Here is a 144,179-nt window from a genome sequence, read left to right on the forward strand (position 1 = left end):
TCCACTAAAATGATACAAAAAGACTACCAACTTCTTAAAGGGAGAACAAGCTACAATTTTTCATCATATCTCTCTTGCTATTTTTAGAAATTAAGTTCTTACTTTGAAAATTTTCAATGAAAGTTTATTGTACTACCGTGAGAAATAGGAGATGATGACGATTGTCAGTTTAAATCGCAAAGAAACTGTAAATGGTAGCAAAAGTATCTTTCCTTCACACTCTGTACTAGCACTAGATAGATCCTCGAGGGCAGGGATCTGGCTCTCCGTGAGTAAATGGAGCAGTGTGTGATAGGATGGCGATGGCTTCTGTTCCCAGGTCACTTGGAAGAGCCCTTGCCACCCCTAGGGAATAATTTTGCGGAGTGGTACAGAAACAGAGCAACGAATGGCCGGAGATCCTCCTCACCAAGGTCGGGTAGAGTACGCAGCAGCTCCAGGCTGCACAACCCCGCGGGTCCTTCACGTCCGCTGCTTGCACGGGTGGAGACAGGGGCGGCAGGTCTTTTTCCCCTCCCCCCACAGAGACGTCAATGGAGCCTCTTCGGATCTTTCTGGGAATTTCGAGTGAGCAAAGTGTCCTGAGGTCCAGAGAGAGAGGAGAGAAGACTTCGGTGTGGGGAGGAGACTCCGTCTCGATCCTGGAGAGACGGGACTCCGGAGCAAGGAGTTTCTTAGCGGAGCATCCGCCGGGACAGTAGCAGGTGAGGAAGGGCGGCCCCCTCTCCCTTCCCTGGGGAGCGGTACCCGTTGGCAGCTCTGCAGCCCCGCGACGCCCCGGGAATCCACATTCGGGCGCCTCCGCCCCCGCCCCGCCGCCCCCGAGCCCCAGCCCCGCCCCCCCGTCGCCCCGCCCGGCCGCCGCGCGCTCCAGGTGCCCCGCGGAAAGACAAGCGCCGGGTGCCCAGGTCGCCGGCAGCCGGGAGGATGGCCAAGGTCCCCGAGCTGGAGGAAGCCTTCCTGCAGGCTCAGCCTTCGCCGCAAGTCCCCCCTCAGGTCCAGGAGGAGTGCTGTGTGCAGCTTCTGGACAAGGGCTTGCTGGTCTACCCCGAGGACCGGGTGTACCTCGAGGCCGAGGCTCAGCCCGGGGGCGCCCCGGGGAGTGGGGAGAGAGAAGACCCGGAGCTACCGGTGGGTGTTAAATCAGGTGAGTTGCTATCCCTTTCCCCACCCCCTCCCCTATAGATTTAGGACATGGATGTAGTCTAAGAAGGGAATCCAGTAATCAAAATAATAACCACGACAAGGCACGCGCCCATGCGTAAAGAAAGTTTCATCCAGATCTTTGCATTAGAAAACATACCTACCACAGATTGTAAACTCTCAGGGGGTTTTGTGTTGCTTCCCTTCCCATCTCCACCCCATCCCAAAGTGGCCAGGCCACGGTTTTGACTCAGAGATTATGTTTATATTGGAAGCTACTTAATTGATTTTATATTCTGATTTGTTAAAAAATCATCCTTTCAATTTACAACCAGAAATGCATTTAAGCAATGGCAGCTTTTCCTCGGAGGAAGAGGATGCTGATAGTCAAGACAGCAAAACCAAAGCAACTGATCCGCACCTCGCTCAGAAGAAAACCATCACACAGATTATGAAAGATAAAAAGAAGCAGACTCAACTCACTTTGCAGTGGTAAGATTTGTCCACAGGGACAGTTTAAGCACCTGTTGAGTTTTAAAAGTCATTGTCCTTAGAATCTGACTCCTCTCAAATTGCTACTCAGATGTTGGGGGAAGTTCAAAAGACCAGTTAGAAATTTATCCAAAAGATGTTTTATTTCCCCGAATAATTGATACAGATGCATTTTCGGTGCTAATGAAAGATGACCTGCAATTCAAACAAAAACGACATGACAGTTTATTATGGACTAGAACGATAAGTTCTTTTATGACGGTTTCACATGCAATTCGGTCGTTACATATTTGTTACTTGTGACTCATGTGTTTATAAAAAATGTTTCTTGAAAACAGGAGGGAGACTCAACTCTGCCTTTATTCATAGTAGAGCAAATAAAAATGCACTAGAAGTAAAAGACATGGAAAAATCAGTTAAACTGTTTTTATAGCATGAGTCATATGATATTTATTATAGTGAAATTGGACTTTGTGGATAATCTTTTTAAAATAAGAGTCTATCAATAGATTCTCTCTCTATAAAGGGAATTTTGTAATATTGTAGAAGAGGCATCTATTGAAAAAAAGAACCCATAGTGTTAAACTTTCCCACATAGTGTGAAAGATGAAGTATAAGTTTCCTCCAAATTTTGAAATAAGTGAAAATGTTTACTTATTTGCAAATTATTTACATAATATGTTTAAGTGTAAAGTATAATTTGGACCTTAGAAAACAGTTTCTAAGAGTAGTATATTTACAATTTATTCAAAATGGAATTATAAATACATATACAATTTTTTTTATTAAAAATCGAAAAGTAAACCAAATATTCTTCCAAAGTTGTGGCTTATTTATTGAAGTTTATGATGACATACTGTTAAAAATACACCCAAGCAATAAATATAGAAAAAAATTGCCTGGAATACTTAGACTACAACGGTTTTCATTTGATAATTGGGGAAAAAAGGTTTGCATTTTAGATATACTTATTATTGAGATATTTTAAATGATCACCATTCTTAAGTTCAAATTTCATGATTAAAAGAAACAAACATGTTTTTATGTTTTAAATTGTAATTTAAGAAAAATTGATCATACTCAAAATTAGCTTGTATATGTCTAGGATTATTCAGTTTGAAGACAAAGATAATCTGCAACAATGTGAATATCTTTGAAATAAAATTTTAAAATAATAGAGTGCTTTCTCATCTTGATTCTCCTATATTGAAACTATAGGAAATTATCATTTGTTGGAATTTTCCACTCTCTCTCCTGAAAAATAATTATCTATTTTTAGAAACCTATTCTTTTTGTTCTTCATGAATTGTCCCCCAAATATTGTAGAATATTTTGGGATGCTAAAAATTACAGCTGAAATTAGAGTAAAAAAATCTTTCTAAGAAAAATTTATTTTCTTGCCAATTAGGTGTTTGATTATATTTGTTTATGTTTTACTGGGTTTTGACCTTCTTTTAAACCTTTTTAATAGAAAAATGCATGTCTGATACTTAACCTGCATAAATAATACTTCCATTGGTTTTATCTCACATACCTTGAAAACATAATAGAAATACTAATGCGTTTCACCAAATATTTATCTTATTGCATAGTCCTTTTCTTCATCTACGTAAAATAATAATAACTGAAGTTTAATTTACATAAATGAATTATAAGTTTTTTTAGCCAAAATCACCTACTGAATTGTTAGAGAAACTGGAAATAGAGTTCTTAAATTTTAACATATATAGCCTGTTATTCAGATAGTTATAATCAGTACATATTTCTCATATGTAAAATTGATTTAACTGCTAGATATCCAAATTTAATAGGATCATACCTAAATTTTAAAATTATATATAATACTAATAGTGTGATTTGAAGGTATATACTGTTTAGAGTAAACTATATAAAATAAAATTGCGTTTCATGTGTATAGGATATTTTAGGTATAGTACTGATCACAGCAAAAATCTACAGAAATAGAAATACATAAGTATCATTTTGGACTTAAGTGAAATATATATCATCATGCTTCCCTAACTACTTTGAGAACTACTTTGAAAATGAAAAGATGTAAGCATTTATTTACTACCTTAAAACCTGTGCCTTTTAGAGTGGATAATATTCTTTTAAAGATACATCATTCTCAATTTTTATGTTAATATTTTATATCACAAAACAGGCTATTATGAATGGTGAGAATTTATTTAGAATTAAGTCCTATTGTGAATAAGGCATGAGTGATTTTATATTATCTACAATCTGTGCTAACAGATGTTTATTGGGTTCCATGCTCTTTTAATAATCCTCATGATTCAATTTTCAGTAAGATTCAGAAGAAAGGCTTTCTTTTCATGAAGCCACTTGCTTATAGTCTGTACTCATAATGCAAATTAATCGATGTGAAAGAGGCAAGGAAAGGTAAATAAAAGGTTTGACCTACAATTTTTGATTATTTTTCTTAGGCTTGAGGAGAATTACATTGTATGTGAAGGAGTTTGCTTACCAAGGTGCATCCTTTATGCACATTATTTAGATTTCTGTAGGAAAGAGAAATTGGAACCAGCTTGTGCAGCCACTTTTGGAAAGGTAAGTGACATTTATTTGCTGTGCTACCTTACAATTAAAAATATATTTACAGATAAAATAAATCATCTGAGCAAGATATCTTACAGAATATTTATAATTTGTTTCAAAAGGATAAATGATTTAAATGAAATTTTAAGGACTGTATTTGGAACTACTATATGTTTTACTTTGATTCTGAATATTAGAACTATGGTAAAGGTAAAAAGGCCCTCCCGTTGATCGTCGATTTGCTCGAGCGGGCCCAGTAACGTCTCCATTGGAGACTTTGTTGTTACTGTGTTTGGCATATCGAATACTCTCGGTAGCTTGCCGGGCTCTCCGAGAGGGGCGGAGGAATCGAACTCGGGTCGGCCATGTTGGCCGCTTGTAAGGCGAACGCCCGCTCCAGCTAGTCCGAAAGTAGTGAGTGGTCGCAAGGTCAACCTAAAGTCAACCTGCAGCAAACTATTAGAACTATGGATATTAGAAAATTTAATAATATCTAAAATTTTTAAGGAAGGTCCATTTGAACAAACCATTTGGGAAGTAATTTTTTTTTCCTTCAAGGATGTATGGAGTATGAGATAGTCTGTGTTGAGATTCGAAATTAAGTGAATGTGATTAGTATCCTATTAATGCAGTTGCTGGTTTTATTTATTATTTATCTAGTCCTTGAGAATAAAGATTTTATTCTATAATGGACTTAGTTCTTCTAATTCTCCATTGTACCGTGAGTATGTTTATGCTTTTAAAATACTTCCTAGTAGCATTGGTAAAATTTCTTTCATTTAAAAACATTCTTTTCTACTCAAACCTTATGATTTGTATGGGAATCTATACATATGATATTTCTATACTTACATGTGTTGATTTCACTTTGAAAACTAGGAAAACATTCTAGTGTTTTAGAAAAGACTTGATTCTTGAGATTCTTGTCATGTTAAGTTGTTTAACATGGATAATTTTCCTAGGTTATCCCAGGAAAATTGAAGAAATCTTTGGTCACAAATATTGCACAAATACCTCATAACAGATAAACTGAAATCCAAATTCTAACCTGTAGAGGGACTCATTGTCCAGAAAATAATGAGCAGTATGGTCAGATCTCATAGTCTTTTTTAAAATGAAAATAATTTGTTTTAAAAATCATCTGACTATAAGAGATAGTGATATGGTAAATGGTAATTAAATGATTTAGTTTCTAGTCTAGCCTATGACTTTTGTGTATGTGTGTGTGTGTGAAAACAGAAATGTACTTAACCCTTTTAATACTCAATTCATTGATTCTCTAAAATGAGGAGTTAGGAGAGAAGACTGCTAATATCCATTTTAGGATTACTGTGCTATGAGTTTTCTTTATGACAGTAATATTCAGTGGTTTAGTGAGTCATTAACTCTTTAGAGAGTCTGCAAGAGCTATAGAATCAGTCCCTGAGAAATTCACATAAATATAAGCATAAATTTTCTTTAGAGCTTTTAGATCATGTTTAGATCTCCTGCGATTCAAATTAAAACTCAATATTAAAAAAAAAATTAGGTGCTCATTTTAGCAAGTTAGAGAAAGCAGAGCAAAGAAAAGGTTTTTTTTTTTGCTCTTTGGGTCACACCTGGTGATGCACATGGGTTACTCCTGGATTTGGATTTGCACTCAGGAATTACTCCTGGCGGTGCTCAGGGGACCATATGGGATGCTGGGAATCGAACCTGGGTCAGCGCAAGCTAGGTGAACGCCCTACCTGCTGTGCTATTGCTTCAGCCCCGAAAAGAAAAGTTTTTAAGCACTGCTTTAGAGATCCAGAAGCAGAGAAATTTTATTGTGCTTTTTTAGAGTTGGAGATCAACAATAGTTGTGGGTAAATATTTGTTTTTTTTATATAAAGTAACCCAAATATGCAATATTAATTGCTTTGGAGGAGTATGAAGCAAAATAATATATTTATATAAATTTCTTTAAAAATTGAGATAAGGGAAGTCAAAAAATCAATTAAAAAAGACATCTTCCTGCCACTTTTGATATATTATTGTATAATAAGATGCATATAATATTGCCTTTTTTCATAGTAAATATTTGATAAAATTTCACATTTTCCATAACTAGAAGCTATATTCTATAAATCTAGAATTTATAATCTAATTATAAATGGCTTGCAAGAGAGACGCACAGTTTTTAAATTGACTTTCTTTTTAGACCATCCGCCAGAAATTTCCCCTCTTGACGACAAGGCGGCTTGGAACAAGAGGCCATTCAAAGTAAGACATCCTCGTGGAACATCTAGCAGACCTATACATGTGGTGCCTTATATAGATTTAACAATAACATAAAAGTATAATAATACTTATGATACTTTTGATCGATTATTTAAACTAATTAATTTAGAAAATATTAAAGCTGTTTCCACAGTCATGAAATAAAATAGCATAAGCTAAATAAGTGACCAAGAGAAATCCAGAATTGAGGTTTGAAGCTTGCTTCATGTTCTTCTTTTCTTATCATGAAGATACTTTCTTATGGTCACTTTCCTTTCACTGAAACACAAATAAAGCACACAATGGAGCTATTTTCTCATTTCTTAATGTAAATATATAACATAAAAACAAGTTATCACATATTCTTTCTCTTCATTACTTTTTCTTGTAGCATTGTCTGTGGAACCCCATTTACAGCCCCTTGTTCATCAAGTCTTTCCTCTGTTCATGGAGTTCTTTTCTTCTGAAAAGCAAAAGGAAGAAATTTTCAACTTTTCCTTTCCTTTTGCTGACAACACAGTCAGATCTTTTTAATGCTGAAGTTCTCTCACTTCTGTTATCATTTCCACGACTGCTCTGTGACGTTCCTTCTCATGGCTGTTTCTCCAAAGGTCAGCTATCTGGTTGCTCCTTTCACAGAATCATTACTTAGGTGTATTTCTTTATCTGGGCAAGACATTAGTAGTTCTTTTTCATTTTCCATGGCACCTGTCTAACATTTGAAACTGCAGACTGTGTCTTAAAATAAATGTATTATATAGAAACAAAACTTCCCCTAGCCTTTTTTGGTCACAATCCTGTCAGGTCCTCTTCTCTTTTCATTCTTTTTAAGCTTGTCCTGTGTCTTAATTCTGCCCTAGCATCTACTTCAGAACTGTTCAGTGAAATATAATGTAGCACATATGTATTTCACAAATTTTCACAAATTTTAAAAAGCACATAAAAATAATAAAAAAGGAACTGATGAGATTGATTTTGCATTTAATCATACAAAATTCACTTTACCATATAGGTAATAGAAAAGTTTTCAGGCATTTTGTATTCTTTTTCCTATAAAGGTTTTGAAGTTCAGTTTTCATTTTACATGTACATCCTAACTCAACTCAAGTTAGTTATCTGAAATGTGCTCCATGGTCACATATGACAAGTGATTATGTTTTTTGCTAGCTCAGTTTTAGACTCTTGCCAGAAAATAGGGTTTTTTTTTTTTAAATTATCTTGAATTTCTCTTCAATCTCATTCCCATAACCTGAGCTGAACTTTGTTTTTCCAAACTTATCTTTTAAAGTCAGTTTCTATAGTTATATATTAAACCTTCAGATTCAGTTATTTCTCTTCATCTTCACCAGTTTATAATTTCTGTTCTTTCTCATGGTGACATCCAGGACTCATTAACACTTAGTTCCAGCCCATTTTTTTTATCTTATCATCTACTTTTCACTTTTTAGTTTAGTCTATTCTTTTACCAAATTACTGTCAATTACTCTTTTCAGTCATCCTTTTGTTTATTCTTTCTTTTGTTGATTGTTGTTCTCTGTGGAGAGTTTCTTTTTCCTTATAGATATTGAATTTTTAACCATTTAAAAGAACAGCTGATGATATTTCTTGTCTCTTAAATCATTTCTTAGCTTCTTTATTTAATCTGGGATTTTTTTTAAACTCTCACAAAGTTTGTCGGTACCTATCCTATATTTTGATGGGGGCAGGGGAGGCATGGGGACACACAGTGGTGCTCAAAGCTTACTCCTGATTCTGCACTCAGGGATCACTTCTGGTGAGATTGGGGGAGCAGATTGGTTGTTGGGGATTGAACCTGGTTCAGTTGTGTGTGCAAGGCAAGTACCCTAATGCCATACTATCTTTCTAACTCCTTGTTGGTGCCTATCCTATATTCTCCTTTGTGATATTTGGGTCACGTCTATTAGAGCTTAGTGTTGAAGTTACTCAGAGTGATACTTAGAAGACCATGTGTTGCTGGAGATCAAACCCAAGCATCTTGCATCTTTTGACCCTGTGTTGGTACCTATGTTAATGTAAAATTAATTTTTATCTTTCTTCAATGATAGCATTTTGAGGATAGACACTCTAATTCATGTACATATCTTTCTGTTGCCTGCAATATATATAATCAGTTAATTAAAAATTATTTAATTGCTTCCATTAATGATATTATGGTCTGAAATGAATTAGAAATGTGAGATTGAAAAAAAGAGAAAATATTGGCCTTTTTCAAAATAGCTTTATTTCAAAGTTGACTCAATTTAGCTGACTGATTTTACTGAATTTGACTCCTAGTGATTTGTATAGGTGAAGGAAAGATTAGATAGTGTTTGAAGTAAATAAATAGCAGAAAAAGAGGCAATGCAAAGAGGAGAAATCCTCTTCACAAAATCACCAAGAGGGCAACAGGCTGGCTGCCGAGACAGTCAATTGATCCTAGAAGGAGCCTTTGGGATTAGGGATGAATCATTAACTCTGTCCATTGTCACACAGTAGTTAAGTTTATGTAACAATATATATTGCTGACTTCTGGCAGTTTGTTTGGTATCTAAAAGCAGATGTGCCTAAGAGAAAGGCATATAAAATTTGAATGTTTTCTACATTACTTAATATACAAGTTTGTACAATTTGCCTGTCACATTTTTAATATTTTACTGTCACAGAGGAAAGGAATCTTCCCATAAATAAATTAAGTATGTTAGGATATAGCAAGATACAGCATTTATGTAGCTTATCACTAGTAATGTTTTGATGTAATTATTCTTAGTCAGATAGTTTTCTTATTTTTATTTCTTTTCTTAAGGAATAACCTTATATTTTTATCTGGAGACTAGATAAAAAATTAGCATTCTCCATTGATTAGGAGCATGAGGGTTAAAGTTGGTTATTTTTCCATATATAGCTGTATGACACCAATAATTTCTCAGCTTTTCATCAGTAAAGTGGGCATATATGCTACAAGTTTGTAGTGAGAATTAAATAAGACAAAGTGTAAGGAATGAAAAAGAAGGCATATACTTTGAATGTCATCTTAGCAAAATGGAATATGAAATCACTAAGTCTAAAAAAATTAGCAATACAACTTAAAGTTATTTCTTGAGAACTTATACACACAATATACTACTCTCTTACGTTCAAAATGACGAGTCTATGTTGAATGTCAGAAGTGGTGCTGTGATAACACCAGCACCCCAACTTTAGCCCTCACGGTGCAGTTCCTCCAGCCAAAACAGCACCACATCCGCAGACTGAGTACCAAGTGGAACTCTCAGAATTGCAACAACTGGGCAGGTGTTTCCAGGAGTGGCCCTAGGGATCGAGAAATACTGGGTGGGGGGGGCTCCAGCAAAGCCAGAAAAGTTCTTTATTTGCCCACACAGATACTATTAAAAATATTACCATTTAAATGGGGCTGGAGTGATAGCACAGCAGTAGGATGTTTGCCTTACAAGTGGCCAACATGGCTGACCGAGTTTGATTTTTCCACCCCTCTCAGAGAGCGTGGCAAGCTACCGAGAGTATCTTGCCTACACAGGAAAGCCTGGCAAGCTATCCGTGATGTATTCGATAAGTCAAACACAGTAACAATTGTCACAGTGGAGAAGTTACGGGGCACCCTTGAGCAAATCGATGAACAACGGAAGGACAGTGACAGTGACCATTTAAATGGAGATTTATTAACTCTAAATAAACTAGTCAACTGAAAAACATATCTGTGTGTATATATATATAACATAATATACATATATGTATGCACATATATATTCATAAACAATTTGGGGTCATATCTGCTGCACAGGGGATATCCCTGACTCTGTTCAGGAGTCATCCCTGATGGTACTCAGGATGCAGTTCCAGAGATCAAACTGGATTCAGCTTTTTTATGCAAGGCAAGAACCTTACCACTATACCATACTATCTCTCTGGCCCAATAACATCAGTCATTTAATCAAATTTCTGAGTTCCTGTGTTATTTTTTTTCTAACATAACAGTTAAAAATATAATATGTTGAATTCTTCTAAGAGTTAACAATATTTTCTCAAGTCTCAACCATAAGCTATTTTAATTACTTTATACAGAGAGATATTTGTTTATCTAGATCATATAACATATATTATTGCATCTAAATTACATGAACATATTTTATATAAAAGCAAAGCTATAGTGCAAGTGCAATTTTCCTTTCTGCTTTTTATTTTTATTGTAAAATTTTCTCTAGATTGTAATAAGGCCCTCCCGTTGATCGTCGATTTGCTCGAGCGGGCCCAGTAACATCTCCATTGGAGACTTTGTTGTTACTGTGTCTGGCATATCGAATACTCTCGGTAGCTTGCCGGGCTCTCCGAGAGGGGCGGAGGAATCGAACTCGGGTCGGCCATGTTGGCCGCTTGTAAGGCGAACGCCCTACCCGCTGTGCTATCGCTCCAGCCCTGTAGATTGTAATAATATCTTTATAATCAACATTTATAATAGTCGTTCAATATTTTTAGAATTTTATGAAAAATACTTTTGTTTGCAGAAATCTGAGCAAGTGAAAACACAGTGTGGTGTGGTCCTGGTGGACCTGAACACAGGTCAGCCTTGGTGACCACCAGGACTGCTAGGGTTGCTCTCACATCTTCTCAAAGGAAATATGAGCAATTGTTGAAATATAAATTCAAAACAGAGAAGTATAAACATATTTTGGATTAATGGAATTTTACAATTCCTCCCAATTTTATTTATTTATTTATTTATTTTTAATAATTTATTTCTTTATTGAATCACTGTTGGAAAAGTTACAGAGCTTTCGGGTTTAGTCTCAGTCATGTAAATATCAAACACATTTCCCTTTACCAATACTTATTTTTAACCGCGAACCCCAATAGAACCCCACCTCCCACCCCTCCCAATTCCTGTAAGGCAGATGAGTTCTAGTTAATACTCTATCTACTTTGACTAGATACATTGTTTCGATAGAAGATGCACAATTATTGTTTAGAGTTTATGACCCCCACCCCTCCAATCAGACATGCTGAAACAGCGTTGTGAAATGATTTGCTTTCTACAACTTGGTTTAAGAATAAAATGATGTCGCGCGGCCACAACAGCGATTTTGGATTTCTGCTACTTTACTTATTAACCCTGGAAGAATTTCTATTAAAAGTTAGATAGTTAAGAGATTGGTTTCTGTGCTCTGGAGTCGTGGCCGTGCCGGAGAGCCGCTCATGGGGGGCAGCTGGCGACCTCGGTGGGGCGTGGGGGACGGCCCACAAAGCCCCCCTTCCCATGAGGTCCCTGCCGCCCCCAGCCGTGGCTCAAACCTGCTGTCCACAAGGCTCCCGTGCGGCCGCCATCTTTCTTTCCAGAGAGTCCTCCCAATTTTAGCAGAAAGTTTTCAAAGCCTATTGCTGTCATAGGCTTTGGTTTAGTGCTCTAAACATACTGTCACTAAATATTTATTAAATTATTTTAATGATATAGATTATGGGGTAGTAATTTATTTTCATATTTGTTGAATGTAGCTAAGTTAGTATAACTATCCTGATGATGGTAGTTTAAAAAAACAAGTTCTCAATATTTTCCAAATTCTCCCAGAATGACTTAAGTTTGCCCAATAAATTAGTGTGTATCTTGCATACAGAATCTGTTTATTTACTTATTATTGGGTCTTTTAGATAGGTCATGATTAACTTAAGTTTTTTTTTCTGCATTTTGGGTACAAGAGATCAACAAAACTGTTCTTTGGTAACTCCGAGACTCAGGGGACAATGACACTTCATAGATTTTTCTGTTCTATTCATATGTGAAATTTGAAAGAGTAGGAAACAGGGATCTATGTAACAAAGAGATACTTAGTAATTAAAAAATATGAGTGAAACTTAGTAAAAAAACATGAGTTTGTTTTTATGCTTCATTTATCTAAGATACAACTGGCCATTAAGATGTTCACTTCTTAAAACACCATTTGTGCATGCTACGTCTTGCATCTACTTCTTTTAGTATCAGGAGCTACACACAAAAAAGTAGAGAATGTTCACTTTAACTAAAATAAACCCCAAATTTATTCAACCTAAGAAAATTTTTTAAAAAACATTTTATTAATGAAACACGTAAAGTACAGTTGTAGACTTACAAATTTTTGTGCGTGGGTTTTTCAGTTATACAATGATCGAGTAACCATCCCTCCACCAGTGCCAATTCTCCATCACCAGTGATTCCAGAATCCATCCCATCCCGCCCCGCCTCTGTGGCAGGGCATTCCCTTTTGCTCTCTCTCCTTTCTTTTCAGTGTTGTGGTTTGCAAAAGAGGCATTGAGTGGCAATGATGTTTGGTCTATAGTCTACTTTCAGCATGCTTCTCCCATCCTGGGAGGATCCTCCCAACACCCTTTATTTGGTGCTCCCTTCTCTATCTGAGCTGCCTTTTCCCCTAGCATGTGTAGCTGGCCTCCAAGTCATGGAGTAAACCTCCTGCTACTAATTTAGGCTATTCTTAGGTGTTAGCCTCCTATTTTATTACTTTATGTTCCCAGATGAATGCAATCTTTCTATGTCTGTCCCTCTCTTTGTGACTCATTTTGTTTAGCATGATACTTTCCATGTAGTACCACTTGTATGTAAATTTCATGACTTCATCTTTTCTAACAGCTACATAGTACTCCATAGTGTAGATGTACCAAAGTTTCTTTAACCAATCATCTGTTCTCGGGCACTCAGGTGTTTTCCAGATTCTGGCTATTGTGAACAGTGCAGCAATGAACATAGAGGTGCAGATGTCATTTCGACTGTACTTTTTTGCCTCTCTAGGATATATTACCAGGAGTGGTATTGAGGGGCCAACTGGTAGTTCTATTTCTAATTTTTTAAGAATCATCCATACTGTTTTCCAAAAGGGCTGAACCAGCCAGCATTCCCACCATCAGTGAAGGTGAGTTCCTTTCTTACCACATCTGCGCCAACACTGGTTGCTTTTGTTCTTTTGGATGTGGGCCAGTCTCTGTGGTGTGAAATGATATCTCATTGTTGTTTTGATCTGCATCTCCCTGATGATTAACAATGTAGAGCATTTTCTCATGTGCCTTTTAGCCATTCGGATTTCTTCTTTGAGAAAGTTTTTGTTCATTTCGTCCCCCCATCGTTTTGGATGGGATTGGATGTTTTCTTCTTGTGGAGCTCAACCAGTACTTTGTATAATCCATTGTCAGATGGGTATTTGGCGAATATCCTTTCCCATTCTGTAGACTGTCTCTTTGTATTTTGGTCACTGTTTCTTTTGAGGTGGGAAAGCTGCTTAGTTTAAGATAGTCCCATTTGTCTATCTCTGTTTTCACGTGCTTGGCCAATGGCGTGTCATCTTTGAAGATACTGTTCGCGTCAATGTCGTGGAGAGTTTTGTCAAGTTTGTCTTCAATGCACCTTATTGATTTTGGTCTGATGTTGAGGTTTTTAATCCATTTTGATCTTACTTTTGTAATTGGTGTTAGGTAGAAATTTGAGCCCATTTTTTTGCATGTAGCTGTCCAGGTTTGCCAGCATAATTTGTTAAAGAAGTTTTCCTTGCTCCACTTTACATTTCTTGATCCCTTACAAAAATTAGATGAGCATATGCTTGGGGGGAGATGTCAGTATATTCAACTCTGTTCCATTGGTCTGCAGTTCTGCCTTTGTTCCAGTACCATGCTGTTTTAATTATTACTGCTTTGTAGTAGAGTTAGAAGTTAGGGAGGTTGATTCTTCCCATTTTCTTTTCCCCAAGAATTGCTTTAGCTTTTTGTGGGGGCTTATTGTTCCATATGAATTTTAGGAATGTTTGCTCAATTTCTTTGAAGAATGTCATGGATATCATTATAGGGATCACATTGAATTTGTACAATGCTTTGGGAAGTATTGCCATTTTGATATTGTTAATTCTCCCCATACATGAGCAGGGGATATCTTTCCATTTCCTTGTGTCCTCTTTTATTTCCTGAAGTAGCATTTTGTAGTTTTATTTGTACAGGTCTTTTACTTCCTTAGTTAAGCTAATTTCTAGGTAGTTGATTTTCTGGGGGCACAATTGTGGACAGGATTGTTTTTTTCAAGTCACTTTCTTCTCTCTCACTATTTGCATATGGGAAAGCCATGGACTTTGGGGTATTGATTTTATAGTCTGCAACTATACTATACAAGTCTATTGTTTCTAGGAGTTTCTTGGTAGAGGTTTTAGGGTTCTCTAAGTATAGTATCATATCATCTACGATTAGCGAGAGCTTGATTTCTTCCTTTCCTACCTGAATGCCCTTAATACCTTTTTCTTGCCTAACCACTATTGCAAGTACTTCCAGTAATTTATTGGACAGCAGTAGAGAGAGTGGGCATCCTTGTCTCATCCCTGATCTTAGAGGTAAGGTTCTCAGATTTTCCCCATTGAGGATGATGCTTGCCATAGGCTTGTGGTAGATGGCTTTAACTATATTGAGGAAAGTCCCCTTTATCGCCATTTTGGTGAGGATTTTCTTCATAAACGGGTGCTGGATCTTATCAAATGCTTTCTCTGCATCTGGTGATATGGTAAAGGTAAAGGTAAAGGCCCTCCCGTTGATCATCGATTTGCTCGAGCGGGCCCAGTAACATCTCCATTGGAGACTTTGTTGTTACTGTGTCTGGCATATCGAATACTCTCGGTAGCTTGCCGGGCTCTCCGAGAGGGGCGGAGGAATCGAACTCGGGTCGGCCATGTTGGCCGCGTGTAAGGCGAACGCCCTACCCGCTGTGCTATCGCTCTGATCATATGGTTTTTATCTTTTCTTTTGTTGATATGATGGATTATGTTGATTGATTTCCAAATGTTAAACCATCCTAGCATCGCCAGGATGAATCTTACTTGGTATAATATTTTTGATGAGTTGTTGAATTCTATTTGCTAGTATTTTGTTGAGAATCCTAATATCCGTGTTCATCAGGGATATTGGTCTTTAGTTTTCTTTTCTTGTGGTGTCTTGTTTCCTTTTGGTGATAGAGAGATATGGGCTTCATAGAAACTGGGAGAGTTTCTGTTTCTTCAATTTCCTGGAGAAACTTGAGAAGAACTGGCAATAGATCCTCTTTCAATGTTTCGAAAAATTCGCTAGTGAATCCATCTGGACCTGGGCTTTTGTTTTTGGGAAAACTTTTGATTACAGTTTCAATTTCCTTGATGTTAATAGGATTATTTAGGTACTCTAGATCTTCTTGACTCAGCCTTGGGAGATTATAAGGATCCGGGAATTTAATCTATTTCTTCTAGATTCTCTTATATCCTGGCATACCAACTTTCTATCTTTTTTAAATTTTTTATTAGTGAAACACCATGAAGTATAGTTGTAGACTTACAAATTTTTGTGCTTGGGTTTCAGTTATACAATAATCGAGTACACATCCCTCCACCAGTGCCCATTGTCCACCACCACTAATCCCAGGATCCCTTCCATACCCCATGCCTCCCATTCCACCCTGCCTCTGTGGCAGGGCATTCCCTTTTGTTCTCTCTCTCCTTTTCAGTGCTGTCATTTGCAAAGGAGAAATTGAGTGGGAATTATGTTCGGTCTACTTTCAGCATGCATTTCACATCCTGGGAGGATCCTACCAACACCCTTTATTTGGTGCTCCCTTCTCTATCTGAGCTGCCTTTTCCCCTAGCATGTGCGGCTGGCCTCCAAGCCATGGAGTGTACCTCCTGGTACTTATCTCCGTTATACTTGGGTTTAGTCTCCTATTTTGTTACTTTATGTTCCCCAGATAAATGCAATCTTTCTATGTCTGTCCCTCTTTCTAACTGCTTTCCCTTAGCATGATACATGGAGTTAGGTAGAGATCTGAGCCCACTTTTTTGCATGTAGCCGTCTAGTTTTGCCAGCACAATTTGTTAAAGAGGCTTTCCCTGCTCCACTTCTCTTTTCACTTTTCTTGCCCCCTTATCAAAGATTAGATACTCACATGCTTCAGGGAGAAGTCAGTATATTCGACCCATGGTTCCATTGTTCTGCAGCTTTGCCTTTGTTCCAGTACCATGCTGTTTTAATTATTATGCTTTATAGTAGAGTTTAAAGTTAGGGAGGTTGATTCCTCCCACTTTCATTATCCCAAGAATTGCTTTAGCTATTCCTGGGGGCTTATTGTTCCATATGAATTTCAGGAGTGTTCGCTCCATTTCGTTGAAGAATGTCATGGGTATCCTAATAGGGATCACTTGGATTTGTACAATGCTTTGGGATGTATTGCCATTTTGACAATGTTAATTCTCCTGATCCATGAGCAGGGGATATGTTTCCATTTCCTCTTGTCCTCTTTCATTTCCTGAAGTAGCGTTTTGTAGTTTTCTTTGTACAGGTCCTTTGCTTCCCAAGTTAAACTAATTCCTAGGTACTTGATTTTCTGGGACACAATTGTGAACAAGATTTTTTTTCAAGCCACTTCTCTCTCACTATTTGCGTATAGGAAAGCTTCTGGTACTTTTGGAATTTTACAGCCTGCAACTTTACTATACAAGTCTATTGCTTCTAGGAGTTTCTTGATAGAGGTCTTAGGGTCCTCTAAGTATAGTATCGTATCATCTGTGAATAGTGAGAGCTTGATTTCTTCCTTTCCTATCTGAATGCTCTTAATATCTTTTTCTTGCATAATTGCTATTGCAAGTACTTCTAGTAATATATTGGACAGCAGTAGAGAGAGTGGGCTTCCTTGTCTCATCCCTGATCTTATGGGGAAAGCTCTCAGTTTTTCCCCATTGAGTATAATGCTTGTCATAGTCTTGTGGTAGATGGCTTTAACTATTTAGGAAAGTCCCCTCTAGCCCCATTTTGCTGAGGGTTTCCATTATAAATGGGTTCTGGATCTTGTCAAATGTTTTCTCTGCATCTATTGATATGATCATATGGTTTTTATCTTTTCTTTTATTGATATGATAGATTATGTTGATTGATTTCTGAATGTTAAACAATCCTTGCCTTGCCGGGATGAATCTTACTTGGTCATAGTGTATGATTGTATGATCTTTTTGATGAGTTGTTGAATTCTATTTGCTAGTATTTTGTTGAGAATCTTCATATCCATGTTCATCAGGGATATCAGCTTTTGTTTTAGGGAAGACTTTTGATTACAGTTTCAATTTCTTTGATGTCAATAGGTCTATTCAGGTACTCTAAATCTTCTTGATTCAGCCTTGGGAGATTATAGGAATTGAGGAATTTATCTATTTCTTCTAGGTTCTCTTATTTCGTGGCATACAGACTTTCAAAGTAGTCTCTGATGATCTTTTAAATTTCTTTGATTTCTGTTGTGGTATCCCCCTTCTCATATCTGATTCAGTTTATTAGGGTTCTCTCTTTTTTTGAGTGTTTATAGTGGTTTATCTATATTATTTATTTTCTCAAAGAATCAGCTCTTGGTTTCATCGATATTTTGGATTTTTATTTTGTTTTTGGTTTCCATGTCATTGATTTCTGCTCTTAGCTTTATGGTCTCTTTCCTTTTGCTGGTTTGTGCTCATTTTGTTGATCATTTTCTAAGATCTTGTTCTGTGAAGTCAAGTTGTTTATGTGGATCCTTTCTTCCTTCCTGAGAAATGCTTGTAGAGCTATAAATTTTCCTTAATACAGCTTTAGCTGCATCCTGTAGGTTCTCATAGTTCATGTCTTCATTCTCATTTGTTTCCAGGTATCTTTTGATTTCGTCCTTGACTTCCTTCCTGACCCACTCATTGTTCAACATTGGTTGTTTAATTTCCAGGTTTTTGATTTGGTTCTACATGTCTGTGTGTGATTCACTTCTATTCTCAGTGCATCATGGTATGAGAAGTTTCTTGATACTATTTCTAACTTCCTGATTCTATTGAGGTATGTTTTGTGACCTAGGACATGGTCTATTTTGGAAAATGTTCCGTGTGCACTGGAGAAGAATGTGTATTCTTTCTTTTTGGTGTGTAAAGCCCTGTATAGGTATATAAGCACTTTCTATTCTATATCTTCTTTCAAAGCCAATGTTTCCTTGCTGAATTTTGTTCTTGTTGATCTAACCAGAGGTGATAAGGTGATGTTGAAGTCTCCACCTACTATTGTGTTGCTAGCAATGTCCTCCTTAAAATCTGTTAGCAGTTGTTTTAAATATTTAACTGTTCCCTCATTAGGTGCATATACATTTAAGAGTGTGATTTCTTCCTGTTGTATGTATCCCTTGATGAATAGAAAATAGCCTTTGCTGTCCTTCCTAATCTTTTACAACCTGAAATCTATGTTGTGGGATACTAGTATGGCCATCCCAGCTTTTTTGAGAGAGTTGTTTGCTTGCAGGATTGTTTTCCATCCTCTAACTTTGACTCTGTGTTTGTGCTGACTGTTCAGATGAGTTTCTTGTAGGTAGCAGAATGTTGGGTTCTGTCTCTGAATCCATTTTGCCACTCTGTGTCTCTTAATTGGTGAATGTAGACCTTGATGTTGAGACAGATTATTCTTATGGAGTTTGTGCCATCTTTCTGTAAGGGTCTGTTGTGCTTGTAGGGTTTGTTCTTATAGTAGCTCATTTAGTGTTTATTTTAGATTTGGTTTTGTGTCTATGAAGTTCCTGAGCTGCTCTTTATCCACAAAATAGAGTACTATTCCTTCGAGTTTGAGTGAGAATTTAGCCAGATAGAGTATTCTTGGTGAAGCGTTCAGTTTAGTGAGTTTTTTCAGTATGTCCCACCATTGCCTTCGGGCTTGGAGGGTTTCCTCTTGTAGGTCTGCTGTGAATCTAAGGGGTACTCCTTTGTATGTGATTTCCTTCTTTGACCTTGCTGCTTGCAGTATTGTGTCTCTATCTGTGGCATCCATCATTCTAACTATGATATGTCTTGGAGTGTTTTTGTTAGGGTCTCTTTTAGCTGGCATCCTTTGGGCTCCTTGAATCTGAATGGCTGCATTGTCCAGCTCTGGGAACTGTTCAGCAATGATTTGTTTAACCATGGCTTTTTCAGTGGGATTGTTTCCCTGAGCTTCTGGTACTTTCATTGATTCTAATGTTGTTCCTCTTGGAATCATCTCCTGGGATTTTGATTCACTCTAGAGCTATTTTGAGGTCTCCTGCCATTGTTTGTTGTTTCCTGGAGGCTTGGTGCAGCTGATCTTCCAGCTCACTGATTCTGTCTTCAGCTGTGAGCATTCTACTGTTGAAGGCACAGACTGAGTTTTTTTTTATGTAGGAGTACTGCAATTTATTCAGCCACTGGTTAGCTGATTGAATTGTGCATGAACTCCACCTTACTTTTTAAAATTTTTTTTATAATTTTATTTATTGAATCACTGTGAGAGCAGCTACAAAGCCCCCGGGTCCAAGTCTGGGTCATACAATGAAACACCCATACCTTCACCAGTGCCCATTCTCCATCCCCAACAACCCCAGTATATCCCCATCCCACACCCTCCCCCTACCCGTGGGGCAGATGATTTCCACATCACTCTCTCTCTACTCTGATCACATTCAATATTTTGACACCAAACCCACCATTATTACTTGAAATTTTACCACAACACTCAGATCTGCTGAAAAGGCAACCGTAGACAATTTGTTTTCTATGGCTGGTTATGAATAACATATGATGTTGTATGGCTGCAGTAGTGGCCATGCGATTTTGAAATTCCAAAATTTTAACACTTAAATCTGGAGGGATTTCTGCCAAAACCTGCTGGGTTCCAAGGTTTGCTCCTAAGTCTCTGGGATCATGGCCATCAAGCAGCCCGATTAAGAGCCAGAAAGGCCATTCGTGAGTGATGACCCGGGGTCTCGTTGGGGTGGGGAGGACAGGACCGGCTCCACCACTATCCTGTGAGGTTCAAAATGTCTTGTCACTGTGGGCAAAAACTTGACTCTCCAGTGGCCTCTGAACGATGACGGCCGCTGAGCCGCCACGGGGAAGCAGGCAGAGGAACAACACCTCTTCCTCCCTGGGGTGGCCCAGCAACAGTAACCTACTGTGGGGTTTGACACATTTCTGCCAAAAGCCGCTGGGTTTCGAGATTTGTTTCTGAGTCTCTGAGATCATAGCCGTTAAGCAGCTTGATCAGGAGCCAGAGAGGCCTTTCGTGGACGATGACTTGGGGTCTCGTTGAGACAGGGAGGACAGGACCGGCTCCACACCCATCCCATGAGGTCCAACAAGTTTCGTCACTGCGGGCCCAAGCCTGACTGTCCAATGACCTCTGGAGGATAGCACCCACCAAGCCACCAAGGGGAAGCAGGTGGAGGAACAGCACCCTTTCCCCCTGGGGTGGCCCAGCGACATTAACCTACTGTGGGGTCCAGACACATTTTTGCCAAAAGTCACTGGATTTTGAGATTTGTTTTTGAGTCTCTGGGATCATGGCCATTAAGCAGCTTGATCAGGAGCCGCCTGATCAAGAGAGAGGCCGTTCATGGGCAATGACTTGGCTTCTCGTTGGGGTGGGGAGGACAGGAACGGCTCCACCCCCATTCCATGAGGCCCTGCGTGTCTCATCACTGTGGGCCCAAATCTGACTATCCAATGGCCTCTGAAGGATGACGGCCACTGAGCTGCCAGGTGGCCAGCTGCCACCCTTTCTCCCCTAGGGTGGCCCGGCAACAGTAACCTACTGCGTGGTCTGGATGCAATTCTGCCAAAAGCCACTGGGTTTCAAGATTTTTTTCTGAGTCTCTGGGATCATGGCCATTGAGCAGCTTGATCAGGAGCCAGAGAGACTGTTCGTGGGCAATAACTTGGGGTCTCGTTGGGACGGGGAGGACAGGACCGGCTCTATCCCCATCCCATGAGGCCCAACAAGTTTCGTCACTGTGGGCCCAAGCCTGACTGTCCAATGGTCTCTGGAGGATGACGGCTACCGAGCCGCCAAGGGGGAGTGACAACACCCTTTCCCCCCTGGGGTGGTCTGGCAGCAGTAACCTACTGTGGGGTTTGACACATTTCTGCCAAAAGCCACTGGGTTTCGAGATTTGTTTCTGAGTCTCTGAGATCATGGCCGTTAAGCAGCTTGAACAGGAGCCAGAGAGGCCGTTCGTGAGCGATGACTTGGCGTCTCGTTGGGGTGGGGAGGACAGGATCGTCTCCACCTTCATCCCCTGAGGCCCTGCGTATCTCGTCACTGCGGGCCCAAACCTGACTGTCCAGTGTCCTCTGGAGGATGCCGGCCACAAGGCCGCCAGGGGGAACAGGCCAAGGCACAAAACCTATTCCCACCTGGGTTGGCCCAGCACCGGTAACCTACTGCAGGGACTGGACACATTTCTGCCAAGAGCTGCTGTGTTTCGAGATTTGTTTCTGAGTCTCTAGGATCATGGCCATTAAGCAGTTAAATCAGGAACCAGAGGGGCCATGCCTCCAATTATATAGCTGAGCCAGAGGTGGTTTGTGGGTGTGTTTCCCACATACCTAACTTTTGGCCGTTTACTTTCTTGGTGAACTTTGCCCCCAAGTTTTGGGGATCTGGCCAAAGGCACAGCAGCAGTTTTGGGGTATCTGGAAGTCTGAAGGTGCCATCAGGCTGCTGATGCACTCACCTCACAGGTACAGATTGACCTGCTAGCAGCACCATACCCCCACAGACTGAATTTTTAATTTCATCTATGGAATCTTTTGTTCGTGATTTCTGTGCATAGCTTTCTAATTCCTGTTCTCATTTCTTTCCGTATTTTCTCGATTGTTTCTCTCATGTTCTCCTTTAATTTACTGGATATCTGTCTCACTGTTTCATTGAGTTCATTGAACATCTTCAGTATTTTATATTTGAATTTTTTCTCAGAGAGGTCCCTTATGTGAGTAGCACCAACTGATGCTTCTGGACTCTTTTCATTGTCCTCCCCCCATGGTGGGGATTTGCATTGTTTCTTGATGTTGGTGTGGAGGTATGGAGACTGAGATGTTACATGAGATTGCTGGGTATGATTATACTACCTGCATGCTGCCAGCCCAAAATCAGGCCACGCCCACTTCCACACAGGCCACGCCTACTTCTGAAGAGGCCACGCCCCTACAGGTACCTGTTTGGGAGGGGGAGCACCTCTTTGGGTAAGAGCATGAAGAGTTTCAGGGATGGTGAGCGTCCCAGTGTCCTAAAGGATGCCTGGGGTGTGTACGCAGAGAAAGCCAAGTCCCGGGTTTGAGCACTGACTGACCTGGGGGAGGAAAAAAACCAGGCACCATGTTGGGAATGAGCAGGAAGAGAAAAGTAAAAAAAAAAAAAAATATATATATATATATCCATACATTTAAAAATTTATTGAATCACTGTGAGATCGTTATAAACTGTCATGTTTGGATTACAATTACATAATGACCAAACACCCATCTCTCCATCAGTGCACATTCCCCACCACCAATATCCCAGGTATACCCCCCCTTTTCCATCCTCCTCTGCCTCCATGGCAAACATGATTCCTCATAATACCTCTCTACTTTGGGGCATTATGGTTTGCAATACAGACCTTGAGAGATTATCATGTTTAGTCCTTTATCTACTTTCTGCACACATCTCCCATCTTGACCGATTTCTCCAGTCATCTTTTTTTTAGTGATCCCTTCTCTATTCCAACTGCCTTCTCCCCTTTGCTCATGAGGTAGGCCTCCAGCTATGGAGCAATCTATCTGTCCCGTGTGTCTACTGTCCTTAGGTGTCAGCCTCATGTTATGTTGTTTTATACTCCACAAATGAGTGCAGTCCTTCTATGTCTGTCCCTCTCTTTCTGACTCATTTCACTTAGCATGAAACTCTCCATGACTATCCATTTATAAGCAAAGTTCATGACTTCATCTGTCCTGACAGCTGCATAGTATACCATTGTGTAGATGTACCAAAGTTTCTTTAACCAGTCATCTGTTCTAGGGCACTTTGGTTGTTTCCAGATTTGGGCTATTGTGGACAGTGCTGCAATGAACATATAGGTACAGATGTTATTTCTACTGTGCTTTTTTTGAAATCTCAGGATATATTCTCAGAAGTGGTATTGCAGGGTCATATGGAAGCTCAATTTCTAGTTTTTGAAGGACTGTCCACATTGTTTTCCAGAAAGGCTGCACTAGAAGGCATTCCCGCCAACAGTGAAAGAGTGTCCCTTTTTCCCCAAATCCACGCCAGCACTGGTTGCTTTTGTTCTTTTGAATATGTGCCAGTCTCTGTGTTGTGAGATGATATCTCATTGTTGTTTTGATCTGCATCTCTCTAATGGCTAGCAATGTGGAGCATGTTTTCATATGCCTTTTGGCCATTTGTATTTCTTTTTTGAGGAAACATCTATTCATTTCATCTCCCCATTTTTTGATGGGGTTGGAGGTTTCTTTTTTTCTTGTACAATTCTACTAGTGTCTTTTATATCCTGGATATTAATCCCTTATCAGATGGGTGTTGGGTAAATATTCTTTCCCATTCTTATGCTCTTTCTATATTTTGGTGACTGTTTCTTTTGAAGTGCAGAAGCTTCTTAGTTTGATGTAGTCCCATTTGTTTATGTTTGCTTCCACTTGCATGGTCAATGCTGTTTCATCCTTAAAGATGTTTTTAGCTTCAGTGTCGTAGAGAGTTCTGCCTACATTTTCCTCTGTGTACCTTATGGATTCATGTCTGATATTGAGGTCTTTAATCTACTTTGATCTAACTTTTGTGCCTGGCATTAGACAGAGGTCAGAGTTCATTTTTTTTGCAGGTAGCTATCCAGTTTTCCCAGCACCACGTGTTGAAGAGGCTTTCCTTGTTACACTTCACATTTCTTGCTCCTTTGTCAAAGATTAAGTGGTCACATATTTGGGGGTCTGTGACTGAATATTCAACTCTGTTCCATTTGTCTGCAGGTCTGTTTCTAGTCCAGAACCATGCTGTCTTAATTACAATTGCTTTGTAGTACAGTTTGAAGTTGGGGAGGGTGATGCCACCCATCTTCTTTTCCCCAAGGATTGTTTTAGCTATTCCTGGGGGTTTATTGTTCTATATGAATTTCAGGAGTGTTTTGTCTATTTATATGAAAAATGTCATGGGTCTCCTCTAGGGACCACATTGAATTTGTATAGTGCTTTGGGCAGTACTGCCATTTTGATAATTTTAATCCTCCCTATCCGTGAGCAGGGGATGTGCCTCCATTTCCTATTGTCCTCTTTTATTTCTTGATATAGTGTTTTGTAGTTTTCCTTGTATAGATCCTTCACCTCTTTGGTTAAACTGATTCCGAGGTACTTGATTTTCTGAGGTACTATTGTGAAAGGGATTTTTTTAATGTCTCTTTCTTCTCTTTCATTATTTGTATGTAAGAAAGCCATGGACTTTTGGGTATTGATTTTGTAGCCTGCTACTTTACTAAACCGACCTATTGTTTCTAGGAACTTTTCTGTAGAATCTTTAGGGTTTTCTAAGTATAGTATCACATCATCTGCAAATAGTGATAGTTTGACCTCTTCCTTTCCTATATGTATTCCCTTGATACCTTTCTCTTGCCTAACTGCAATGTCCAGGACTTCCACTACTATATTGAATAAGAGTGGTGAGAGTGGGCAACCTTGTCTTGTGTCTGATCTTAAAGGGAAGGTAAATTATTTTTATCTGATAAGATAAAAAAATTTTATCTTGGAGACATAAAGTACTATTTGGAAGTTATAAAATATTTTATAGATACAGAAAACAAAACTAATTCAAATGGAAAGAATCACCATATAGTGACAGATATCATCAACTGTAAAAATTAGAAATAGTTAAACACTAAATAATTTATTTTCTGTGATGTGTCCCTTCTTCCTCATAGGAAGTATTGTGCTTCAATTATGGAAAAGAGACATAAAAATAAACACTTATGATCTGAAAGCCTATGTCTAGAACATCTAAATTGAGTATGTTTGTCACACAAAACCAAGCAATATGAATGCAGCAAATAGCTGCCCAACATTTAGTCCTTTCATTCACTGCTACCAATCTCACCCCACCAACAAGACCAACCACACCAGGGCATGCTACATATTCCTAATACAAAGATGAAAAGAAACTTCTACGCACTTTTCCCCTTTTCCTCATTTTATCACCAATGTCGAAAGTATTTAACAGAATGTTTCTCTTTGCAATATATTTAATCTTTTGAATAAATAAAAATTAAGCAAAATTCTATAAGTTCACTATATGATGAAAATAATTTTCATGATATTTTGTATGATATGAATATATCAGTTCATTCATATATACCACAAGGTACAAAGCATGGTGTGAAAACTTTTTAAGATAGGGATTGATACATTTGAGTACTGTCCCAAAACTCCACTATTATTTATTTAATTTTATTTTATTGAATATACTAGAAGTAACTTGAACTGAGGGAAAGTGATGAGCTAAAGGGGCCTTTTCCCCCACCCTTGCTCAGAATAGCTCTACAGAGTAAAGGTGAACACAGCTGAGGCCATTGAATTAGATTTCACGCATGGTAGACTGTTTTATTTGAAGTTACATTTTAATTTCTCATAGACTTTGATCAGTTGAATCTTGGTTTTCAGATGTGATGGACAAAAGCTATTATCTTATTTATTAGTAGTGATTTAGTGGGTTAATAAAATAGATATGGCAGCTGCTCTTATCATAGTAAGTTATTGCAAGTCCACGAACAGCTTAATCCCATCATTTCCTTATCAGTTATCATTTGTATAGAGTAAACTAACATAGAGGCTACTAGCTCAGTGGGAACATATGTTTCAGGAATCCTATAAATGACAGAAATAGATAAGATGAAATAAAGGTGTAAGTATAAATTGGTCAGCAAATGAAGAAAGTCGTTAGACACAATATAAACATTTTAATAGTACAAAAGAGATTTAAAAAGTCCATTTATCCTCTTAAATATCCCTTTATAGTTATAACATGCTTACATTAAAGTGTGAACGTAGAAAATTATGACTTTATTTCTAAGATATAAATAATGTTTCGTGGTATAAAACTAAATACTTGATTATAATGCCTTAAGTTGATACTAATGAATGAACACAATTTTGTTGGTCATTATAAGCAGTACTTGCATTATACCAAAGTTTCCTTTAAAAAGTTACTAACAATAGCCAGGATTTTATAAAAAACTTAAAATTTATATATATTTAAATAAAAATGGATAAAATAATATGGGGATGGGGCCAGGTGATACTTTAGTTGGTAGGGAATTTTCTTTGCATGTGGTCAATAGGATCCAATCTTCAGCATCCCTTATGGTCCCCCAAGACTGCCAGGAATGATCCCTGATTTCAGGGCCAGGAGTTTGAATTTTTTAATTCATAACCAACATGAAGCTTCATATTTCCAAGCACAACATACTTTAGGGAAAATATATTAGTAACAAAATAATTTGATAGGTTATTGCAAGTGAGATGAAAATTCCATGTATACTTTGTAACTGCTCTTCTTAATTTTAAGAAGGTTCTTTTCAGTCATTAGAGGACAGAAAGGTGCTCATTTATTATCTTTGTTCTTAAAGACACTAAATCATCACTTAGATAAAAGCATGTACCTTTGATTAGACTGAAAGAAAATTTAAAGACAAAAGAAAAATTAATGCTAAAAGATTACTTTATTGGTTCCAGAAGAAACTGGATATGACATGTGCTAAAGCATCACAATGATTATTACAAGATATTGAGATTTGTATTCCTAGAAGCCTTCTTTATACCTAAATACATTGATTTCATTCCCTATATGTACATTGTTCATGTGGGTTTTGAGCACTGTAGCACTGTCCTTCCATTGTTCATTGATTTGCTTGAGCAGGCTCAGTAATGTCTCCATTGTGAGACTTCTTGTTACTGTGTTTGGCATATAAAATACATCCCGGGTAGCATGCCAGGCTTTGCCATGTGAGCGAGATACTCTCAGTAGCTTGCTGAGCTCTCCAAGAGGGGTGGAGGAATTGAACTCAGGTGGGCAATTGAACTCAGCATGCAAGGCAAACACTTTACCCACCGTGCTATCGCTTCAGCCCGGGTTTTGAACATCCCCACTATCTTAATTTTTACCTAAAAATGCACAGACCCATGTGGTAGTTAATGAAAAAGATTGACTTAGGAGAATTTTGTGTTATATCAGTTTCTAAATTCCTAATAGTATGCATGGATTCTTCTAAAAACTGAAGGATTCGCTTAATTTTTTAGCAGTTATTTTAGTATGATGATAGGAAAGATGCAGTTCTCTTCCTTTAAGCCTTGCAATTTAGTCAAGAAGATAAACCATGTGTTTGTGGTACAAAGCTGTATGGGATAAATTACCATAAGAATAATTCAAAAGATTTGTCTTTCCTGAAATACCAGTCACAATTTCATACATTGAATCTTTACTTTGATGTGTGGTTAAGAAATGGAAACAAAAATAAAGGATATTTCCAAGAAAGAGCTCAACAGTATATAAAGGCACCAAGATGAGAAAGTATAAATTACCTATGGAGAACAAATAATCCGGATAGCAATAGATAGATTTACATAGTATTCATGAGAGTGTTAGTAGATTTCCTCATAGTAGACAAGATCACAATCTTTACCCAAGTTAAAATTGTTCTGTTACGTTTAAGTGTATACTGTACAAGTGCTCTTGGTTGAACAATTTCTGCTTACAAGTTTCTCTATGATACATTGTAATTTTTTAATTTTATTAATTTATTTTTCATCAAATTTTATTCACTTCCCATTGTAGGAAGTTTAAATTCTTAATTTTTCATTATATATGAAATGTCGAATATGAAACAAATCAGTGATTTAGATTTTAGTGATTCACGTTGCTTACGATTTATCTGGAACCAGTGGAGTGAATTTGCTGAACACAACATATTTGAAAAAAAAGTAGAATAAATGTATTTCATTTAATAATTTCAAATAAAAAGTAGAGACAAAACTACATCTTGGGACAGAAAGTACAAGTGTTAAGGCATCTACCTTGCTTGTGCCTTGCATGTGCCCACCTTATCTCTGGCACTGAATATGGTACCCTGGCCCGACCAAGAGTGATCCCTGAGCATAGAGCCAGGAATAGTTCTAGGGTTCCTGAACACTGTTTGGGAGCTTCTCCCCAATTTAATAAAATCAATAAAAATACATGAAATTTTAAAGCAATTCTTAAGAAAATTTTTATTGAAATTCTGTAGCTTATAGTACTGTTAATAATGATTCCATAGCATACTCATCACCAGTGTACCAATCTCCCTCTCCCAAGAACTCTACAATCCCTCACTCTCATCCCCCATGCACCCCAACTCAATTGTGTGGATTAGTTCTCCCGTTATGTTATTTTTGGATCTTTGTTTCTACCTTGCTGTGTATCTTTAAGTCTTACATAATGAAGAGATCATTCTATATCTCTCCCTTTTCTTCTGACTTCACTCAGCATGGTATCCTTTAGTTCTATCCATGTTGCAACAAATTGCATGATTTTGCTCTTAGAACTGCATAGTATTTCCACTATATACATATACATATATATATATACATATAAATATGCCACAACTTCTTGATCTAATTATCCATAGTTAGGTGTTTGGGTTTTTCCCATATCTTGGCTATTGTATAAATGCAGTGATTAACATAGATATGCATATATTCTTTTTTAATTAATGTTTTTGTGTTTGGAGGATAGATGTCAAGAAGTGGTATTGGTGGATCATATGGGAGCGTGCTCATCGTCACTCATAATTAGAGAAATACAAATCAAAACAATAATGAGATATCATTTCAAATCTGTGAGAATGACATATATCAAAAAGTCTGTAAATATCCAATGTTGGCAGGGTTTTGGTGAGAAAGAAACCCTCATTCACTATTGGTGGGAATGTCATCTGGTTCAGCCTCTAAGGAAAGCAATTATCCACATAAATTTCTTGATCTAGTGTCTAAAATGTTATTTAAATTATAATGTTTGTACAAAAATAATAAGCTTAGCAAAACATGCAATAATAATAAATTTCCATTGTAATAAATTCCTTAATAAACACTCAAATGTTCTTTTCTTTACTCCTTCAAATATAAAGCTATTTCCTAGGTGTCTTCATTCTGAAATGTGACAAGGAAAATAATAGTACTTATTTCAAACTCAGATTTATTGATTAATTCTTCTAATACTTTAGCTAGAATTTATACCTGCTAATTTCTTCATTTTTTTGGTATTTTCTTTGCTTACCAATATAGCTTTTCTCAATAAGTTCCCGATGACTAAGATATACTTACTTTAGCTGAATATCATTTATATCTGCTCATTTTTTCATGGTTTTTGGTATTTCCCTTATACATTTCTATTAAATATAGCTTCTTTCAGTAAGTTCCTGATGACTTACATATGCTTACTTCTTTTCCTTCTAATTAGAAATATAAATCAATTCAATGTTATTAGGTTTCACAAGTTCCATATTTCCATCATCTCTCCATAGTGCAATAGCTTTGAGGTTCCTTTTTTTATATACCATAGTATAACTCTTTGCTTAAAGAAATGGAGCAATGTACACTTCTGGTCAGATTAGCAAATTACTGTTGTCTGTCTACCAAAACTGGGGACTTAAAAACTTGTTTCCAGTCTGCCACAATTATAAAGTACCTTTATTAACCTCAATAATTTCCCCATAACTATGTAAGAGCGTTTGTATTATGTGTATTTTCTCAATATTTAAAACTTCTTCCTCCCCATTGCATATGACAAAGGGTCATTAGTGAGAACTTTTCTGCTACAGTACTGCCCTTGGACCCTCATGTCTGGAAACCTCTCTCTGACTCTCTCATATCAGAGGCCAGAGAGTCTTGTTCTGACATATTCCAGCTCTTATGGTTCTATTCCTTCTCTCCAGAGCCAAGGACTGTGTTGATCCAAAGTTCACATCTTCTTTCCAGAACCAATTCCAGGTCCCTGGAACTCTGATGTCCTTTGTACAAATACCCTATACCTTACTATTAGGCTTTTGAGGGTCTCCCATTTATACCTCAGGGGTTCTCTATTCCATCATTATACTTCGACCTCAGGCCTTGCCAGGAGGCAGCCATTTAGGAAAGCATGAATTTTGTTTTGGATGGATGTGGAAATGGGAAACTACATGTTTATAAGAGGTCCTTCATAGTGAACAATAGATAGATAAATAGATAAAATAGTCCAGGGTGGGGGGATGTTGGAGGAGGGGAATGGCTCTTTTAATGCATGTTCCCATAAGAAACTACAAAATCTGAGAACTGTAAATTGAAACCTACCTGCCAGATGATTATGGAGGTCAATTGTAAAAATGGGAGATCAAGGATTTTTTATTAGTTAGCTTGATTTACATTTCAAATATATGATGATAAGCATGTGTGTTTTGTCTTGGACTAGGAAACATGTATTGATAGCATTACTTGACCTTTATTGTTGAGGTCAGAAAAAAGCCTTGCCCAGTCCACCTTAAACTCAGATCTATCATTGCCCAGTCCACCTTAAACTCAGATGCTTATGCTAATATTGAAATACTAGATTCCTATGGAGATCTATGAAAATCTACTTTTTCCTCTATTATTTCATTCCTTCCATATCTTGGATGAATACAGATCGAAAAGGTATGTAACCACTATATGTAACATAGTGGTGCTGAGTTGAGGAGGGAGAGTAAAAGCAAAAGTTAGCAGACTTTGGCTACCTTTACTGCATGCTCATTATTTATCTAGCTTTTCTTTAACATTTGTAGCATTTGCATCTATGTACTATATAAAGGGTCTATATAGCTTGGAGAATTAGCTGAGGGTGAGGGTGTACTGTGTGTGTCCCTGGTTTTAGTTATGAGAAATGGAAAAAATGGATCTGACATTTTTGGGGTCAAGGAGATAGCTCCTAGAGCAGGAATATATGCTCGGAATGTACAGGCTTTCTTGTGTTTGATCCCTGATCCCTGGTATCACACAGCATCTGAAGCACTGTGTGATGAGTCTGGGTGGTTCTCATTACTACTAAGAAGCAATCTTTCTAAAAAAATAATAAAAAGAAGAAAGAATGAGCTACAATGTGAGAATCTATGCAATACCATAATTTCCTGTCACCCAGGGCTCATGCATACATTTATAAGAATTATTTGTAACACTTATTCCTTGCATCATAGTTTTATGATTTGTGACACCACACCCCTTTAATTGTTGCAAAAAAAATCTGAAGAGAAAAATAACAACAAATTGGGCTCATTTCTTATTAAGAAAATAACTTTTTTTTTCTTTTTGGGTAACACCCAGCAATGCATAGGGGTTACTGCTTGCTTTGCACTCAGGAATTAGTCCTGGCAGTGCTCAGGGGACCATATAGAATGCTGGGAATTGAACCTGGGTCGGCTGAGTGCAAGGCAAATGCCCTACCCGCTGTACTATTGCTCCAGCCCCAAGAAAATAACTTTTAAAAGGTTATGTTTCAAACATATTCCTATGTATGAAATCAGTGTCTTTCTCACATTTGTCATACTCTTTAACATCTAATAAGTATACTACAAAAAACCTATTTTTTCTTGTCCTGTTAAGTAAATTTCGATTAAAAAAATTGCTATTAGTTGCATAGACATTTTTAGTATACTTAGAACCAACATTTGAATATAAATATTTGCAAATTTGGGGTTCTCTGTTATCGTTTAGGAGATTGGCCGTAGTTATTTCATTCTCTTTTAAACCTAAAGGAGAAAAAAAAGACTCTAAGTAGGAATGCAGCCATAGTAGGATTAGTGACCATCCAAAGCTACTACTTGAAAAACACAGAAAAGGAAGATGATCAAGGGGCACATATCATAGTTTTAGATTATTTCGGTTATGCTTTGCCTCTTTTTTCCCTTAAAAAGCTCCTTCACTAATGCGGAGTTGGTTCCTGTCCTTGTTCTAGGTACCATTATTATGGAATTGGCATCAAAGAGAGCAGTGCATATTACCACTCCGTATATTCGGGAAAGGGCCTGACAAGGTAGAGTTACATTATCTTTAAGACAAGTTCTTTGTTTAAATAAATGAGTTGCTAATTTTTCCTACTCAAAAATGTTTTTTCTCTTTTAAGCATAAGACCTTAATTTAAGCTTTGTGTGAATATTTGAAGTGATGTATTCTTGATCCCTGTGCCATTTATGTACTTTGAAATCAGTTAGAAATTAATGTAAGTAGGTATCCCAGAGAGGTAAGAAATCTGTAAGACAGAATTCCTTTTAAGCAAAAATAATTTTTTTGCATTTAAAATTCATGCCTTATGACCATTACCTAACAAATATAAAAATCATTATAATCACTGCTAATAACTTGTATTTTGAATATAGATTTACCTTAGTAAGATAAAGCTACTGACCTGCTGGAGTTTCTCTTAAAGCCTACTCAAAAAGCTAGAGAACTATGAAAGGAAAAACATAGAAGACTATAATTAGCAAACTACTCTAAATTGCCTTTATTGAGAAGAGGTTATGGACAACTGAGGTTATGTCAAAAAAAAACAGTGATAATAAACAATTCTAATTTTTTAAAAGTACTGGGTCTCTGAATAATTAATGTACATTTGAGTTTGTCTTATAGTGAGGTTTACCGAGAACATCTCTTAGTTTTCAAAATAATGGATTGTTTTGATTAATTTTCAAAGTAATATTGAATCAACTTTTATCTCTTGGGAAAAAAAGTAATTTTGGTGATCTAAACTCATACCACGAAACAGAATTGTAGCTTACTAGCCTATTCTCACTCTAAAGTGAAAATACTGGTTGGAACACATATCACTATTTATTATCAAGTGCTGTTTGCTTATCTCAGTCTACCATATTTCCCTAAATATTTTTTAAATGTTATCTTCCCTTTGAGAAAGATTCTAGGAGTGACAGAGAGATGAAATAATGGGTAAGGTTCTTGCTTTGCATGCAATCGACCAGGTTTGATCCCTGATACCCCATATGATCCCCTGAACACTGCCAGGAATGACCTCTGAGCACTGCCTGGATCCATGTAACCCCTCCTTCAAAAAAATGGAGAAGAGAAAGATGCTTGGATTCATTTGGAGAATAAAAGTAATTTCTTTCCAGATTTATTTCACTAATCACAGGTTTTCTTTATTTTTCAATTGTTTTGCCTATACATAAATATGCATACTTTTTAACTAACAGAAAATGTTCTGGTTTTTAAGGTTTTCTGGAAGCAAACTGAAGAATGAGGTAAGAGTGATTTTTATATCTATTTACATATGTGGTAATATGCATAAAAGATGAGCAATTATGTTACTCGTTCTTATTGCTAAATATAGATGTAAATGTTGTTTATTAGGAACCACCCTGTGATTGAGAATTTCACACGGCGCTGTTAGATTTGAATCATTGAATGATTCTTCTCTGGACTTACAGAGCAAAAATTAACTTGAGAGAAGTGTTTTTTTTTTTAAATTTCTATATCCAACATCAAAGACTTAAGCAACTGTAAAATAATGGGACATTATTGATTCAAGAAATTTCCATGAAAATCTAAATCAACAGCCTACAACCAAGTCTATAGAAAGAATTGGCATTTGGAATATGCTTGTTTATTTATTTATTTAATTAATTTTTATTAGTGAGACACCATGAGGTACAGTTGTAGAGTTACAAATTTTTGTGGTTGGGTTTCAATTATACGATGATCAAATATCCATTCCTCCACCAGTGCCCATTTCCCACTACCATGGATCCCAGTATCTCTCCCACCCCTATCCTCCCCATCCCATCCTGCCTCTGTGGCAGGGCATTTCTTTTTGTTCTCTCTCTCCTTTTGGGTGTTGTGGTTTGCAAAAGAGGCAAAAAGTGGCAATCATGTTTGGTCTATAGTCTACTTTCAGCATGCTTCTCCCAACACCCTTTATTTGGTGCTCCCTTCTCTATCTGAGCTCCCTTTTCCCCTAGCATGTGTGGCTGACCTCCAAGCCATGGAGCAAAATTCCTGGTACTAATCTCATTCTGGAATATACTCATTTCGACAAAACCCTTTATTGTTATCAGAAAGCCCAAATGTTACGCTACAATTTGTTTTACCACTCCGTATGTGTATACATATGTGAGTTTGCAGATCTCCTATGAAGTGGAGTGGAGATGGTGGAGATGGGAGTTAGGGTGAAAGGGTATGCCACATGTACACCCATACTTTCTCCCTAAACTCCCTACGTCTTCCCTACCCCCAACCAAAAAGAAGAGATCAGCAAACTAACTTTATCTAAATGAGTTAGATTACCATTAGGGACTGCATGGCTAATTAGGTACATGATAAGGCCTTCATTATCCTCAAGTTAACTAATCATTAAAAAGAGATACCCTAGAACTAAGGACACATGATGATGTGTTGTGTGGTAAATCTGGACCTAGAATAAATTGCAGCTCCATTAGTTGGGTGAAATGATGCAAGTATGTTATCTTTAAAAATAATGTAAAGCCCCCAGCCCACTGAAATCACCAATTTTTTCCACCAGTGCTTTTTAATATAGTTAATGGGTACTTACATAATAAAATCCTTCAGATTGCTCCTTTTATCAATGAAATAATGCATCATTATTAGATAATCGTGAAAGTGAAAAAATATTGACTTACAAATACACTTTAGTTGACTGAAGTTTATGTCAATAAGGAATTGAAGTGATTTCTCTTGGGTGTCCTTCCTACCACTTCGATGAAGCTGGTGGTACTGGTGAGCCATACATTAGCTAATGCTGTGTTGGGCTCGCTTACTTTACAGAATAAAACAAACCTGTTTCTCAGGTCCACTGTTTTCCTCCACAGAAGGTTCATGACAAATTTTATTAGTTTTCTTCTCAAAAGAGTTTATCACAAAATAATTTTATTAGCACTGCACTGTAGCACTGTCCTCCCATTGTTCATCGATTTGCTCCAGTAGGCACCAGTAATGTCTCCATTGTGAGACTTGTTATTACTGTTTTTGGCATCTCGAATACACCATGGGGAGCTTGCCAGGCTCTGCTGTGTGGGTGGGATACTCTCGGTAGCTTTCCAGACTCTCCAAGAGGGATGGAGGAATCAAACCCAGGTTGACTGCATGCAAGGCAAATGCCCTACTCACTGTGATTTCGTTCCAACCCAACAAAATTTTATTAATGCATTTAAAATATTTTAGGTAGCTACACGTACAACCTATTTCTCTAGAGATACCTGAAGCAGTGATAGCATCATGACCATTATAATTATGGAGTTAACACAATTAAGGGATTTCCAAGGCCCAGAACAATTCACTCTTTAGTATGCTAATAAATATTTGTTAACAAAGTTAAAGTGAGAAAAGAAACTAATTTGTATTTAGAGTGAACCACTTTGATAGTGATGTTGGTAATCCCTGATTTGAACTCATCTGCCTGCTGTGTAAAACAAAATATGCACTACCCAATATCTACAGTTGGTTTGTGGCAAGGCAAGCAAGACACATTTCATTATATTTGATGAAAGGTTACTTGAAGTTGCTACTAGTTCTAGGGATGCTATTTTAGCAAGGAAGATAGACAAGAAGCAGGGAGAAAGATAGCTAAGTAGTGGGTTCAGTTTGGAATTTATCATATTTGATGTGCTGGTGAAACACCCAGTGCAGAATGGAAGTAGACATTGGGTATGTGTAACTGGAAAAGTGAATACAGATAGTTATGATGGTGATACAAAGCTAATTAATGAGACTAAAGAGGTAAAAAGAGGAGAATTTTGTGGCACAGAAACAAAGAAGGAAGAATGTTTCTAACAGAAGGGCTACTATAAAAAGGTGCTAAAAGGTCATTAAGATAAAGAACATTAAGATAAAGCATTAGTTAAGTGTAGATAATTAATTACTGCATGGATACCATTTTCAGTGTATTGCTGGGGCTGGATTGGTTTGTAAAATGAATGGAAAGTGTCATTGAATGTAAACTAATGGTAATAATCAGCAAAAAGCTTGAACTTACCTTGCAAATAATATTAGTCTGATTTGGGCTGGAGCAATAGTACAGTGGGAAGGACACTTGCCTTGCACATGGCTGACCCAGGTTCGATCCCTAGCACCCCATACAGTCTCCCAAGTGCCACCAGGCCACCAGGAGTAAATCCTGATGGAGGGTCAAGAGTAAACCCTGAGCATCACTAGGTGTGATGCAGAAAGCAAATATATAAACATATATATACTTGCATATGTATGTATATATGTATGCATATATTTATACATATATATGTCTATTTTTCTAATGTTGGTAGACAAACCCAGTATAGAGGGGATTGAAGATATGAAAGATAGGGGCAAGTTCAGAGCACTGAGATATCTACTGAGATCATCAAGAACGCTTCAGTTTAGATGAATGTGTTTCATGACAGACACACTCTTGGACTTCAAATAGAAACTCAAATTACAAAGTGATGGGAAGAGGGTGGGAAAGGAAAAGGTGGACTCGAAGTGATATTAGAACAGTGGTGGAGGGGCAGTGACTTTTTATAGCAAAAACATAAATGCAAATACTGTTGTAAACTTGAGGTTTCAATTCCAATTCTCTCTCAAGAGAGGGTGTGTATTTGTGTGCTAGACCCCATTATTTATAAAATTCATCGAATAAATTATTTCTTATACTTTAAGACTATTCTTAAACACCCGTTAAATAAAGAATGAGCTCATTTTTGCAACCAGAAATGTGATAGTTAATGCCATCTGTGGGAGAATTGGCAAAGTGTTTATTCAAACCCATTTTTGTAGGATTTAATTTTCTCACAGTCCTTTATTGAGAGAGGTGGGAAGAGTATTCATGGAAGACAAGAAGGGAAGGACATTTCGATGTTTAAATTGCAAAACTGGAAGCCTGAAATACTTAAATATTAATAAATACTTAAATACTTAAATCATAAAAAGATGCATATCATCTGCTGCTAAAAATATATATAAAAGAAACTTTTAAATCACATACCTATATACAAACATTTGCATTAATAATTATGTGATAGATATTACGGATGATGAAATAATTTCTAAGCTAATTTAGATTCTTGATACTCTAACAGAAATAGGAGAGTAATTAATTTTGGAAAATTATTAAAATGACTATGAAACCACTCTAGAAGAATATTCATGAAAAATAGCCAAGAGCTATCTAAATAAAAAGTCGAAAAGGGACTTCTTCAGCATATAATAAAATGCTATGTCATTATGATACTGAAACAACAGTAGATGGAATAAATCTACATCAGAAATTAGACAAAAATTCTATATCTCATGTTGAATAATTTTATATAAGGGGTTGGAGTGATAGTGGAGAAAATAGGGCAGGACTTTTGCCTTGCAAGTGGCCAATACAGGTTCAATCCTCATCACCCTATATGGTCTCCTGAGCCTGCCAGGAATGATTCCTGAGTGCAGAACCAGAAGTAAGCCCTGAGCACCACTGGGTGTCGCCTCAAAACAAACACAAAAAGAAGTTTATGTAAATAAACATATAAAGAATTTTAGAAGGAAACTGGATGAGGAATGACTTTCTAAGAATGTAAATAACATTTCATATTTCAAAAGAAAAAATTCAAAGAGAAATAAAAAATTATACTAAAACAACATACTCATAGCTCCTTTGTCAAAATTTGTTGATCATATAATGAGGGTCTGTTTCTTTCTCATATGTGGGATATTAAAAAAAAACTTAGGCAGTAATAAATGGCCAAATGCAGCAGAATCTGAGAACAGATTGCTGTACAGAACTTAGTTTATCAAAGTTGGGGGTTTGGGTTGGGTGTGAAGACCAAGGTGGAAAGAAGCATGATGGTGGTGTATATGGTACTGGGATCTTGTTTGCATGAAACTCTATCACTGACAGTATTATAAATCACAGTGCCTCATTAAAAGTTGAAAAACAAAAAACAAGTTTTGTTACACACACAAGAGAACTTTCTGGAAGACACCTGGAAGGGTTTTATCAATTCTTTAAAATATTCAACCACTTGGAGCTAGAGGATATAGTACAGGGATTAAAATGCATGGCTTGTAAATGGCTGGCCCAGCTTCTATTCCCAGCACCCCATGGTCTCTGTGCACATCTTGGAGTAGTTCCTGGCACTGTTGATTTTGAGCCTAGAGTCCCTTGAAGGTCGCCTATGTAATCTCTGGCCCTTCATTCAACGCAGGTTCAGTGGGTCAAGAATCACACAGATGGACCCCCATGGCTTCTTGAATGCTGCAGAAAGAAACAAAATTAAATAAGTAAATAATAAAATATTTGTATTTTACATAAAGCAATAGTTCATAATGTAGACAAAATACCGCGTGTGAAATTGTACTGACAACCATGAAACTGTATGCAACCTAAATAACTAAATGATAATGAAATGCTGCAGACATATGAGACTTTCTTGGGACCTAAAGCTGTTCATTTACCAAAGAGCTCTTAATGTGACTGTGGTGTGTGTGTGTGTGTGTGTGTGTGTGTGTGTGTGTGTGTGTGCATGAATGCCCTAGGCTTCACATATGCAGGCAAGTACTCTATTGCTATACTACATCTCTGGCCCCACTAAAGTCTATTTTAATGATATGGAGAAATTTTAGTAAGAGAAAAAACACTAAAATAAATATATGTATTGTGTTTTATGTAAAATAAAACTGAATGTGGGGCCAGAAAGATATTACAGCAGGTAAGGCACTTACCTTGCACGCAATTAATCTGGCTGTGTTCCCAGGTATCCCATATGGTCCATGAACCCATCAAGAGTGAACCCTGAGCACAGAGCCAGAAGTCAGTTCTGATCACTGCTTGATTTGGCTCCCAAACAAAACAACAACAACAAAAAACCCCAAAATGAAACAAAACCAGCCTTCCCAAAAAACTTCAAACCAAAAAACTTTTATATTTCCTTATCAAATATGACAGAATTAATAACTATAGCTATGAAGTGTGATAGCCATTATCTACAAATTTGTCTCTTGTTAACTAAATCACTGTATCACTGTATCACTGTCCTCCCATTGTTCATCCATTTGCTTGAGCGGGCCCCATTACGTCTCCATTGGAGACTTTGTTGTTACTGTGTTTGGCATATTGAATATGTCACGGGGAGCTTGCCAGGCTCTGCCGTGCGGGCGAGATACTCTCGGTAGCTTGCCGGGCTCTCCGAGAGGGGCAGAGGAATCGAACTGGGTTGGCCATGTTGGATGTGTGCAAGGCAAACTCCCTACCGCTGTGCTAAAGAAGGTCTTATTAACTAAATAAAATTAAAAATTCTCTTTTACTGGGCTTTGCCGTAGGGCGTTTGCCAGGCGGTAGGGCGTTTGCCAGGTGTGGCCAACCTGGCATAGCTGGGTTAGATTTCTCTGCCCCCTCAGAGAGCCTGGCAAGCTACCGAGAGTATCTCACCCGCATGGCAAAGACTGGCAAGCTACCCGTGACATATTCGATATGCCAAACGCAGTAACAGAAGTCTCACAATGGAGACATTACTGGGACCGCTCGAGCAAATCGATGAACAGGAGGACAGTGCTGAAGTGCTACATCTCTTTTACAGTAACTATACTTCAAGTGTTCAATAACATTAATAATATGTTAAGTATAATAAGTGCATATACTACTGTATTACATATAGACAGAATAATTTCATCAGTAATCAAACTTCTATTGGCAGTACTAAAATACATAAAATACTAAACTCTATAATAAAAAAATCTAATAAAAAAAGACCACTCAATAAAATTATAGCACAGAATGTGAGGAAAAATTTCAAACAAGGTGAAAAAGAATCATTTATAAATAGTGCTAATGTCGTCTTTCTAGTTAATCAGAATCTCTGACTTAAGGTCAATAAATATTTTTAATATCACTCCTACCAATGAACATGAAAAATGTCTAAATTTTAATAGGAGGAAGGTAACAACTTGAAGCCACAATAAAGAATAATTATTTCACTCTTCAGAGAAATTTTAAAAGTATAGTGTTATAAAAACTAAAAACGTAATCTTAAGACTATAGGGCAAAAAAAATTTTCATAAAGGGTAGGAAGGACAGACCTACCTAGTTAAATTGGAAGCATATATCATTCTAGAGAAAAATTCATACTGTACACAAAGGAACATGTATAAGTATGTTTCTTGGACTACTTTTAAAAAATTCAGAAAGCTGAAAAATAATTTTTATTATATAAAAATAAACATATACCATATATAAATATGAGGGAATACTATACTATTTTGGGAATGAATAAAGTATAGCTGTGACCGTGAGATAATGTTAAAGTTTAAATTTATATTTCTCTTAAAGTTGAAACAGCTGTGTAATATAGTTTCTATTACCATTACTTTAATATTTATTATTTTATTAAAATAATACAGTTTATATAATTTTTATATATGGTGTCAATTTTTAAAGCAATTGTATATATTGTTTAAGACTATTAATAGATGAGGTAAATCTCTAAATGGCCAGAAATTATATAAACCTAATCAGAGCATTCATTCTTGCTAGTTGAGAAAGGAGGAATGAGATTGGGGATGAAGGTTTATAGATGTTGCTATAATATTTTAATGTCTAATGTTTTCATTAAGATGATTAGTACATGAATATTTGTTACCTTTTATAAATACCTTTTTTAAAAAGGTCTTAATAATTCAAATATATAAACATAAATGTAAATAAAATCAACAAGAGAATGGAGCAAAAATGCAGGAGCATGGTAAAGGATAAGATATTAGCAATAAGAATTTTGGTAATATAAAGTATTTGATTCACAAATGTAGTGAATCAAATTTCAGAAATATAGAATGTTTTTTTATATCTCAAAATCTTTTCATCTCCTGGAATAAAATTAACAACCCAGAAAAATCTAGTTTCAATCTTTGTCCTGGCTAAAGCAAGCCTTTTTCTTTCTGTGTGAATCAAAGTTTAACTAGCTAGATTAATCTAAGTGCCATTATTTCTTTGGGAATGAATCCCTATATTTTATGTATTTCAACCAGGAAGTCTCTCTGATAGCCTACGTTTCCTCTCCTTAACATCAGCCATTCATGGCCAGTTTAACAACTTTGTACCAAGATAAATAACAAATCCTCCCTCCTTGGTATATGCTTTTCAAATATTTGTAGACTGTTATCATGCTCTCTTTTAGTCATCACTTAGCCAAACTGTGTAGCTTAACTCCTTTAATCTTTCCCCATAAATCAGACCCTTTTGCCTTCTAATCATATTGGTTTTTTCCTTAAAGTTCCTTCTTGTTTTCTTTTGGAAATAAGATTTTTAATATTTCACCCAAGAGTACCAAAGTCATCAATGGAGGAAAAAAAATAAACAGCCTTCAGTAGCTGCTTATGATTTGACAATCTTTTATAGAATTAAAGTAGCAAAAGTCACAGTGAAACTAAAATGGTTTCAATTTATCTTTTTCTAGTTTATCAATCACTCCTTTCTTTTGGTGTTACACATGAGCAGCATTTTGTCATTTGGTTATGTAACTTTTGCCACTTCTTGTTCTATTGTTCACTTATGCAAGCAACTTTCATTAGAAAAAATATCTTCCTAGGAAACTCTTGCTTCTGGATGATGTGCCTCACTTGTTGCTAGCTTCTGTATACAAATTATTATGAACATGAAAGTCTTAAATGCATCAAAGTAAGACACTCTTCCCTAATATATGTTTTCTTTGCACTATCAGAATTTTAAAATTGGGAAATGTATTCTTCAAAACATAGTGCACGATCAGGTTTAAAAAGTAGGCCTAAGATAAAGTTCAAGAATTACTTTATAATTTAAAAGAAAGAAGATACCCTTGTGTGCTCAACCAATCACATCCACTGTCTACCTACAAGAAGTTATTGCTTTCAAGAAATTGGAGTCTTTGTGGCAGGTCTGAATGTTGGGGAAAATCCCAAATAACAGTGGTGGGTCTTTTGTAGTAATATTGAATGTGATCAACGTAGAGAGAGAGAGAGTAAAGTGGAAATCTGCCACACAGGTGGGAGGTGGGTGGGAGGGGGGTATACTGGGGTTCTTGGTGGTGGAAAATGTGCACTGGTGAAGGGACGGGTGTTTGATCATTGTAAGACCGACCGAGACTTGAACTGAAAGGCTTTGTTACTGTTCTCACGGTGATTCAACAAATAAATAAAAAAACAAAAAGAAATTGGAGTTATTCACTCCTTGGCTTTTCCTCAAAATGTTTCACTTAGGAATGTGATACATTTATAAATACATTGTTTATTGTTCCCCAGTTTATTATTGGCATTATATTTATTTTTTTTTCTATTTAGGAAAGGATTCTGTTTTATATGACTTGTTTTTCTGCAACGTGTGTTGTGATGCATTATTGTTAGTATATGGTAGCCTATGACCTTTCTAGTTCTGTCGTATAATACTGTATGAAAATATTGCAACCTACTTATTCCACTGTTGGAAGAACTTTTGAAAAAAAATATTGTCATGATCATTATTCAAGTACATAGGTGCAGGAGTAGAAATTTAGACTTACAGTATGCTTATGCTTAACTTTACTAGTTTTATCCTTAATGATGGTTGTATCAAGCTGGAGCATGTGTCTGGGAGGAGGAGATAAGGTGCTTGCTTACCTTGCATGAGACTGACCTAAGTTCTATCCTTGGCGCCACATATGATCCCAAAATTATTAATATTGCCCTGAATTCTAATGAACAGTTGGCACTGAATATCTTCTCACTTGGTTGATAATAATGTTCCTTGAATCATGAAAGTTTTAAAATTTTATAAAATTCAATTTATTCATTTTTGCTTTTGTTGTCTTATCCAAGAAATCTCTGTCAAATCTAATGTTATGAAGTTTTTGCCCAATGTTTTCCTCTAATATTTTTGTAGTTTCATATTTTACATTTAGGTCTTTGATTAATTTTGAGTTAATTTCCCTCCCCCAACTCCTTTCATCACTTTTATTTTATTTATTTATTTATTTATTTATTTTGGTTATATTTACGTATTGAATCACTGTGGGAAAAGTTAAAAAGCTTTCAGGTTTAAGTCTCGGTCACACAATGATCAAACACCTTTCCCTTCCCAGCACTTATTTTTCACCACCAAGAACCCCAATATACCCGCCTCCCATCCCTCCCAATGCCTGTGAGGCAGATGATTTCTACTTAACTCTCTCTCTACTTTGATTACATTCATTATTTCGACAAAAGATGCATCGTTATTGTTTAGAATTTCCACACAACAATCAGAACTGCTGAAAAGGTTGTGAAATAATTTGTTTTCTGTAGCTGGCTATGAGAACCATGTTATCACCGCCGAGTGATTTTGAATTTCTGATATTTTACTAATTAAGTCTGGAGGAATTTCTGCCAAGAGCTAGATAATTAAGAGATTGGTTTCTGTGTCTCTGGAGCCATGGCCACGCTGGAGAGTGACTCGTGAGGGGCAACTTGTGGCCTCGATAGGGCGTGAAGGATGAGCCAGTACCACCCCTCTTCCCATGAGGCTGCAGTTGCCCCATCACTGTTGGTTCATACCTGGCTTTCCAATAAGCTCTGAGGCAGCAGCCACCTTGCTGCCGGGAGGGGGGGGGGGGTTGGGGGGGGGGGGAGGGGGCGGAGAGGCAGGGGGTGAAGGGAGATACACCCTTTCCCTCCCAGGGAGGCATGGCGCCATAATTTAATGCTTAGTCTATTCACTTTTCTGCCACAAGCTGCCGGGCTCTGGTTTAAGTCTTGTGCCTCTGGAGTCATGGCCATGCCGGAGAGCCAATCCTTGAGTTAATTTTTGTTTATGGCATTAGGCTAAGATTCTTCTTTCTTTTATTTTTTTTTTGGGGGAGATAGTCACCTTCCCTAGTTGAAAGATTTTTCTTCCCTTCATTGAATAGTCTTGATAGCAATGTTAAAACCCATTTGGCCATTTATACAAGGGCTTATTCCTAGGTTATTTATTTTATTCCACAAATTTACCTTTATGTTTTTGTTAGATTTATACACTTTATTTTACTTAGTCTTGTAATATGTTTTGAAATTAGGAAATATTGATTCTTTAATTTCATCTCTTTTTCCTCAAAATTTTTTAACCTTGAGGTTGCTTATGATTTTAGGATGGATATTCTACATCTGTAAAGAATTATCATTAGGATTTTAAATTAAACCATTTGACTTGGTAGTATTGTTAGGATATCAACATCTTAACAATTCATAAATATGTTTCCTTTTCATTCACAAATATTTTTCCATTTATTTGAGCAATGCTTTGTAGTTTTAATTATAAAAATCATTCACCTCCTTGGTTAAGTTAATGCACATATTATTCTTTATTGGTATTATTGTAAATTAAATTATTTTAATTTTTCAGTTTGTTATGCTATGTTATATAAATGCAACTATGTTATATAAATGCATGTTCAACTTGCATCCTGCTACTTTTGCTGAATTCATTTATTAATGCTGACAGTTTTGGAAGAGTACTTAGTTTTCTATGCATAAGAAGATATCATCTGTTTATAAAGATACTTTTATTTTTTTCCCCAGTGTGATTTCACTTTATTTTTTTTTCTTAATTATCCTGGGTAGGGCTTTCAACACTATGTTGAGAATTGGTAAAACAGATATTTTACCTTGTTTCTGATCTTAAGGAACTGTTTTGTCTTTTATCATTGTAATATTTGCTATGGATTTATCATTTAAGTTTTATCATGTTAGGGTGATATTCTTCTATTCCTAAAATTTTGAGGTTTTATTATGAAAGCATGTAGAACTTTGTCAGACATGTCAATTGTTTTACCTTTTACCCTTCGTTTTATTAGTATGATTTTATATTAGTTAATTTTTTAAATTAAAACAAAATTTATTGACTCACCATGAGGAATGGTAAATTTTTATATAATAACCGATAGATGCATTTCAGGAATAAATCAATTGTAATGGCACATAATTTGATTTCAGCTTACTAGTTTTTTGTTGAGAATTTTTGTATCACTGAATATCAGATATATGTTTTCTTTTACTATGTCTTTCTGACTTAAGTACCATAGCAATACTGGCTTCATAGTATGAGTTACAACATGTTTATTACCCCCTTTTCAATTTTTTGTAAAACTAAAATATATTGGTGTTATTTATTTATTTATTTTGAGGGTGGCACTGATTGCTCCACACCCAACAGTGCTCAGGGTTCATTCCTGCTTCTTTGCTGAAGAATCACTCCTGAAGTTGCTCAGGTGACCATTAAGCAGTACCAAGGATTTAACCTGGGTAGGCCACATGAAAAACCACTATACTATTTCTCTAGTCCCTATATCTATGTTTTAGTATCTGCGTTACCTTCCCTCCACCGTATCCCTATTTTGCCAACCACCCCAAATGCCTATCCCCCTCTTTATTTTCTTTTTGGGTCACCCTGGCGATGCACAGGGGTTACTGTTGGCGGTGCTCAGGGGACCATATGGGATGCTGGGAATTGAACCCGGGTTGGCCGTGTACAAGGCAAACGCCCTACCCACTCCAGCCCCGAAATGCCTACCCCTTTTGCAGTCACAAAGTAATCTATTTTATATTGTTTATTACAACTAAATGACTAATGAAATTATCAAAAAATACTATAGTGAAATAAAAATTGTGAAAATTATCATAATTCACCATGGAGTTATTAAGTCCTTCTCTGAGGGTTTACTAAGTTGTTTGTTAGTTGAGCTTTCTATGTTATTGGTTTTTATTGAGCTTAGCTAGCTTCTAATGTTACTTTCCCTTCTAATTTGGTGTGCTCCTACTGGATGTCAGCACTGTGTAATTTGGAGATGTGGCCGCCAGGAGTTCCGGAAACGCTAGGATCTGCAGGACATGTAGAGTTTACATGACGGCAGCTGTGGAATGTGGTGTGTGGCATTAATATATATAGGGGCAGTTGGGGAGGTTGTCTGCCCCCTCTCCAGTAGACCCAAATTCTCAGTCTGAAAACCCTTTTTCCCTGGAATTTTCATCAGTTTGGTATTTCTGCAGAGATGAGAAGCAGTGGAATTGGGCTATTGGCATGGTGGCAGCTGTGGGGTGTGGGTGCAGCCAGCAGTGGGGTGTGGGGCTTCAGCAGGGCGGGGACTTGGCCAGTTCCTTTCCAGAATGAGTCTCAGAGTCAGAAAACAAAGTTTTAGGGTTGGAGAGTGTACAGTAAGTAAGGCCTTTGTCTTGAAAGCTGGGTGTGGACCCCCAGATAAACAAACAAAAAGCAGAAGTTTTATAATTACAATTAACACGATAGCACAGCGGGTAGGGCGTCTGCCTTGCATGCAGCCAACATGGCCGACCCGAGTTCGATTCCTCCGCCCCTCTCGGAGAGCCCCGCAAGCTACCGAGAGTATTCGATATGCCAGACACAGTAACAACAAAGTCTCCAATGGAGACGTTACTGGGCCCGCTCGAGCAAATCGACGATCAACGGGAGGGCCTTTACTTTACTATATATATATATATAATTATATATATATATATAATTTTGCTTTTTTGGGTCACACCTCGTGATGTTACTCCTGGCAGTGCTTGTGGGACCATGTGGGATGCTGGGAATCCAACCCTGGTCGGCCGCGTGCAAGGCAAACCACCCTACCCGCTGTGCTATCACTCTAGCCCCTAACAGTATCCTATACAACTGCCTGGGACCTTTGTGTCTTCATATGAAGTTTAATGTTTTTCATTGTACCCTTCAGGGCTCTCTTTAGCATTTCTTACAGGATGGAAGGAATAGTACTGATAGTAACATACTTGTTCACTTTTCCCCAAAATTAGTGGATGCCTTAATTTCTTCCTCACTTTTAAAGTACTGTCTTGTCAAATAAAAGGTTCCAGTAGATTTCTCTTAAACTTGGAATATAGAAAACAGAACACCAACATTTCTGTTAACAAATTTGTTGATAACTTTTTTTAGTCTGTTTGTTTAGATCCAAACCTGGCTTTACTCAGGGAGACTTCAGTAGACTCCATATTTTCAAAACATTTATATCAGACAAATTCTCCCAATGCAAATATTATCTTGGTAGGAAGACAGATTTCTAGTACTTCATACTCTACTATCTTCTCAAAATCTTCTCTCATAATAAATTTCTGAACGTGATATGAGATGGGAAGCCATTTTTATCACTAGTAATCGGCAACAACTTTATTCCTGGGCCAGTTGGGGCTACCTGTTCCATTCTAGTGTTCTGTTTGCTCATCTATATACCAGTATTACCCTTTTATTTATTACAAGTTTCATAGTATATTTTCATACCAGATAAAGCAAATAGTTTTGCCAGATGTCTTTTTAAGGAGTGTTATGTCTATAATTTATCTTTTATCACTCCACACCTATTTTAGAATTAGATTGCCAAATTTCACAGAAAAAAATTTTGAGGGGTTTTTGTAGAAAGGTGTTGAAAATTATCATTTTTAGGACTAAATCTTATTTCTATTTTAAACCTTTTGATGAAGTTTAATATTCTGGAAAAGGACCTCCAAAGTGGTGCTCAGTTGGCCTGAGGATCACTTCTTGGCCAACTGGGTCATTCAATTAAACATATACATTGAGGATGCAGTGCTGTTTAGGTCCTATATTTCAGGGACCACCAGGACTACACAGGTGCGACCATAGGGCCACCGGATTCATACCTGGTGATGCTCCTAGCACCATGTAGTGCCAGAGATAGGACTGTAGTCAGCTGCACCCATGACCTGTATCTTAATCCCTGATCTCTTTGGCTCCAATCTTAGTAATTTTTCTGTAAATATTTTACTTTTGTTTGGTTACTTACTTTTATTTTGTTACACTTATTTTTAGAAGTCATCTAACAATTATAATTTTGATCATACAAAGATGTATTTAATTTTTTAAAATTATTTAACAATTTTGCTCGAGCAGGCTCAGTAACATCTCCATTGGAGACTTTTGTTGTTACTGTGTTTGGCATATCGAATACGTCACGGGGAGCTTGCCAGGCTCTAACAATTTTTATTTTAGGCACCATGGTTTACAATGCAGTTAATGAAAAGGTTTTATTCAGAACACATTTCAGCATCACACTCTCTTTCAGAGCATCAACTTCGCTCTACTGTTTTCCCAATGTCCTCTCCTCCTCCATATTGACCCCTTCTGCCTCCCTCTTCTGTTGAAAGCTTCCTATTAAAGAGCTATTCTCGGTTTCTGTTGCCTTTGGGCATCTGTTATAGCCTGCTTTGTTTCTTTATATCATGAAAGAGATCATTTTGTCTATTTCTCTCCTTTGCCTAACTTCACTCAGCATGATACCCTCCAGATCCATTCACATAGCAGCAAACTGTATGATTTCATTTCTTCTTACAGCAGAGTAGTGTTCACTTGTATATATGCACTATAGTTTCTTTATCAGTTATCTGTTCCTGGATGTAGCACTGTAGCACTGTCCTCCCGTTGTTCATCGATTTGTTAGAACGGGCCCAGTAATGTCTCGATTGTGACACTTGTTACTGTGTTTGGCATATCTCCATTGTGACACTTGTTACTGTGTTTGGCATATGGAATATGTCACGGGAAGCTTCTCAGGCATTGCCGTGCAGGCGAGATACTCTCGGTAGCTTGCCAGGCTCTCCAAGAGGGGTGGAGGAATAGAACTAGGGTCGGCCAGGTCTACCAAGTGCAAGGCAAATGCCCTACCGACTGTGCTATTGCTCCAGCCCTGTTCCTGGGTATTGTTTTTTATTCCTTTTCATATTTCAGTCATTGTGAATTAGGGCTGCAGTTAACATCAGAGTGCAAGTGTATTTTGTGAAAAGAGTTCTTGGGCCCTTTGAGTTGATGCTGAAAACTGGAATTGCTGGTACACTCTCTGCACACATGAAGGTACCGGCAGAGGAACAAAGGCATGCGGGCCCCGGGGCTGAGATCTCCAAGCCTACTCGGATCGGAGGCTGAGCATCCTCCACCCAGATCCTCCAAATTCCAGTAGGCGGGATCACACCCACCAACGGGCCCCCTGGCGCCATGTAATCCCATCAACGGCCAAGACTCAGAGACTATAAAACCCAGCTCCCGGTAGCGCGTGGCCACAAACGCGGCTGCGCGACATCTTATAATGACATTTTATTATCTCATTCCTACTTTGGACAAAACTGGCAGGCTATTGAATGTAACCTGCCCACACGGCAGAGTCTAGCAAACTCCCCGTGGCATACTCAATATGCCAAATACCAGTAACAATGAAGGGTCTCATTCTCCTAACTCTGAAAGAGCCTTGAATATGGCACTTTTTAAAAAATCTCAGGGCTAGGACAAAGGAGACGTTACTGGGGCCTGCTCGAGGCAATTGACGAATAACAGGATGGTCGTGATCGTGATTGTTGATAGCTCAGTTCCTATTTATCCGCAAAGTTTCCATGTTGTTTTATCAAAGGGTTGGAACAGCCGGCGTTCTCACAGAAGTGGGTAAAGGTCCTGTTTTCCCAACATCCATAACAACATTGGTTGTTTTGCTCTTTATAATGTGTGTCCATCTCACTGGTGTGAGACAAAATTTTATTACTGTTTTGATTTGCATTTCCCCGATGGTAATATATGCAGAGAATGTTTTGTATATGTCTTCTGGTCATTTATATGTCTTTGAATTTTCTGTTCATCTCTTCCCTTCATTTTTTGATGGGGTTGTTTGATTTTTTCTTGTAAAGTTCTACACAGGTCTTATATAGCTTGTATATAAACCCTTTATCAGATTAGTAGTGGGTAAATATATTCTCTCAGTTTGTGTCACTTTATTTTGGTCATTGCTTCTTTTGTATCACAGAAACATAAGTTTGATGTAGTTCTATTTATTTATCTTTGATTCTATTTGCTTGACTAATAGCATTAAACCCTGAAGATTTAGAATAGAGTACCTGAGAATTCTACTTGTTTTCCTAAATATAACTTATGGATTGGATTCGGGTCTGATATAAAGGTCTTTAATTCATTTTATCTGACTTTTGTGCATGGAATTATAAAGGGGTTAGAATTCATTTTTATTTCTGCATGTGACTGACCAATTTTACCATTACCATTTGCTGAAGAGACTTTTCTTGCTCCCCTTCATACCTTTCACTCCTTTAATAAAAATTAACCTTCTGCATACCTGAGTCTGTCTCTGGAGTCTCAATTCTGCTCCATCGATCTGAGAATTTGCTTTTACCTAGTACAACACTATTTTGATTACTACAGGTATATAGTCCAGTTTGAAACCAGGGAAAGATAACTCTCTCATCTTCTTTTCCTCTAGGATTGCTTTGGCTATTGGGGGTGAATATAAATTTCAACAACATTTTGTCTATGCATTTAAAAAATGTCATGTGTATTTTTATGGGGACTGCATTGAAAAATAATTTGGTCAGGGTTGCCATTTTGCTTCCATCCATGAACTGATGATGAGTTTCCATTTCTTTATTTCTTCTTTTATTTCTTTTGGTAGTTGTTTAATAATATTCTTTGTATAAATCATTCACCTTTTTATTAAGCTGACTCCTTGGTATTGGATTATCTTATACCCAATCGTGAAAGATGTTGTTGGTTTAATTTCTCTCTCTTCTATTTTGCTATTTGCATATAGAAAACCCACAGATTTCTATGCATTGATTTTGTTTCTTGCCACTTTATTATTACTATAAAAGCGTATTATTCCTAGGAGTTTTTTGGGATGGAGTTTATAGGGTTTTGTAAGGATAGTATTATGTCATCTGCATAATATTTGCTATATTTTTAAAGTATACTTTAAAATGAGCTTAAGCCTTGTACCTGGTGATAATCAGGGCTTATTCCTGGCTCTGTGCTCAGAGATCACCCCTGGTAGGACTTGGGGAGTCACCTATGGTGCTCTGGATTGAATAGGGTCAACTGCATGCAAGGCAAGGACCCTACTCTCTGTACTATCACTCTGGACCAAAGAGAAATTTAGTTTTTATTGCTAAATTTTTTATTATTATATTGCTTTACTAAATACATAAGTCCCATTTTAATTAAATATTTGTATTTAACGTTATGCATGCTTCCAGTATACAGCATTATCAAATTGACTCTGTATATATTACTTTATATTTGCCATTTAAAGTTTAATTCCATCTTTCACTTTATAGTACCCCTTTAACTCAACTTACACACCCTCCTTTCTCCTTATCAAAATAGTAACAACTATTTTGTTCTTGTATTGTAATTTTTTATGTTTCTTTACATAAATTAGGGAATCAAAATGTGTCTAAAATATAATTTTATCATAAGAATTTTTGTGCAGGGCTGGAACAATAGTGCAACAGGTAGGGCACTTGCCTTGTACATGACCTATCTGGTCTCTATTCCAGACATCCTATATGGTCCCTTGTAACACTGCAAGGAATAATTCTTGAATGTGTAGCCAGGAGTAACCCCTGAGCATCAACACTTGAGACCTCAAAATAAAACAAAATTTTTAAAGACAAAGAATTTTTGTGTAATTTTATTTTTTTAATGTGTTCAAATAAGGTGCAAATAATATTAATAGCATTTCCTCCCATTTAATACTTAAATTTTCTTTACTTTTGTTGAATCTTATTGCTTTGACAATATTGGATCCTACCAAATATCACTTATCACTTAACTTCCGGTTAGTCGTCAATTTGCTCGGGCTGGCGCCAGTAATGTCTCCATTTGTCCCTGTCGCGTGCTAGTGTAGCCCAATGGCAGATGCCTACCAAATATAGTACAGTATTAATAATAGAAAGGAGAGTAGGCTACCTTATGTGATTTTCAAAGGTATATATTTTTGAAATAATTTTATTGCTATGATTTTCATTTGGTTAGCTTACCTTATTGAATTATTTAGAGAATTTTCCTTTATTCCAGAAGTGGGGGAGACAGCGAGGGCTTAATAACAATAGAAGTTAGATTTTAAACAAATGCATTTTCTGCATTGATATAATTATATAATACATTTTCTCATGTTTTTCTTAATGTATTTTCTATAAATCCAGTTTAACTATGATCATTCTTATACACTGCTGTATTTATTTTGCTAATGTTTTGTCTAGTATTATTTCAAGAGTGGTGATTAGTAAGGTGGTTTTTAAGTTTTATTTCATTTTCTTTCCTCCAGTTTTGGCATGTTTTTGAATGAATTGGAAATAGTCTCTTTTTTTCATTTAATTTATTTACTTATTTTCAATTGGGAAATGATCTTTATTTTCTTGATTATCTGAAAAAAATCCAGTTGGACATTTTTTGTGTCAAAATGCAAATGAAATTCACCTATTAAATCTTTATGCTCTGTTTGTGGAGATATGTTGTCTGTTGGAGATGTAATAAATATGTACTTAATGAAAAATACTTTTAATGAAATAAAACTAATTGCTAAAAAGTTAATGAAGTACTCCCTATTATAATTTTGCGTTTATAGTTCTCTTTTTTCCAATTTGCCAAATTATATCTTGTGATGAATAAACATGATATTCCACAAAAGGTATAAGGAATAGTGTAGGCTTACCTAGAATTAGAAAGTAAGTATATTTTGTTCTGTGAAAGTATAAAAGTTTAACTTTGTATTTTTCCATAGCTTTTTCTTAAAGATTAAATTCTTAATTTTCTTGTATTTTATTATTTTCCCTATTTACTGTCAACATCATTGTTTCACAATGCAATAATTAGTACTCACTACTATAAATAAAAATTGTTGAAAGATTAAATAAGGTGCATTAGCATCAGGTATATTATATAAATTTATTATAATCATTTACCTATTAACTTAATAGTTAATAGAAATAATTATGTATATTACTTGAAAATAAATGTTAATAAGATTAAAAATTAAAGTTAAAAAATAAACTCTATTACACTTTTAATATAAAATTTGTTTGAACATTTATATCAAGGTAAGGTAAAGGTAAAGGTAAAGGCCCTCCCGTTGATCATCGATTTGCTCGAGCGGGCCCAGTAACGTCTCCATTGGAGACTTTGTTGTTACTGTGTCTGGCATGTTGAATACTCTCGGTAGCTTGCCGGGCTCTCCGAGAGGGGCGGAGGAATCGAACTCGGGTCGGCCATGTTGGCCGCTTGTAAGGCGAACGCCCTACCCGCTGTGCTATCGCTCCAGCCCTATATAAGAAATTGGTGTTTCTAAAATATCTGATTTTCAAGAACTCAAGTCTTGCCAAATTCTTCATAATTTATCATGATCAGTTTTTCAAGAGTCAACAGAGCTGTTAAATGACAAAACAGCTTAGGAATCAGTCCTACCTATTATATCAATTATGTAAGAAAAATTTTGTCTATTAAACATCTTCCATGTGACAGAAGCAAACAAAAAACCCAAATATATTTAGAAAATATTTAGAAAAGTTCATAGGCAAACTATGAGAAAGAATGAAATATGGCTTCTGTTTTAAACAGTTTCTTCTTCTGCCATTTCATGCATTTTGGTTATAGTTCAGAGTGATAAAAATTTTTTTTTATAAAATAGGAATAATTAATATGACCTGGAAGACTTGCTTGCTAACATACCTATTTCAGTCATTAATATTCATCATATATTTGTATGAGTTTCATGTAGATACATTAGTGTTAACAGAATTAAATATTATGTTGTATTTGTCACTTTTTCTAATTTTATGAAAACTACTGGAGATGTGATTTTACCAGGGATTTAAAAAAAACCCAAACTAAAAATAGCTGAATTTCTAATAAAGTAAGAGAAATCCAGAGTACTAGTATGGCAATCAGGAAATGATTTCATCTGTCACAGTCCTACCACTATCTCTAAGACAGAATAAAATAATTAAATTCTTATAATTTTATTTTCATAATTCATAAGTGATATTGGATTGGAAAATTCTTACCGTATACATAATTTTAGGATCATATTGTTCAAAATAAAAGTGTTCAAACCATATAATTTTAATAGTTCTAATATAAATCTTTCAAAGTTATGCTACTAACAAATATGAATGAAAAGTTAATCTAAAAGTTCTGAAAGCTAATAAATGTTCAAAATTAAAACATTAAGCAAGAGAAGAAATACATCATCTTTAAAATGATTTTTTGTAGTTAATACCCATATATCAGATCTAGTTTATCAATTACATGGTTAAAATAGTTTACCGAAATTTCTTACTTTGTCATGGCTTGCAGAATTAAGAAGAATAGAATGAGTTTGTATTTTACTGGAATTGTCTTTTGAAGCCAAATAGGTAATAATGGTTTATTTCTTCTTATTTTTCTAAATTATAGGGTGGCTTCACACGTAAATACTCTCTCAGTTCAAAAACTGGAACACTTCTTCCAGAATTCCCCAGTGCTCAACACCTTGTGTACCAAGGATGCATTTCTAAAGACAAGGTATCAATTAAAGATACTTCTCTATTGATTTTCTGATATGTTGGTTCCATATCTCAATTTGCTGGAATCTCTTGGCACATGCAGGAAACCATCAGAAATCTGCATAATCAAACATAATTGACTGATTTATAGGAGGGTGGGACAAACGTTTGCTAACATCGATTAAACACTTTCAAATTAATTATTTACCATCTTGATGATAGTGTGTAATCAGAAAGTCGCAGAAACCCTCAAAACACTTTAGATTATTTTTATTTAAAACATAGTATCAAGGAAGAAGATATGTCTATCACAACCAGTTTCTTTAAATATAAGTTTATGTTTTTGATTAGCTCTGCTTAACTCCAGAAAAAAAAAACTGTAGTCATGAAGCCTTCTCAAAGAAGAATACCAGAATCCCTAGAGGGGTGATAAATGCCGTAATGAATTGTAGAACTGTAGGCGATGATCACAACGGGTCCTTTAGTTCTATAATTCTGTGCTCTCTTAAATCTGCAATGTTTTAACATTTGCTTTTGTTTTTGGATTTTGGGTCACAATCGGTGAAAGTCAGTTGAGGTCTCTGAGGTGCTGGGGATTGAGCCCTGCATTCAAGTATGGAAAACAGGTGCTTCAACCCACTGAGCTATCTCCTCGGTCGCTACAGTTTTTAAAAAAAATTAAAGAGGAGCAGTTCTATATTGTTCAATTTATAAATAATTCTCAATATCACTTTGTGATGGTTGTATAATAAGTCTAAGCTTAGATTCTTCCATATTTATGAACTTACAGATTATTTCTGATGATCCACAGGTTAACTAGTAGTAGATTCTACTACAAAGCAGGTCTTAATGATTTCTACATTCTTCTTTCAACTAACATCCTTTTTGTTCCATTAGCATTTGAGGAAAACAAATTTCATAATATACTGGGTTAATTCATACTTTTAGGGTGCAAATACGGAAGTATGTGATTAACTGATAGCCAACTGAATTACTCTAGCAATAGGTCTTCTATAGTAACAGGAAATAAAAATGACACACTGAATTTTAAAAAGATATTTTTATAAGAAGAGATGCCAAATAACTTCTGGGATTCTGTCGGATGACAAACTCCCGGTTAGGAACAGGAAAAGTATTGATAATTCCCAGCTGCAGATTTTAAAACAATCAGTATTGGTGGGCGACCTTTGTGTAGAGGAGTGCTTACATACAAACACAATAAGAAGATATCCACGTGTAAATATACCTGATGAGAAGGGAGGGGGGGGGAGAGCAACAGCAACAACAACAACAACAACAACAAAAAGAGTGAAAAAGACAAAGAGAGATGACAAACATTCTAACAGCTTACTTCATTTCTGTGCTAGCCTCCAAAGTTCTTATCTACAAATTTGAAAAACTCACCTATAGCTTGCTGCTTGCTCATGATACAGTAATAATTCCTGGTTTCTAAATTAATTCTCACAGCTCCCTACCATCAGCACCAGAGAACAATACTCTAGTCGTTGAGGCTAGCAAAGTCTCTCTTTTCACCTTCTTAGCTAGCTTACAAGTTCTGCATTTGCCAGATCTGAAGTACACAAAACATCTGCTTCCTTGTGGCAGAAAGGATGGAGACTGCCTAATGAGAACTGATCTCCCTTCAGAAGTATTGCCTAAAGCTGAGAACCTGCTTTACACCTCATCATTGTGTAACTGAAGGCAGTTGTCAGCCTCCTTGCAGCCTCACCCATTTGCATGGGTATATATCTTTTCTCTGCTCCTGTCTTCTATATTGTGATATTAATCCCACCAGAAATTTAGCACAATTATATCAATAAAGATTGAAAGGCATACTATAATTAAAGTTTCTTATACAAAGGCTATGTAAATAAGTAAAAGAAGTACCAATAGTGTAATTAATTTTATATGTACATACAGCAATAAAATTTTTATATGACAAAATTCAGAAAGTGTATATATATGTCCATCTGTATGATATGTATAGAATAAGTTTGACAGATAAATAGAAATAATTGTGAAAATGAAAGCTTTCTTTTAGTTTAGTAGACAGGATTCAAATAGTTAATTTTTGAGAACTATTTTGAATCCATTTTTATCTTCGAATGGAAATGAATGCTGTTATTTTTCATTAAATATGATTGGCAGCCCATTTATATAACATACAATACCAGTGTTGGAAGTAGAGTGGATGTCTCAATTGCACTAATGGTGACATCTGCTAGAGTAGATCTGTACAGTATATTCACTGAAGATAGACTGGTAGCTTGCTTGTCATCAGTATATAGCTATGAGCTAAGACACAAAGATGCGGGCTGTCACTGGGTTACAACGGGTGGAGAGCAAAAGGTATGAATATCGCCATTAATAATCAAGATACTATTGGTACAAAAATAGCTAACATCTGTCAATTACTTACTTGACTCATGGATTATTCCAACCACTCTACATATGCTATTTCATTTACTTCTCATAATGACCTTAATACATATTTACTGCTGTTATTATGTCCACTTTACAGATGAGAAAGTCAAAGCACGAAATTAAGAACTTTGCCTAATATCATGTAGCTTGTGGGAGCCAGATCAGAGCGGCACTCACATCTGGGTTATTTGAGAGAAAGGTTCACACATTCAACCTCCAAGTCATGATCCTATACACATAGAATACATAACTAATAACATGTAGGGACATTTCCAGATTATACATGTTTTGAATTAAATATTGTTAAATTAAAAATTAGCAACTGTGAATTTCAAGTTTTATAATATGTTTAAAAGTTTTCAATAATGCACACCAAGATATCGATGGTAAAATAGAACTGGGGACATTTCATAATCAGTATTCAACTTTCAAATAATTTTTTAAGTCACTGTCATTTGATAACACTTCTAATATTAACCATTTAATAATATTTTAATTATATGCCAACTACTTTAATATATGAATAATATTTTATATTTTATTTAAACTTAAACTATATAAGCACTATGACTTTTTAACCACCTGAGAGTAATCTATGTTTTCTCTTTAAGGAGCATCTCTTTCTCTTCTTGGGCTTTTTCTACCCTGGAGGAGCCTGTGTTGTCTCTTTCTCTCCCCTCACAACTCTCCCTTTTAATCTCTTTAGAAAAAAGCTATTTTGCTTCATTTAAAATTTGTATTAGTAATATGCCATTATTACTGTGCTTAAAGGCCTGAAGTTTTAGACAAAAGCAGCCTATGCAAAACCCCTTGGTCAGTAGCACAGCAGAACCAGGGAGTGAGATGTGCTTCACACTGCCTCACACTCAGGCCAAGCGCTTACTTACTTAGACTATGAGGAGATAATAAATATTTTGCCTTATTTTCTCAGCCAAAGGTATTTTCTTTTGGTAAAAATTTATAATGTTTTGGCTCACAGCACCATACAACCACCTGTTTCATTGGTTTTATCACTTGTACTTTCCATTTGCTTTCCTTTCTCCCTTCTCAGAACAACAAACTTGAGAATTGTGCCTGTTTTTATTCCATAGCTTTAAGCAAAATTCCTGGTACATGACAGAAACTTTGAAACTATGTGTTGAATGTCTGAACAATCTAAGGCAGTGTTGAAAGGATGGTTTGGTTAAGCTTTTTCTTCCTTAAACTAGGTTGATACGCTCATAATGATGTACAAAACTCACTGTCAGTGTATCCTGGATAATGCAATTAATGGAAACTTTGAAGAGGTAAGGTTACGAAGAATGCTTTGCTTGCCATTTTATATATTCTTTATTGTCCTGTTCTTTATGTGTGTGCATGTTAAGGAAAAATATTTTTCTTCTGCAACTAGATCCAGCATTTCTTACTACATTTTTGGCAAGGAATGCCTGATCATCTTCTTCCCCTGCTCGAAAACCCTGTTATCATTGATATTTTCTGTGTTTGTGACTCAATTCTTTATAAGGTAAGCTCTGTGAAACATCTTAAACACAAACCATGTATTTTTAAAGCGCATCCTATCAAAATAGCAAAAATTAATTTCAATAATTTTTATTTGCTTAGAGACACACCATTCACTTGTTTCTCATAAAAATCAAACATTCTAATAGTCTGTTTCTTATGGTGTGTTAATTTTAATGTAAAATTATGTTAAGTAAAACAAATTGAATTTAAGTTTACAACTAAAATTACTTTAAACGTGGGACACTGGTTCATGAAAACCGTTTTTATTAATTATTTTATAAATTATTTTCATAGTAAATTTCAAAACAAATTTTCACATTATCAGTATTTTGGAGAAAGCAGAAAAAGCACTCATAGAAATATCTAGCTTTGTTGTGTTTTGGTGACCAGTGGTATTAGAGTAAGAGTTCCAAAGTGTTTACAGAAGGATCATAAAGACATTTTGAACAAAGACAAGATGGGCTGACTGGACTTCTAGTCAAGCAATTTTTGAAGAAACAATAATTCTTATTGTTTCCTGATTAGAGGAGCAACAAGGTTCAAACTGAGGAAGAAAACTATATTGCAGTGTGAGTTTTAAAGTGAGTTTGATTATATTGTTTAGTTGTCACAAGGAAAAGCAAAGTCCTTTCTTTGAAAAATAAAGAGTTTACAAGAACCCATGACTCATTAAGAAAAATATATTCTTGTTAATTGCAGAAAATGTAGCAGAAATTAGATAGACTCAGTAAATAAGCAGGTTTTCAGAGTAAGAACTGATAGGTAGACCAGAAGAAGAATGGAAGCTCTTAGTTCCAATTTTTTGCTCTTCCTCATTAGAAAGTAAGAGAATGTATACAGTAGTTTATTGTGGGCTTTAGTTTAAGTAGGCAAAAGGAAAAAATATGAGGATGATCCCATTTCCTTGGATAAGTGAGAATGTCATTTAGAAAAGAAAGATTTAATTTGTACTGATTTCTTGCACTATTTGACTTGAGGAAGTAAAGAGAAGAGGAAGAGAAGGTCACTCCAAGATAGGTAAATAAAAATACCTGGGGCTCATGCAAACACATTTCTGACCACCAAAACTGTACTGTCAGCTGGGGAAATAGCTCAATGGGTTATAACACATGTTTTGCATGCCTAAACCCCGGGTTTGATTGCTGAGCACTGAACTGGGAGTAACCCCTCAGTACCTCTAGATGTGGGCATTCTTCCCCTCAAAAAATTTATACAGCCTATCAGAGCTTCCATGAATTGTCCTTTTCAAAATGCTTATTTTTCCCCAAATGTTCTTTATCCCAATTTCTTTAAATCCAATACACAATCCTGAGTTTAAGTACTTTATTTTTTTCTATTTTTTCCCCAGTGGATTGAGTAATATATTCACTAAAAAGTGCTAGAACATTTGGCTTTGCACCTCAATCCAATTATGTCAAGTATATTATGTATGCTATCTACAATAATAAATTAGAGCTATATTCATGGCATTAATTAACAACTGTAATTGTTTATTTGTTTAATTTTCTTCACCAAGTGTTGAACTCAGTAGGGCATAGGGAGTACTGTAAAGAAAGCAGGACAAAATGCTTTTCTATTAGGTCTTCGTTTCATCTCTGCAGAATGATTCAGTATTTGAATCATGAAATGATTACCCAGGTCAGTCTTATAGTAACAAACATCATGGGCCTATGCCATACTGTCTCTTGTTTTAACTGTCTTGTGCACATGGAATATGTCTGTGTTTTGCTGATAGACTAAACAGGTTTCTGTAGATTAGGTTTACCCACATTGTGAAATATTTCTCCTCTGATCTCTTGATTTGCTTCCCCAGGTCACCCCACTCATTTTATTAGCCCACTCAGGAAATAAATAGAGTGAAATAATAAAACCAAGTGAATCTGCACTCTCCCAATCTGTCTAGTTTCCCCACCTCTTTATTTACCTGTTTATTTGGAGCTAGGCTCAGTCGGCACTAATTTCTCCATTTTACTAGTTTTTTCAATGGTCTGCCCACAACCTCACCCATATTTATGGTTTTTTCTTCCTCTTTCTTTAAAATTCTCTTTATGTCCTGATAATTCAATCTCTAAACCTCGTGTATTAATGTCACAACCTTAACCACCTTATTGAATGCTTTAGATTATACCCGTCTTTTACACACACACCCACAGTATGACATACTGTACACGTACAGTATGACATATGTACACACAAGCATAACTTATAGAAATGACTAGCATATTCTCTGGAAGTCGGGAAAACAGAAATTTGCAATAAGTATATTTCTATAGAAATAATATGCATGTGTTAACTCTCTTGTCATTAAGGTCCTTACAGATGTGCTCATACCTGCCACAATGCAAGAAATGCCTGAAAGGTAGGTCCAGTCATTAAAATGTGACAACTTTTTAGTACAAGTTTTAACTTTACACATTTCCTGAAGTATAACATATAGAAATATATTGTTCTGCCAGGATTATTTTTCTTTTCCCATCACTTTGTATTGTATTACCTGGAAGATATGTCCCTCAATCCTTTTATTTGAACTTCATTGAAAAAAATTGATAGACTAATCCTGAAATCCCTTTAATAACTGTCCAAGTGAGAAACTAATATTAAGATCTCATGGACCTTTAAGATACCAATCATATTCTTCATTGAAAACTAGTTAAATGAAGATCACAATCACGATCACGACCATCCTGTTGTTTGTCGATTGCCTCGAGCAGGCCCCAGTAACGTCTCCGTCCTAGCCCTGAGATTTTTTAAAAAGTGCCATTTTCAAGGCTCTTTCAGGGTTAGGAGAATGAGACCCATCATTGCTACTGGTATTTGGCATATTGTTACGCCACGGGGAGTTTGCCAGATTCTGCCATGTGGACAGGTTACATTCGGTAGCCTGCCAGTTTGTCCAAAGTAGGAATGAGATAAGATGTCGTGCGGCCAGGGAAAACTGATAGAAAACTATCACAAAAATAAAAAATATAGGGAAAATTATTTTTATGTTATTGTTAACTTTGGTTTCAGTTGAAAAATCAGAAAGTGATACTTACTGATTCACATACTTTTAAAGTTATTTTTATCGGAGCAAAATTGTTTTCTTAACATTGTCTAGGTTTTAGATGTACAATAATCTTACTTAATATTTATCTATGTTACATTATGATCTCAAACAAGTTTGGTTTCTGGAATTATCACTTCTTTTTAATAAAGCATAAGACTTTAATTTAAAATTATACTTGAATATTTTTCACAATGTCTTCTCTGGTATAAAAAGCTGAAAACTTAGGGGAGGAATCACATTGTTTAAAATGAAAATTCTAATGAAATGTTGAAATTTATTTCAGGACATCAATACATATAGGACTGAACATTGTGCTAATTAATAAAAAATATTTTTATTTTGCTTTACTTCCTTTCCTTTCATCTACTAGAGATTATTGGCCTGGTTCATCACTTATTTTCTTTATAATTTTTGGTTATATATGCATACTTACTGTCAGACAAAAATCTTGTGACTAGCAGAGATAGTGATACATATTCAACACAGCATGCAATACTCTACAAAACTTATTTCATAACTTATTTCATTTAATTCCTACAAGAAGTCTGAAATGGAATTGTCATATTTTTCTCTTAAGTAATTCATTATTTTAAAAAATTTCACAGTTATTGTAGAAAATCAAAAGCACACATAAAAGTGCATTTAAAAACCACTTTTAATCTTACACATATTGATGGATGATCAAGTACTCTGGGGGCTTCCCTTGTAGATACTCAGTCAAGCTGTCCAGTCAGTGTAATACTTGGGCTGATGATGTGATTCTGCACTAACCTAAGGTGCAAGAGGCCACAAGAGCGAGTCCAGTAATGCTTAGGGGGCACCCAGGGAAACCTGGTACTGCTCTGGGGACCATGAAGCGACAAGGTTAGAACTCAGATTTTTGCATGATAGGCAATGTGCTCTTGACTGCTGATGTATATCCTCAGCCTGGTCCTTCCAGTCTCATATCTTAATGGCAGAGAATTCTCCCTAGGAATGTTCATAAGTACACACATTTTAGAAAATGGCACTGAAAATGCAGATAAATTATACACACTCTGAATGCATACTGTAAAATCAGTTCTTAACAACAAACATATATCAACATTATCATTTTAAATGATTAGTTAAAGCCCCAGCTTCTGGAAAATACTATCCTATCACCAATTTCTTATCATTAAATAATTGTATTTTTAAAAACACGACCTATCAGACTATGCCAAAATAGTACAGTCATAGTCCTCCCATTGTTCACCAATTTGCTCAAGCGGGCACCAGTAACGTCTCCATTGTGAGAATTGTTGTTACTGTTTTTGGCATATCGAATATGCCATGGGGAGCTTGCCAGGCTCTGCTGTGCAGGTGGGACACTCGGTAACTTTCCGGGCTCTCTGATAGGGACAGAGGAATCGAACCCTGGTTGGCCGCGTGCAAGGCAAATGCCCTACCCGCTGTGCTATCGCTCTAGCCCATTCCAAAGTAGCTTTTATGATTTCCAATTCACATGAGGAAATGGTGAGCAGGAAGGACTAATTTGTCAATATAAATGATTCATAATGTATTCAATAGGAGAGATAGAACAGCAGAGAGGGGTGCTTGCCTTGCATGCGGTCAGTTTGGCTTTGATTCACAAACTCCATATGGTCCTCTGTGCATCTCCAGAAGTGATCCCTGAGCACAGAGCTTGAGCACCTGCAGTTGTGGTCACAAAAAAAAAAAGTTATTTGTAGCTAAGGGGTTGGGCAGACAGATAATACAGCTTTTGTATAATTATCTGTCATACAGATAATACATGTTTTGCTTTCAGTTTAATCTCCAGCTCTGCATGTGATCCCTTGATCCCCTTCCAGGAGTGATCTGTGAGCTTAAAGCCTGAGTAAACCTGAGAGCCACTGGGTGTGGCCTAACCCTCCCCGTACCCCAGAAAAAAAAGCTTAAATGACATCATGGTTCTAATTTGATGTCTAATCATGGAACTAATTTATGCGCACTTGTATTTTCCTGAAAATTTTTCATAGAAAATGATTGAATCATGAGTCAATTTTAATAATAAATGATTTGTAATTGGGCATTCTGCACGCTGAGCTTTAATCTGAACATTTTGTATAAATTAGCTAATGCAATCCTCACACTAATTCTGACACGTATACTATACTATACTATACCATTTAACAAAAGAGAGAGAGATGCTTAAGGAAAACAGATCTAAATTGAACCTAATATATTTAAAGTCATATTCTTGGAATTATAGAGTGATGACACACTGCCATAAAACCATATTCATTTAATAAGGAATAAACTGCTTTGCAATTTACAATAGGGTTTTTTTTTTGTAGTTTATTAGCAGATATCAGAAACTTTGCTAAAAACTGGGAACAGTGGGTTGTTTCATCCTTGGAAAATTTACCAGAGGTTCTTACTGACAAGAAAATACCTATTGTGAGAAGATTTGTTTCTTCTCTGAAACGACAAACTTCTTTCTTACATCTTGCCCAGGTATGTTGGTAAACTCCAGGATATTGGTATTTGAGTTACCAAATCAAAAGACATTTTTTTTTCTGGGATAGGGGCTGGGGTTTAGTGATAAAGAACATATCTAGCATAAGTGGGGCTCTTGTTTCAATTTCCATCACTGAGCACATACAAAAAGATTCCAAAAATAATAATAATGATGATAACAAAACTGTCTTCTGATAGCAATACTGAGGAATTTTCAGAGATTAAAGCTAAGTAGATGGTAATTAAGTGCACTATGAAATCCCAGAATGACAGAACTGAACAAGGTTGTCAAAGGAAAAGTTGATATGTTTTAAAATTATGCATATAACCTAGGTAATAGTACTATACTAATATTTATTCAAATTTGTAAATATGATGGTTATGCAAAATAAAAGCAATAGGAAAAAGTGGATAGAGTTTAAGTACATATACCACTTTTTATTTATTTTGTAAATTTAGATGATTTTAAAATGAAAAAAGAAATATTATCATCCCTTTCGATTAAGTACAATTGTAAACTCTTATTTGGGAAATTAATCCAGTCTATAAAAGAGAAGATTATGGTGGATGAACCCATATATTTTATGTGGACTCCTCAAATCCAACACATTTTAAGCTAAATACTAATATTGCCCTTTCAAATAAAAATGAAAGCAATTCTAAAATTAAGTATAGATGTTTACATTATGAAAATATATTGCCCCATACTTAAATGATTGTTGTCTTGTGAAAATTTCTAATCCTTCCATTAAAAAAAAGCTAGCTTGAAATTGTTGCACATAAGACATGTAATATTGTAAAATCTATTTTTCCTGATTATGGAATTTTTAAAAATAATTTTTAAAAATTAAAACAGGTTTCAAACCTTTAACAGATATCATCATGATTCTTCATGATTACTTTTAGCTTTTGAAAAAAAAGCAGTTCTTTATGATAGTTTTCCCTTTAGAAACTATTTCTCTAGAAGCTAAGCATTTCCTTTAGATAAATTAGTAGTGTTATAATTTAGTTTTTTACTTTATCTATGCAGATTGCTAGACCAGCTCTCTTTGACCAACATGTTGTGAATTCAATGGTGTCTGATATTGAAAAGGTTGACTTGAACAGTATTGGATCGCAGGCCCTTCTCACCATTTCAGGCAGCACCGATGCTGAATCTGATATCTACACTGAAAGTGAGTTTTCTGTCTGTTTAGAAAGGGTTTCCCAATCCTGGCAGTATGGATTTGATTAACTTTGGGAGCAACAGTATTTAGTATTCTGATTTATATCCATTAGGTGCAAGTATAGGGTGGAAGGGGGGGATGGGGGTGGGAGAGATATTATCCATGGTGGTGGAAAATGGGCACTGGTGGAGGGATGGGTATTTGATCATTGTATTATTGAAACCCAAAAACAAAAAATTGTAACTACAATTGTACCTCATGGTGTTTCACTAATTAAAATTTTTTTAAAAAGTCTCTAATCAGAAATATCTCCATCTCTACATATTTTCAAATAACTCATCTATTTGAGAAAATTTGGTTTATGGAAACATTTTATTTATTTTTATTTTTTGGAGGACACAGAAATATATTTCCATGCAAATTAATTTTGACAAAGTTATAAAGAGAACACAGTGGAGTAATATGGTATTTCCTCAAACAAAGATTGCTAAAAATAAGATAATCAGTGCATAAGGAAACATAAATCTATGTGCTGGAGAGATACCACAGTGGGTAGGGATAGTGCAGTGGGTAGGGCCTTGGCTTTGTATGCAACCTTGATTCAGTTCCTGGCATCCAGTATGGTCCTCAAGCCCCACCGAAAATAATCCCCGGATGCAGAGCCAGGAGTAAGCCCTGAGCAAAGCCAGGTGTGATTTTTAAAAAAGAAATCTAGAAGCAAATTTTAAATAAAAAGAAACAATCCCTTAAAAATGTATTTATTGTAGGAAACCTGTATAATGTGGAAAATAGAAGAAAGTAAGCTATCCACAATCACTCATGCTTCTTAGAAATAACCAAAATGTAAATAACCCTAAAATAATCACAATTGTTTAAAATTTTGTGAGATTTGTTTCTGGTTTCACATTACAGGCATACATATTTCCATACATTTTACCCTTTTGGCTACATATGGTGCATGATGCATAATAAGTGGTATCTCAACACAATACTGTTTCTCGAAGTAGAAATTCCATGCTAAGGTGTGGATTCTCTGACAAAATTTACAAAATCAATATGTAACTAGACAAGCCAACTCAGTTTCCAAGGAATATCAACCAGCTATTTTCCCCTCCCTTTTTTTCTGTAAGAAGGAAAATATGCATAAACTCATTCTGGGAACAGTCCAGTTTCAATCCTACCTTCAATTTGGTGAAAAAAATTATATTACCCTTTGAGAGTCTGTAAACTTCCTTTGATAAAATTATAGTTCTAACTGTTCTCTTTAGGTTTTTTTATGGTAAAGTATTACTCATGTGTGCAGTTTAATTCTGCAATGCAGAATTTAATTTTTGTTAGAGATGAAGGCTATATTCAGAAGGCAGAAAATCAGCAAACAGCTTAATTTAGTCCTTGCCTTCCAATGGATCTGTTGCTTTTTATAAAATTCTGGAATTCAAAATAATCAATTTTATTGACCATTTTCTCTGGTATTACATATTTGCATAAACCAGTTTCTACATATTTTGACATATATTTAGAATAAAAATTTTGAAGAATAAAGCACTGTAAATTTCTTAGCCATTGTTTTCAAAAGAGAAGATTAATTCTTTAGACATATTTAGTTAACTATACCTATCTTTTCCTTATGTAAAATTCAAAACGGTTTTAAATTTAATTTTTCTTGGTTTCAATGTAGAGTATAATATTCTGATTTCTTAAATGTTTTCTACGGTAGATGATTCTATCATAGTGTTCCAAGAACTGAAAGATCTCCTTAAGAAAAACGCCACTGTGGAAGCTTTTATTGAATGGCTGGATACCGTAGTAGAACAGAGAGTTATTAAGGTACTTTATCAATGACAGATTCAGAAAATAAACAAATATTTTTGTTCTGAGTAAATGCTTATACCTTAATACCTTCTTGACTGGTAAGTGAAGGTGGAAGGATATGTGTGAAATTACCTTGAAAAGATTTTTAAACCTATACAAATTGGGCAGTCCAAATATCAAAATTAAGACTTTGTTAGATTTGAGTCCACTGGATATATATTTTAATTCTATTGTTTCTTGATCAAGGGGTACAGAACTTACACCGTTTCTTATCAGTCAAAAGGCATAAGGACAGTGAGTGGGGTGCAATAACTTTGTTTACCAAATGTATAAACATTAACATTATTGTAAATCATGTCTCACCAGTAATAATTAAGTTACAGCAACATAACATCAGTAGTTGAAGTTAGAAGTTAGATATAGCCCTTTTCTGAATAGATATCTTATAAAAAAACAAATGTTGAAAACAAATATGGTATTTAGTATTGACATTTTTGAATTCCAGGAGTTCGGTATTTTGTGTTTTCTGTGTAGTTGCTTCAGTTCTTTCAGTTAACCTTCAAGTCATCCATCATGAAACAAGGCAATAAGAACAAATATATCCATCACTGTTCGGTGTTAGCCATTCCATATCAAGGAAACTAGTTATAGTGTAGGGACTTTTTTTTCTCCTGGAAAGAAAACAGATTATCATTCAGAACCAGAGAAGTCAGAGTTAATCATTCACAGAAATATATAACCTTTTGTTCACACTTTGCCTGTTCTTTTTAGTTTTGTCAAAGAAGAATTAAATATAAAATTTTTATGAATTATTTATATTCTGTTAATTCAATTAGATAACAACTACTCTATTAACCTTAAAAAATGACAGCAAAGATAGACTAAAATTGAAATCTCTGATAGATCATCTACTTTGATGTGATAGGTGGTGTGCCTTGCCATCTGTCCATTTTTTATATAGCTTTATCTATCTTTTGTTTGTGATATGATTCATAGAGTTAAGAGATGACATATTTTATAATTTTGTGTTTGTCCTTTCCTTTTTAGACCAGTAAACAAAATGGAAGGTCATTAAAGAAGAGGGCTCAAGACTTTTTGCTGAAGTGGAGCTTTTTCGGTGCTCGAGTAATGCATAATCTCACCTTGAACAATGCATCCAGTTTTGGTATCTTACATGCTTTATAAGACTTTTCTTAAATGACTAACATCCTCTATTTTCTAGTCATGTTTCTTAATAATCATTAAGCATTGTGGCACCGTTACTTTTCAAACTGGATCTGAATGTCAAGAATGGCAGCTATGAGTCTGACTTTAGATCACACGAAGAGTTAAATTCTAACAGTGCTTATCTCTCTGGGATTTTCCCAAGTTTGTCTACTCACTGTAGAGAAGTGGGGGGACGGTCTCGTTTCAGAAGGTTTTGGAGGGATTTTAGTGGGATAATCCACATGAAAAAGTATTGCCTATGCCTAGAAAGGATTTGATGAATCTCACTTGTATTATTATTACATTCCATCAATGCCAATAAAAAGTTTTGTTAAACAGGCAGTAGTTAATACAATATTTACCAAAGGCACTACTCATTGAAATAGTGCATATTTTTGTGTTTCTTCGAAGAACTCACATAGTAACATTGCAGGTATCAAAGAACAATTTAGAAACACAGTTGAAAAGATTACTGCATCATCTTTTCTAACCTACATGACTTATGAACAGATTGATTCAAGTTTGCTTTTTCAAGTGTTGGATATCTTTAGACATGGGATATGGTCCAAGTGGTAGGGACACATGCCTTACTTGTGAGTGGTCCTGAGTTGTGTCTGAGTTGGTTCTCTTGCATCACATACCCCACCCCCAGTCTCAGCATCTCCAGGTATAGTCTTGGTGGTCCCTAACTACTGCCATCCCCTAAGAACTGGCAAGGAGTGTACCCTATAAACACTGAATATCTCATCTTCTTTTAAATTATCTGAGTTCTTATTTTTATATATAATGATAAATTCGTAGAGAAATGGTAATGATTCAGAGAGTTGAATTTGAAGTCTTTACATTATAAACTATATTTTAATTGGCTACAGTACATTGTTTTAAGCTCATTTTTAGTGGAAAAAGATTTTAAAACCTGAGTTGTATTAAAGAAGACACAAAATTTATTGTCACTCTTTAAAAAATTCAGCTCATATTCAAGGTTTCTTAAAATATACAACATTGAAGCCTGTTTTGTTATGAAACAGGTTTGTACTGGCAATAATTAAAGAAAGGTTTCCTGTGACATCTTCCACCTGAAAATTATTGTTTTGCATTTTTCAAATCAAAGAGTATTTTGTATCAGGTAAGATAGACATCTTACTTGATAACTTCTTTCAGACCATGATGGCCATTGTCTAATTATTTAGTACAAAGTAAACAGAAATAGAGCAGAGTAGAGCTCATTCTCCCCAGGTTAAACTTTATCACACTCCAATGTGTGCCCTCTTAAAGCATAAAGCGTGTCTCACTTTCATCCGTATTTTCCTTTGATGTAATTAGTGGCCAAAGAGTTGGCAGGACAGTACACACAGTGAGCTAGGCAGGCAGTACAGAAAAAGATTAGAGACCCAAGTTAAGCATGTTGGTCTTAGCAGGTCATTTAAAGTCCAACAAGTATTTGTTTATTTCAGTTGCTCCTTGTAGAGTGTAGTGAGATGGTCACAAAGATAACTCGACTTTTTCTCCCTTTTTTTCCATTCTCTGATTTCTTTCCTTATTCCCAATCCATATAAAAGGTTCTTTCCATTTGATCCGAATGCTTCTTGATGAATACATTCTTCTGGCTATGGAGACCCAGTTTAATAATGATAAAGAGCAGGAGCTACAAAATTTATTGGACAAATACATGAAAAATTCTGGTAGGTTAAAAATGTATATATTTTTGGAATATTTATGGTGGAACTTCAAGAAATTTTCAGTACACTTGCTAAATAGGTTTATAAAAATCAGAGTTTCTAGAATTCATCTGCCTGACAGGGACGGGGAGGGGTGGGGGGTGGGGTTTTATTGGGGTTCTTCATGGGAAAAAATAAGTATTGGTAAAGGGAAATGTATTTGATATTTCCATGACTGAGACATAAACCTGAAAGCTTTGTAACCTTTCCCACAGTGATTCAATAAATAAATAAAAAAAAAAAATCAGAGTTTCCCTTAAAAGATGCCACAACTAACACAGTCTAACAATACAGTAGAGCTCTATTTTTCTTTCCTTCATTTATACACAGAATACTGGAAAGCACTTTACTGGAAACGCTGATTAAAGATAAATCTAAGTTCGGGGTTGGAGCAAAAGCACATTGGGTAGGGCGTTTGCCTTGCACGTAGCTGACCCGGGTTCTATTCCCAGCATCCCATATGGTCCCCTGAGCACCACCATGAGTAATTCCTGAGAGCCAAGCTAGGAGTAACCCTTGTGCATTGCTGGGTGTGACCCAAAAATGGAAAAGAAAACATAAATAAAGTTCTTCTGATTTATATTAAGAAGTAATTCTGACACAAAAACTAACTGTAATTCAGATATTGTGTATGGTGCTTTAATCTGGGCAGTATAAATTCTGTGTAGTCTTAGAAAAGATAACACATTTATTTAGATTTTAGAGTTAGTGACTTGCATTCTGAAGACTATTTAGTACATAGAGGACTTTGAAGTACATTTAGGAGAGCATTCCCATCAACAAATATATAGTAAATCAAATTTGTTAAAACTGCCAAGACCTGCCTGCATTCCTTCCTATTGAAAACATTTCCCAGTTTACAGATTTATGACACAAATTAAAATATTTTCATTTTGTTTTCCTTAAGCTTAATTACTAGGAATTTGGGAATAGTTTAGCTCTCTAAATTAAAAAAAAATAATAAACACCTTTTTTCCAGATGCAAGTAAAGCTGCTTTTACTGCTTCTCCGAGTTCTTGTTTTCTGGCCAACCGTAATAAAGGGAGTACTGTATCCAGTGACTCTGTGAAGAATGAAAGTCATGTGGAAACAAATTATCTTCCTCTGCCCTCCAGCCAACCAGGAACTGTAGTATCTGCTCTGCACCCGTTCCCTGCTGGGAATACAGACAACATGCCACTCCCAGGTATGCTGTGAAACACACTGAAAATCTCTTGAATCTCAGTGTCTTTCAGGAATATAGTTTCCCTCCCTCCCTCCCTCCCACCCTCCCTCCCTCCCTCCCTCCCTTCCTTCCTCTGAGGAAAAATACTCATTCTAAGGAGAATGTGCAGTTCTCTAGAGAGCAAGAAGAAGGATAAAAAATAATGGAAATTTATGCCCTAAACAACATGGACCAACCCATGGAGTGCTGGAAAACTGCTTCTTAAGTACTTTCCACTTGTGACTCCTTTTTAATACTGGGCAAGTGCTGCTAGAAACACCATGTCCTCATGAATTTTTATTGCGGGGTCAGAAATTTTGTGGGTCAGATTTTTCACAACATCCACATTGTTACACAATACTATAAGGGATCACAACCCACAGTTTAAGAAGCTTTGCTATAAAAAAGACACTACACACCCAGAGTTGGGATGTGGGCAACTCCAGAGTGGAGTGTCTTCTCTGCTTTTCTTAAAGTATCTTCAAGGCATCTCAAGAGCAAAATAAATAAATAAATAAATAAATAAAGTCATTCTAACTGGCTTAGATTAAAAGTTTAATATTTTTGTGATTTTTAACAACTGTTGTTCATGATTTTGTATTAATACTATTATTAACACAGGCCCGACACTTTTGACACTAAATTTTATCAAGAAATATATCCAATTAGTGAAACTTAGTAGAAGAAAATTACCAAAATATAAAATCTTTATATATTCTGAGGGTAAAGAAGTGCTATTTATTTTGACTTTTGGGGATATCAATAGTCAATTTTCTGTTAAGAATTACAATGTTGGGGCTAGAGTGATAGCACAGTGGATAGGGCTTTTGCCTTGCACGTATCTGACCCAGGTTCAATTCCCAGCATCCCATATGGTCCCCTGAGCACTGCCAGGAATAATTCCTGAGTGCAAATCCAGGAGTAAACCCTGTGTGTCTCCAGGTGTGATCCAAAAAGCAAAAGAATATATATATATAATGTTGAACTCAAATTATCTTTATAATCTATGAAAACATGAAGCCTTCCAGACTTTTACAATAATCACTAACTCCACAAGCCTGTACTCTTGTGAATATATGTGTACCGTTATGCTGTTTTATAATCCCAGAATTTTGGTGTTGCCTACTTGTTATTTTTGGAGAATAGAAATGAGTAAGTTGGATAAAAGTTTATAGTAATATTTTGAATACTTTTAAAACATATGAATTTAACTTTTAATATTCCAGTAATGAAAAATATTTTTTTCAGGTCCAATGGAGCTTTCCCAGAACACTGGTCATCTGATGACCCCACCCATTTCTCCTGCTATGGCAAGCAGAGGAAGTGTCATTAACCAGGGACCAATGGCAGGGAGACCCCCAAGTGTAGGTCCAGTGCTGCCTGCCCCCACACACTGCTCTACATACTCAGAGCCTGTTTATCCTACTCAAGCCAGCCATGACTTTTATGGGACCAATGCTAACTATCAGACTGCGTTTAGAGCACAGCCCCACCCATCATCAGGACTCTATCCTCATCGACCAGAGCATGGTCGGTGTGTGGCCTGGAGTGAACAGCAATTTTCTAGAGATTTCTTCAGTGGCAGCTGTGCTGGATCTCCGTATAGTTCTCGGCCACCTTCTGGTTATGGACCATCCCCACATGGCCAAGATTCACATGCTATGCAGTTTTTAAATACAGGAAGTTTCAATTTCTTGAACAACACAGGAGCTGCCAACTGTCAAGGAGCAACATTACCTTCTAATTCACCTAATGGTACTGATATTTTAAATATTTTTTCCTGACTTTTGATATGGCAATACAGCAAAATCAGACATTGAGTTTCACCTCTCCTATATAGTGTTTCTTCCAATGTAAAGCTTGTAGAGATCATGTAGAATTAATAATTTGAAGCTAATATATATTTCATAAACATTTATCTCCTTAATTTTTTGGGGGGTCACACCCAGCAATGCACAGGGGCTACTTCTGGCTTTGCACTCACGAATTACTCCTGATGGTGCTTGGGGGACCATATGGAATGCTGGGAACCGAACCTGGGTCAGCTGCGTGCAAAGCAAACACCCTCCCCGCTGTGCTACCATTCCAGCCCCTATCTCCTTAACTCTTAAAACTTTATGAAATCTCCTTTCAAAATATGCATGCATGAAAAGAAATTGACGTTCACATTTTTATTTCTAATCCTAGCAACTGCAAAGAAGTTCTGTGTTCAAAAACATTTGAAGATACTTTAAACTATAAAAATTAGGATGAAAACCATTCCTCATATTGCAATGATAAAATACATCATGGTTAAGGGTTGGAAAGACTTATGAACTCCTTCAGCCACTAAATAAGCTCTCTTTAGTATTTTTCATTCGTTTCCCTGAAGTGTAGGCCAGTTATCCTAGAAATATTAATCCATAAATAAAATCAGTACTTTATAGAATGTGCCATCTTTGTGAGAGAAGCTAATCGAACCCTTTTTACTTTATAGGTGGTTCTTGTTAGTTTCATAATGGGATATGGGAAAGGTGTAATCTTTGTCTCAAAATAGTAATAAGATGACTCATGTTTATTTTATTAAAAACGAAAAAGCATAGTGAACCATGTTCATATCTAAGTACAAATCCAATTCTATAGTAAATGTAGATTTGGATATATTTTTGTAGTATGCCATCTTTAGGGATATACTCCATTAATTTATCTTTGTCTATCTTCATGCTATATTCTTCATAATACATTAACACATTCTTGATGTTTTTGTTATATAGGATACTACGGAAGTAATATAAACTACCCAGAGTCTCATAGACTTGGCTCGATGGTTAATCAACATGTGTCTGTCATCAGCAGTGTTCGCTCACTACCTACCTACAGTGATATCCATGATCCACTCAACATTTTAGATGACAGTAGTAGAAAGCAGACTGGTTCATTTTATGCAGAAACATCACCATCTATTACTTGTAGAACTCCAGCAGTAGGTAAATTCTTTTACTGGTTCTTCGTAATACTTTTAAAAAAAGGTAAACTTTTGGTATGGAGCATGAGTTTGGAGAGGCTGAGTTGAGGTGAAAGGGGCACTTATATCTCCACAACTGATCTCATAGTTTTGTGGCTGTTGGTATTGGGCTTAGAGTTTTTCAGTGTGTATGTATTATTGTGGAATCTATTGCTAGATGTGAATTTTTTTTTTTGCTTTTTGCGTCATACCTGGTGATGCACAGGGGTTACTCCTGGCTCATGCACTCAGGAATTACCCCTGGTGGTGCTCAGGGGACCATATGGGATGCTGGGAATCAAACCTAGGTTGGTCACTTGCAAGGCAAATGCCTTACCTGTTGTGCTATTGCTCCAGCCCCCTAGATGTGCATTTTTTTAAAAAAAAAAAAAGAATTGCTGGCATATATTGCATGTGTAAAAATGATACAGTTGTCAAGTGTAGTCTAATAGACATAGTTTTTGAAGATCATAATGATGTCTTCTCATACTCATTACCACTGTGAGACCTAAAGATAATTCCAAGACCGTATAATTTCCCTTAGCAACCAAAATCAGTCCAACTTTAAACAATAATATCCCTTATTGGGGCCCTCAATTTCATTTTAAGTATGATTTACACCCCTGTTATTTCTATTGCTTTATGATATTTTAAGTAAAAATAAATAGAACAGTATGTTTGCCATGAAGTTCCTTCACATTTTATTTCAGCTAGTTAGTAATCCTTTCAGAAAATTCTGCAATGTACTAGATGCACCATCAGTACCCAGCAAGTGTCATTCACAGAGTAAAAGGGTGATTTGAAAATGGACAAAAGCTTATGTATAGATTTGACTTCTAAAATTATCAATGATGTGTCACATGAAAAGTATATCTATATCTGATTATATAATGATTATATAATGATATTGATTATATAAAATAGATGCAATCTTCCAGTGAAATATTAACAGACATAAAGATCATGACATCCAACCACAGTGTAGCAGAAAGAGAGATAAATTCCATCTCTCCTCACTCAGCATGTTTTCCAATAATTAAATAGGAAGCACTTCTTCCTCTCCGTGACCCTCACAGCTGCTCCCTGAGTAGTCAACTAGAGCAACTCATATTATCTACAGATGGTCATTGCTTCTAGGTTACTCTAATGAAGCAGAAAATTCCACTTCAGGAAGTTTCCTTACCACAAGACTAAAATGTACCGTGTCGCTAGTGTTACTATTAGTTCTGTTTACTTGTAGAGATAATGTAAGCTTGATGGAACATAGATTGGGTATAGGGTAGATTCTTGGCTTTATTGTCAGTGTTGACTTAGGTAAATTACAAAGAGAGCTTCAGATTGGAAAGAGGAATTAGAGTACAAGGGGAGTGAGATCCAATATCTCTTTTCTTAGTTATTAAAACCTGGTGCATAGTGACAGAGAAGATAGTAGTTCCAAAAATAAGAAAAAAACAAATGAGAGGATAATGACCTAAATACAGCAAATGTAGTGTGAGTCAGTAGTTAAATCTTTTGAGAACCTATTATGAAACATTTCATTCTAAGTGTGAAAATGTTTGATCATCAGGACAGATTTCTTGCTTTTAGAATGTTTACATCCCAGAAGGAGGCTATAAGACAATGCATATATTAAATAATTGCATTGAAAACATAATTTCAGGTCCCAAAGTCATGTCACTAGGGTCAAATTTTACATAGTAAGGAGGGGACTGCTTTAGGTAAGGTAGTTGGAGAAAACACAGTGAGGTGTAAATATTTTAATTGAAAGCTGAGTGAGGAGAGATGGAAAGAAAAGGACAGTGATGCAGTGATTTGATAATAGCACTCTAGGTAGAAGAAACTGCAAGCAAATTGAGTCTAGAAACAAGTTTGGAACGCTCAATGAGTAGGGAAAAGGGCAGTGTGTTTTGAGTCTTGGGGAGGAAGAAGAGAGTAGAGTAAAATAAATTAGAAGACAGGGATTAATTCACGTACATATTAACAGGGACATGGACTTTGAATTTTATTAAAAAGTATTGGGAAATCAATGTAGAATATAAGAACACACTGCAACTAGGTGACTCAGGTTGTCCTTTGGAGGGTTAGAGGATATAGTGAAGAGCATTAGACTTGTTGAGGTGTTACTGCATTGGTCTCAGTAATAGAAGATGGTGGTTTGAACAGTAGTTGAGATGCAAAGAGAAAGCAGTACATTAGGGATATAACTGTTAGGGGATTATCTAAATTTATCTAAGTTTGAAATTGAGTTTTCATTGAAAAAGTAAAAAAGAAATATTTTCTGGGAGACTAGCAAAAGAGAAAATGGAGTAAAAGAATGTCTCTGAAAAGTCATATATAACCAAACTTAGTATAAATATGTGTGCTAAATGCAAAATTAAATACAGAGGTTTTTATGAAAATGAGTGATGTTTGCATAAACAAGAAAACAGCCATCATTTTTCAGTTGGTGATTTTATTTTTCCTTACAGCATCCAGCTTACAAACCTCAATTCCTTCATCCTCATCTCAATGTATGTATGGAGCATCCAATCAGTATCCAGCTCAAGAAACCCTGGATAACCATGGACCAAACAGTAGAGAAATGGTGTCTTCCTTACCACCAATCAACACTGTGTTCATGGGTACAGCAGCTGGAGGCACTTAAACCAACAGTATGGAGTTGGGTTGAAAAATCACTACTGCTCAACTATTACCTAGTAAAGAAAATAAGACATGCTGTGACCAGACATCGTTTTTCTAGTAGTCACTGGCACAAACATATGGACAACTATAATGCTGGATATACTTGCAATTTGTCTTGCACACAAATTGTTTAAAATGTGATCATTATTAATCATAGTTTCAAGAGTTATGAAACCAGTGGAGCTTTGAAAAATGCAGACATTTCAACTATGAAAATTCACTATTTCATATATTAATTTATTGAAAATCTGTGTGCCATTTCATCCTTGGATTCTGAAAAAAAGAGAAAAGTTTATTTAATGCTTTTTAAATGCCTCTAATTTATTTGGATCTCAAAATTGTTGTTTACTACTCCTTATTTGACAAAAAGTCAAATGTGTATGTACTACCTCCTATGGAAATGTTTACAATGTGAATTCAATTCAGCTTAGACCAAAGTTGCTTGACTTCCAATTCCTGTACATTTGTTCAATAATTTTTGTTACATAGCAGTATTCCAATTCTATGTAACTGAAAGGAGATTATAAGTGTTTTTCCTGCTTTATTTAATAAAGAAAAGAAATAAAAAAATAATGTATGGGAATATTTTTAAAGGCTTGGCTGCTCTAAGGACTGATACTATTTCCTAAAGAACATTGAGAAATTTCAGGCAAAAGCTTCTTTGGATTAAATTAAAGTGAAGCTTGTCAGAACACTGTAATTTAATAATATTTGCATATTATATCATGCATATATATTAAGAAATTATGTCTTGTAGACTGAAATTTTATAGATTTGGAAAAAAGTCTTTAATCAAGTACTTTGTTTATAAATTAGGAGTAAATGAATGTTCATGAATCATCTGGTTTCAAAGTTAATTTAGGAGTGAAGAATTACATACAAATTAATGCAATTTGATAAACCATACATCGTATTCTATTTCTTCTTTTGAAATATGTACTAAGTGAAAGACTTATTTTAAGACTCATAGTTTATAATGGGAAACTTCCAGTAATATTACAGGCTTCTCCTGTAGTATTATAGCAGTCCTTGTATTATTTGTTTCAGTGGTTGGATTATAACATAAGTTCCAGATATATTATAAAAGGGTCATAAGTCTCAAGTTCTCACTATACATTATGATGTACTTTGGTAATGACAGACTGTAGAACTGTTTCAGCAAGCAATAAACAATAATTTGTGGATTCATCTGAGTGTTGCTGCCATTTTCTTAGCAGTGTGTTTTAGTAAAATCTAGTTTATGAGCTAATTTACTGGAAAAAAATTCATCACTGAAAAATCATGGGAAGTAAAAAAATGAATATTTTCTCCTTTGCTATAGTAATAATGTAATAATACACAGGAGAAAAAAATTAATAACTGAAATAGTAAACAAAACATCCTTAAGTGTTTGGGTATGTATTGAAAGTTAAAAACAAATTTCCACTGCCTATCAATGAAATATCTATATATATTTTCAGTATCTAATGTAAAAATTGTCATACAATATGGAAAAATATTAAAAGAAAATTATGATATATAAATTTCCCATATGGAGAGTAATTTTTGATGGATGGAGTAATGTGATAGAATAAGAAGCTCTCTGAAAATTTTGTGTGAAAAAACGACATAGAGAAAGTGGTGTTTAGAGAACATTAGCAGCAGTTGGAGGGAGCACCATTTCAGATAGTACATGGCAAGTTAGATATGAGAAGAAGAAAATGATTATATCAAAGCTGGAAAGACAGATCAATGTGCAAGAGCACATTTGCATACAGGAAGTGCAGGTTCGGTTTGCTCACCACCAGGAGGAACTTCAGTGCATTGAACACTGCTGGGTGAGCACCCTTCCATGAAGGGAAAGATCTGTTAATAGAGGTTCTGAAATTGTTTTCCCTTTGTTCTTTTTGCCTTTTTGGGCCACAACTGGAAGTTCACAGGGTTTACTCCTGGCTGTGCATTCAGGAATTACTCTGGGAATTATAAGGAAGGCAGGAGATGGATCTCTGGTTGGCCACATGTAGGGCAAGTGCCCTACACATTGTACTATTGCTCTAGTCCCACGAGGTTTTTATTAACCTTGTTTGCATTTAATGCATTAATTGAGTCCTACTTTGTAAATGAGGAAAGAAAGATAATCTGAATCTGGGAGAAGGTCTGAACATCCACGGCTTTTGATGCTAAGGAGACCAACTTACCCCACATCCTTCAGGGCCAGCAATGAAACTTAAATTTCTCTGCAATATATGTATAAAAGTGAATCTCAGATCAGACGTGTCAATAGGACAGTTCTTGGTTTTAGCAGGACTATTCTGCATATTGCACAAGATTAATATTACTGGCTCTTAAAGACTAAACTCCAAAGCATTTCTTTTTTTTTTAATTTTCTTAAAATTTTTTTTTCTTTTTATTAGTGAAACACCATGAAGTACAGTTGTAGATTTACAATTTTTTGTGCTTGGGTTTCGATTATACAATGATCAAATACCCATCCCTCCATCAGTGTCCACTTTCCACCACCATGGATAATATCCCTCCCACCCCCACCCCCACCCCCATCCCACCCTGCTTCTGTGGCAAGGCATTCCCTTTTGTTCTCTCCTTTTGGGTGTTGTGGTCTGCAAAAGAGGCATTGAGTGGCAAACATGTTCAGTCCATAGTCTATTTTCAACATGCATCTCCCCTCCTGGGAGGATCCTCCAAACACCCTTTATTTGGTGCTCCCTTCTCTATCTGAGCTGCCCTTTCCCCTAGAATGCCCAGCTGGCCTCTAAGCTATGGAGTAATCCTCTTGGTGCTCATCTCAGCTATTCTTGGGTATTAATCTCATATTTTGTTATTGTATATCCCCCAGATGAATGCAATCTTTCTATGTCTATCCCTCTCTTTCTGACTCATTTCGCTTAGCATGATACTTTCCATGTTGTACCACTTGTATGTAAATTTTATGACTTCATCCTTTCTAACAGCTACATAGTACTCCATTGTGTAGATGTACCAAAGTTTCTTTAACCAGTCATCTGTTCTTGGGCATTCAGGTTTCTTCCAGTTTCTGGCTATTGTAAAGAGTCCTGCAATGAACAAACAAGTGCAGATGTCACTTCGACTATACATTTTTGCATCTCTGGGATATATTCCCAGGAGTGCTATTGCTGGGTCAAATGGGAGCTCAATTTCTAATTTTTTGAGAATCGTCCATACTGTTTTCCAGAAGGGCTGAACCAGTCGGCATTCCCACCAACAGTGAAGGAGTGTCCCTTTCTCACCACATCCGCTCCAGCACCGGTTGCTTTTGTTCTTTTGAATGTGGGCCAGTCTCTGAGGTGTGAGATGGTATCTCATTGTGGTTTTGATCTGCATCTCCCTGATGAGTAATGATGTAGAGCATTTTCTCATGTGATTTTTTGCCACTCGGATTTCTTCTTTGAGAAAGTTTCTGTTCATTTCATTGCCCCATTTTTGGATGGGGTTGGATGTTTTCTTCTTGTGGAGTTTAACCAGTACTTTGTATATCCTTGATATCAACCCCTTGTCAGATGTGTATTCGGCAAATATCTTTTCCTATTCTGTAGACTGTCTTTGTATTTTGGTCACTGTTTCTTTTGAGGTGCAGAAGCTTCTTAGTTTAAGATAGTCCCATTTATCTATCTCTGTTTTCACTTGCTCGGCCAGTGGCGTGGCATCCTTGAAGATACCATTAGCTTTCCATGGTGGTGGAAAATGGGCACTGGTGGAGGGATGGGTATCTGATCATTGTATAATCAAACCCAAGCACAAAAAATTGTAAATCTACAACTGTACCTCATGGTGTTTCACTAATAAAAAAAAATTAAAAATAAAAAGATACCATTAGCTTCAATGTCATGGAGGGTTTTGCGGACTTTGTCTTCAATGTACCTTACAGTTTCTGGTCTGATGTTGAGGTCTTTAATCCATTTTGATCTTACTTTTGTACACGGTATTAGGCAGAGTTCTGAGCCCATTTTTTTTTTGCATGTAGCCATCCAGTGATGCCAGCACAATTTGTTAAAGAGGCTTTCCTTACTCCACATTTTTTGCACCTTTATCAAAGATTAGATGATCATATGATTGAGGGGAGATGTCAGTGTATTCAACCCTGTTCCATTGGTCTGCAGTTCTGCCTTTGTTCCAGTACCATGCTGTTTTAATTATTACTGCTTTGTAGTAGAGCTTGAAGTTAGGGAGGTTGATTCCTCCCATTTTTTTTTCCCAAGAATTGCTTTAGCTATTCGTGGGGGCTTATTGTTCCATATAAATTTCAGGAGTGTTTGTTCCATTTCTTTGAAGAATGTCATGGATATCCTTATAGGGATTGCATTGAATTTATACAATGCTTTCGGTAGTGTTGCCATTTTGACAATGTTAAGTCTCCCGACCCATGAGCAGGGGATAACTTTCCATTTCCTCATGTCCTCTTTTATTTCCTGAAGTAGCGTTTTGTAGTTTTCTTTGTACAGGTCCTTTACTTCCCTAGTTAAGCTGATTCCTAGGTACTTGATTTTCTGAGGCACAATTGTGCACGGGATTGTTTTTTTCATGTCGCTTTCTTCTCTCTCACTGTTTGCATATAGGAAAGCCATGGACTTTTGGGTATTGATTTTATAGCCTGCAAGTTTACTATACAAGTCTATTGTTTCTAGGAGTTTTTTGGTGGAGGTTATTGGGTTCTCTAAGTAGAGTATCATATCATCTGCGAATAGTGAGAGCTTGATTTCTTCCTTTCCTACCTGACTGCCCTTAATATCTTTTTCTTGCCTAATCGCTATTGCAAGTACTTCCAGTACTATATTGAACAGCAGTGGAGAGAGTGGGCATCCTTGTCTCATCCCTGATCTTAGAGGGAAGGCTCTGAGTTTTTCCACATTGAGGATGATGCTTGCTGTAGGCTTGTGGTAGATGGCTTTAACTATGTTGAGGAAAGTCCCCTCTATGCCCATTTTGACTAGGGTTTTCATGATAAAGGGGTGCTGGATCTTGTCAAATGCTTTCTCTGCATCTATTGATATGATCATATGCTTTCTACCTTTTCTTTTGTTGATATGATGGATTATGTTGATTGATTCCGAATGTTAAACCATCCTTGCATCCCCGGGATGAATCCTACTTGGTCATGGTGTATGATCTTTTTGATGAGTAGTTGGATTCTATTTGCTAGTAGTTGTTGAGGATCTTTGCATCTGTGTTCATCAGGGATATTGGCCTGTAATTCTCTTTCTTTGTGGTATCTCTGTCTGCTTTTGGTATCAGTGTGATATTTGCTTCGTAGAAACTGTTCGGAAGTGTTTTTGATATTTCAATTTCGTGAAAAAGCTTAAAGAGGATTGGGAGTAAATCCTCTTTAAAGATTTGGAAGAATTCAGAAGTGAATCTGTCTGGGCCAGGACTTTTGTGCTTGGGGAGACTTTTTATTACCATTTCAATTTCCTTGATGGTGATAGGTCTGTTCAGGTATTCCAGGTCTTCTTGGTTCAGCCTTGGGAGTCTGTAGGAGTCTAGAAATTTATCCATTTCCTCGAGGTTTTGATGTTCCGTGGCATAAAGCTTCTCAAAGTACTCCCTGAGGACCCTTTGAATTTCTGTAGTTTTTGTTTAATGACCCCCTTTTCATTTCTGATTCTGTTTATTAGGGTTTTCTCTCTTCCTTTCTTTGTGAGTTTTGCTAGAGGCTTACCGATCTTGTTAATTTTCTCGAAGAACCAACTCTTGGTTTCATTGATCTTTTGAATCCAAAGCATTTCTTACCTTACTCAGGCCATGTACTAATCAAAAGTATCTCCCTTATTTCCAAATGGCCCTGAAAAGGCAGTGTGATTCTTGCATAAATTAATTATAACTGCATCTTTATTTTACATGAAGAGAATATTTAATACTTCTCAGACCTGCATCTATACTCATCATTAAATAATTACTTCATGGATATAAAGTTTGGGTACTTGAGACATTTATTCCTGTTGCTTGAGTTAATTTTAATATAGTTAAAAATCAATGCTTAACTTTTAAATATCATGTGTCTAAAAGCAAATGATTTTTTAAAAAATTTTGTTTTTTAGTCTACACCCCAGTGGTGCTCAGGGCTTATTCTGTGCTTAGGAATCACTCCTGGTGAGCCTTGAGATTACATTTGGGGTACCAGATATCAAGCCAGGTCAGCAATATGCAAGGCAGATGGCTTGTTCATTGTATTATTTCTCTGACTCCAAAAATAAATAAATTTTTCTTCAAGTAATTTAGAAGTTGTGGTTTATTTATTATAAGAACTGACTGTTTCAAGCTATTGCTTATATAAAATGCAAAAGTGCTGTGGTCTGGCTATTCTGACCGGTTTCCTCAGCCACTTGCCTTAAGGCCTGGTTCATTTGGCACTCAAACTACAGTTTCCCTGATTTCTACTACCAGCCGCTATCAGCAGGGACTTTTCTCTAGAAAAAGTTGATAATAACTTAGAGACTCACTGATTATGTTTTTGAACCAATAGAAATCTTGTATCATGCAAATACAAAATAGCCTACAAAAGAGAATAAAGAACACTGTTATTTTTGTAACTCGGTATCAAAACACACATGGGGTGAGGGCAGGGGAAAAAGAGACCAAATCTTTGAGAAAAAATGAGTTTTAATATCCAAATTCCCAAGTTCTAACTTTTCAAAACAGCAGGAGGTAAATGCGAGTGATATATACAAACACCATGGAAAGGTGCTCAGATGTCCATATCACTGGGGTGGAATTATTTGTCATACAAGACTCACAATAGTACTGCTGACTCTATATGGAGTGATACACAGCTAATACCATGTTTTAAAAGGAGATTTACAATCTTGGGTGAGCTATAAAAATTTAAACAAAAACATTACAGAAAAGTAAACAACAGTGATTGTGGTATTAAGGACATTTTTTACTTTGGTAAAGATAAGATGATGAATTTATATAAAATGTTACTGTAACTATCTCATCCAATGATTGAATTATAAATTAAATGCTAGAATTTGTAAATGGCAGAGAATACGACCTATCTGTTTCAAAAGCACTTGAACTTTCATTAAGAAGTTATTGAATGACAAAAGATTTTAGTAGCTCCTTGATTATATGCATTAGGAATGGCTAGGAAAGATTATAGTTGAAGGTGAGTTCCAGTGATTCCATCCACTAATTTCAAGATGTTAGATCACAGAATGATATCTTGTCTCTCTTCTTGTTGGTAAAAAATGTTTTCAAGGATCTTTTAATGTTAATATTATAGATAATGCTCAATTTTATTCATCTTGGTTATATAATACTATGTTAGACATCTATCTATACTTTATGGGCTAGGACAGATACAAAGCTAAACATTTACAAACTGGTTACAATTAATATATGTTTACTGAAATTGTGAAAATAAATGAAAGCTGCTTAGAGAAACTATCAAACTCAACTTAATGCCATAGGGAAGCTTCATGGAATAAGTGACATACCAATGAGATGGGAAGAATCAACGGGAAGTAGCTGATCAGAAAGAAATTGTGGTGGAGAGGGATAAGCAGGTAGGACAAATGTTCAGGACAGAAATTCAGCATATGACTAGAAACGAAATCTGAGAACATATGACAAGAGCTTGGAAGAATGGCCAAAAGTTTAACAAAATTATCCCAAAGCTTCCAAATGTTGACACTGATGCTACAATTTGTGTTTATTAAACTACATTCAAGTGTGAACTACCAGTGGTACAGGCTGGCGCCAACATGTTAATTGTGATCATAATGAATTTGACAAAAAAATGAGGGATGTGCATGATTTCAAAGATTCACAAACGATAAGAAAAGGTTTGTTAAAAGTATTAAACTGAGGTTTTGAATAAACTCTGAATTGCTGACTTTTTTTAATGGTGAGTACGCTACTTTTCAGAGCCTATTATTGAAACTAGGCTCTAAGCCCCTTTTATGTGTTCTATGACAACAAAAAATAATACAAACTAATCTTGTTTTCTTCATTAGTCTTAATTTGAATATTTTTAAATTTATTTCATAGCGGAGAGAGGGTGCATGTTTAGCATGTGTCTGATCTGAGTTCAATTCCAAGCCCCCCAAACATCACTATGTGCAGCCCTAGAGGATTCTGAGAACCACTCAGTTTGCCCTGGTTGTCCCCAGCACTGCAGTGCTAGAACCTCAGTGGATACTTGGACTTTTACACTGAACTGCAGATCCCAAGAATCATTGGAGAGATCCCTGTACCTTCTGGAACTGCTTGGGAGATTTCTTCTTCCAGCGATTTATTTCAGCTAATCAATCAAGTTTTCATAGAATTCTCTATTATTTTTTCCACAAATTCAATCCTAGAATAACTTCTCTTAAGAAAAAATGTAGGTCTTGATTGCCACTCAATGCCTCTTTTGCAAACCTCAGCAACCAAAAGGAGAGAGAAAACAAAAGGGAATGCCCTGCCACAGAGGTGGGATGGGATGGAGTGGATGGGGGTGGGGGTGTGGGAGGGATACTGTGATGATTGGTGGTAGAGAATGGGCACTGGTGGAGGGATGGGTACTCTATCATTGTATAACTGAAACCCAAGCACAAAAACTTGTAATGTCCACAACTGTACCTCATGGTGTTTCACTAATAAAAATTTTTTTAAAAAATATAGGTCTAAGGAAAATGGTAAACGTATTTATGTTTTTTCATTGGCTGTTTTCTAAATTGCTGACGTGACTTCAAGTTCGAGTTGAGATTGAAGAAAACTAAAGGTGAAGAGAAGGTCTAAAGCAAGCGTTCTCAGCATATTGTGGTAACTTAAATCATTTCATAAAAAAGTGTCATAGAGGCTCCAAGTAATAATTAGGTGAGGATCACATTTACGAAAGTGAAAAATTAACTACTTATTAAGATACCTGCTCTAAAGTAAAGAGAGCCCATTGTTTTTATTAGTTAAAAACAAGGATAGTTTTCTTTTCAATCAATAGTCAGAGATTTACAGCCTTCAAGCATCTTTAAACACATGGAGGCAAATATAAGGATTGTGGGCGGCTTGTTAATCAAGAGTCATCATTTAGCTATGTGTACTTTAGCTTATTAAAGTGTAACACATGATCTCTATGGAAAATAAGCCTGTTTCGATGCTTTATATTAAAATGGGTAAGAATGTTTCCTTTGAAATTGGGGTTAATATAGTTGCCCTATATTACATCCCTCCTCTCTACATATGTACTGTTTCCGTGCATTTCTCGTTGTCCAGATACTTCTACAACTCAGATTACTTATTTCACTCTCAAAATATCTTTCTAGAAAAATGTGCCTGAAAGTGGTTCCTACACAAAAGATATGGGATTTTTAGATGTCTGGGAAGTTTGAGGCACTTTTGTATCAAATTTGGAAGGAAAAAACTGGAGGGAGGGTGTGGCTCATAGGATACATGAATCTTAACTTAAAAACAAACAAACAAACAAACAAACAAAAACTTACTTGTGGGGGCTGGAGCAATAGCACAGCGGGTAGGGCGTTTGCCTTGCACGCGGCCAACCCGGGTTCGATTCCCAGCATCCCATATGGTCCCCTGAGCACCGCCAGGGGTGATTCCTGAGTGCAGAGCCAGGAGTAAACCCTGTGCATCGCCAGGTGTGACCCAAAAAGCAGAAAAAAAAAAAGAAAATAAATCAAAAAGAGAAAAAAAAAACAAAAAAAAAACTTACTTGTGAGTGTTTTTCACACAACCTGAGGATCTTCAGGGAATATAAAAGGAAAGTGACCAAAACTAATTAGTAAATTCTGAAAGCCAAAAATTCATAGGTTGTCATTTGCTTTAGAGCTTATTGACTTATCTGAGGAAAGCTTCCTAACTATGTAGGTTTTTTTGTTATATCTAAATTTGAGAACATGTAATCATCAATGATCCTGAAAAGATGTAGCAGGGACAGAGAAATATCAAGATGATATAAATTACTCTTGAGTACTCCTATAAAAACTATCTCAGCAATAGTCCTAGACTTGTATTGAGATCTAAATTCAAGTTACTATTGAAATATTAAATACATGGTAAAAGTATAATACCAAGAGTAGTAGAGGACAACAAATAGCAATTCAAATTACTTCCTATAAAATCAGACAAATCTGTGTTGGAAACCATTTGTTTTGTAATTAGACTTTTGTCATTCATAAAATGGTGTGTGTGTATATATATATATACATATATATATGTATAATGTAGCATTGTCCTCCAGTTGTTCATCAATTTTCTCTAGCGGGCACCAGTAATGTCTCCATTGTGAGACTTGTTGTTGTTGTTTTTGGCATATCGAGTACGCCACGGGGAGCCTGCCAGGCTCTGCCATGTGGACAGGATATTCTCAGTATCTTACTGGGCTCTCCAAGAGGGATAGAGTGATCAAACCTGGGTCAGTCATGTGCAAAGCAAATGCCCTACCCACTGTGTTATCACTATATATATATATATATATATATTATGATTTCTTATAGACTCAATCTATGGTAATTGTTATTTAAAATATTCAAACCCCATAAAATCAGTATAGTTGTATCAAAAGAAACAGACTTTTCCTTTTATGCCTTTATGCTTATTCTACACTGCTGTGTCTCTAGAGTTGTCTAACAAGGTAACCTAGTTTGCACTAATTAAAGAAGAATTTATTTTAAAACAAAAGAAAAAAACAAAACATTTGAAATAGTTAACTACTTTAATATAGTTTCATGGAGGTATCTCAAGTAATAAAATACTGTCTGATGGTTAGACATGAAAACATGGTTACAAGCAATCACTTGATCACTTGACATCCTAATACTCACCAATATGCTTGAGCAGGCATCAGTAATGTCTCCATTCATCTCTGTCGCTTGCTAGTGTAGCCCAGTGGGGTCTGCTCGTTCTAGGAACATGAAGAGCCTCAAACCGATAGTTCAGGATCTTTTGAAAAAGAAGTCTGACCATCTCGCAGGTGGGAAGCCACACGATCTTTTGACATCCCGTAGAATCATTTGGCGGTTGTCTCCAAATCACTTTACATGTCCAGCCCATCTGATTTTTGACGCCTTGGCAAACGAGACAGCATCCCTGATTCTTGATTGTCTATGGAGGTTGGAACACCAGATTCCTTCTCTCACTTGAGTGAAGCATGATACTCCAAGCACAGTTCTTTTAATTCCTCTTTGGGAGACCTAAATAGCGTTCTGATCCTGTTTTCATAGGGCCCAGGTCTCTGAGGCGTATGTTAAAGCAGGGAGAACAGTGGAATTGAAGAGATGTGCCCAGAGCTGGAGGTTCTTCGTCCTCTTAGCTATTTCTTCAATGCTCTTGAAGGCGTTCCACACTGCTCTTTTCCTCCTGTGCTACTCAGGTGCAGGTCATTTGTCATATTGAGTTCTCAACCTAGGTACACATAACTGTTGCATTCGGAGATGTTCGTTCCATTGAGAGCAAATGGAACATCAGGAATGAGTCTGTTTCTCATAAACATTGTCTTCATGAGATTCAGCTGTAGTCCAATCTTTCCACACTCACGGTTGAAATCAGCCAGCATTTGTGCTGCTTGGCTAATGTTTGGTGTTATAAGAACGATGTCATCAGCGAAGTGAAGATGGTGTAATTTCCAACCTTCTATCTCCACTCCCATTCCTTCCCATTCCAGTCGTCGCATGACGTTCTCAAGGGTGGAACTGAAGAGTTTTGGTAAAATGGTATCACCCTGCTGAACCCCTCTCTTAAAGTCCATGGTCACTTCCTTCTGGAATGGTGAGATCCTGGTAGTGAATCCATAATACAGCTCACGGAGGATCCAGATGTATTGAGTTTGAATGCCCTGTTTGGCTAGAGCCTTGATGAGCACTTCAGTCTCAACAGAATCAAAGGCCTTTAAATCAATGAAAATTAGACAGAGCGGCATCTTGAACTGAGAAACCTCAAAGAGCTTGGTTACTGTGTAGCTATGGTCGATAGTGCGGAATCCTTTTTGGAGCCTGGCTTGCTCGCATGGTTGTCCTTCATCTAGTGCTCTGTCAATCCTATTCAGGATAACTTGAGTGAACACCTTTTAGATGACAGACAACAGGCAGATTGGGTGATAGTTGCCAATGTCGTGGATGTTTCCCTTCTTGTACAGTGGAATGGTCCTGCTGGTTTTCCATTGGGACGAACCTTGAATTCAGACAAGTAACATGTGAATTGCAGAGCCAGTGTATTGATGAGTACTGACGGCAGGTTCTTCAGGTGTTTTGGTCTGACCTTGTTTGGGCCGGGTGCTGTTTGCTTCTTTACCGACGAAATGGCATGTCGGATTTTGGAAGGGAGAACGTTGGTAACAACATATCCATCCTGAGGAAATTTGGTATTTGGGCAGGTGGACGTGGCTTTTGAAGAGATCTGAGTAGAAGTCATGGATAATCTTCTCCATTGCCCTTCTGGAAGATGTGATAGATCCATTAGGACATCGGAGGGCAATCATCTTGGTCTTGTAGTTTGCGAAGGACAGGTAGGTGTTGCGAATGCTTTTCCCGGCTTCTGCCGCAGCAACCAGCACTATTTCTCTTCTCTCTTTGAGGTCTTCCTTTATCGCTTCTCTGCACTGCTTTGCAAGCTCAGACTTTTGCTTGCAGTTGCCTGAGGCTCGCACCAAGTCACGTTGGTGAATGAGCTCAAGAGTTTTCGAAGACAGCCATCTTTTTGTGGCCATCTCTTTCTCTCGGCATTCCTTACACAATCATGGAGGTGCTGAACCAGTCGATCATATTCTTTGTTGATGTTGTCAACAATGGCATCTTCCCATATGGCTGCAATAGTGCCAAAAGACTCCCAGTTGGTGGTTGTTCTGGGAGGTTTTTAAACTTTGCAGCCCTTTCTCCCCACTCAGTGAAGTAGAGTTTTGCATAAAGGAGATGTTGGTCCGACCCCTTTTGGAACTTTGGGACAAGAGCGACATCAGTCAGGCAAAACCATCAATTGAATATGATGTGGTCAATTTTGTTGTGCTGTTCACCGGCAGACTCCCATGTCCAACATTTAGATTCGGCCTTCTGTAACTGTGAGTTACCATGGATGGTTTTGGTTGACATGATGAACTCAGACAGTCTCTCACCCTGTTCCTTACATTCTAGGCCATGGGTCCTGATGGGGAATTCTTCAGCTGATCTTCTCATTCCTATCTTAAAAGCATTAAAATCACAACAATGATCTTGTAGAAGGTTTGGTCTTCTCTATAGAACTTCTCCAGCTCCATGTAGAACTTCTCAATTTCTTCTTCATCATAATTTGATGTTGGTGCGTAGACAACAAAGATATAAACTGCTGGCAGTGAGCCACATCTATTCAAGTGTAATCATCCGATTCAGGTTGTTAGGCATTTGAATGAATCAATGCTCATGGCCAAGTTCATTTTGACAAGGACACCACTGATGCCTCTTTTGTCACATGTTCCGAGGAACAGTTCTTCTCCAGTGTCAAAAATGGCGTGATGTGATTGATGACTCTTCTCGTCTCGATCAGACCAGTTATGTCGTACTTGATCTTCTGCGCTTGCACCATCAGGTCCTCGATGGATGCATCCAATGCCAGCATACATGCATTGAAAGTACAGACAGTGATTTTAGTCCTCCTTCATTTTGGCAGCCTAGTTCGGCCTTGAGATTTTATCAGCCTCTCCTTCCTCATCTTTCTTAATGTTGCTGTATTGGTGGCTCTTTTAGGGTCAAGGGAATGAGGCTCATTGTGTTTAATGTTTTTGGCATATCGAATGTACGACGGATAGCTTGACAGGCTATGCCATGTGGGTGGAATATTCTCAGTAGCTTGCCAGGCTCTCCAATAGGGATAGAGGCTTTTAGGGCGACCTCTAATTGCCCTTGCAGGTGTTCCCACGATTCAAATCATATTTGAAACCCATCAAATATGGATAATTTGGATGAATGGTATTAAATGTTGGTAATCTTGGATGATGGGTATTAAGTGTCTTATGATTAAGTGTCTTGGAAAGCAGCCTGGAGTGTGGTGGTGGCTGGGTAGTGGAGATAGTAGAGGTAGTGGAGGTCTGCCAATGAGGTATTTATCTGGTACCAGTAGGCTAGGGTTTCTCAGTGTGATCACTGGCTTGCCAGAGATTGGTGGAAGTAGGCAGGGCAGAGTGGGGCTTCTGGGTTTGATCCCTGGGTCACCAGAGATTGGTGGGAGCAGGCAGAGGATCTCTGTTTCCAGGTCCCATTGAGTCTGGAGTCCCAGGTCACAAAGTTCCACTTTGTTACAAGCAATATTTAAAATTAATTTGGGCATAGGCATATTTTACTGATTTCATGCAATAATACAAATTCTTCCTCCATTCAAAATTCAGGGAGGGGACTTTACTTTGTCTTATTTTGTTTTCAAAACTTAATTTTTCACAAACTATTTCTATTTTATTCTCACAAGTCTATAATAATCACACATAAAATTTTTTCTGTAAAAAATCCTATTGAGAATAAGATTTTTTATTGTTGAATTTTTATCTCTCTATGATTAAATTAAATCAGTTGCTATAGTTGTTTTTGTTGTGGAGTCCACTCCTGGTAGTGTTCAGGCCTGTGGTGTTCAAGAGCCACCAGGACCCCTCTGAGCAGTATTTGGGGATCCATGTGGTTCTAGAGATGGAACCTGGAACCTTGCATACTTGAGCCATACCCTGCCCCTAAATTATTATTATTTTAAAAATCTAGAAGGTTATAATCAGTATTATTAGTATACTTGGCTAATGCTTTAATAACTGAAAGGTAAATGACAAGGTGTTTTCTGTTATCATTTATTATTACAATCTTACCCTAGCCCAAAGCTCTCCCATATTACTAGGTTGAACATCAACTACTGAGGGTGGAATAGCCAGTCTATGTAATATGTACTGCAACGTACAGACAGAGAGACATTCACTTGATTTTCGGATGTGTCTCTCTCTTTCCTCTCATTGTTATATTGCTTTGGAAGTCAGAAACCTGGAAGTCATAGCAAACTCTCTCATGTCCTCTCTTTCAGTCACTCTGTCTTCTAATTATCTTTATGAGCTTTTATCTCAGTCTTCTAATGCTCATGTACAATGCCCCAGTACAAACACTCATCCCTTATCAGGATTATGGTATTAGACCCAAGCCAATCCACTTCTCCATCATTTCCAGACAGATATTCCTTAAACACAGACCACACCCAGCTTAAGATCCTTCTCTGGCTCCTCTTTGACCTCAGGACAAGGTCCAAACTCATCTGCATATGCCTAAGGCTTTTTCATTTTTCCTTCCTGGGCCTAACTCTAATCAATACAATGTATATGCTCTTTAGAACTTTGTCTGCAATTGAAGAGTTCATAGGATTTTTAGATGTCAGAAGTAATCACTGGATAGGCACTCGTATTTCCTTTATACTCTGTGTTCAAAGTGGAAAGTATAGGAATATGGATGATTAATGGACAATGAAGGTGAAATACTTTAAAAAAATCAATAATGATAATGGCTCTAAAATATTTCAGGACATTAGAATTGACACAAACAACTTTGAAAGAACCCTTATTTAATGGGTGTTTTTGGCTCAATTTTCAATCTTTCTAATGCCTAATAAAATGGTGTTGAAATCTAAGGAAATAGATTTTGACAGATTCCAAAGAGATATAGGCATTCAGAGGTTTAACTGAGGTTATACTTGAGATGAGATGAATAAAAGGGAAAAGGGGTATTTAGAAATTTTTTTTCCCTTTGATGTGGTTACCTGATGCTTTCCAAACCTTCTATTATAGATTTTGTATTTTCTTTTGGATTTGAATGGTGCTCAGAGTTTTACACCTCGTTCTGTGCTTAGGGAACACTCCTTTTGATGCTCAGGGAAACATATGGATATTGGGTATAAAGCCCAGTCAGCTGTATATAAGGCAAGTTCCCTGTCCATTGTACTGTCTCTCTTGTCCCCAGATGTTGCATTTGATGTCTCTCCTGAAATTCCGGCTTCACATCCCCATTCTGTGGAGTCTCCCTCCTATATGGTCTCTTTAGATGTCTATGTCCCATCATGCTTATCATTCTATTTTCCAACCTCTGAATTAGACCCAAAGTTCTGATATGGTAGAGACCATATGTTAAGTTTATTGATGTGTTCCCTTAACAAACACATTTTAATTAAAATTGCAAGTAAGAACACCTTCAAACTCAGAACAAACAATCCCCTAGGATTTGCTGCTCAAGGTGATAAGTACCAAATAGTATAATGAGTCCAGAGTCAGGTTGGATCAACAATTACTCTCATTTCACAGGGACACAGAACTAAACAGAGTGAAAATTAACTGAGACTGTGTTTCTCCTGGCATAATCAGAAATCTTGATTGTTCCTAGGAGGAAAAAATGCACTACTTTTTCTTTAGATATTATTCTAAATCATGAATTTTAAACACAAGGGAATTCTAAAAGCTAATACCCAGCTATTTATGTTACTAAAATAGATTGTCAGTAAACATTAATTAATTCATTGGTAGAAAGTGGAGGCTTAATTTGTAAGTTGTGAGATCCATATATTCGTCATGAATAAACCCTTGCCTGCACTTTTGCTCAAGAAGATAAGTGGTAGATGTTCCTATAGCGTTTTCTGAAATTAAAAAAAGTAATAAACTTAAATTTCCATCAAGAAATGGATTTTAAAAATTCATACTGTAAAATAAATATATACTGCAGTCAAAAAGAATGGTTTATTGACTGCTTGCAGGGCAAGTGCGTTAACCCCTCTACAATGCCTCCAGTCTAATTCAGTTTTAAATGAACATTTTACCTACAGAAATTACTTCCAAATACATCTGTATTTGCATTTGTATATGTTGTTGAGAGAAAAGGGTGTCTTAAATTCACTGGGAAATATTCATATCTTGGAGAGGTCTGGAAACATTAATGAAGAGTTTTGTTAGAGAAGATGAGGAATACTTTAAATTAAAAATAATTTTCCTAGTTACAAAATTAAGAGATTCTCACAAACTAAGTGAATTTGTATATAATTTTATACACATGCATGTCTATATGCATATATTATTTCTTGTATGTATTAACATTATACAATGAATATTTTTATGTTTTTATGTTTCCTTTATAAAATATATTTTATTGGCTGAAAAATTTCTTCAGATGTATAATTAGCTATTTCCCTATATTTTGGGTAAGTAAGAGGCCTCTACATTAAGAAAAAAAAAAGATAATGATGTTCTGCTTCAGTGGAAATAATACAGTAGAGTATATTTTTAAATTCAATATCATTTTCACTGAAACTTAGCAGGTAAATACATGTGCTATTGTTCTTTTTAGTAAATAATCAACCAGGTAAAAAATCACATTTCCAAAGCACTTTCAGCATTTCTACTATCTAGGACACAAAAACCATGACAAATTTTTGGTCATCTATCAGGTTGGGAGTTGGCATGCCTAGGTTATGAATATATCACCACAATGATTTTTGACTTTCTATTCAATAGGTAAGGAATACTAATAATACTGATCACTAGGTATGTTATTTTAATTCCTACAACAGCCCTATGAAATTTTTTATTATTTGTTTGTTTGTTAGGTCTATCAGGAGGTCTCAGAGCTTACTACTCACTCTGTGCTCAAGGACCACTCCTGGCAGTGCTCATGAACCATATGCAGTGCTAGGAATTAAAATTCAGTGTGCCACATACAAGACAAGTCAATATTATCTTTCTGTTGCCAACGTTTCACATTGATATTCATAGTGATAGCACAGTGAGTAGAGCGTTTACCTTACATGCGGCTGATCTGGTCGACCCAAGTTTGATTCCTCCGCCCCTCTCAGAGAGCCCGGCAAGCTACCGAGAGTATCTCGCCCACACGGCAAAGCCTGGAAAGCTACCCATTATGTACTCGATATGCCAAACACAGTAACAAGAACTCTCACGATGTTACTGAGCCCGCTTGAGCAAATCAATGAACAATGGGAGGAGAGTGACAGTGACAGTGACAATGAATGCTAGAAGAATCTTTTATGAATACCTTAGGATAGAAGATCAAAATAGCCTTGTTAGTATAAATGCCAAAAAGGGACCTTCTGAAACATGGATATCCAAGTTCATATATCCATGAGGATATGAGAATAATTTATGGAAGGACCTCTGAATAAGCAGCAGAAATGAATCAGGACAAATACCATTTAATTATACTTAGTAAAATGCAAGCATTATGGAGATTGTGATTTGATTTCCCTATCAATGAAAATGGCACAAATCATTTTTTCAAGCCAGTTAATAATGATGAGGTTATAAACACATGGCTTCCTCCCTTGAAATTCTTTCTCCATGCAAACACACCTTTCCATAGCCTAGCAACTCATCTGCCTTCTGCTTTCAAGCCTAGATGAATCACACATTCCCTTAGTGAAAAGGAATAATTTAGAAACACCACATCTGCACCAAGAAATATAAATTCAAATTTTTATCCAAAGTCTGTGCAAGCAACAATGTCCAACATACAGGGAATTTTTAAAGGTTTTTATTAAAGATATCATCTCCCATTTGGACTAATTTTTCTGAGGCAGGTCTGTGAGAAACAGGTTGCTGCTAACGTACTAGTTCTTCAGTGGTACAAGCAGCTCATTGGGGGAAATGTCATGTGTCATATAAAAGGATGCCTGGAATTCCTGGGTTACTGCAATCTGTATAATCAGTGAGACAGATACTACAGCATTCCAGGTAAATGTTGGTTAAGGTCTCAACTCTTGTGATGTATTTGATAGGTTAAAAATGAGAAAAGACAAGCCTTGAGTAATTAGAAGTGAGAGGTAGAGGTTGTGGTTAGACTGGAAAGAAAAGGGCTATCTGGGAGATGTCTGCAAGACTTAGCATCTAGTGATACCAATAACTAATTAAGAAACATAAGTGTAGTGAGAGATATGTGGATGAGGTGAATCATAATTATTTTCTGTAAGTTAATTTTGTGTCTTTCTTGAATTTTGTCTGGATTGGCCTATTTCTAAGCTAAAATTCAGAGAACTCCATAGAAAGACTGAATACATTCATTTTATGATTATTTAGATGAGGTGTTAAGTAATACTATAAAGTGTCAGAATTAGCATGCAGGGAGAGTTCACAGACTGGGAAGAACAGCAGGCCAAAAGATGATCCCATTTTTAAAGGGAAGACACAGAGAAAACATTCATGTTGGTGATTCATGGTGAGAGCTGGGAGTCAAAAGGGAGGGAAATTGGATCTTGATGTCAAGGAACTAGTGTAAAGACTATTTTGTGATCACCAGAGGCAAATATAGCATAGCTGTGCAATAGAAAGAGATTTGGAAAATATCAATTTGGTTTCATAATATGAACATTGAATAGTTGTGAGGGTGATCTGAGTAGAATGTTTGTCCCAAAGCCAGTTTGTATGACTTTGGATTGAATTGTCAGTGGGAAAGAGAAGAAAGACAATCACTACAGAACACTTAATGTATGCACACATATGTTGCGTGTGTGTGTATGTGTGTGTGTGTGTGTGTGTATGTGTCTGGGTGTTGCTGGGACTCTGTGCATGGTAAGCATGCACTACAACTGAGTTACTTCCAGGGTCTTGTGAAGTTAGGCATGTACTACAACTGAGTTACATCCCTTACTCCAGATGAACACTTGAAAAAAATATGTTTCCTGCACTCCTTGTTTTTGAGAACACTGGACTATAAAGATAAATGAGGGATTTTTAAACTCTTCTTTTTGACTAAGAAAAATTTTAACTATGCATGTGGGCTACAGAGAAGCAATTGGCTGAAAGGAAGGTGTTGAAAATACATAAAAGATGGAGTTGATGAAGCGACAGACTAGAACATGTGTCTCTGTTTAGGCTTAGCTGTCTCAGTGGGTGTACTGGTTATTACTGTTCTTTCCCTCATTGTCCTATCATAACATTCTCTTTCAGATGAAATCCAAAACCTACTCACACATTGGACAGAATCTGCAACATGACCCATTCATTTGTGAGCTTTAACTCTGCTGTAGACTTCAGCAAAATTTTGGTAGAATGAAGATGGAATGGAACCATTGATTGTCAACTGAGAGCAGAGTTCAATCAAAAAGATTTATTTGATTGCTTCTTTTCCCTAAAGTGTTACATCACCCTTAAAGTGATCTCATGGGATCCTTTTCTTCATTAAAAAAAAAGAGAGAGAGAGAAAGAAAAGCTTAGTCATCAGGGCAACACTGACTGAAAAGGCCAAGTAAATGGACACATATCACGGAATCTCCTACTGTCTAAATGGAATTAAAGTAGAGTTTAAATTACTACATTGTTCACATACAAGCATGAAGAGATATTATTATTTCACTGGTTCTTAGATGAAACACAAAGTCCTGAAATAGCAACAAAGAGCCAAAGACCAATTGGTCTAATATCAAGGAAAACATTAAAATTTCAACATTCTAAATACTGAGTAAAATACACTGTGAACATCCTTACTCTAGTTTTGTCCCCAAATCCACTCTATAATCCATGATTCCAGTCCAGTGAATGACCTGGATGACAAGGTAAGGGTTAGATGGTAAAAACATCCTGGATGCTTATTTTGTAATGTTCTTTAAAACTGAAAGGGTTATGCTTTGTCTTTTTAAATTCCATAAATATGTGTTAAAATGATTATATTATGAAAATAGAAACAAGATAATCATGTCAAATGACATGTGATTTTCTGTTTCCTTTGAAAATTCATTCCTAATAATCTCACTTTCTATCAACAACAATCTGTTTCTCTTTACTTCTGAAATTAATAAATAACTTGACAATTTTGTATTTATTGCCCTAAACCCACAACTAAGTCTTTTTCTACAGTAGTCAAGTCAATGTAAAACACAGTAAAGTACAGCCCCCAAAACAACTGTTCTAATGTGGTGACATAAGATGACCAGAGCCTACAGTAATTTACAAGTCCATGAAATAGAGTTTTGTTTTGTTTTGTTTTGTCTGTGATGCTTGTGATATAGAAAGAGTTTCTAATAGTTATATTAAAAGTCCTCACCTTCAAAAACAGCATAGATATGGACATGAGGAAGCAAGATATTTATTACACCAGAATGCTTGGAAACTTGTAAAGCTATTGGTGTTTGGTAAGTTGTTATAGCAGGAAAGTAGGATAGCTGGTGTATTTGAAGAATAGTCAGTATTAACATTATTTGAATACTGTGTCTCAGAATAGTCAGGATTCATAGACACTCTAAGATAATACATAAATTTATCTCAAATGCTAAAAGAAACATATTAGCATAGCAATTATCTGGGGATTGTTGGAATGAATTAACCCCTTTTTTTCATTCTTACCAAATGAAGGAAACCATGATTAGCAAACAAATTGCAGAGTACATATACATCTTACAGTGTTCCTTTGTATAATCCTGAGAATCATGAACACAACTTAAAATCTAAAAATGAGTAAGAAATACATGCCGTTTTATAAAACTACAATGTAAAAGTAGAAAAAATGAAAATAAGCAAATAACAACACAATCTATGATTCTTGGTATATAGAAACTTAAGGACCAATTCCCCTTACAGAGGGAATGTCTAATATATGCATATTCAAATAAGAGTTACATATTCATTTCTTATTGTGTTCAGGTGCCTTATTCCTGCAGATTATTCCTTTTTAATGGGGGTGCAAGTGATTCACAATTGGAAAACAGGTAAAAAAGATCCTATTTAACAGGTAAGCTAAGGAAACTGACCTACCTTTCTCTGGGTTTGGTTGATCATTACCTGTGATCAAATAAAAGGCCACATGTTCTAGCTGCCCTTATGCCCTGGTTGCCACAGTGAGAGAAAAAGAGGACAAAAAAAAAAGAAAAGAAAAGAAACAGAAAGAAGACTTAGGACAAGATAGATATTCTAATATATATTTTTTCATATCATCTGAATTCAAGCACATTCCATGCATTCGAATTTGTTTTTCTGTTTAAAATTTGTATTAACATTCAAATTACCTATAGTATTATTGTCTCAGTGTGCAATACAATGATAAGATATTTGCATATACTGAAAAATAATCACCACAATAAGTCTAATTAACATGTCTTTATACATAGTTGCAATTTTTTAATTTATAAAAAAATTCTTTAAACCTAAAATAGAACATTTCAATGGGTTGGGAATAACAAACAATAAATCATTTACTCTTGTTATTATGAAAATAATCTCCAACAACAAATTCATTATTTTAAATAAGAAATGCTCTGTAATATGTATATAGAAATCTGTATATTATGTTGGAGCAAAGACAGCAATGGTTGTAGGGTAAAAAAGAGGAATATAATAACAAAGCCAGAGAGCATTTATTCTTCAAAACATCATAGTGAATCCTTATTGGAAACAGACAAGCAGGAATAAATATAACGACCATTGCAGTCTACCCGTTTATACAAGAGGAGAGAATTTATGGGTCTCTTGATATTCTTTGAAAGTCTGGAAATACTATAATTTAAGGAGTATTAAATACTCTTATAATTTAAGGAATATTAGATACTCTTAGAGCAACATTGTATTGTTTTTATCTGAGCTTACCATAGTTCATAGATATTTAAATTTACATTAAATATTTCTAACTCTAAAAATTTTAAAATTGAGTTTGCCCTTACCTACTTCCCCCTCCACAAAAGTTTTAAAACCTAGAAGCTTTTAAAACAGGTGGAAATATTGGAGTGTGAGGGGTTTGTCCACACCCAAAAGTGCTTGATGCTTAATCCTGTTTCTGTACTTAAAGATATATACCCTGGCAGTGCTCCAGCATACACGTTAGGTGCCGGGGATAGAACCAGGGCCAAACCACACGCATACCTGACAAACTCTTAACTCCTATACTACGTACTCTACAGGCCCTGAGTAAGAAAATATTGAAGTGGTGATTAGGGTTCAAATTATTGATATTGATTTCCTGGGATGAGGAAAACGTTGGAGACTTTTAATTTATTTCCTGCAACTATTGAATTTGATTATTACTTATATAATTAGTAAACTATAAACTATCTTGCTTATAAAATATGCATTATCAAGGAGATAATAAAGTGTTAAATATTTTGCTAGTGACCATGGGCTTATGTATTTTATTAAAAATTTGGTTACTGAGCAAAGGCTGTTTGAACTTATTAGTGACATATTCAAAGAATCTATCCCTGAACATTGACTTTTTTCTTTTTTTTTTTTTTTGCTTTTTATTTTTTGGGGGTCACACCTGGTGATGCTCAGGGGTTACTCCTGGCTCTGCACTCAGGAATTACTCCTGGTGGTGTTCGTGGGACCATATGGGATGCTGGGAATTGAACCCGGGTCAGCTGCATGGAAGGCAAATGCCCTACCCACTGTACTATCACTCCAGCCCTCATTCCATTTTTAAAGGGAAATGAAGTTGAGAGTTTTTTCTTAATTAACTTGAAAAGATTAAAAACTAAGATTTTTTTATGTTAAAGTTAAGTCAGGATTCAAGTATCAGCTGTTCTCACTAATCTATGGTCTATAGAATCATATGTTTAGCAAGTAACAGGTAACAAAGGTGGGAAAAACATAGGCTCTAGATCACTGAAATAATCACTTGATCACTTGACACTTGACATTCCATTACTCATGGATTTACTTGAGTGGGTGCCAGTAACATCTCCATTCAACCCTGTCACATGCCACTGTAGCCCAATGGCGTCTGCTCGCTCTAGGAACACGAAGAGACTCAAACTATTTGTTCAGGGTCTTTTTTAAAAAAAAATTTTTTTTTGATCCTCACTCCTCACATTCTTATTCCCCAGAAGAACTCCAGGGTTTTTGTTGTTGTTGCTGTTTTTTGCTTTTTAGTTCACACCCAGCGATGCTCAAGGGTTACTCCTGGCTCTGCACTTAGGAATTACTCCTGGCAGTGCTCAGGGGACCATATGGAATGCTGGGAATCAAACCCGGGTTGGTTGAGCGCAAGACAAAAGCCCTACCCACTGTGCTATTGCTCCAGCCCCTTGTTCAGGGTCTTGTCGAAAAAGTCTGACCATCTTTTAGGTGGGCAGCCACATGATCTTTTGACGTCCCATGAATCCAGTTGGTAACAGCTCTAGTTCAAAGGTCTTCTCCAAATCTCATTGCGTGTCCAGCCCATCTGATTTTCGTCGCGTTGGCAAACAAGACAGCATCCCTGATTCTCAATCATCAATGGAGTTCTGAACTCCAGATTCCTTCTCTCACTTGAATGAAGCGTGATACTCCAAACATAGCTCTTTCAATTCCTCTTTCAGAGATCCGAATAGCGTTCTCATCCTGTTTTTTTAGGACCAGGTCTCTGAGTTGTATGTTAATGCAGGAAGAATGGTGGAGTCGAAGAGACAGATGTGCCCGGAGCTGGAAGTTCTTTGTCCTCTTAGCTATTTCTTTGATGCTCTGAAGGCAGTCCACATCATTCTTTTCTGCGCAGCTCATGTGCCAGGTCATTCATCATGTTGACTTCTCGATGTAGTAGGTACACATAACTGCTGCATTCGGAGATGTTCGTTTCGTTGAAAGTGAACGGAATGTCAGGAACAAGTCCATTTCTCATGAACATTGTCTTTGTGAGATTCAGCTGCAGCCTGATCTTTCCACACTCACAATCGAAGTCATGGCATATTCAATATACCAAAAACAGTAAATACAGAAATAATAATGCCAAGGAAATAGAGAAATGTAGGGGAAGCCAGAAGAGATCTGGTGTAACTTAGGGACAAAGATCAGGGTCTTATAATAGACACTTAACCTCCACAATCTCTGTGGTACAGTGGTGAAATATCCAAGTATAAACCACTAGGTCCAACACTACTGTAAGTATGGATCCAAACTACAACAATGAAACTTAAAAATGTAGCTATCAAAAAGTCAGGTTTTGGGGTGGGAGAGAATTTTGGGTAAATAATGTAGGGATTGGGACATGGTTGGAGGGACTGGAGGTGGAATATTGTTACCTGAAAATACATTATATACAAATATATTAATTGCTGTGTCTTAATAATTTTTTTTTAAAAAGTGAAGAGTAAAATCTTATTTTTCTGAAATAAATGGGATTTGAAAGCTATGTCATATCATTTGATATTTCTAGGACTGCTAGAGAGGAACTTGAACACCCTGCATGCACCAACCTAAACATGAGCATAAAGTACACATTCGTTTGATAAGTCATTTGCTCAGTTCTCTTGTACTATAAGTATCTTACTTTATATTTTATTGCAACTTGAATCTATATACGTATTTTAGCAAAGACTAGTTTAGCTAAATTGTAAAGATGGTATTTCCCACCCCCCACCCCCCACCCCATAGTTACCGGCAGACAAGAAAACAGTAACTTTAACTCATGGAACTAGCAAAAGTCAAAATAGGTCCTTAGTATTTTTACCACATGCCTGCAAGTTAGCTTTATAATCAGATTTTACATTTGTTGTACACTTTCAATAACTAAAGGTGAATATTCTCTGGAGTAAATGAAGATGATGCCCGAGTGCATTGTATCAGCAACAGATCAATGGTACCGGCCTGAACTATAGAAAAAAATGTAGTTTTGGGGAGAGATTCCTTCAAAATGAATTTATGTGATTTTAAGGTACATACAATTGTTATTTCATTGTCGCTGCTAAAGTTGTCTTTTCTCAGGGAGATTTCTAAGTTGGATAAAAAGATGCTTTCCATTCCAGAGTTGCCTCATTTCTGAGACTCCTTGGAACAAGCATATCCCTGGATAATGAAGATAGCTTTCAGTGTATTCATGGCTAGAAGATAGCATTTCTTTAGCATGGTATTGTCTGTAATCAGCTGTCTCCACGAAGAGCATCTGTAACTGGCTTTGTCAAATAGAGTCAGATTGAGATCAAAGCTGAGGTCTTTGATACTGGTTGGCTGGCAAGATGAGCACAGTCACAGAACAATCAGGTGGCTGAGACACAGCTGATGCGTTCCCGTGCTTTCTTTCACATCTGGTTTACTTCACCTTATCTATGCTGATAAGAAAAAGAAAACAAAATCTAGACTGAACAAAAGCTAATTATAGCATATTACTAATATAGTCATATGAAAATCTAAAGGAATACTTGTAAGTTCCTAGGTATTATCAGGCTAATCTTTTAGTTATGATTTATGTTGGTCACTCAGTTTTCCTTTAAGGAAATCCTTAGGCTTTCCATTGGACCACTCCTTGCTCTATAGTTTAGGCCGGTACCATTGATCTGTTGCTAAACCATGGTAAAAGTGGTTCATAAAAAAAAAAAAACACCAATTTCAACCGAGAACTTTTTCTTATCACATTACTATTGTAAATCAGATCAAGCTTAAAGAAAGAGAGAAATTTGACTATGACAGTCAGGGTTCAAGAAAGCAGTGAGTTCTGAACTGACTGTGGAATGTAGAATATTTTTTTAATTTTGCAGAATATTAAACTTCAAAAAAATCTCATGTTTGCTAAAATAATTTTCTTTTCTTTGAATTTCCACTCCTCTTGTTTACTTCCTTTTCAAATCTACCTACTTTTATTTTTTGTCACAGATTTTCTATTTTTTTAACCAATAAAAACAGCTACATACACTAATGTATTACTGAATTATGATGCCATTTATAGATATCAGAGTTTTGGAATGACTACAAAAACTTAAATAAACTTCCTATAGGTTAGACAACAAATTAAAAATTAAAATAATATAGGTCTTACTTTCCAAACATGAAAAGACAAAATTTTATGATTTTTTTCATATTTTTACACAATTTTTAGTCAGAATGATCAGATAAATTCTCTCACATGCATTATTTTAAGGGATCAACTCTACTGTTAACAACTCATCAGAAAGCACTCGACTTAAGTAGCTTTAATGTAACTTGTCTGGTGTGTTACTAAAGATGACTCTATATTGTCCATCTTAGGTAGAAAAGAAATGTTTATGTATTGATTATCTGGTATCTGGCATAAACATGGCTTTATTAATATTTCCTATTACTAAGGACACAGTAACTATAAAAAATGAATAATTCTTAAATTTGATAGAGAATGTGTAAAATTGTAAGAGAAACCACATGACCGTATTATTTTGGAAACTTCTTGACATCAGTGGCAATTGTCTTTTTTTTTTTTTCTGTTTCACCTCCAATCTTTTTTGTTCCTTCTTTCTGCTATTTTTTTAAATTTATTTATTTATGAATCACTGTGGGAAAAGTTACAGAGCTTTCAGGTTTAGGTCTCATCATGTAAATATCAAACACATTTCCCTTTACCAATACTTATTTTTTACCACGAACCCCAATAGAACCCCACCTCCTACCCCTCCCAATTCCTGTGAGGCAGATGAGTTCTAGTTAACACTCTATCTACTTTGACTAGATTCATTGTTTCAATAAAAGATGCACCATTATTATTTGGAGTTTACGACCCCCCCGCCAAATCAGACATGCTGAAAAAGCGTTGTGAAATGATTTGCTTTCTACAGCTGGGTTTAAGAATTAAATGATGTCGCATGGCCGCTATCGCGGCCGCGTGGTTTTGGATTTCTGCTATTTTACTTATTAACCCTGGAAGTATTTCTATTAAAAGTTAGATAGTTAAGAGATTGGTTTCTGTGCTCTGGAGTCGTGGCCGTGCCTGAGAGCCACTGGTGGGGGGCAACTGGTGACCTTGGTAGGGCGTGAAGGACGGACCGGAACGCCCCCTTTCCCATGAGGTCCCTGCCACCCCCAACCCCCGGCTCAAACCTGCTGTCCACAAGGCTCCCATGCGGTCGCCATCTTTCTTTCCAGAGAGGAGAGGGCGAATGGGGCAACACCCTTTCCCCTCTGGGCAGGCATGATGGCGTGGTTTAACACATAGTCCATTCGCTTTTCTGCTCCAAGCTGCTGGTTTTCTGCGTTAAGTCCTTGTGCTTCTGGGGCCGTAGCTGTGCCAGAGAGCCGCTCGTGGGGTGCAACTGGTGGCCTCGGTAGGGTGTGAAGGATGGACCGGAATGCCCCCCTTCCCATGAGGTCCCTGCCGAGTGGCAATTTTCTTATCTTAAATTCTAATGTTTAATAGGCATTATTCACATATAATTACAAATCTTTTTAAAAAATAATTCTGAGATCTCTGTCTCTGTGTTGAGGTTGGTGCTCTGTGCTATGTGGATTATCTTGGTCAATCTTCACATTAGTGCTCTGAAGTTGGTACTACTATTACCAATTTAAAGAAGAGGAGACTATATGTGCAAAGAGTGGGTGGATTCACCAGTTATTCATCTAGTTAGCATCAGAGGTAAGAGTCAATTAGGTGTCATGAGGTTGAAACTTGTATTCTGAATTATTACAGTTCTACCTAGATTGACATTATGTTCTATCCTGCCTGCTTTCCCTATTTCTTACTGACGCTTCTTCTCTCCCCTGCCCCAAGTTATAGTCAGTTACTGTTGGTTACTATGAGTTATTTAAGAGGAATTTCTGAATTAGACTTTTTCAATCCCAAGCAATCTGAAAAAAGAGGGGTTTTGAAATTAATAAATTTTATTTAAAAAGTAATTTGACAATTGTTTCTCTGATTTATCTCTTTCTAAATGGTTAAACCACACATTTAATTCTTTTTAATCATGAGCTACAATGAAACTTAAAGGTGAAATGCCTTTACAGTTTGTTTTGTAGTATCAAATAAGACAGAGATGAAGAAGCCAGAGAGATAGTACATTAGGCACAGTGCTTGTTTTGCAAGCAGAAAACCTGGATTAGAACCCAGGCACATAAACAGTTCCTTCAGCACTGCCATGAATGATCACTGAGCACAGGACCAGGATTATGGCCTGAGCATAGCCAGGGATGGTCCCCAAACACACAAACACTTAAAGGACACAGAAATAATTTTCTTATAATTCCTGCATGCTGAATAGTGTGCTAGGCACTTTGCCACATTTTCTCATAAAGACTCCAAAATGACTCTGTGATGAAAGTGCTTATATTTCCATCATTTTACAGAGACTGAGTTTAGGGAAGTTAGGTCCACAAGCCAAAGATTGCCAAGGCCAGATCATGGGACCTAATCTGACATCAGAGTTCATATCTACAACAACAACAACAACAAATCTTTTTGGTGTTCCCAAATTCAAAAGGTCTGATTTACTTATGGGATTGCTTAGACATCACCCATGTCCACAGTGTGGGGCTGGGGATGAGACTAACTTCTTGTCTTTTAAACGATAAAACAGATGTACATAGCAGGCCACTCTTTGCCTCTTTTCTTAGAACAGAAGAAAACTTGCCGATTTTAAACGACCATGAAGAATATTACATTTCATAAACCACGTACTAAAAAATCATTTTTCTTGCCCTGAACATTCTGCATGAGTTCATGAGCATGCTCTGCTCACTGAAAAAATACCACACTTCAGGTGGTGAGTGTACACTGTGAGTCTGACAATCTCACAAGTTAAGAAGTTTCTAATACATGAAATATATCATTCCTTGTCTGTATTATTACTTCATTTATCATCCAATAAATTCATAATGATGTACATATCAGGAAAAGCAGTGTACCTTTAGGAAAACAGAGCAGCAGGTTAAAAGGTATTTTCATCTGTATTTATTTTGAAGCATGACAGGCTTTCTTTTCCATCACTCAGAGTATTTCCTCCTTTCTCTCTACTGATATACTTACTTGTTAGCAAATCAAGGCCCTAAAATCAGAACTCTGAAAGTTAAAAAAAAAAGGCACGGAAGATTTTTCTTTACCTTGAGAGGAAAAAAGAGCTTACCCTCTCACTATAACAGATGGTTTTAAATGCAGTGATTACAAAATTCTGAAGGTAAAACGGTTTAATTACAAAGTCAATACTGCCTCCAACCTGGACTGAGTCTTTAGCGTAAAAACAACAGACGGAGCAGTGCAAACGCTAGGACAATGTTTAACTAGAACTTTGCATAGCTACTGCAATAGGGTTTCCTATGGGGCTTTAATAAACCACGGAAAGCATGATGCTGGGTTCCAATTTGTTGAATGTCCTCAGAGGTAGAAAAGTTATATACATACATATCTATTTCACAAAGTAATGGACATAAGTAAAAACAAGACTGATGAGCTCTCTGAAACCCAATACAATGAGATAGTCCAGTTCAGAAAAAATGTACAACTAGGATAAATTAAGTATACGTAAAAGTGGCTGTCCGAGGAAAGAGTCTGCAGTTCATTTTTAAAAGGGGGCAGGGGAAACGGGAGAAGCAACATCCTGAAATTATATATTAGCAAGTATTGGTTTTAAATAACAAATTGCCAATTCTGACTTAAAATTTATAGGAAAAGTAGCAACATATTAAGAGAATAAGTAAGTTGATATATGATTGCAAAATTGTTGCCTTTAATCACTTCATGAATTAAATATTATTCTACTTAAACTTACCACTAACAATAAAATTAAGATCCCTAATAAAAGCTTTTTATATGAATTATAATAATAAGTAGTATGACAAATAGATGAATTTAAATTGTTTTCACTTTACCTGGTAAATGAAATTAGAGTCACCCATAAAATTAATATAAAAAAAACCTAGTACATTTTCCTTTAACTAGTGCATTCTTGCCTCATATCAACCTAACATTTAAAACAGGCAATTACAGGATAGTTAGGGTCACTGAGCTAAGCAGGTGTGGGAGGATCTAAATAGTTAAGTAAAATAAACATGTCTGGTGGCCTTATCTCTGTACCTTCTGATCTTAATAAATGTCACCAGGATAACATGAAACAACTCTTCTAGCAAGTCTGTGCAGGGCATTAATATCAGAAGCAATTTCTGATCTGTGTCGGTTGCTCTGAAGGAAAAATGTATCATTCCAGGAGGAAGTGCCTGGGATTACTTTCAACAACATTTGGGAAGATTGGCATTGAGGTTAAACTAAGGAGAAAAGAAAAATAAAGAAATACTATGTTTTTAAAACAAAGGTACATTAAAGGTGAATTTTATAAACATTACATTAAAGTAAACTGTAGCACTGTAGCACTATCCTCCCATTGTTCATCAATTTGCTCGAGCAGGCCCAGTAATATGTCCATTGTGAGACTTGTTGTTATTGTGTTTGGCATATCGAATACATCATGGGTAGCTTGCCAGTCTTTGCCATGCAGGAAAAATACTCTCGGTAGCAGTCCAGGCTGTCTGAGAGGGGCAGAGGAATCGAACACAAGTCAGCCTGGTCAGCCGCGCCAGGTTCGATTACTCCATCCCACTCGGAGAGCGCGGCAAGCTACGAGAGTGGCTCACCCGCAGGACAAAGCCTGGCAAACTCCCCGTGACATATTCGATATGCCAAATACAGTAACAAGTCTCACAGATGGAGACGTTACTGGGCCTGCTCGAGCAAATCGATGAACAATGGGAGGACAGTGCAGTGAACAGTGCAGTGAATAATGTCTAGTTTCAACTTAGGGAATTAAAGTAAACAACCTGCTAAATCCTAAGCATTTTAATTTACATTTAGAGAAGAATTGCTTATCTAAATTCTTAGCAATAATACTTAAACTTAGTTCTGGTCTAATTCCACTTTTTGACACAGTGTTCAAAAATGAAGCAAAAACATATTTACTCAAAACTCATTTATTAATATTTCTCAATAATAATATCTTGAAGCACGGGCAGAGCCTGGAAAGCTCTATGTGGCGTATTTGATATGACAAATACAGTAACTACAACAGATCTCATTCCCCTGACCCTGAAAGAGCCTCCAATTGTTGGGAAAAGACGAATAAGAAGAGGCTGCTAAAATCTCAGGGCTGGGAGGAATATAGATGTAACTGGCACCTGCTCGAGTAATTTTGATGATCAATGGGATGACAGTGATACAGTGATACAGTGAATATCTTGAAAGCCATTTCTGTTGAGAATCAATATTCACTTTTCATCACACTCTTTACATAGGGAATTGTTCTAATGTTTTTAACACTACAATTTTTATACATTTTATTTTCATAAAGTAGTTCATTACAGATAATATTCAAACACCCACCCAACCAGCAAGCATCTTCCCACAACAATAAGAGGGAAGTGTGTGAAGGTTGTTGTACTTCATGCTGGGGCCATTTAAGCCAGTATATACATGAATACAAGCAAGTATGTTAAAACCCAACACACGTGTGCTGTTTTAGGTAAATCAGTGGGCTAGAGTATAAGAGGTCCAGGAAATAGTGCATTGCTCTCTTCCAGGAGTTTTATTTTATAGTCTCTGGATCTTGGCTGTTGGTGAGATTACATGGCCCCGTGGCGGGGGGGGGGGGGGGGGGGGCTTTGTGGGTGTGACTGCCAAGCTATTGGAAAACTAGGGTGGAGGAGGTCCACTCCTGATCTGAGCAGGCTTGGAGATCTCAGCCACGAGTCCCACATACCTGGGTTCCTCTGTTGGCTCCATGGTTGAGGCTGTCAGAGCATGTGGAGAGTGGCTTAAGCTTGGCTGCAGCTGGGTTCTGGAGGTTTTTGGCTGCCGCAGCTCTGCTTGTAACATATAATTTTTTAAAAACTTTTGTACTAAAATAACATTAAAGTACAGCCAATTTCATTTTTTCTAAGTGTACAGCTACATTACATGGAGTTTCACACAACTAACTGCAATCAGCTTTGTGGTCCAGAAGCAAGGTGCTGTTGCTAGCACAGACACCAGGCTTTCTGGAGCTCTAGTCTACTAACTATTCTGGATATTGAGAAGAAGAGATCCATTTTTGATGGTTTTACATGTTACATTTAAACTCAATCATACATTTATACTTAAGTCTATCTTTTCCAGATCAACACTGGATTTTTAATATTTGCACAGATTCTGTGATCAATAGAAGAATACTCATTATTGCTGCTATATAGTATTTTGTGGCTATATATTGTTCATTTTCATATAATTTTTCATGGACATTTGTGCAGATTTCTGTATTACCCTTACTAACTAGTGTTGCTAAGAACCTTCTAGTGTACCACTGGGGACACACATATCCGTATTTTAGTCACATCATTCCTAGGAACACAGTATCTATAGACTGAGAAAAAGAAAGATATTTACTTTTACTCAGTATGGCCAAAGCTTTAACACATTGTCTATATTGAAAAGTGTGTCCAGGCTTCTGCATTTACCTTCTTGCCCAGTGTGAATCATTATTTTGCATGTACACATTTTCATTTGTATAAATGGTTCTTATGTCATACATCTCCTTCTATTTCCTACTTTTTTCTACTTAAGATTATAAGTTCAGGAACCATTAATCTACTATATAAACATCAAGTATGTTACTCCTCACTGCATATCTGTTCATAAAATGATAAGTTTATAACAACATGGAAATAAAATATGCAAATAATTTTTTAATCAGAAATATTACTATCAAAGTTTTTTAGCTATATGGGAAATCTTTCCCCTGACACAAAAACGAAGGTATGGATAGTTCCCTTGGCAAAATAGCTTAGGTGTTTCAGAATATATTTAGGCAGCAAAAGTACACCCAAGAAAAGGTAGAATAAATACTGGGGCAACCTGGTGTGTGCCCAGGAAAGGAAAAAAAAAAAAACAAATGACGGACAGCAAACATGCACCCTGGAAAGGATAGAATAAAAGTTTTGTGTCTTTTAAATGGAGAGGGCAACATACAAAAAAATAGAATAAGAAATTGTTATGACTAATCTTTAAGGATGCCTGCTGACTGGCTATGTGGAATATACTAACCTCTGTCCTCAATGTCTCTGTAAACTTAAACAATGGCTTGTATATTGAGGGCCAGAGTGGAAAAGTTCACACTATACGGAACCAGTAGCCAATCTGTGAGATCACTGAAGGTCGCTCAGGCAACCCTAAGTCTTCAGCAGTCCTTGTGTGTTTGTTTATCTCCTTGTCTATTCATTTTCTCATTCTCTGTGACCATGCCCCACTGGAAAAAGGGCAAAGGTGCCAATCCAACTGAATTTTTTGTGGTGAATTGTCACAGACTGTTTCTGTTGGAAAACATCCATAAAGATCAATACTTTTAGGAAAGAATAATATGGAACTTTCTAAAATATGTTAGAAAGTTTCTAACATATTAAATGTTTATAATTGGAAGAAAACCGTCACCAGATAGAATTTGCTATACTAAAGTGTTGAGGGTGCTTATTTCCCTTTGTATTTAAAAAATATTTTCCAAGGAAATTACAGCCAGGAAAAAGTACATTTTGAAAATGTGAACTAGGTCTGTCTATATATAAGTTAGCAAGTGTTAAAGGGCATTCTTCGCTTTTAATGTCATTTGTCTTCCCATTCTATTTTACATATCATTTTTATACACTTCATGCTGCCATTATTAGTCTACTTAAATGCTACCTTGTTTTTTGTCTTTACTCTATGGTCTCTTATGCTTTACATCTTAATTAGAAAGGTTTGCTAAGTGTCATTATGCTACTCTCTTGTCTAGTCATGGCATTCTCTCTCCCCAAACCATGTGCGGTGGTCAGGAGCAATAGCACAGTGAGTAGGGCACTTGCATTGCACATGGTCAACCTGGGTTTGATCCCCGTCACCTCACAATCCGCGAGGTCATCAAGAGTGATCCCTGAGTGCAGAGCCAACCATGAATATCACTTAGTGAAGCTCCCAAGACAATAAAAAAAACCAAAGTTCGTATTTTTCATGAAGTATCCCAATAAAAACTTCATTTCCTGTTGACATAAGATGCTTTTATTCACCTTTATATTTGATTCTTGATGCACTGAATAATTATATCTAACTTACACATGTTGAGGATATTTCACATTAAAATTGTTCATGTTACTAAATAGAAATAAGATGTCATATAAGACAGAACACGTCTAATATTTTAATTTGTTAGAGTAAAGACTCATATGTTTGTCTTTTATTAATGGCTACGAACAGAAATGTCAGTGAGTATTCTCTCAAACGGGAAGAAAAATCTATTGCTTACAGCCAAGGAACTCACAGTTAAGAAAAGATCGTAGAGGTCATCTGATTTTAGTGATGACCACATAGGTTGAGTGACCCTCCAACTTTCATCACTAGATAATAACTCACCAGGAATAAATGAGATATAACATTTCAACTTCCTTTCCAAAGCTCTTTCAACTACCATATGGTGCTTCCATGTCAGTCTAATTTTAAACACGAAGTTATCTTTTTCTTGTTGTTGCTGACATCTAAGTTAAAACAGGTGTTATAAAAAAATCCTGTAATTTAAAATGTCTTTCCTCTCATGTTAATTTATCAATTAACCATGCACTATATTGAACCCACATCATGAATACGTAAGCTATAAAACAGGTTAATATTTGTTAAATGGGAAAGCAAAATCGGAGATTGATCATAATTTTATGAACCTGAAGCACTTTTTTCTTTGTGGTATTCCTTTTCCATTCCAAAATATTAAAACTAGAAAAGCTTAACAATCTGATAGGCTAAGGAGAAGAGTTTTTTTTTTAAAAAAAAAGAAAGAAAAACGAGGAAATATGAACAATGGTAGGACAATAGCAGTCTTTCTCTGCTGCTGGCTGGGTGGGAATCTATTCCATGGGCAGGCTCACTTTTATTCACTCCCTCCCTTGCCACATGTTTCTGTCATGTTTCTGGAAACTCTGTGATGACCATAAACACTGTGTTTCTACCCCATCCTGCCTGCTTTCCTCTCTCATGGAAGCTTTTCTGCCTAGCAGCTTGTCCTTGCAGGGTCCTTGCAGGCCCCTGTTCTCCGAATCTAGTTACATGGACCTTGAATATAACAGAAACAAATCTCCTGAAATGTTCATCTGAGAAGGTGCTGGTCAGATGGATATTCCCTGTAGTGAATGAATAAAAGAAGAAAAAGAAGAAGAAAGAAAGATTATTCTTGTGACTAGTGATGCTATAGAATTATCTGATTCCCCTTGTTGTAGTCTTTGATGGACTGACAGTAGAAATGAAAATTTTGATGGAAAACAGGGTTCTCTCTAGCTGACCCTCACCCTTCCCACACAGAGTAAGGCAGTCTACCTTCGTTTGGTTAACAACTTTGACTAATGATAGCAACAAAATTATTGGAGCCTGCAATAAGCTATCCAGTGGTCAAATAGGTCATCTTATGGCCAGTATTAAGATTTAAATATCCTTTAAAATTAAACACTTTGGAGTTATTAATGTTTCCTTTCCTCTCAAAATTTTTGTGTTGAGAGGAGGTATGGGAGGAAATGTATTAGCAACAGTAGGATGTGGAGAATAAATCTAAGTACATTAAACATCTGTTGATGAAGCTATTAGCACAGTTTGTAGATACCACCACCTGGCCTTTATTCCATTTTGTTCAAACCTTAGTACCTGAAAATATACTATAGCAATCGTGTTCCACTCCTATTAAGTCTTTTACTGCTGCATTAGGTGGAACGTAAGTATCAATCAGTTCTCATTGAGGGAAAAAAAACTCCTACTTATGGCAAAAATCAAATGCCAATAAGAAAATGTCAAAGGTTAAACATCACTTACCAGCTCAAACTGACTATGTTACTGTCTGTGTGAGAGGAAGTGCTTTAATTAGAAAATGGAGGTGAAGGCAGCTAGAGTTTGCATAATCATGTTAGTCAGGTGTGAGAATTTCAGCTTCTTCCTTTAAAAATTCTAGTTAATTTTCAAGTGCAACATCAAATTTATCCTTGATGGGGCCTCAATAAAATAAGATGCCACAACCAAAATAGGAAGAAAAAAATTTAAAAAGGGCTCCAGTTCCCTGAAAATTAAGTCTCACATGCTTGTTCTTTTAGAAAAAAGCAGACGAGCAATTTATTGTTCTGAAGTCGTGTCAGATTTAGGAAGACTTAAGTAAAGGAATTATAAACTTTTATTCTGGAAGAACCATTGACTCCCTTGCCCTACAGCCTGTTCATATAAAGTCTGGTTCTTCAACTACAAAAACATTCTTTCAGGTTCTGTGATTGAATCCTAATTCCCTGTTTGTTGGTGTCTGACTAGTCACACAAACTAGTCACATTTTCTACTTATAAAAATTAATATCACTGAAATTTGCCATATTTTAAAAAGTGCTTCAAGGAACTAATGAAACCAGAGGTCTCCCCCACTGCACCTTAACTCTTCTATGAGTGTCCTTGATTCTAACTTGATATTGGAAATTTGAGATATAAGTCAATTATTATTAATAGGACGAATCTGTCCATTTACTTAAGAATACTAATTATTCATGATTCAACTGAAATATGTTTTTCTCCCTGGAGACTTCTAAATTCTTCCAATTTCTTTCAGAATTGAATACTTGCCTAGCGTGTGTTATATGGCATTCTAATATCTTTTGAGGCTGACTTTTCAATAAAATTGTAAGTTATTTGGGGAAGAAGTCCTACCTTGGTTTCTTTTATACCTCCCATGGTACCTAGGACAGTGTCTTGAAAAACTATATTTCTTTGAATTAACTAAATGGAGAGATAAATAAGAACATTACAATAATAAGATAAAAGTTCAGCTATTTGTCTTTGGTCAAATTATTTTTATCTTTTCATTTAGGACCTCTTACTAGCACAGGACATGGATGATCACCTTCTCTGAGAAGCATTTTTTTCCAAGTATTATTAAATTCACTATATTGGTTATTTATTTACTGAAAATATATTAAGAACCTACTCTGTGAATAACTAAATTAAGTACCATGAGATGACCACGCTATGAATTAGTATTTTTATGTAACAATCCTACTACAATCCTTGACTTTGACTCACTACCACATTATGTTTAGTCTCACATTGCATTAAGTTACATTTTATGTTGGTATTTAAGTAACCCAAACAAAGTCACCAAAATTGAAAAGGCCAAGTGCATTTCAGAAAGCAGTTTGCCACAGAAGCATCATGGAGAAAAGAACGTGGTTTTCAACTGGGGAATCTCAGTGTTTTAACTTGGGTTAAAAGATAGGGGTCTCTCTTATTGGGTGTTGTGGTTTGCAAAAGAGGCAATGGGTGACAATAATGTTTGGTCTATAGTCTACTTTCAGCATGCTTCTTCCATCCTGGGAGGGTCCTCCCAACACCTTTATTTGATGTTCCCTTCTCTATCTGAGCTCCCTTTTCCCCTAGCATGTGTGGTTGGCCTCCAAGCCATGGAGTAAAATTCCTGGTACTAATCTTGGCCATTCTTGAATGTTAGTCTCCTATTTTGTTACTTTGTGTTCCCCAGATGAATGCAATCTTTCTATGTCTATCCCTTTCTTTCTGAGTCATTTTGCTTAACATGATACTTTCCATGTAGTACCACTTGTATGTAAATTTCATGATTTCGTCTTTTCTAACAGCTACATAGTACTCCATTGTGTAGATGTACTAAAGGCTCTTTAACCAGTCATCTGTTCTTGGGCACTCAAGTTTTTTCCAGATTCTGGCTACTGTAAAGAGTGCTGCAATGAACAAACAAGTGAAGATGTCACTTCGACTATACTTTTTTGCCTCTCTGGGATAAATTCCCAGGAGTGGTTTTGCTGGGTCAAATGGGAGCTCAATTTCTAATTTTTTGAGAATCATCCATTCTGTTTTCCAAAAGGGCTGAACCAGTCAGCATTCCCACCAACAGTGAAGGAGGTTCCCTTTCTCGCCACATCCGCGCCAGCACCTGTTGCTCTTTTGCAAACCACAACACCCAATAAGAGAGAACAAAAGGGAATGCCCTGCCACAGAGGCAGGGTGGGATGAGGGAGATGGGGGGTGGGAGGGATACTGGGATCCATGGTGGTGGGAAATGGGCACTGGTGGAGGGATGGGTATTTGATCATTGTATAATTGAAACCCAAGCACAAAAATGTGTAAGTCTACAACTGTACCTCATATGTCTCACTCCCTTTGTTCGTCGATTTGCTCGAGCAGGCCCAGTAACGTCTCCATTGGAGACTTTGTTGTTACTGTGTCTGGCATATCGAATACGTCACGGGGAGCTTGCCAGGCTCTGCCATGCGGGCGAGATACTCTCGGTAGCTTGCCGGGCTCTCCGAGAGGGGCGGAGGAATCGAACTCGGGTTGGCCATATTGGCTGCATGCAAGGCAAACGCCTTACCGCTGTGCTATCGTTCTAGCCCGCACTAATAAAAAAAAATTTAAAAATTTATTTATTATATATTTATTATATTTGTTTATTTTTATTTATATATAAAATATATAGAAATATATAATATAAATATATAAAATATAATATATTTATTATATTTTAATAAATTAAAATAAAAATAAATTTTTAAAAAAAGGGGTCTGAGGATGGTCACAAGAAATTGCCTTTCTGACATGACAGTCCAGGATTTGTCAATGTGAGTGCCAATGACCGATCTTTACCATATTTTTTGTGCTTATTTAAAAACACATATATCTGGAAAATTTACAATCTAACAATTCTCTACAGCTTTTATTTATTTATTCTAAATAACTTTTATTGTGGTACAAGGATATACAATACTTTTACTTCACATCATTTTTGTTTTGTTTTGTTTTGTGTTTTGGGTCGCATCTGGTGGTGCTAAGGAGTTACACCTGGCTCTATCCTGAGGGGGGTCACACCTGGTGGGCTGGTAGGGACTTGGGGACTCTATATATGGTGCTGGGGATCGAAACTGGATCAGCTGCTTGCAAGGCAAGTACACTGAACTATTGCTCCAGCTCAGCTTCACACTTTTCATGTGTACTTCATTCCAAAACCAGACCCATCACAGAAAGCCCACTTTCTCCACCAGTGTTCCAAGAGCCCCTCCCAAACTCACTCCCCACGATAGCTTAGTTGGATAAATAAAATCTTCAGTTCTGATGACTTTGATGATTTGCTCTTTAAATGTTTTTTACACATACGAGAGAGATTGTGTGTGTGTGTGTGTGTGTGTGTGTGTGTGTGTAGGTGGTGACACCAAAATATGTATAAATTAATAGAGGTAATTTCCTGAAGTGCTACAAAATTGTAAATCATTTTTTTCAAAAACTAAATTTTATTTTTAGAGGTATATACATTTAAAGATTTAATATTATGGATAAATTTGTGCTGATATAGATTAGACCTTATATGAAATAGGTAAATCCTACAAATGTTAAATTTAGTGAGACTGAAGAGAATTTAGAAAACTTAAAATGAAAAACATGAATATGCCTACCTATACAAGTACAAAATGTATATTATATGAAGAAATGGAATATTGGCTTTATATTAGAAAATATTATGCTATAGATACTGCTTAAGTGTCTGTATTAATGAGTAAACAATTGTAATATGAATTTCTATGGATGTAAACAAATAACAACCTAATCAAACAAACATTCAATATAAGTGAGATGTTAATTCATTATTGAAAATGTATAAAATACCATTATACATAGCAAGGTAGGAGTAAACATACCTTCTTAATCAAGTAAAGGGCTAGCATAAACATGGCAAGTGCCATGGAACTTTTTTTTAAATTTTTATTTGTGAAACACCATGAGGTAGAGTTGTAGACTGTGTCTGTGTTTGTGTTTCAGTTAAACAATGATTGAATGCCCATCCTTCCACCAGTGCCCATTCTCCACCACCACTGATTCCATATCCCTCCCACCCCCCATCCCCTTAAGAGTATCTAGCCTGAACAACAAAGCTTGGCAAGCTACCTGTGATGTATTTGATATGCCAAACACAGTAACAACAAGTCTCAATGTTATTGGGCCCGCTGGAGCAAATTGATGAACAACGGGAGGACAGTGACAGTGACAGTGAATGTAAGAGTACTGCTATTTTATTCAGCCATTTATTAAGCTGATTCAATTGAACATGAACTCCATATTACTTTTTAAAAAAAATTTTAAAAAAATTTTTAAATTGAATATTCGTGAGATAGACCTGGCAAGCTACCTGTGGCGTATTGGATATGCCAAACACAGTAAGAACAAGTCTCATGATGGAGACGTTACTGGGCCCACTCGAGAAAATCGATGATCAACGGGAGGACCGTGATCCGTGACCGTGAGACCATCACAAAGCTGTTCATAATTGGGTTTTAGTCATACAAATATGATACGTATCCCTCCCTCCACCAGTGTACATCTCCCACCACCAACGCCCCATTTCCTTACCACTATCCCCCAACTCCCTCACCTCCTTCCCCAGCCTCCCTCTATTTATACTCGCTAAATAACATTTTATAAATTACTTATCTTTTTGAACTTCTGTTTTAAATGCACAAATTAAGAATAATGTATTTATATTATTTTCATTGTGCTGTGGGCAAGAATATGAACTCAATAGGTATTTTTAAGCATAACAATAATATTATTGTTGCCGTTATCACCATCATCACCATCACCTGTCCATCATTATTTTCGTCAAGTCATCATCATTTTAACATTAGAGATCTTAGAACAACGAAAGAAAAGTGGTAGCACTTTGTATTTTTTTCTTAAATTGAGCTGTAATTGAGATGTTATATTTATTTCCAGTGTGCAAGAGATTGATTCAGTATTTGGATATATTGTGAAATAATTACCACACTCGGCCTGTTTAGCATTTATCAACACATATAATTACAATTTTTCTACAATGAAATTTTAGCACTATTTTAGCAACTTTAAAATATACCACAGAAAATTATTTATTGTCATTATATCCTCTGATTTTTTCATTTTATAACTGTTAGTTGGACTGCTTTGACCACCTTAAACATTTGTCCTGACCTCCACCCTTTGTTTCTGTCAATCACCATGTTTTTGTTTTTTTTTGTTTTTTTGTTTTTGTTTGTTTGTTTGTTTGTTTTAAGATTTGCCACATAACTGAGATCATCTAGTATTTGTCTTTCTCTGATCTAACTTACTTCACTTAATTTCAAACCATCAAGTTTCATCCATGTTGTCAGAAATGACAAGATTTCTCTCTCTTCAAAAACTCAGTAATATCCCACTTACTATCCCAAAATCTATAGGGACCAATTTACATTATTCTAATTAAGGACAACAAAGTGATCTATCTAGTGTGTTCTTCCCTGGGGCTCTGTGGGAAGAATGGTCAATGAAGGCAGCCTGATGCCTCAGCAGGTTTAAGCCTTTCCTCACTGAAGCTGCTGAGCCTGTATCAGTCTCTCTGACTTTTTATAGAGCTCGGCTACTTGTTCTTATACAAGTTAGCAGTAAGGCTAAATCAGCTGTTAGTGGAGTTCCTTTAAGTCTTTCTCTGTGTGTGGGTTCTTTATCAAAGGCTGCAGGAGGAAAGGTGCCTGAGGCCTCAGAATGTCTGTTTGAGCTAATTGTCTCTCAGCTTTGGGTAAAATAGGGGCTCTTTTCCCTACTGATCTTTGACCTGTAAATTTACCTGAAGTAAGACAGCCCATTAGGGCGTTCGCCTTACAAGCGGCAAACATGGCCGACCCGAGTTCGATTCCTCTGCCCCTCTCGGAGAGCTGGGCAAGTTACCGAGAGTATCTCGCCCACAGGGCAGAGCCTGGCAAGCTCCCTGTGACGTATTGGGTATGCCAAACACAGTAACAACAAAGTCTCCAATGGAGACGTTACTGGGCCCGCTCGAGCAAATCGACCATCAACGGGAGGGCCTTTACCTTTACCTTACCTTAGTCACCAACTAAGCTTGAAAGAAAGAAATAAAGAGCATTAAAAGGAAAGATCTAGCGCTGAAGAAATCAAAAGCATAGCAAAGCCAAGGGCTCAAGGGGATAACTTAGATCCCCCAAGCACACGCGTCGCCTGCACAAAGTAGCCTCTGAACACCGACTGCCTGAAGCGCCCCCAAACTAAACCCCCCAAAACCCTATAAAAAGCGAACTTTGCTTGGATTCTGGTTTCCTGGCTCTACACTACCACAAAAACGTGAAGATCTCTGTACACTGTGGAGTTAGGACTAAACAGGATTTGCTTGTGGTTGCTCACTTAGCAACTTGGAGCTCAGAGGTCTGGAAAAACAAGTAAAAAGCGGACCAGTGTGAAAGGGAATAGTTAAATTCCGTCCCTGTGGTAGCGGCTTCACCCTCTTTCGAGTCTCACTGCTCCCTCTGCTGGATGCTAAGCAGTAGATCACTAAATCCGTTTGTGAACCAAACACTTGGCTCTGAATGACCCAATGACGCCCAACACTATCCTGAGAGAATATATTACTGGATTGCAAAACTAGCATGACTCATTTTCCACAGGAAAGAAAACTATAAGCAAATCTTCCCAGGTGAAAACAGCTTCAAAAAAGCAATCTCTATTCTTGCTTTGGACAACCTGGCAGGCTACCGAATGTAACCTGCCCACACGGCAGAGTTTGTCAAACTTTCCATGTTTTATCCAAATACCAGTAACAATGATGGGTCTCATTCTCCTAATCCTGAAAGAGCCTTGAATGTGGCACTTTTTAGAATCTCAGAGCTAGGACGAAGGAGACGTTACTGGTGCCTGCTCGAGGCAATCAATGAACAACAGGATGATCGTGATCGTGATCATATTTCCATAGTAGTTTATAGTATAGAACATCCCTCCCCAGTCTCTCTCCACTTAGAAAGGAAGATTTTCTTGAGATAGAATTTTCTAAAACTTGTCTTATGTTTAATTCCAAGTCTGTATCACATAAAATCCTCCCCTCCATGTACTCATGATAAAAACCAAAGTTTTCAACATAGCCAAGTCAAAATGCTCAATATCCCATGGACTCTCCACTATTTTACTATTCCCAAGTAAATTTTACACATATTATTTTCATTCATAAAACTTATTTTATAAATGAAAATTTACTCCAAAGGGTAAGAACTATCTTGAATATAACTCTGGCATGATTATTACCTAAAAATTAGTAATAAATCATTGATATAAAATATCCATCAAGTGTTGAATTTGGATTCATAGAGGAAACATACACACGTGTATGTGCACACACACAGACACACACAGAGACAGACACACACAAAAACACAAAAAGTATATTCATACCCAAATACACACAGACAAAAATAAGTACACACACCTAATCAATATGAAAAATTTCCCATTCCTAATTTCAGTTCCAGTGCCATGCACCCAATTTTCTTTCTAATAGGTTTAAACTTTTTTAGATCCTTCTGAGCTATACTGATTAAGCTAAGCTGTGTTTGATTGCAAACTAACTAGGAACTGAGGTTGCAAAGAAAAAAGGAGGAAGAGCCAAGTAGGCAATTGTGAATATACACGTGTTTAAATATGCACATGTATTTCATTATGCACACTTGTTCAGTGACCTGCTGTGAGGCTGAGAGTTAAGCAGGAAAGTTTGGAAGCCCCCAAAAAATGTCTCAAAAATTGCAGTGACGAACAAATAACACTACCATGCCAAATGCTCTGAGAATGAGAATAATATTTTGCAACTGTAACTGCTTTATTTTATTCCTTAACAGGAATTATACTTGATCTAAAGAGTATCTGATAAGGTAATTAATTATAGGCAATAGGTGAATAAACCAGAAGCTTTAGGTGCCAGGAACATAAATTGTTTTAAAAGCTCTTCAGATGATAGATTCTGATTTACCACCAATCTTGAGAACAAGTCAAAATTGGGCCACAAATAAGCAACTTCTCCAAAACGATCAGTAGAGGGCAGCACTATCCCAACAATTAATTTAAATGTCTGTCCTTGCTATCTCAAGTACTAACCTGACAGTATTTTATCTGTATTTAAATTAAATATTCTACTTTTTTAAAACTCTGATTTAACTACAGAGTCATGTAATATTTAAATGATTTTTAAATTCTATACAATTTTATTAGCTATTTAAACTTCTTTATATTCCAATTAGAATGATTTTTGGTAATACTAAGATGTCACTTTAAACATTATTTTTAAGAAATGTTACCTTTTTAAAAAACAATATAAAACTTAATTTTTTATTGGTTTACAATATTATAAAATTTCGAAAGTGCAATTTGAATCCTTTGTGTGCAAGATACAACCATCAAAATTCTGGTACATCACACACTACCAAAATAAGCCTCTCTACTTATTCTCTTGAGTCCTTTCTTCCAATTTTTCCCAAAATTTGTTTCCAGATTTTTATTTTCTTTTAAATATTAACCTTTTTTATGAGTGAGAGGTTTATCTTAGGGTAGTTTTGTTTGGCATTTCCTTAACAAGAGCTGACACTGACAATTTTTTGTGTCTGATGGGCATCTGAATGTCTTTTTATGAGATGTTTATTTTTAAATCTTTTTAGTTCATTTTTTGATTAGGTTGTTTCTTTTCTATCTTTGAGTTGTGGGAGTTTTCTCTGTATTTTGGATATCCATTCCCTGTCAGACATGTGTCGTGCAAATATCTTCTACCAATTAGCTGTCAATCAGCATTATTTTAAACTATACTGAAATAACTAAAATACAGTGCCCTATCAAATAACATTTTGATTTTTATGGAAGTTATAGAAAGTATTTCTAAATTGTCAAATCATATTAAATAATATTAGATAACAGAAGTTGTCAGCATGATTTATTTTTAACCCTAAAGACTCCAAGTCAAAACTAGGCAAGTGCTATAAAAAAATTTCTAGGAATGTATTTTACAAAACTGTATCAGTGTCTTAGAATATCCAATAAATGTTTGTTGTATTAATTGATTTGGAAATTCTTCAGTTAAAAATGCAATGATATATTATGCAAAGATTCTCATTTTTAAGAAAACATTAAGATGCATATTATATTTAAGTGCCCTTAATTAAAGTATGGCCCAATTACAATATAGAAATGTAATGAATTTGGTAAAGATTTGATTAAAAGTGATCATTATGTTTTCTTAGTGAGGAGGAGGTAAGGCATTTGCCTTGCTCGCTGCCGGCCTGGCCGATCCGGGTTTAATTCCTCTGCCCCTCTCGAAAAGCCCGGCAAGCTACCGAGGGTATCTCTCCCACACGGCAAAGCCTGGTAAGCTTCCCGTGACGTATTCGGTATGTCAAACACACTAACAACAAGTCCCACAACGGAGCCGTTACTGGGCCCACTCAAGCAAATTGATGAACAATGGGAGGACAGTGCTACAGTGCTACAGTGAGAAGGAGGTGTAGTCTTTATGTGGTGTTCAGTTTTCTGACACAGATTTTATGTCAACAAATGAAGCTTCTTTCCTTCTCATCTTCATTCATTATGGATACATAATGATTTCAAAAATAAAACAACTTCTAATAATTTGTAAGTCTTACAGTGGAACCTAAAAAATAAGAGTCTCATTTTATTTATTTTTCCATAATTTTATTTATTTATTTATTTTTTCTTCTTGTATTTATTTAAGAGTCTCATTTTACAATGGAAGCTATATCAGTATCAGTTTCTTTGTTCGATACTTGGTCACATTTGGTACAATTACAGGTAAGCAAGACTAGATGTGTGAATAATTAGCGTATTAAATATAGAAAACTTAACTGTAATAGCCATATGTGTACAAATGTATGGAATTTCTCATATCATATGTATATACACATAATAATTTTTAATAGAAACTGTATAAGCAAACTAGCACCCCATACACACTCTTGACCACTATTTTGAATTTCAATAGAATGAAGTTTCCATTGAAAATTCAGTTTCATCTATAACTATACTGATAAATTCTCATTAATGGAAAAGTTGGCATTTATACAGCATCAAACTTTACAGAAATTAAATTTTTATTCCTTCCAAAAGTCCTGGCATATGTGAGAAATCATCTTGTTCTGCTATATCCTTATAACTCTTGAACTATACAGATAGAAGATTACAAACTAGTTACTCTCACACTTATTAGTGGAAACTTGCTCAAAAAAAGCACAATTAAGCAATGTGTCAGTCATCAAAGACACTATTCCTCTTATCATATCTCTTATGATATCTTCTCTTAGAAAATTCCAAGCTGCTTATCTATATTGGGGAAACACTCATATTTCAGTTTGTGACATGAAAAGAAAATCAAGTATGATGCTAAAATGACAGAAGAGACGCACGTAAGAGTACAAGGACCAAGAGGCATTAGTAAGCAGAGCCTGGTCACTTCCAGATCAGCTGGTCGCCTTTTCCTATAGTCACGGGAGCCGCTACGTCATTTTGCTTTACCGTACAAGAGTCAACTGACTCTCTTCTTTTTGCCACGGGCTTGCAGCTTAGTGTGGAAAATAATTTCCGCATTCGCCACTTGGACTCCAGCTCTTAGCAAACATTTGTTGTTCATACACGATCTTTTGGCTACCTTCTTGGCCAGCCATCTGTTTAATACAGGCTTTGTGTCTGCTCAGACAGGGCGGTGTCACTATTTTGAAGAGACTACCACAAAAATATGGGTCTTAAGTATCTTAACTTCACAAATTCCAAATAGATTAATGACTGGAAGTACATTTTAAAGCTTAGCAGAGCTGAGTAATTGGGGACTGAATTCTGTGTCTGGATAACTTGTGAGAATCCCCATAGAATTGTTCTAGATTCAGTTTTAGTGGGTAGATGAGGAAATTGAAAACACTATTTTCCGTGATTGAGTACAAGATACAATATAGCTGCACATATAATTGCTTTCTCTTTCATGTGACCAGTTCTGAGAAAATAAACCTAATAACCCTTCATCCTCAGGGTTAAAGATATGGCTCATCTTTCAGAGAACTTGTTTAGACACTTGGGATGTTTGATTTGTGTTTAACTGATTAAGACTCAGTCCATGCGAGCCCCAGTTGTCATCACCTAGGCCATAGAATTAATTGACAGCAAATTTGTTCTATGGGACCCCTGAAGACTGAGTTTGCCTTTATAAAGAAGATTGGGCGGAGTCTTTTGAATATTTCAGCCAGTACTTTTTAAAAAAATTCATTATTTCCCCACCCAAGGTTGATATGTGCCCCTTAACAGATTCCTTGGTATCCCGGTGTAGAGTTTGTGTCTATCCCCAGGTCTCTGCCTAGTTTCATCTTCTGTTTGATAGGTAATTATGTTTTGTGAATAACTTTGCATCCTTCCTCATTTAGCTGATGGTCATTCCATATATCTGTAACTATTTGAATCAGAAGCAATGCTTATTTGGGAAGCATATTTAACAAAGCCAGATTCCACCTGAATACCTAAAGGAGTTTAAGCCTGACTCATGAGATAAGTATTGCTGTTTCACATGAATATTAATGTATTTCATCAATTTTCCCCTTCAGGATTCATTAAACAAAAACTAATGATCAAAGGAATACCTAAAATACATGCATTTTAAAAAGATCACCAGATTTATATCATGCTCCTGCTCATGAATTTTAGCAGCTTTATTTTATGTAAAATGATATTTATGAAGTCTTTCTGAAGAGTGTGGTAAGTTATAAAAACAAATGATCTCACTTCATCTAGGAAGGATTTTATGTACGCAATGGGAGCAGCAGTGAAGTGGTTACATTGGCATTCTGCAAAGTGGCAGGTGAGTGAGGTTAAGAGACAGCAAACTAGACCTATAAGCCCTGGTTATAGAGATAGCATAAGGAGTAAGTTGCTTTCACTGGATATGGTTCCCCTAGCACATCTAGGAGTAAGCCCTGAGCATAGCTGGATGTGGCACTTTTCACCCCCACTTCCATTTCCCATTACCTCTCACCCCCAAAGTATCTAGAGAACATATTACAGGCTAGAAAAGGAAGTTCTCGTGATCTGAATAGTGATAATGGCATAGGAAACACCACAAAGTGAGTTCACTATCACTCAGGAAAGTGTAATAATAGAAACCTTACAAGGCAGATGGCCTGATATTTAGTATGAAGCAAAGCCACAGTGGTTCAATGAACTGGGATATGATGGGCAATATAGGCCAGGCTTGTGATGAATGTTGCTTAAAGAGCTAGTCTCAGATTAGAGAGACAATACAGTGGACAAGGTACTTGCCCTGCATGTGGCTGATCCAGGTTTGATCCCAAGCACCTGGTCCACCAAGCACCACCGAAGTAATCTTAGGACAAGGAACCAGATGTAAGCCTGATGTGGTCCCAGAACAAAACAAAAGAGACAGAAAGAATTAGTTTTCTTGAGACAGAAACTAGTAGACTGATCACTTTCCATTAGAGCTGTCATGCTAGAAGTGGTGGATATTGCAATTTCTTCTAAGCTCTGTGAAGGAGAGATCCATGGATACCACAGTGTTTTCAGGGCTGAACATAGAGCTCTTTATTTATTTTTTATTATTTATATTTTTAATTGAATCACAGTGGTATACACATTTTCAAAATTGTTCATGATTGGGTTTCAGTCATATAATGTTCCAACACCCACCACCAGTGTGCTTTTCTCACCACCAATGGTCCCAGTTTCCCTTGCATCTCCCTCCACAAGTCCCATCCTACCAACTTCCACTATGGCAGATATAGAGCTTTTTAAGTACTGGATACTCAGTGAATACACTTGTCCAAATGAGATGTATAATGTTTTGTAAGATTTGTATGATGTTCTGAAGAAAAGAACACAAATAGAGTCAGGGAAATAGCTCACCTGTGTTTGACCACATATTTTGTATGTAGAAGGCCCAAGTTTAGTCTCCAGGTTACTATATAGTCCTGGATGTAAAATACTATGCACGCTGAAGGTTGTGTGTTCGCGGGCTCTCTGGACGGCTCTATCTCACCGCCCGCGTTCAGTGCCCTAGAGCCGCTGCATGTAGCCTGCATCGGGATGGCTGTTGGCCAAGGGCAGATGAAGGAAGAGACGAGGGCCAGGCTGGTTGATCTTAGTGGCAGTTTATTACAAGGAAGTTTATCCCATAGAAGAACTTATGGTTCTCTCAAGCACACGTTCCCCTTGCTAGTCTCTCGGTAGTCCATCTTTCAGCCCCTGCTCTCTCCTTCTTCAGCTCCCTTCTAGTCTGGGCTGACACTCCAGCCAGTCAGGTAGCCAAATCAACATAAGAAAGCCCTTCCTGACTGCTCAAGGGCAAGATACCTCTTAAGGTGTTTTTCTCTTTTTCTCAATCCAATAAGCTATCAACTATTCCTGAGGTTATGCAGGAAGGACAGAACAGTGTTATCCTACACCTGGAGCAACTCCAGAAACATTTTCTCCCTCCCAGTGCACAGAGTAGGTCCCTGAGCACCACTGGATGTGACTCCAAACAAACAAGCAAACCCAAAACAGAATATTAATATTAGGTGATGAATTGAATTTTATGTGTGAATGACAATCATTATTCTAAGACTTCATGAATAAGGACAAGATGTAGTTTTATAGTAGCCTAGGTGTGCTTAAACTGAAGAGTCTTTCATTTGCACATGATTCTCAAAGTGACCTATCAATGTGTACATTGTGAGCTAGCAATGTGTTATATTGCTAGGTCAAGTTTCTAAGAAACTTTTGAGAAAACTGGAAATAGTGTTTCTGTGTATGATTTTGAATATTTTATATATGCTAATATTGAAAATCAAAGCAAATTTCTACCATTCACCTTAGAATAAAAGATTAAATCAACTTCTTATTCTGTCATCTTTTTCTTAAAATTGTGAAAAAGAAATACATTAAACAGTAAGAATGATTATTCTCTTCCATTTGCTAGACTTTCCCTTAGTCATTCTTGTACTAAGGTTGGGGATAGCATTATAGAGTAGCTGTGAATCTTTTGGGAATCTGACTATCAGGAAGCTGAAGAAGTTACTTTCAATTTTGTGAGACTCAGTTAATGTGGTCTGTGGTTTCTTTTGAGTGTAGCAAAGATCTAGTGTAGCAAAAATACTCTTTCCTGCTCTGAAATCTCACTTAGCATTGTAATATAAAGAACCAGAAACATAAGCAACTTTAGCCTGATGTCTGGGAATTCTCTGACTTATCCTATAATTTCAGTGACCAGAGACGTTGTAGTAGAGAAGAAACAGAATTTGAAGTCTTTGGGGGTAGGAGCTAGTTTATGGAAAAGTTTCTTCTTATCAGATGCTTAATGTTATAAAATGAATTTTCAATTTACATTAATATGTAATTAAAAGGTAAAAATATTATTTAGAAGAACATACTCTAAACTGCATTGCAAAGTTTTTTATCTTTTTGAAGGGAATGTTATAAAATATTTCCTAATAGAATGATTGTATTAGGAGGGCAAATAGAATGATTGTATTAGAAGGGCAAAACTTTTGAGAAAACTGCAAATAGTGTATCTGTGTATGAATTTGAATATTTTATAGATGCCAACTATTGAAAATCAAAACAAATTTCTATCATTCATCTTAGAATAAAAGACCAAATCAACTTTTTATTCTGTCTATAAAATATTTAAATCTTAGCCTCTTGTAATTAAGTGATAAAAGCTAGGAAGACAAAAAGTGTAGGATAAAATATTTTAGAAACATATCAAGCAAAATAAACAGAAAATAACTTTTTTTGAAATTTTTAGTGTCTGGGATATTTATCAGCCTTTAACATTGTTTAATTTTTATTTTTTCGTTTCTTTTTCATAATATTTGTCAAATATTAAGGATTTCAGACTAGTGGAATAGAACTGCGAACAAAAAGACAGCTGCTCAGCTATAGTCAGTTAATCTTTAACAAAATATGTAAGAATATAAAGTGGAGCAAGGAAAGACTTTTCAACAAGTGGTACTACGAAATCTGGTCAGTCACATGGGGGGAAATTTTTACTGAGGTAAGGATCTGAACTGAAGACCTTGATGTTGATCTAAATAAATAAATTATGTTGGGAAAAACATAGGCATAACCTTAATGATGTTAAATGTTTAATGATTAAATGCCCTTTGCGAAACAATTGGAAACAAAGATAAACAAATGAATCTATGTAAAATTAGGAACCTTCTGCACTGCAAAAGAAATGATAACCAGTATAAAAAGGCACCCCACAGACTGAGAGAAAATAATTCCTACCTCTTATTTGACAAAAGGTTTATTTCCAAGATATATAAAGCACTTCCAATTATTAAGAAAAATAAAGTTAACCCCATCAAAAAATGGCAACAGCAGATCAACAGAAATGTCCTTAAAGGAGACATATAGAAATTCAATAGGTATATTGAAAAAAATATTTATATTCCTAATAATCAAAGAAATGCAAATCAAAAAGCAATGAGATATTACTTCACATCAATGAGTCTGGTACATATCAAGAAGAAAACCTGCATTGGTGTTGATGTTGGAAAATATGAATCCCATCCATTGCTGGTGAGAATGCTGGCTGATTTAACTAGTTTGAAAAGCAATATGGTGTGTGTCAAAAAACTAAGAAATGAGTTTCCATACAACCCAAAATTCACTATTTGTATCTACCCTAAGAGCTCAAAATTCTGTTCAGTAAAGACCTTTGGTCTTCTATGTTCATTGTAGTACTATTAACAATAGCAAAATCTGGAAACAACCCAAATGTCCAAGAGATGATGACTATATCTCCAGCCCCAACTCTTTTTAATTTAATAAATGCATTTATTTAAACTAGCATAATTTATTTAAACTATGCTAATATATACACAGTTTGATACTAATCAGTTATAAGAAAAGACAAAAATCATTCAACTTGCTGTTATATGAATGGATCTAGAAGGAATTATACTTAGTGAATTCCGTGGAAGGAGAAGGATAGATAATAATATTCTGCATAAGTGTGAAATAAAGTAGGAGATAACAAGTGAGCAAAAGCAACAGAATTGGAGAGTTGATCTACAGAACAGACCTACAATGGTAGAGAGATTGTGGGAAGTGGGGTAAAGCGTTGGTGCAGGGGATCCTGAAGTAATGGTGGAGGAAAATTATACTTTAGTGGGTGTGGTGTTGAATGAATTTTTATCATTGACAGTATTGTAAATCACAGTAATTAAAATAATTTTTAAATGATGGAATAATACAATTTGTGGCTGCATGGATGGAACTGGAAGATATGGTTGAGTCAAGTCAGTCAGAAGGGGAGGGACAGACACAGAATGATCTCTTTCATATGTGGGATGTAAAGAATTACAATAAAGAAACAAAAAATTATCAAAGACAACAGAACATGTGTGCTGATATAGAGAACTGAGCTTACTACAGTGGGAGCATGAGGGTGGCGCATAGATTTGAAGAGGGACCCAAGACATTGGTGGAGGGAAATGTGTATTTTTCTTCACCATTTGTGAAGAGTGAGGTGTTGGAACATTGTATGCATGAAGCCTTATTATTATGAGTATTTTAAATCATGGGTGTATAGTTCTTTAAGAAATTAATTAAGCAAATGGTCAATTTGATAACAGTTTTAAAAACCAACAGTTTTTTCTGTATGCTGAAACAAAAATAAAAGTAAGTTAAAGATACTTGGTAGACATACTTGAAAGCAGATAGATGATAAGAGCTATTTATGATCTGAGAGAGCCCCAAACCTTAACCACTAGACCATCAGTGGGCTGGAGTGATAGCACAGTGGGTAGGGCATTTGCCTTGCATGTGGCCAACCCAGGTTCGATTCCTCCATCCCTCTTGGAGAGACCGGCAAGCTATGAAGAGTATCCCACCCTCACTGCAGAGCCTGGCAAGCTACCTGTGGCATATTCGATATGCCAAAATTAGTAACAAGTATCGCAATGGAGATGTTACAGGTGCCTGCTCAAGCAAATCGATGAACAACGGGAGGACAGTGCTACAGTGCTACAGTGCTACAGTGCATTGATGATCGGATCTTATAAAATCATCTCTATTGGAACAGGAGAACAAAGTATAAGAGGAACCAAAAACATTGACGATTTAAAAAAATTAATTTCTTCCTTCAATTTCCATTAAAGATCACACACAAGAAACATGAATTCAAAAAGACAAATGCACATAAAACTTGTTTATACACAAGTTTTGAGTGATGACGCCAAGTTAGCTCTATTCCTCTGATTTTCCTTGGCTATTCTGTCAATATTCCTACTGACTTTTCCACAAAGAACAGTAACAGGTTTGACTTCTAACTAAAGCAGAGGGAGCAAGAGACTAAAGTCTAGAAGCAGTTTATTTATGATAAAACTAACACTCCAAGCTAAAGTATTCAGTCTGTCAGTCTTTTTGGTGATAGAATGTGACTTACTTGATAAATGCATTTATTAAATTAAAAAGAGTTGGAGCTGGAAGATAGCACAGTGGGTAGGGCTTTTGCTTTGCACGTGGCTAACCCGAATTCAATTCTCAGCATCCCAAATGGTGCCCTGAGCACCGCTAGGAGTAACCCGAGTGCAGAGCCAGAAGTAACCCCTGTGCATCGCCAGGTGTGACCCAAAAAGCAAAAAAAAAAAAAAGCATTAAAAAAGAATCAATGACCTACATTCTAATACATGCTGTGATTTAACAAGAAGAATATAAATTTGGGAAACAGAAAGGCTGGCTCTAATTCGAAGTCAGAAAGGCTCATAACTTCTCTGATTCTCAGATTTTTATCATGCCTTTACTAGAATACCTTAACTTACTACTATGGGGTGGCAGGAGTGTGTTAGAGTGGAAGACACTTGGATAGTAGTGGAAGGAAGTACTCACCTGGTGGAGGGTGTAATATTAGAACTGTATGCATGAAATAATATCACTAGCAGTATTATATATAATAGTGCCTTAAATAAAAGTTCTTAAAAGTGAACTTCAGATTAAATAAATAAGTAGAGGCAGTATAGGTATGATAGCTGATATAAAGTGCTTATGTGAATACAGGCAACTAAAATAGTATAAAAGAGAAGATAATTGGATTATCATCCTACCTAGAGAACTAGAGTAACATACAGGTAAGAAATGATAAGTGCTCACCAGTGAGTGAAGTTTTTTTAAACTCATAATAAATAAATTTTTGTAGTTATCTCAGTTGACAGCAGGTGGAAAAAATCAAGCACTAAGTAGGAGAATTGTGTGAGGAGAAGAAGAAAAGGTAAGTAAGGAGCTGTTGTTTTAAAACATGTTAAGAAAAGATGAAATCATGGAGCCCACTGCAACATGGAGAGAACTGGATGGTATCATATTTAGCAAAATAAGTCGAGGTGAGGACAAATGCCGAGTGATCTCCTTCATCTGTGGACTGTAGATAGAAAGACAAAACAAAGGAATAGACAATACCAAACAATAACAAACCCTTGCCCTTGGATTACAAAACCAATTACCAAGCAGTTGCAGTTGATGTGGGGAAATGTAGACTAGTCTAGAGGTGATCAGAGGTGACATAGGGACAATGGTGAAGGCTCCTGGGCACTTCGGTGGTACTAAAGTACAGAAACTTTGTACATCAAAACCATAAACTGTAATGTGTTTATTTTAGTCATATTATCTAAGCTATTATTTAAAAAGTAAATGCACACATTAAGTTTAAGTGCCCAGTAGATATCCAAACGGAGTTCAGCAAAGAGGTACAGGCTGGAAATACAATCATGGGAGTTATTCGTATACTGGTGATATTTAAAATCATGTCACGGGATCTTAATCTCAAAGACTTTGTAATTACTCTCATGGTGATTCAATAAATAAAACTATAAAAAAAGGAAAAAAAATCATGTCATGGAATTTGGTCACCAAATACTTGTGTAGAAAGACCAGTGAATGAGCCTTAAACTCAGCTTTGGAAGCAAAAACATATTAGATACCCAACAAGTAAAGATATACCAGAAAAGGAGAAAAACTCCTTTCCAGGATCCATTTACATTATTTGTGTCTCTGAACAGTGCTATGTTTTTTTCAAATTATTAAGGATTGTCATAAAGTTCTTCCAGAAAAATCTATATGAGGGATTAGAGTGATACTACAGCAGGTGGGGTGCTTGCCTTCCACAAGGGCAAACCCAAGTTCAGTCCCAATTATCCCATATGTTTGCCAAAGCCTGGTCTCCAAGCCCCACCAGGAGTGACCCTTGAGCACAGAGCCTGGACTAGACCCTGAGCACCAGCCAGTGTGACCTAAACACACACACACACACACACACACACACACACACACACACACACACACTCACACACACACAAAGCAGAAAAACCTACAAAGGAAATAACTATTGAGAGCCAGAGCATTATAAACAAAAGGTATGAAGTGCTGCATGTAGTTTCATACTATTCCCATTTCTGATTCCTTTTGCGGAAAATGTTTGATTTATGCAGAAGTTCAACATACAAAATCTCAGTGTGTTTTTATATTTTGGTAGGGCATTCGCCTTACAAGCAGCCAACATGGCCGACCCGAGTTCGATTCCTCCGCCCCTCTCAGAGAGCCCGGCAAGCTACCAAGAGTATTCGATATGCCAGACACAGTAACAACAAAGTCTCCAATGGAGACGTTACTGGGCCCGCTCGAGCAAATCGATGATCAACGGGAGGGCCTATATTTTTAAATGTTTTGTTTATTTCTATGTACAGCAAAAATACAAAAGGCAGAAAGTTTACCCCAGAGTTAGTCTTCCATGGTAAAACATAAAGGACCTAATTGTTGGAGTTCATGCCCAATTCAATCAGCCTAATCAATGGCTGAATAAATAGCAATACACTTACAATTTTTTAAAAAAGGACCTAACTTGTGTTTTGAAAAGCTTTACTTCAACAATTTCTATTTTTAAAAGAATAGTCATAGAAAAAAAATCATATGGTTTACAGAGAGATTTTATGTAAGATAGTGTTTTGAAGCAGGATGTTCAGCTTTCTCTTATTTGATTCCCTTATTGGCACTATTCATAACACAAATGCTTTTGTTCTTTTTCCCTCTCCCTGACACAATAGAGCAAGTAATTAACCAAGTGAAGAGGCTGTCAATTAAACACTGATACTAATCTAGGCATAAAAGCATCTTTAGGAAACACTGGTTTTGAACATATTTTCAGCGTTATCAGCATTGATTTTATTCAATCCAATTCTCTTACAATCGAGTGCTCCAAATGTTTACATGCCATCCAGGCAACGCTTGCAACATGGATGACCCACACTGTAGAAACTGCATTCACAAAGAATGTGTGAGGATACGCTCTTTATTGTGTATCCAAGGTCCATTTTTCCAGGAATAGATGTTCCATCCGTAATTAATGTGCCACATCTTTAATGATAAGATTGTCAAGGACAATTAAGGAAATGATTACAAGTGTCCTTGGCAACTGGAATGTCCCACTGATTTCGACTTACTTTCCCTAAGTGTGGCTTAAAGGTCATTTCTTTGAAGTGTAAAGACTTAAGCATGCCTTGCATTGGTGTCATTATAGACAAATGTTATATAGAAATCACATATCTCTTTCATTAGATTTATTCAACCTGAAAAAGAAGATATTTAAAAATAGCTAAGTTTTTGAGCAGTGAATAGATCTTTAGCAGTGAACAGATCTTGGGGTTTACTGGGACTTATCACCTTTTTTGTTAATCAATTTGATTTATATACTGTACACTAACATTAATTTTTTCAAATAAATCAATTTTTACTATTAATGAAAATAAGTTCTTTCTTTCTTTCTTTCTTTCTTTCTTTCTTTCTTTCTTTCTTTCTTTTAATTATACTGTAATATGTCCATTTCACGGGTGAAACAAGTACTTTTGTGTTGTCAATCACAGTTTAATATGGGGTGAAAAGCAAGAGGATCCTGTCTCTTACTCAGGAACTCAAATACTGACTCCAAATTCAATAAACTAGAGTCTATCAGACTTTGTTTAGTCATTTCCTGGGTGACATTTTGTAAGAACAGATTAACAAAATGTGCTGTTTGGAAAATGTGCAAGAGGAAGACAATGACCAATGTCCATTTGACAACCTTGAGGGTAAGCGTCATGGGGATAAGAACGAAGGTCAACTGGTTAACAATCTGAACAATATATATGTACATATTGCTGCATTATGAGTCAGTTTAAACTTTTTGACTAATCTGCATCAGTTTTAATGGAAATACTCATGGGAGGCAGAAGCTTACTAAAGAGCTATAAGGTAGTTTACAAATTTATCTACTTTCTCTTTTCTCTTCACAAGGGGGCCAGAAAATTAGGCTTGAACAAATATGTGTGATAAATAGGGATTTGCTTTGTTATCTAAAACCTTTTGGAGAGAAGGAAGAATTTGGTAAGTTTGGTTCAGTGGGCAAGTTTAAAATGACCATATCAACACTAGTAATCATTTAAACTGTATACTAGGAGTCATATACAATCTAAACAGGTTGATACGGAAACTGTTGGAAATCCAGAATGAGAGCTCTGAGCTCAGCCTTTGAATGAACTATACCCCGGACTGAACATCATGTTGGGGAGACACATTTTGAGTTCAGGAAATAGTTACCTTGCCTATTTTTCCAGCGTCCTTTGTAAACATGGTGACAACTCATCGATGAGGGAATGATGAATTTAGCAGGGTAAAATTGTTGGGAGTTCTTTCAATGCTTGCAAGAATTTGTCAACTAGCAGTGAGCACTCAGTCTTTCCCACAAAGTCTGCCAGGGCAATCTGTAGTTCCCAGGACAAAGCTAGTATAGATCAAGGGGTAACTCTGAGCATCATTGGGTGTGACCAAAAAATAAAAAGGGTTGAACAGTCTTATTTGGAGCCAATGTAAAGCTTACCATTAATTTATTTTTCAACCTTACCTTCAGCTCAGAATTTAAGTCCTACAATAGTCATATTTTATTTTTCTGAAGCTTTTCAGTACTTCAAGTATATTAAGTGAAATTAAATTTTTTCTTGTGAGTTTTATTTTTCAGAATCATGCTTTTCTGTCATCAGTATGATGTTTCTAGTCCCTTGTTTTCTGTGATTTTTTCCCTATTGGTTCATATGGTTTCTTTTTTTTCTTTTATCTTTCTTTATTTTTCTCTTCCCTTTCCTTTTCTCTATTTGTTTTCTCTTTCTCTTTCTCTTTATTGTCCAATTTTTTCTCTTTTTTAGAGAAAGAGAAAAATATAGAAAAAAAATATATATGGGCTCTAATTTTATTATCTTTTTTTAATTTGAAGAAATTTTATTTCATTTTTTATTTTTTATTAATGAATCACTGTGAGATACAGTTGCAGACTTACAAACTTTCGTGCTTTTGTTTCAGTCATACAATGATTGAGTACCCATCCCTCTACCAGCACCCCGTTTTTCACCACCAATAGTCCCAGCATCCCTTCCTCCACCCCCACCCTGTCCCCTCCACCCCACTCCACCTCTGTGGCAAGGCATTCCCTTTTGCTCTCTGTCTCCTTTTGGGTGTTGTGGTTTGCAGTAGAGGTATTAAGTGGCTATCATGTTTGGTCTATAGTCTACCTTCAGCCCACATCTCCCATCCCGAGCAGGCTCTCCTAGCACTCTTTACTCGGTGGTCCCTTATCTATCTGAGCTGCCTTTTCCCCCAGCATGTGAGGCCAGCTTCTAAGCCGTGGAGTAATTCTCCTGATATTTATCTCCACTATTCTTGGGTGTTAGTCTTTCATTCTGTTACTTTATATTCCACAAATGAGTGCAATCTTTCTATGTCTGTCCCTCTCCTTCTGACTCATATCACTTAACATGATATTTTCCATGTTGATCCACCTATCTATATGGGCTTTAAATATGCTGTAGTTATAGTCTGCTGGTCAGGGCTGGAGCAATCTCACAGTGAGTAGGGCATTTGCTTTGCATGTGGCCGACCCGGGTTTGATTCCTCCGTCCCTCTCAGAGAGCTTGGCAAGCTACCTAGAGTAACCCTCTTGCACGGCAAAGCCTGGCAAGCTCCCCGTGACATATTCTATATGCCAAAAACAGTAACAACAAGCTTCACAATGGAGATGTTACTGGTGCCCGCTTGAGCAAATCGATGAACAATGGGAAGACAGTGGACAGTGGTTATAGTCTGCTGGTCAACATTAATTCTTACTTAATACATGGCAGCTAGTAAACCCACTTCTCAGGTAAATAGTAGGAAGCCGATTGACAGCATAGGGGCTGCTTCCATGTTCTCTGAAGAGCACTGCTTCATGTCACATGGCTCTTATACTATCACCCTGCCTGGTTCTCCAAGAAGCTGCAAAAATGCTCTAAATGGAAAATCATCATTTTCTATGTATACACTGTTCTCTGAACTTTTCCCTCATTATTCTTTACACAACTTTCCTGCTATCATATAGCATTTAATAATAACCAACTTCACTCCATCCTTGTTTCTGAGACAAAAAAATCATTATATGTATAGTAAATATAGGGAATGAGGAGGAAAAAGTACTGTAGCCACTTCAAACAGAAGCTTTAACAAATGAACATATGCTGTCCAGTTTTACAGTTTACATAAACAATAGCCATCTTAGCCATGATACAGACTGGCACTACAATATAAAATAAAAAGCACATATGTAATTCAAAATTTTCTAATAGTCATAATTTAGGAGTGTCCATTAATTATATGTGATGTTGACTTCTGAGCAAAATCAATGAACAATGGGAGGACAATGACAGTGACAGTGATTTTGACTTCAACATGTCATCGTTAAACCATGCACATCTCAATAGTGAGGGTAGTATTGTGAAAGTCTCTATAGTTACACTCATGTATAGGTTTTTGTTATTATGGGTAAAGTAAGGTTGAGTTTGCAATTATTTTTTTCAAATCCCCTTTCCCTACTGGATTAACCTAATTTTTTTTAACGTAAGAGTACTGCTATGTATTCAGTCACTGATTAGCTGATTGAATTAGGCATGAATTCCACCTTACTTTTTTTTCATTTTTTACAATTTTATTTATTGAATCACCATGAGAGCAGTTACAAAGATTTGGGTTTAAGTATCAGTCATACAATGAAACACCCATACCTTCACCAGTGCCCATTCTCCACCCCCAGCAACCCCAGTATGGCCCCATCCCATACCCGCCTCCTACCTGTGGGGCAGATGTTTTCCACATTACTCTCTCTCTCTACTTTGATCACATTCAATATTTTGACACCAGACCCACCATCTTATTAATAAAATCCCATTATTATTTGGGATTTTACACCAACACTCAGATCTGCTGAAAGGGCAACAGTAGACAATTTATTTTCTATTGCTGGTTAAGAATAACATATGATGTCACATGGCTGCAGTAGTGGCCGCGTGATTTTGAAATTCCAAAATTTTAACACTTAAATCTGGAGGGATTTCTGCCAAAATCTGCTAAGTTCTAAGATTTGTTCCTGAGTCTCTTGGATCATGGCCATTAAGCAGCTTGATCAGGAGCCAGAAAGGCTGTTCAGGGGCAGTGACACGGGGTCTCATTGGGATGGGGAGGAAAGGGCTGGCTTCACCCCCATACCATGAGGCCCCACGTGTCTCGTCACTGAGGGCTCAAACCTGACTTCCAGTGGCCTCTAGGGGGAGCAGGTGGAGGGACAACACCCTTTCCCCCCTGGGGTGGCTTGGCAACAGTAACCTACTGCAGGGTCTGGATGCATTTCTGCCAAAAACCTCTAGGTTCCAAGATTTGTTTCTGAGTCTCTGGGATCATGGCCATTAAGCAGCTTGATCAGGAGCCAGAGAGGCCATTTGTAGGCGATGACTTGGAGTCTCATTGGGGTGGGGAGGAAAGGGCAGGCTCAACTGCCATCCCGTGAGGCCCCACATGTCTCATCACTCTGGGCCCACACTGTCCAGTGGCCTCTGGAGGATGGCGGCCACCGGGTCGCCAGGGGGAAACAGGCCAAGGCACGAAACCTATTCCCACCTGGGTTGGCCCTGCACTGGTAACCTACTGCAGCTACTGGATGCATTTCTGCCAAAAGCCGCTGGGTTTCGAGATTTGTTTCTGAGACTCTGGGTTCATTCCCGTTAAGCAGCTTGATTAGGAGACATAGAGGTCGTTTTTGGGTGGTGACTCGGGGTTTCATTGGGATGGGGAGGAAAGGACAAGATCCACCCCCAGCCCCAAGCCCCACTTGTCTCGACACTGCCGGCCCAAACCTGACTGTACAATGGCCTCTGGAAGATGGCGGCCATCGAGCCACCAAGGGGGAGCAGGCGGAGAGACAGCACTGTTTCCCCCCTGGAGTGGCCCACTGCGTGGTCCGTATGCATTTATGCCAAAGGCACGAAACCTATTCTCGCCTGGGTTGGCCCAGCGCCAGTAACCTACTGCAGGGACCAGACGCATTTCTGCCAAAAGCCATTGGGTTTTAAGATTTGTTTGTGAGTCTCTGAGGTCATGACCATTAAGCAGTTTGATCAAGAACCAGAGAGGTCATGGCTCAAATTATACAGTTGAGCCTGAGGTGGTTTGTGGGTGTGTCTCCCACATACCTAACTTTCGGCTGTTTACTTTCTTGGTAAACTTTGCTCCAAGATTTTGGGCTTTGGTCAAAGGCACAGCAGCAATTTGGGGGTATCTGGAAGTCTGAAAGCACCATCAGGCTGCTGATACGCTCACCTCACAGGTACAGATTGACCTGCTGGCGACAACATACCCCCAGTAACCTAAATTTTTAACCATCCTCTGAAAATAGATTATCAACCTTAATTTTCAGTGTTAATAGGATGCTTTATCTTTCTCTACTTATTCAAAAGTATTTTGCTAAAAATTGAGGGATTGTTCCCCAGACATCATTTTAAACTCCAAATCAGAAAAAAATATTTAAACACTTTTTTCCTTTTTATGTATCAAGTGGGTGCTAAGACATGTGAGAAAAATTTAGCTTTTAAAATAAATCATAAGTCTAGTGAATGACAGCAGTTCATAGTTGCAAGACACCTTTCCCATAATTTTTGTGTTTTAAAATGTGTGTGTGTGTGTGTGTGTGTGTGTGAGAGAGAGAGACAGAGACAGAGACAGAGACAGAGACAGAGAGATAGAGAGTTGGGACAGAGTTGAAATTGTTTCTCATTTTCATTTTATCTTTGGAGAGATGATGTGCAGTCATGCATCTAAAAGTTTTGCAGGAAGTGAAAATGTTCCCATTCTCTCCATTTGTTTACCAAACATGCTGCTTCACAGATAACTAAACAATACAGATGTTTCAGTTTCAAAAAGTGGCTATGTTTCAAGAATGTGAATTGCTTAGAAAGGCAATCCTCTTATTTTAAGTGCTCAAGACTAAATACCCTCTCCTGTATTAAGTGTAAAATTTTTCAAAATTTTCATTTACTTTACGTTGTTATCTTCTTTTTAGTGAACAAACTTAAATTTTTCTTTTGATACAGAAATTTCTATTACAATTCAAAATAAAAATGAAGAAAAGTCAAGAATAAAATTAGACTACAGTCACAAAAAGTTGAAATGCACAGTGTCAAATCTATGATTTATTTTTAATCCAATAATTGTGTAAAAAATCCAAACTATAGAATTCCAATATTTAAATAGTAGTTTTGAGTCAAATTAAAATTAGCAATTACAAATAAAAGTTAATGTTTTTAAAGTTCTAGTGTTTGTTTTAAAAACAATGAATTTGAATAATTTGCATTTGATAACATTACTTTTAGTTCATAGATAAACTATTATAGAATATTTTACATACATTTAATATAGCTATTTTAAAAATAAAATTATCATAAAGTATAGTAAAATACATATTAGCTTTATCTATGCTATTTGACCAAATGTTTCTTGAAACTTAGAGAATGGTTTATTTTTCAAGTTTTCACTCTAGATTTTCAGGTGAGATAAAGATAAGAAATTAATTAGTACCTTCCACTTTAATTTTGTAGGCAATTAAACAATTTTTTAAAAATATGTTAGTTCTGTAAAGTTCTGGGGATTGTGCCACAGTAGAGGGGAAAAAAGTTATAATTTAAAATTTACTATCACGAGCTAGCATTAGATATGTATCATCAATAAGAAAGTGTTCTAATTATTTATAATAGTTAATTTATTAATAAAATTATGCTAGATCTACTTCATTCTTATTTTACAAAGTAAAATACCGAGACAATAAGTATAATGAATAATAAAATAACCATAACATAATTATAAATATTTAGTAAGGAGGAATAAAAAATAAAATTCATGCCCTAATCCATTTTCTGTGTTTATAACAAGACAGAAGTTTTGAATAAACTATTACTTTTGATAAGTGTAATCAGCAACCGCAAACCAGGACAATCTTATACAAGTCTTATGGAGGCATTTGCAAAAAGCAGTGTTTTTTGTTTATGTTCTTGATATTTTTCAATAACTCATGAAAGTCAAAAGTCTGGTGGGAAATATCCAGGAGCAAATAAAAGACAAATCTTTGTAGAGGCAAAATTATTTTTTTCATCTAGGAAGTTCCATTATGGATAAAGGCAGTCCATTCCGGGGGGGAAGACACAAAGCCCCTGTACGACAGAAATGCTCTATAGATATTCTCAGTTTTTTTCCCTTTGTACCTGGGCGTTTAGGTAACTGGAAAAACAAAGTTAAGAGATAACTAGTACCACATAAGTTACAGCAGTAAATACACTTGTCTGCATATCACTGGAAATACATACAGATATAAGTCAACTAATGTTTTTTTCTTAGTTGTTTAATGCTATTTTAGTGAATAGGAATTTAGTTGAATGATTTAATAAAACTAAAGTAACATGAAAGGAGAATCCCATATCTAGCTTTTTAACTTATCTAAGAATCAGAAAATGAGAAGAAATCAACACCTTCCATAAGTGTTCGTCCAGCACTTGACTTTTGTTCAGAATGTGAACACCTTTACACTATTGTTTGTTTTAAATTGCTTCAATTGGTGTATTGTTTACTTTGGACTTTTTGGAATTCCAAATCTGTAAATTGCATTCCAACCAAACAGCAATAAACCATTCACTGAGTAAAATTCCTCCCAGGAATAAGATTAGCCCATTTTAGTGAAAGATAAGTTGACTTTGAAGTTTAGTAGAATGTTTAGAGTTAGAGTTCTTTACAAGTATCTTGAGTTTAACAATTTTGTTTAAATAAATTAAACTCAGTACACATTTATGGAATATCTCCTCTGAGGATGGCATTATGAAGATGTATATAGATATTAAGTTGCTGTCATTAAGAAAATACTGCTCTTACAGAGTAAATGCCTCCATTATCAAATGTAACAGAAGGAAGTAAGTAGTTAGATCTCTGATAATGAAGTAGGAACATATCAAATTGGGAACAGAGGATTGTGAGGAATTTGTGTGACAAGTGACTCACTGATACATTGAGAATGGAAAAGCAGAAAAACAGAAAGAATTTTTTTATGTTCTTAATAACATCTGTGAACTGTTAGTTAACCCAGCAATTACCTATCTCTGAACTTCTCTCTTAATTAAAAAAGTAAGAATTTCATTAATGTCATTTTCATTCAGCTTTTGCAGATAAAGAATCAATTTGCCTTCTGTGTATGAACCCAACGTTGAATTCAGCTGTGACAAGATACTGAATAAAGGTTAGAGGTTGCAATTACAATAGAAAAGAAAAATCATATGTCAAAACACAAGATAGAAAGGAATCTGCATTTTTAATTTGAAGGCCGGAGAAAAGGAAGAAAACAAGATGTGTGAGTTTTAAGATCTGATTGCATGCAAGAATATTATCAAACTCAAAAGGGATAAGAGAAGTAATAGGTTTAAGCAAAAAGTAGTAAGTCCAGTTTTAGCCCTTAGTTAGAAATTTCAAGGAAAATAATCTCACATAAATTTTTCTAAGTTATCTTTACCATAGTTTATGAGAAAGCCAGTATGTAGATATCTCCAGCAAGACAAGTAGTCCTCTTTCCTTTACTAAGATCACATTTATTCAAAGTTGGGTTTAAAAAATATATAGGGAAAAAATTTAAAAAATAAAAATATATAGGAATCAGTAACCTATTTATTTTTGGTTAAAATAAAGCAAATTGAATAAATATATAATCTGTTTTCTTCTGAAAGCTGACAAAATTTACAGGGAACAAATGAAATGAAATTAAATGTGTAAGAGCCAAAAATACTGATAGCTACATGCAAAAAATGGGCTCATATCTCGGCCTAACACCATGTACAAAAGTAAGATCAAAATGGATTAAAGACCTCAACATCAGACTGGAATCCATAAGGTACATTGAAGACAAAGTTGGCAAAACCCTCCATGACATTGAAGCTAATGGTATCTTAAAAGATGTCACGCCATGGCCAAGCAAGTGAAAGCAGAGATAGACAAATGGGACTATCTTAAACTAAGAAGCTTCTGCACCTCAAAAGAAACAGTCACCAAAATACAAAGACAGTCTACAGAATGGGGAAGGATATTCACCCAATACCCATCTGACAAGGGTATACATTTGATATCAAGGATATACAAAGTACTGGTTGAACTCCACAAGAAGAAAACATCCAACCCCATCCAAAAATGAGGCAAAGAAATGAACAGAAACTTTCCCAAAGAAGAAATCCATATGGCAAAAAGGCACATGAGAAAATGCTCTACATTATTAATCATCAGGGAGATGCAGATGAAAACAACAATGAGTTATCATTTCACAACACAGAGACTGGCCCACATCCAAAAGAACAAAAGCAACCGATGCTGGCACGGATGTGACGAGAAAGGAACCCTCCTTCACTGCTGGTGGGAATGCCGACTGGTTCAGCCCTTTTGGAAAACAATATGGTTGATCCTCAAAATATTAGAAATTGAGCTCCCATTTGACCCAGCAATACCACTCCTGGGAATGTATCCCAGAGAGGCAAAAAAGTATAGTCGAAGTGACATCTGCACTTGTTTGTTCATTGCAGCACTCTTTACAATAGCCAGAATCTGGAAAAAACCTGAATGCCCGAGAACAGATGACTGGTTAAAGAAACTTTGGTACATCTACACAATGTAGCTGTTAGAAAAGATGAAGTCATGAAATTTGCATACAAGTGGTACTACATGGAAAGTATCATGCTAAGCGAAATGAGTCAGAAAGAGAGGGACAGACCTAGAAAGATTGCATTCATCTGGGGAACATAAAGTAACGAAATAGGAGACTAACACACAAGAATAGCTGAGATAAGTACCAGGAGGTTTACTCCATGGCTTGGAGGCTAGCCACACATGCTAGAGGAAAAGGCAGCTCAGATAGAGAAGAGAGCACCAAGTAAAGGATGTTGGGACGATCTTCCAAAGATGGGAGAAATGCATGCTGAAAGTAGACTATAGACCAAACATGATTGCCACTCAATGCCTCTTTTGCAAACCACAGCAGAATGGGTACTGCTGGAGGGATGTGTATTCGATCATTGTATAGCTGAAACCCAAGCACAAAAATTTATAAGTCTACAACTGTACTTCATAGTGTTTCACTAATAAAAATTTTTAAAAAATGTGTAAGAGCCAAGAAAACAGATATTACTTCTCAGAAGGCCATTACCTCCAAAAATAGAGAAAAGAATTCAAAAGCATAATGTGTGAAGCAGGAATCGGGACATCCAGCACAGGAAAAAGGTGAAGGGAAAATGTAGGATGTTGACAGAGGAAACCGTAGTACCCTACTCTGTCAGCAAGGCAGAAGAACAGCAATCAGTAGTTTCTGGAAGAAAGAGGTGGCAAACAAAAGGAATGTGTCTGAGGAATTTATCTGCTAGTATAGATTTAAAAGTAAAGATTATAGATTACTTGTGTTTTCTGCTCAGAAATAAAAAATAAGGATTTACATATTAGTCCTAATAACCCCAACAGACTGAGAGTCTTTCCATATATTCAATCAGAAGAAAGGAAGTAGCTATAATTAGCACCAGCAATCTTTACAATGTTCAATGCTTAG

The 144,179-nt window shown here is 36.4% G+C and overlaps 1 protein-coding gene across 1 annotated transcript; it reads left to right on the top strand.

Moving 5' to 3' along the window:
* Positions 1-927: 927 nt before the first annotated feature.
* On the top strand, positions 928-76,750 carry RFX6 (regulatory factor X6). Its single transcript, XM_056125261.1, has 19 exons — positions 928-1,147; positions 1,479-1,635; positions 4,083-4,206; positions 6,374-6,435; positions 32,230-32,307; positions 33,499-33,526; positions 54,478-54,585; positions 58,199-58,276; positions 58,381-58,494; positions 60,803-60,852; positions 63,855-64,014; positions 65,048-65,192; positions 66,901-67,010; positions 68,043-68,160; positions 69,761-69,883; positions 70,899-71,105; positions 72,372-72,878; positions 73,877-74,089; positions 76,575-76,750. Exons 1-19 carry the CDS (start codon positions 928-930, stop codon positions 76,748-76,750), a joined length of 2,778 nt encoding a protein of 925 aa, XP_055981236.1.
* The last annotated feature ends 67,429 nt before the right edge of the window (positions 76,751-144,179 follow it).

This window comes from Sorex fumeus, unplaced genomic scaffold (genome assembly GCF_029834395.1).
Source record: "Sorex fumeus unplaced genomic scaffold, SorFum_2.1 ptg000054l, whole genome shotgun sequence".
Classification (NCBI taxonomy): domain Eukaryota; kingdom Metazoa; phylum Chordata; class Mammalia; order Eulipotyphla; family Soricidae; genus Sorex; species Sorex fumeus.

Excerpts from the sequence above, each read along its gene's own strand:
- RFX6 (XM_056125261.1), top strand. The coding sequence starts at position 928 with ATGGCCAAGGTCCCCGAGCTGGAGGAAGCCTTCCTGCAGGCTCAGCCT. Across the intron at positions 4,207-6,373 it reads GTGCAGCCACTTTTGGAAAG|ACCATCCGCCAGAAATTTCC; the intron begins GTAAGTGACATT and ends CTTTCTTTTTAG. Across the intron at positions 58,277-58,380 it reads TTAATGGAAACTTTGAAGAG|ATCCAGCATTTCTTACTACA; the intron begins GTAAGGTTACGA and ends TTCTGCAACTAG.